Source organism: Gobius niger (assembly GCF_951799975.1).
Source record: "Gobius niger genome assembly, chromosome: 1".
NCBI classification, from domain to species: domain Eukaryota; kingdom Metazoa; phylum Chordata; class Actinopteri; order Gobiiformes; family Gobiidae; genus Gobius; species Gobius niger.
The window spans coordinates 2,939,540-3,061,435 of NC_136852.1; the positions used below are offsets into that span (position 1 = coordinate 2,939,540).

The 121,896-nt window shown below is 40.0% G+C and overlaps 3 protein-coding genes and 2 long non-coding RNA genes across 6 annotated transcripts; 2 read left to right on the forward strand and 3 right to left on the reverse strand.

Annotated features, from left to right (window-relative positions):
- Nucleotides 1–516: 516 nt before the first annotated feature.
- Nucleotides 517–13,246, reverse strand: LOC306976771 (BTB/POZ domain-containing adapter for CUL3-mediated RhoA degradation protein 2-like). The gene is made up of 8 exons (XM_079574831.1): nt 13,092–13,246; nt 9,283–9,494; nt 9,017–9,206; nt 7,662–7,831; nt 7,470–7,556; nt 5,384–5,436; nt 4,016–4,211; nt 517–735 (listed from the first exon to the last, which is right to left on the reverse strand). Exons 2-8 carry the CDS (start codon nt 9,364–9,366, stop codon nt 565–567), a joined length of 951 nt encoding a protein of 316 aa, XP_079430957.1. The 5' UTR covers nt 9,367–9,494; nt 13,092–13,246; the 3' UTR covers nt 517–564.
- A 7,184-nt stretch (nt 13,247–20,430) lies between these two features.
- LOC306967027 lies at nt 20,431–20,875 on the forward strand. Its single transcript, XR_013793146.1, has 3 exons — nt 20,431–20,554; nt 20,648–20,711; nt 20,807–20,875. It is a non-coding gene; the product is annotated as an uncharacterized lncRNA (long non-coding RNA).
- Nucleotides 20,876–23,958: 3,083 nt separating this feature from the next.
- tpst1 (tyrosylprotein sulfotransferase 1) lies at nt 23,959–121,116 on the reverse strand. Of its 2 annotated transcripts, XM_079574694.1 has the most exons (6): nt 120,892–121,115; nt 73,653–74,279; nt 72,271–72,668; nt 52,738–52,936; nt 25,585–25,635; nt 23,959–24,048 (listed from the first exon to the last, which is right to left on the reverse strand). In XM_079574694.1, exons 2-6 carry the CDS (start codon nt 74,121–74,123, stop codon nt 24,013–24,015), a joined length of 1,155 nt encoding a protein of 384 aa, XP_079430820.1. In that variant the 5' UTR covers nt 74,124–74,279; nt 120,892–121,115; the 3' UTR covers nt 23,959–24,012. The 2 variants fall into 2 exon arrangements, with proteins under 2 accessions (XP_079430820.1, XP_079430821.1); XM_079574695.1 differs by lacking the exon at nt 25,585–25,635 and having other exon boundaries at nt 120,892–121,116.
- On the forward strand, nt 96,459–97,336 carry LOC306966965. Its single transcript, XR_013793140.1, has 3 exons — nt 96,459–96,799; nt 96,891–97,045; nt 97,196–97,336. It is a non-coding gene; the product is annotated as an uncharacterized lncRNA (long non-coding RNA).
- LOC306966954 (uncharacterized protein) lies at nt 97,339–101,599 on the reverse strand (the record flags this gene model as incomplete). The annotated part of the gene is made up of 11 exons (XM_079561814.1): nt 101,098–101,599; nt 100,280–100,403; nt 99,916–100,192; nt 99,562–99,838; nt 99,305–99,479; nt 99,130–99,206; nt 98,875–99,058; nt 98,506–98,754; nt 98,266–98,437; nt 97,764–97,912; nt 97,339–97,517 (listed from the first exon to the last, which is right to left on the reverse strand). Exons 1-11 carry the CDS (start codon nt 101,389–101,391, stop codon nt 97,339–97,341), a joined length of 2,157 nt encoding a protein of 718 aa, XP_079417940.1. The 5' UTR covers nt 101,392–101,599.
- Nucleotides 121,117–121,896: the final 780 nt, after the last annotated feature.

Below are 121,896 nucleotides of genomic sequence, written 5' to 3' on the forward strand. Positions count from 1 at the left end.
GCTCATAAAACGACTCTGGACGCACACGTAAGAACCCACACAGGGGAGAAGCCGTACAGCTGCTCGTCCTGCGAGAAAACCTTCGTCCACCGCGGTGACCTGAACAAACACAAGAGGAAACACACGGGAGCGAAGCCTTACAGCTGCACCATCTGCGAGAAGACGTTTTCCCAGAAGAGCTATCTCGACTCACATGTCAGAACGCACACGGGAGAGAAGCCGTACAGCTGCTCGTACTGCGAAAAACAGTTCTCCGACCCGTCTTCCCTCAGGTTACACAGAAGAACACACACCGGGGAGAAACCGTACGTCTGTTTAATCTGCCAGAAGACATTTGTCAGAAAAGACCACCTCGAAGTCCACACGAGAACCCACACGGGGGAGAAACCCTACAGCTGCCCCGTGTGCGACGCAGCCTTTGCCCAGAAGAGTCACCTCAACGCACACATGCGCACCCACAGCGTCAAGCCGCTTCCCGCCGACTGATTCGTTTCACAAGTTCTCGGTTGGTTCAACAGCAGCGTTTTCAGTTTGATTGAAAGACCCGTCCGTCGCCCTCGGGACTTAAAGCAAGGCCAGTCCCGGGCCGGGCCCCTCCTCCTCCTCGCTGTGGGTGCCGCAGTGGTTGTAGCGCCTCCGTGTGGCCTCCAGCAGGGAGTGGTCGGGCAGCGGCACCGTCTCGTACAGGAGCGCGTTCAGGGTCTCTTCGTAAATACGAGCCTCGGGAAACTCCACCTGGACAAAGACAAGAAAACAATAAAGCTTTTTAGCATTCAAATCCGCTCATATGTCATTAGAGGATGTTACATCTCGATACAAACGCTGAGGAACCGGTATTTTCCAGAGGTGAGTCAGTAAGTCACTAAATGCAAGTCTCGAGTCAACACATTTAACTGCAAATTTTTTTTTTTTTTCGATAGCCCACATTTGCATTTGATTCTATCTATGCAAATAACATGCTATGTTAAAACGAATGGTAACTATGGCAAAAGCCTCATTTTAGTAAAAGAAAATCAAGAATTGTAGCAATTTAGTCCAAAAACAAACACCTGTATCTACAGCACCTACAGTAACTTTACCTCATTCTTTCACTTTAAAGAAAATGCCACATTAGATTATTTTGAAAGTGTCAGTTCAGCATCAATTCTTTTATAAGTAATTTTTTTTAACATATACTGTTGTTGACGTAACAACCTTTGCAATAAAAGTTGAAAAACTGTGAAAGCTGATGCTACAACGCTCTGTCAGACACCACAACAGTGTTTCCTTAACTTTGCGAAAGGAGTGAAACAGCGCCCCCAATATGACGCTGGTGGTCAAAAAGTGTACTGCATCCTGCAAGGATATTGTACGTCCAATTACACAATGGAGATCATTTTTTTCACTAAAGTGGTGCTAGCCCGCAGTTAGCTTTGCCCTTTAGCCTGTTAGCTTCTTCTTCGTGAGTCCATCAGTGTGTATTGGTGACTCCGACCCGGAGGCAGCGAAGTTGCAATTGGAGGGTCTTTCATCTCCCCCTGGTGTCTCTGGCCAGAAAACCACAATCATCCCTTTAACGCACCAGAGGGACAACGGGAAGGATTTATTCAGGTAAACAAGTTCCTTAGTGCTGCTTTAACCGAGCGCTGTTGTACCGTCTATAGGCCAGTGTAACAGATCATCGAAACTCTCAAAAATAATGACTGAAGAATAAACTACGACTGTTATATTTCATTTTTCTGTTGTTTCTATGTATTTAACTGTATGTATCTAATTCAGCTGTTTTTCATTATTGAATATTTGTAATACTTTTATATGAAGCAACACTTAAGTATGAAATGTGCAATAAAAATAAAGTGGAGTCAGAGTCACGCTGTGGTTAATGATGAGATTTTTTATGCTACTTTTCTGTTTTAACATCTTAGTTTTAATGTCAGACCAAACTCTCCTTAAAGCTGCTCTAAGCTCATGGGGCTTTCTGGGACTTCAGAGCCGTTTTCATTCCACTCTTTAACATCATCTGCACTTTAGTGGCTCCTACAGACTCCACACTTTACAGGCTTGATGAATGAATAATTTTATCTACAAAATGAAACCATAAACTACATCTCTTCAAGGGATATTTCAGGATTTTTGTCATAGGGCCTCATTTCCAAGTTATCCAGAGTAAAAACAGTCTGACCCACAGAGCACCTGAGGTAAATCACTGATACCACCAGACGACCCATAGAAATGTCTGTGTGACTGAATCATGTTTTAAATATAATCATTTTGCATTTAAAAGAACTTATATTTGAGCAGCATCAGCTTCCTGGTTGTAGCTACGCAGCGGCGGAGTGATCTGCTCGGTTACCGGATCTACAGTAGTTTGTTTACCTGACGTTACTACATAGGGCTGCTCGATTATAGAAAAAATAATAATCACGATTATTTTAGTAATAATTGAAATCACGATTGTTCAAACGATTATTTGTTGCCTTAAAAAATCTTTATTTTATTTATTCATTTTTATTATTATTTTAAAAAACAACTATGGACTATATTTTCTTTGGACAATAAAAGCATTTTTTTTCATTATGCTCACGTTTCTAAACTAATCATATAGGGACACCTGCCCCCTGCTGGCCAGCCCTCACACCTGTCCAACAGAGCGGCGCGGCCTGATGACATCATCACTCAGCGCTGATGTTTTTATGTCAGACCAAAGCCTGAGCCTTTAGCTCGTGAAATGCGAAGGGAACAGAAACAATCATCTCATCAGCATGAAATAAGAGTTTGTTTGAGCTCCGTTGATCTGCTCCTGAAGAAGAGTTTTAGACTTTTCTACTAAACAAAACCAGTGCCTGAGTAAAGGATGTCGAGGCTTCTGAAACAGCTGTTCTCCTTCAGCACAAGGTGAGCTCTTAACAGGCGTTATCTCAAGAGTTAGGTATAAAACATATTAGTAGATATTATTTACAGTTCTGTCAGGCTGCGCTGGTGGTTCAGCTGATCAGACGCGTCACACAAATCGCGCAGGACGGACGAGCGGGAGGGCATCCTTAATAATCGTTTGTTCTCGATTATGCTATTTTTGTGATCGTCTAGTGTAATAATCGAAATCGTAATAGAATTTCGATTAATTGCACAGCCCTATTACTACGCGTGGAATTCACAAAGGAGCTTTTTACAAATCAGATATGGCAACGTTTGGAGGACGAGCCCATGATTTAGAAGAGGTTTTTAATGCAGGCTACTAGTTACCATAGACATGCACTAGCCTAGCACTAGCCTAGCACCACTAAACTCTTCAAATATAAGGACTACATGAATTTAAAAAAAACTACACTCAACTCTGGATAACAAGGAAATGAGGCCCTAAATCAAAAATCCTGAAATATCCCTTTAACCTCTTAACACCCACTTGAACTGAAAATGCACCACAAAAAAAGCACCACAAAAGCTACAAAAAAAAGCACCAAAAATTGCAAAAAAGTAACAAATAAGTAACAAAAAAATTAAAACATACGACGAAAAAGTGACAACCAGGTCTTAGCTTTCAAATGAGACATAACACACTCCAGATGAGAAGCTTTTAGATTTGGGTAAAGCCGAACAAGAGAAAATGTGCTCGGTAAAGGTGGGGGTTAAGAGGTTAAGCCCCGCCTTCACCAAGTGTGTCCTTGTTTTTGTCACTATTTTGACACTTTATTCAAGAAGCTTTTAGATTCAGGTAAAGCCAAACTATATATATATATCTCTCCCCCCGGTCTCGCTCCCCGGGGTCTCGCTCCCCGGGGTCTCGCTCCCCCTGGTCTCCCTCCCCCGGGTCTCTCTCCCCCCCGGGTCTCGCTCCCCCCCGGGTCTCGCTCCCCCCCGGGTCTCGCTCCCCCCCCGGGTCTCGCTCCCCCGGGGTCTCTCTCCCCCCCCGGGTCTCGCTCCCCCCCCGGGTCTCTCTCCCCTGGGGTCTCTCTCCCCCCCGGGTCTCGCTCCCCCCCGGGTCTCGCTCCCCCCCGGGTCTCGCTCCCCCCCCGGGTCTCCCTCCCCCGGGTCTCACCTTGGTGTGCTTCTTCTCGGTGGAGTAGACGATGGAGGTGCAGCAGACCTCCGACAGCTTCCTCCTCTGGCCGTAGAAGGACCAGCAGCAGATCTCGTCCCCGATCACGTTCTTGATGAACAGGACTCTGCAGCTGAAGCTCAGAGACAGACGCTCGAACAGCTCGATGTTCCTCAGCAGGTTATCGTCCGAGTTACTGCGGAGACGGAGAGGAAACATCTCATCAGAGGTTCAGTCAAAGCCATGTTCCTGTGGCTAAAATGAGACTAAAACTAGGACTTCAATCTCCACATAGTTTCGTCGACTCTTAACCTCTTAACTCCCACCTGAACGGATCCCATTTTCACCAGTTTGGCTTTACCCTAATCAAAAAGCTTCTTGGGAAAAAACACCAAAACAGCCACAAAAAATGAGAAGAAAACAAGGATGTAAATGCAACAAAAATGTGACAAACATTCATCAAAAAGTGACAAAAATTCAACAAAAATGTGACAAAAATTCAACAAAAATGTGACAAAAATTCAACAAAAATTCAACAAAAATGTGACAAAAATTCAACAAAAATGTGACGAAAATTCAACAAAAAGTGACAAAAATTCAACAAAAATGTGACAAAAATTCAACAAAAATGTGACGAAAATTTAACAAAAATATGACAAAAATGTGACAAAAATATGACAAAAATGTGACAAAAATGTGACAAAAATTCAACAAAAATTCAACAAAAATGTGACGAAAATTCAACAAAAATGTTACAAAAATGTGACAAAAATGTGACAAAAATGTGACAAAAATTCAACAAAAATTCAACAAAAATGTGACGAAAATTCAACAAAAATGTGACAAAAAATCAACAAAAATGTGACTAAAATTCAACAAAAATGTGACGAAAATTCAACAAAAATGTGACAAAAATTCAACAAAAATGTGACAAAAATTCAACAAAAATGTGACTAAAATTCAACAAAAATGTGACTAAAATTCAACAAAAATGTGACAAAAATTCAACAAAAATATGACAAAAATGTGACAAAAATGTGACAAAAAATCAACAAAAATTCAACAAAAATTCAATAAAAAGTGACAAAAATTCAACAAAAATGTGACGAAAATTCAACAAAAATGTGACAAAAACTCAACCAAAAAGTGACAAAAAAAAACATACAAAAGGTGACACAACACAGCAACAACGCGAGGAAAAAGATCAGTTTTGTGGGTCTTAGCTTTCAAATGAGGTGTTACACAGGCCTATAGCCAAAGAGGACAGAAGGCATTCGGTTTAGGCGGGTGGTAAGAGGTTAAACTAAAATGAGAAGAAGGGACTAAAAACATCCAAAACTCGAGCGGCACAGTTTGTAAGAGCGTTACCTTGTGTACGAGTACTTATTGTTGCTCCTGTTGTACACCAGCTTCACCACCGGCTGAAAAAGACAGAAATAAAACCACAAATCACCAAAAATGATTAAAACTATGACTGTTAAACTAAACTAATATTTTATAAATGTTAAAATGACAATTCAGGATTAGTTTCAGTCGTGTCTTGTGTTATTCACGGGGCTTAAATGAAAGCAGTGCATTAAAGTGAACAAGGGCCACGTTTTACCCCAGGCTCACATTAACTACGGTCCGGGTCCGGTCCAGGTTCGGTCCTGATCCAGTCCGGGTTCGCCCCAAACTACCACTCACAGTGAGTCCGGCTGACACTGTGGCTCCGCCGGCTCCGGCCCAGACGCTGCTCCAGGCACAGAAACAGCACTCGCGAGAACAGAAGTGCGGGTTTCCTGCTTGGTGCGAGTTTACGGGATGATTAGCCCCGTGTATACGTAGTTTTTGTAAACAAAAGCCACATTTGCCAGAACAACGACTCTCCCCAGTGAAGTGGACGCTTTCACACACTCCTGCCCCCGTGTCACTGGTAATGGAGAAATGTTCACATTACGACGTTACGCGCATGTACAGGTGGTAAACGAGACCAGATAAGGAGCGAGCAGAGCGATTTTATTTTGAAATACACCGGATCTTCTTTCCTCACGAGACCTGACTTCCTGCTTGGCTCGTGTTTTTCTGTCAGCTTGATCCGCTGGGGCTCCGGCGTCCGGCAAAAATAGACTTCTTGCGGACTCTTTCCGTTGACGCCGGACGGCCTCGGTAGCCGGACCCGGACTTCGCGGAGCAGTGTGAGTCTGCAACATTGGTTTTAATGACTTTCTAAGTTCGCGGATGCCGAACTGGACCGTAAACAGATTTAATGTGAGCCGGGGGTTACAAAGAAATCGACTCGTCCTGAAACTTTAAAGGTCCTATTTCAGACTAAATCAACTTTTTGGAGCTTTTAGCCATGTTGTTGCTATTTCTTTAACAAAAACACCTCAGAGTGTTTTTTGGCTTCATTCACGCAGTTCTCAGCAATCCTCCTGAATCCTCCTGAATCCTCCTGAATCCTCCTGAATCCTCCTGAATCCTCCTGAATCCTGCTGCTCCGCCCTCTCCTGGAAACCACTGACCTGCTCAGTTGTGTCGTCAGAGCAGAGCGGAAGTGCCCGACGTCTGTAATGTAATGTCTTACGGCCTGATTTTAATTTGTAAAACAGCTTTTTCATTATTTCTGTCATAAGAAATAAACAAAGTGCCCGAGGTACAGACGCAGCCCCTGAGCGTCTGAACACAGTCGTGTTTGCACTGAAAGTTGTGAAGAAGGAGCCTCTGATCGACAGCTCTGATGAGCCCATTCAGGCAGGAGGGGCCGGTATGACGCCGGGTTTCACACCCATTATCCCCACTAATGACCATACAGTAGCCTCATTAAACAGAACGCTGACATCAAAGTGGTTTCTGATTCTTTTGAACTTTTATAATTGTGTAATTGAGAGTTTCCTAACCAGTTGTATTACCGTGTGGTTTGGTCTCACTCTGAAAGAGAAAAAGGCTTTGAACAAAGTGGTTCCCTCAGCCTCAGGACCACTGGCTGCACTTTGCCGCTCCTGGAGGCCACATATAAAGCTCGACTACTGAATCGAGCTTTACAACTTGCAAATGATGCCTCAGGCCGCCCGGCTCAGGCCTTTTCTGAGATGCTTCCTTCAGGGAGAAGGTATCGCTCCATTATATGTTCTACTGATCGACATATTAACAGTTTCTTTCCTCAAGCTGTGATCACTTTAAACAAGGCACTTCTATCATATTTATCTGTGTGGACTTTTATTGTGCAGTATTTTGCCCATAGGCTTTTAATGTGGCATTGTTTGTTTGTTCTGTTTTTTATATTGTGTCTTTTTGCGTGTTTTACATATCGCACTTTCAGCTCTTGGCTCATTTTTTTCCAATGTGGTCTTTCAAACTGCAAATGGCCAATATAATGAATCTGATGAATCTGAATCTGATACAAATTGAATCACCAGCATCTCTAAATGTGACTTGATATGAAGGAGAAGCTTTCTGTGTTTGTTCTACAGACCTTTGTGGAGGAGCTGATGAGCCGCTCTTCCTCTTTCCTGGAGGTGACGAGAGGAACCGCACAGCGCGGCAGCTCCGGCCGCTCCTTCTGCAGACGCAAACCCCACACTTCACAAACCGTCCAAACTCAAGTTAAAACCACTCAGTAAATCCTCCCAAAACTAAAACTACCACAGTCGCGGTCTTCACTCACCTGCAGAGTGCTGTGGCAGAGCTGCACCAGTCCCTGGAGTCTGTAGTATTTGGCCTCGTTCATGAGCTCGTTTAAAGCCTGCGGGTTTTTGGGCAGGACAACAGCGCCCTCTAGGAGGAACTGCAGGACGGAGCCAAAGTGTTTCCCGCTGCGGTCGACCAGGACCCAGCCTGAAGCACAACACGGCCAAACAGTTAAAAACACAGAAATAACAGTTCTGTGGCCACGTGCAGACAGGGCCGTAAAACATCTGTCATTAAAATCTCTCACTAAAAGCTTTCTAAGGGTTTAAAGAGAGATATATATATATACCTGTTATTTAGGGCTGTCATACATAATTACTATCCTTTTATAAATGACAGATGAAGTATTAACACTGCCTGACGGTTTGTTCAAAGCACATTCGCTGTGGCGTTGTTTTGAAAAGCGTCTTTATTATGTCTGTTATATTTGAGGAGTACCGTAAATGCTCTAATAGAGGCCGGGGCCTTTATTTACTCAAGGGCATCGAGGACCAGGCCTTTATTGGAACCAGGCCACAATTAGAGACAGGCCTTTATTTGAGCAAAACGGACGACCAGGAAAATGAAGAAAAACGAGATTTGTGTCTATTTGCACCTAAAATATTAGGTTCATTTATCAATTAACATTTCAAACCCTCTCCCAGCGGCTGGAACATTGACGCCTTTTATTTTGTCGGGACAACAAAATTAGCGGAGCATTGACATCAGTGTCACTGCAGGTTTCTGTTTCGTTTTTACCGCAGATCGGATTATTTGTTGTTATCTCGTGTAAAAGGCGAGTTTAGACGGAGCGTTTGTGTTTGTGATCGATCATGAGACTGACCCGAGAGAAGACGAGACGCTCGCACTGATGGGAGGAGTTATTTTGAGGCGTGGGACTGACCTGCACACGGAGCAGCTGGACGTGCTTTGAAGACGCGATGGAGACTTTATTAAAACCCTGGAGGGTCACACAACATTTGCCCTGTTTCTACAAATATCGTCACAGGAGGTTTGAAAAGTGGCTAAATCTGTGTCAAAGTTACGCTCGGATCAGCTCCTCCGCAGCGTCCCCATCGCCCGGGTTCCCGTTTGTTTACTTCCAGCACGTGAGTTTTCATTTACACCAGTATGAGACAAATTCCTAACATGGGGAATATTTCTACAGCTATAGTTTCTAATAAAAGCCCCGGCCTGTTTTAGAGACCGGCTTTAATTTGCCTCCGCCAGCCGCGAACCCGGCCTCTGTCAGAGACCCGGCCGCTAATGGAATACAGGCCAGTATCAGAGAATTTACGGTAATCACATTTGACTTTATTTTGGCAGAATATTTGTCCCAGGTGAAGAGCGCACCTTCTCTGTCCGTGAACACCTCCATTTTGCCGCTGAACATGTCTTTGAGCAGCGAGTCGTGTCGGGTCAGGACGCGGAGCGGGCACTGGAACAGGGTCCCGCCCACGTTCAGGCGCACGTACTGCCCCACAGCGCCCCCGGGTGGTCGTCTGCGTGTGCTGCAGCGGCGTCTGTCCTGCTCCGCCTGCACCTGGAGGACGGAGAGACGGAGATGAGGAAAGACGAGGGAAAGGCTTGAGACAGTCACACTCATCACAAGACCTCACCTGTGCCTCCGCGGGGGCCCGAGGGCTGACCGGGCTCTCCTCCCGGGATCGGTGCTCGTCGCTGGGGCAGCCGTGGCCGGACATGTCCTTCTGGAGGTAGATGACCACCCGGCACACGGTGGACCTCAGCGGCCCCGCCGTGGTGGAGCCGAGAGCGGGCGGGAGCTACAGGCCGCGGGGGAAAGAGCGCATGGGACCGAGCTCACGGGGAACTGAGGGAGACACAGAGGGTTCACTAAGTCTGGGTTAGGCCTGGTTTAGGTTAGACTGAACTAGTCCTGATTTTCAAATGTTCAAATGATCAAACTAAAGAAGGGAATAACCTGCTCCTTTTGCTCTGCTCTGTTGCACTATGTGGTCTGTCCATACGTAGATCTGCTGCTAACACTTAACCTCTTAACTCCCGCCTGAACCGAGAGGATCTTTTTCCTCACGTCATCAGATTTTTAAATTTTTTTGGGGGTATTCAACTCATTTATTTTTTTTACTTTTTTGTCATTTTATTGTAATTTTTTGTCACATTTATGTCATTTTTTCGTCATTTTTTTATCAAATTTTTTGGTCATTTTTTTGTAATTTTTTAGTCACATTTTGTCACATTTTTTGTCACTTTTTTTCATTTTTTCGTTAATTTTTTATAAATTTTTTGTCATTTTTGTTACATTTTTGTCATTTTTTGGTCACATTTTGTCACATTTTCGTATTTTTTGTCATTTTTTCGTCAATTTTTTATCACATTTTTTAAAATATTTTTTGGTAATTTTTTGTCACATTTTTTGTCACATTTTTGTATTGTTTTTGTCACATTTTTATCACATTTTGGTAACATTTTTGTCAATTTTTTTGTCAAATCTTTGTCGATTTTTTGTAATTTTTTTGTCAAATTTTTGTCATATTGTTGTCACATTTTTGTAATTTTTTTGTCACATTTTTTTTTATTTTTTCGTCAATTTTTGTTACATTTTTGTCACATTTTTGTCATATTTTTGTTTTTTGGGGTTTTTTTGTCACATTTTTGTAATTTGTCAATTTCTTGTGACATTTTTGCCACTTTTTCATCATTTTTTCTCACTTTTTTGTCACATTTCAATCATTGTTTTCGTCTCAGTTTTGTTGCTATTTTCACAGCTTTTTTCCAGAAGCTTTTGGACTGGGGTAAAGCCAAAGTGGAGAAAATGTGTCAGGTGGGAGTTAAGGGGTTTATGCACGTCTGTGAATTTACACTCAGGCTGTTGTTCTGTGTCAAATTGTTGTTGTCATTATCATAGTTTAAAATTAATCTTCTTGTGCATGCCCTTATAGCCCTTATAGTTTATTTTTTGTTTCATGTTGCACGATCGACTGAAAAAAAAAAAAAAAATCTTAGTCGTGAACCTGATCATAACCATGGCAATAAAAACTATTCTGATTCTGATATTCCATCAAACAGGAAAGATAAACACAAATTACAATATTCAAAAGCGAATCTTTTGGGCAAAAATGTGTCAATTTTCAATCAAAACCACGAGTCACTCTGGGTTTAAAGGAATAAGCCACCGTAGTATCTTCACTTTACTGTGTGGATGTCGAACTACTCCTGGTATTACTACGCCTTACAATATAGTTCCCCTTTTTATCCGCTTAGAAAATCCACATTCAATCAATCAATCAAAGTTTATTTATATAGCACTTTACAGCTGATTCCATTCCTTAATTTTGTGTAATTATATTTTATTGTGTAACTTCACGCAAACATATTTAAAAAGGGAAAACGTGGAAGAGCTTGGTAGCTTCTATCTTCACCTGGTTTGGAGCTACAGAGGAGAGAGGGAGAGGCTAAATGCTAACGCCGTCTGTGTTTACGTGACTGAGGACAAGCGTGAAGACCAGACAGGAACACATGAACTTGTCTGAGCTCAGGTAAGAACATGTCTCTGTATGTAAAAACGGTGGCCTGTTCTTTTAAGACCATTATTTTTCATTTTTGACAAATGCAGTAAAAATATTTGAGCAACATCAAGTTTCAGTGATTCATTTCATTTTTATGACTCTCAAGGCCTTCATTTTTTAAAGCGACAGTGGCTCGGCTGATAGAGCAGGTTGTCTCAAAACCAGAAGGTTAGTGGCTCAAATCCTGGACACCCAGACTCCCCGATCCACACACGCCTCCTCCAGCTGTTCTGACCCCGAGGCCACACCAGGCCAGCTCGGAGACATAGTCCCACCAGCGTGTCCTGGGTCTTCCACGAGGCCTCGTCCCGATAGGACATGCCTGGAACACCTCCCGAGGAAGCCCAAAACAGATGCTCCAGCCACCTCAGCTCGACGTGAAGGAGCAGCGACTCTACTCCGAGCTCCTCCCGGGTAACTGAGCTCCTCACCCGATCTCGGAGGGTGCGCCCAGCCACCCTGCGAAGGAAACTCATTTCGGCCGCTTGTATCCGCGATCTTGTCCTTTCGGTCATTACCCAAATCTCATGACCACAGGTGAGGGCGGGAACGTAGATCGACCAAGTCAAATGTAAAGCTTTTTAATGCTTTTTAATGCCCAAATATGCAAACATTCCATCAAATTGAAGAATGAGGGAAACTTAAAGCAAATTAGACACAATGTCTGACCAGAACCTTTGGATTTTCAACAAACATATGCAATAAATAATAGTTTAACAATGTCACGATTTCCCACTAACAATGCATTTAATGCCAGTTTGAATTGAATTTAATGCTTTTAACCCCTTAACTCCCACCTGAACCGAGCACATTTTCTCCAGTTTGGCTTTACCCCAGTCCAAAAGCTTCTGGAAAAAAGCTGTGAAAATAGCAACAAAACTGAGATGAAAACAATGATGGAAATGTGACAAAAAAGTGAGAAAACATTGACAAAAAAGTGATGAAAAATTGATGAAAAAGTGGCAAAAATGTCACAAGAAATTGACAAAAAATTGACGAAAAATGACCAAAAAAAATTATAAAAAACTTACGAAAAAATGACAAAAATGTGACAAAATGTTGAAAAAAACTACAAAAATATGATAAAAATGTGACAAAAAATTGACCAATAATGACAAAAATTTGATTAAAAAAATGACTAAAATGTGACACAAAATGAAAAAAAAAAAAGATAAAAATTTGTTAAAAAAATGACAAAAAAAATAACAAAAATTTGACAAAATGTTGAAAGAAAAATACAAAAATATTATAAAAATTTGACCAAAAAATTACCAAAAATTGACAAAAAATGACAAAAAAAAGAGTTACCAAATGAGTTGAATACCCAACAAAAAAATGGAAGAAAAATCTGACGACGTGAGGAAAAAGATCCTCTCGGTTCAGGCGGGAGTTAAGAGGTTAAACTACTTTAATAACAAATGACTTTTAATGTTTCAACGCTCCACAGAAACCCTGAAACCGCGATTATGTAACAAAACATCATCATTATCAGACACTTTATACTTCACACTTTTCGAAATGCACATAAATAATAAAATACAATGGACACTTCATCAATCACCGAAATAAACCGGCCAGAACTTGGACTAAACTGGGACTGAACAAAACCGGAGCTAAACCTGGACAAGGCCTGGGCTGAACCAGGTCAGAAACACAGCGGAGCTAATCTGAGCCTCAGAACTTCAGCCGCACGGGTTTATTTTGTGATAAAACGACGTAAAGCCTTTACTGTTTTGCCAACATTTCACTGTAAAGTATAAGAAGTTATATTAAAGTTAAAATCACGAGTTTTCACAAAATCAATCCTGACATTCCAGACTGCGCCTGTTTTTGTTGCTAGCATTAGTTTGGGAAAGTTTCGTAATCGGTCTTTTACTCACGTTTCTGTGTCCGCGGACATTTCCTCTTGTCCACAAGGTCGAGTTCTGATAAAAAAGTGAATCTGGGGGAACTTTTAATGAGTATTTTCAGTTTAAATGAGTCTAAACGTGAGAATATCCCCGGAGTCTGATTTTCCTTCGTGTGTTGGGTGTAACTCGCTCTTCGGCAACAGCGGCGCTTTACTGACATCTAGCGGCCAGACCGTGCAACTACACGCGCTGCCCAGTTTCATTACGGCGGGTTTAACCTCTTAACTTCCGTCTCAACCGAGAGGATCTTTTTCCTCACGTTATCAGATTTTTTTCCATCATTTTTTGGGGGGGTATTCAACTCATTTTTGTAGCTTTTTTGTCATCTTTTCTCACATTTTTGTCATTTTTTTGTTTGTTTTTTGTCAATTTTTATTTTATTTTTTTTGGTCAAATTTTAATCATATTTTTTGTATTTTTTTGTCATATTTTTGTAATTTTTTTGTAATTTTTTGTCACATTTTTGTCATTTTTTCGTCAATTTTGTATCACATTTTTGTCATTTTTTTTGTCAATTTCTTTTTAATATTTTTTGTCAAATTTTAATCATATTTTTGTAATTTTTTTGTCACATTTTTGTAATTTTTTTGTAAGTTTTTGTCACATTTTTGTCATTTTTTCGTCAATTTTGTATCAATTTTTTGTCATTTTTTTTGGTCAATTTTTTATGACATTTTTGTGACATTTTTGCCACTTTTTCATCACTTTTTTGTCGATGTTTTCTCACTTTTTTGTCACATTTCCATCATTGTCTTCGTCTCAGTTTTGTTGCTATTTTCACAGCTTTTTTCCAGAAGCTTTTGGACTGGGGTAAAGCCAAACTGGAGAAAATGTGCTCGGTTCAGGTGGGAGTTAAGGGGTTAATATTTTAATCTCTGCAATTTTCGGTCAAAAAAGAGAGAAAATTAAATAAAAACAATGGAAAAAAGTGTTGGAAATTGTTGAGAAAAAATATAGATACTTTTTTTTTTTAATTACTACTGTTATGAACTAGATCAATAGTGTTTACACCAAATAGGCTACCTGTCATAAAATAGTGAACCTCCCAGGTGACACCAGCGCCAGATCATGATCAAATCCTTACTAAATCCCAGACATAGCACTGTTACATTTACTTCAGTACATGTACATGAGTAACTTTTTAAAGAAATTGTTCTTTTTAACCTCTTACCACCCGCCTAAACCAAATGCATGCTGTCCTTTTTCGCTATAGGCCTGTGTAACACCTCATTTGAAAGCTAAGACCCACAAACTGATCTTTTTCCTCACGTTGTTGCTGTGTTGTGTCACCTTTTGTATGTTTTTTTTTTTTGTCGCATTTTTGTTGAATTTTTGTCACTTTTTTGGTGAGTTTTTGTCATTTGTTGGTTGGGTTTTGTCACTTTTTTGTTGAGTTTTTGTCACATTTTTGTTGAGTTTTTGTCACTTATTTGTTGAGTTTTTGTCACTTTTTTGTTGAGTTTTTGTCACTTTTTTGGTGAGTTTTTGTCACTTTTTTTGTTGAGTTTTTGTCACTTTTTTGTTGAGTTTTTGTCACTTTTTTTGTTGAGTTTTTGTCACTTTTTTGTTGAGTTTTTGTCACTTTTTGTTGAGTTTTTGTCATTTGTTGGTTGAGTTTTTGTCACATTTTTGTTGAGTTTTTGTCACTTTTTTGTTGAATTTTTGTCACATTTTTGTCACATCTTTGAGGGTTTTTTGTCACATTTTTGTTGCGTTTACATCCTTGTTTTCTCATTTTTTGTGGCTGTTTTGGTGCTTTTTCCCAAGAAGCCTTTTGATTAGGGTAAAGCCAAACTGGAGAAAATGGGATCCGTTCAGATGGAAGTTAAGAGGTTAAGAGCACTTTTATCATACAGCACTTTTTACTTCTATTTGAGTAAAATTATAATGAAGTATCTGTACTCTTACTTAAAAATAGTAAAAAAAATTGTTACTTCTTCTGACAACAACAAGACTCAAAATGGCAGATGACCCCGAGTACCACCTGAAGAAGCCGAAGTACCACCAGAGGAACACGGACCACAGTTTGAGAACCACTCATCCTGTAATGAACCTTAAACATAATGATCCTCGTACGATAAAAGGCGTTTCTTGGAGCAAAATGAAGTTTGTAGTGACTGTGGTTGAGTGGTGTCGCAACAGGAAGGTTGCCCTTGAGCAAGACACTTCATAACTGTGTGTAGCAACTAACGAGGACTTTTCATGGCCCACTCATGCCCGACCACTAAAAACATGTGCAATAGGTGAATCCTCCAGCCAGGTGGACGATAAAGTATAGGAACAATCTATACAAACGTCAGCTCAAACAAAAACAAATGTCCTCCAGAGACATTTAGCACAGTGGTTCCCAAAGTGGGGGTCGCGAGGCCTTGAGTGGGGGGGGGGTCCCTGAATGATTTCAAGATGAAATAAAAATGCTTCTGCTTTTAGTATCTTTTTGAGAGTTAAGGGGAGACACTACAGGCAAAACTCAATTTTTTCAGTTTTCATGTTTTGGGCCAAATTGGTCTCTGAACATATAAACTTTCACCCGGAAACTGAAAATATGCCTAATTTTCACAATAACATGTTTAAATATTGCGTTGATTCAATGTTCCCCCATAGACTTATATGGGAGAATGCAATTTCAAGGGTCTTTTTCTCAAAACACATTTTTCTGTCTTTGTGGCGACACTATGTCCACGTCAGTCGGACCTAAAGACTTCAGATTTTCCAGCCTTGGACTGAACAATATTTGGAAGATTTTTTCAGAGGGATTTTTTATTATTTAATCCCCAGCCCCATTTATTGAGTTTTGAATGCCAAAAAATAAGGAGAAAATTACATTTTTACACATTTTTCCAATAAAAAACAGCTTATTTTAAAACTAAACAAGAAATCCAAAATCCCCTCTGAAAAAGTCTTGGTAACTCATTCATCAATAAAATGAAACCATAAATTTGAATGTAGCTCTGTCCATTATTCAGATTTCGTTGCCGAAAAGATGGGAAATTTGGGGCATTTTTTGGCATAAAACACCTTGTTCTTATATGAAAAGATAAAATGACAGAAAACTTGCAATGTATATTTTACAAGTCTTTTCATGGTTTAGCTCCAAAGTACATCTCTGACATGTTAGAGCCGTATGAACCATCTCGGGCCCTGAGAACTTCAGGGAGGGGCCTCCTGGTGGTTCCCAGAGTCAATAATAAACACGGTGAGGCTGCGTTTCAGTTTCATGCAGCTAAAATCTGGAACAGTCTTCACGAGGATGTGAGACAGGCCTCAACTCTGACAATGTTCAAATCCAGGCTGAAAACAGTTCTTTTTACCCGTGAATATGACTGAAAGTATTTTATCTGCACTCTCGCCTTTTACTGTAATTGATTAATTTTATGTTGATGTTTTTATTGATTCTATTTGTTTTCTTGTATTTATGCAACTGTGAAGCACTTTGAATTGCCTTGTGTATGAATTGTGCTCTACAAATAAACTTGCCTTGCCTTGCCTATTTTTCTCACATTTATGCCAGTTAATCTACAGCAACAGTTTCAAATTGATATCTGTAAATATACATTTTTTCCCTGTTCTCCTGCAGTGTCTCGCCTTAGCCAAAATAATTTGTGAAATCCTTTCAAATAGCTGAAATAAACAGTTTTATCAACTTGATTTTAAAATGTGTTTTTTCTGCCCTGTAGTATAAAGCAGGGGAAGGCAACGTCAGGCCCGGGGGCCAAATCCGGCCCTCTAGCACAGAACCTCTGGCCCTCGAGATGATTTTGAGAAACATTATTACACAAATCAGGGAGTATTTTTAACACTATAGTTAAATGGGAGGGAAAAAAAGGTAGAAATACTGTCAACACACCCAGTTAGGTCATATATTCTGTACAACACCGAAAGAAAGAAGTGCACTGGAAAAAGAATAATCGTTTTCAGGAAGAAATGACATAAATCTACTTGAATTAAGAGATGATTAAATCTAAGGAGCAGATTTGGTCTGGTCTTAGATGAGATAAAACCTCTAGTATTAGTTATTCTTTTAATTCTGATCATTTGTGTCATTTCATGTGAAAATCAATTATTTGTCTGATTCAAGAGGGTTTTATTCTTGCTCTTGTCCCATTGGCGCTATAGCATTTGTGTCTTGGATTAGTTCAAACTGACTCAAATTCAACAAAGAAGAACTTCATCATTTATCTCATTTAAGATGGCCATGTTTCCAGTGTTGGGCTTTACTTTGGGCTAATAATCAGCGACTTAGACCCTCGATCTATTTACAATAAAGAAAATCGTCCCTGCGCCAAGAACACTTGCCTCCCCCTGGTGTACAGTATACTGGGGGGTCCCCGGATTCTTCACGTGTACATTTTTGGGATCTCGGCCAAAAAAACTTTGGAAACCCTGATTTAACACACGATGATCATCTCGTCCAAACTCCAAGACTAAGTTCTGTTTCTGCCAAAGAAAACTGTAAACCTGACGTTCATAAAGATCTAAGAACATTATTGAGATTGACCAAAGTAGAGATTACGACTTTAATTAAATTTCAATCAACTGCTCATCCCTAGGAAACAGAAATAAACCTTTTAAAGCTCATGCCAACAATACAGTGAATGTCTTAAAGCGAAAGTAACTTATTTAATACTGTAGAGCAGGGGTCGGCAAGTGTTCTTGGTGGAGGGTCGATTTTCTTTATTGTAAACAGACCGAGGGCCGAAGCCGCTGATTATTCGCCCAAAATATAACATAACACTGGAAACATGACCATCTTAAATGAAATGACTTAAAATTGCTTGAATAAAAGTTCTTCTATGTTGAATTTGACTCGGTTTGAACTAATCCAAGATACAAACGCTACAAACGGAACAAGAATAAACCCACTTGAAATCAGACAATTGTTTTTCACTTGAAATTACACAAAATTATCTGAATTAAGAGAATAACGACGACTAGAGGTTTTATCTCATCTAAGACCAGACCAAATCTACTCAAACCTCAGATTTAATCTCTTAATTCGATAGATTCGAAAACGATTATTCTTTTTCCAGTGCACTTCCTTCAGACGGCCGTGTTGTACAGAATATATGACCTATGAGGCAGTGTTAATTTCGTCGACTAAAATATTTAGTCTTAATTTTAGTCAAAGTGTTATTTTTGACGACTAAAATTGGACTAAAACTAAATTAAAAGTTTCTCATGAGACTAAAACTGTGACTAAAATGTCCAGATATTTTAGTCGACTAAAATAAGACTAAATAAAAATGAAAAGGAGAGACTAAAATCATCCAAACTTCTACTAAGTCTGAAAGAGCCTCAGATCATGTAAATCCTCTGTTAAAGGATCAGCTCTGAGCTTTGTTCATGTGGAGCAGCTCCATGAAGCAGAGGAACAACATTAAATATGATTATAATGAGTATTATCAATATAAGTCGACTAAATCAGTCTTAGTTATATCAGTGCTCTGGTCCAGCCTTACACCCCTGCGCGGGCTCTGAGGTCTGTGGATCAGAATCTGCTAAAGGTTCCATGTACGAGTTTTCGCACTAGAGGCGACCGATCCTTCCAGGCTGTTGCTCCCAGGCTCTGGAATGATCTTCCGCCCTCTTTGCGCTCTATTGACTCTGTTGATTCTTTCAAAAGCGAACTTAAGACACATTTATTTGTCCAAGCTTTTAATTGCTGTGATTTCTGTGTTGTTTTGACCCCTTTTTATATTGTATGGAATTTCTGCTTTTAACTGTGTTGTGAAGCACTTTGTGGCCTTTGTCTCTGAAAGGTGCAATATAAATAAAGATTACTTACTTACTTACACAAATACATATATTAACCTCTTACCCCCCGCCTTAACTGAGAGCATTTTCTCCAGTTCGGCTTTACCCAAATCTAAAGGCTTCTTGACTGGACAGCAACACTGTAACGCCTCATTTGAAAGCTAAAATCTAGAAAAGTGATGGTAACTTTTTGTCACGTTGTCGCTGCATTTTTGTCATGTTTTTGTTGCTTTTTCATGACTTTTTTGTGTTTTTTTGACGCGTTTTCGTCACTTTTTTGTCACTTTTTCGTTTTTTTCACGTTATTGTTTTTTCATCGCTTTTTTCATTGCTTTGTCGTCACGTTTCCCTCACATTTTGTTGTGTTTTTGTCACTTTTTTGTTGCTTTTCCAGCACATTTTTTTTTTAATGCTTTTCTTTTAAGCTTTTAGATTTGGGTAAAGCTCGGTTAGGCCCGGGGGTGAGGCTAAGGTGAAGTGAGAGGCCAGACCGGTGGCCCCAGAGCCAGTGGCCCTTCTGTGCTCTTCCAGAATGGACCCATGGCCATTCCGCCCCTGCTTGGATTTAATCTCTTAATTCGATAGATAGATTCAAAAACGGTTATTCTTTTTCCAGTGCACTTCCTTCAAACGGCAGTGTTGTACATAATTGGCTTGTTGCACGGTGTGGCTATGCTAGCTCCTCTGACCTGAAGGTGTGAGCGCCTGGACTTCCTGTCTGTTTCTTTTCCTGGAATAATAATCATATTTTCTAAAGATAGAGGTAGATGATCATTTACTGTGTTCAAATCATGAAGTTCAGATCAGAGACACCTGTGATCATGAAGGATTGATAGTTTGTCTTGAAGCTAAAGGCTAACATGCTATAAAAATATATATAAAAGGCACTATTTCAAGTTGTGTAATGCATTAACCCCTTAGCTCCCACCTGAACCAAGCACATTTTCTCGACGAAAACAATGATGGAAAAGTGGCAAAAATGTCACAAAAATGTCGCAAGAAATTGACAAAAAAATGTGATAAAAATTCACGAAAAAATGACAAAAAAGTGACAAAAATGATGGGGGAAAAAAAATGTGATGACGTGTGGAAAAAAGATCCTCTCGGTTCAGGCGGGAGTTAAGAGGTTAAAGACAAACTCCCTGATCCTCACAAACATAAACGTCTCCTCTATGGAAATATTTCTACCAGGGACTCACTGGTCTGAGCTAATCTTAATGGAAATGAATACGAACAGGAAGTACTAGCGCCCACAGCTTCAGCTCAGAGGAACTAGCGTAGCCACATTGTGCAACAAGCCTATATATGAGCTAAGTGGGTGTATTGACAGTATTTCTACCTTTTTTTCCCCCCGTTTAACTCTAAAAATGTTAAAAGTACTCTCTGATTTATATGATAATGTTTCTCAAAATCATCTTGAGGGCCGGAGGTTCTGTCTCTGAAAAGATGAGCTGGACTTTTGTCTCATCAGTGTAGTAATAATAATAATAATAATAATAATAATAATACTGTAGAAGAAACACAATGACCACAGGTGTTTTATACAAAAGCATTCTTTATCACAGTCCACACTGTAACGTAATCCGTACCATGACAGTGCACAATACAAAGGCATGAAAAAAATCAAACATTAAAATAGGTATTGCATCTTCCAGAAAGCTGATTCCATTCATAAATACGTCTGAGTCCAGGTCCAGGTCCCACAGAGTCCAGGTCCCACAGAGTCCAGGTCCCGCAGAGTCCAGGTCCCGCAGAGTCCAGGTCCCGCAGAGTCCAGGTCCCGCAGAGTCCAGGTCCCTGCAGAGTCCAGGTCCCACAGAGTCCAGGTCCCACAGAGTCCAGGTCCCGCAGAGTCCAGGTCCCGCAGAGTCCAGGTCCCGCAGAGTCCAGGGCCCGCAGAGTCCAGGTCCCGCAGAGTCCAGGTCCCGCAGAGTCCAGGTCCCGGCTCCGAAACAGCCCCCGTAAACGTACAATCAACATAAAGAGAGGGGGACATTCGCCGCGTGATTGGTCATGTGATGCAGAGGAGGAGGAGGTCAGGTGATGCAGAGGAGGAGGAGGTCAGGTGATGCAGAGGAGGAGGAGGTCAGGTGATGCAGAGGAGGAGGAGGTCAGGTGATGCAGAGGAGGAGGAGGTCAGGTGATGCGGAGGAGGAGGAGGTCAGGTGATGCGGAGGAGGAGGAGGTCATGTGATGCAGAGGAGGAGGAGGAGGTCAGGTGATGCGGAGGAGGTCAGGTGATGCGGAGGAGGAGGAGGTCAGGTGATGCGGAGGAGGAGGTCAGGTGATGCGGAGGAGGAGGAGGTCAGGTGATGCGGAGGAGGAGGTCAGGTGATGCGGATGAGGAGGAGGTCAGGTGATGCGGAGGAGGAGGTCAGGTGATGCGGAGGAGGAGGTCAGGTGATGCGGAGGAGGAGGTCAGGTGATGCGGAGGAGGAGGTCAGGTGATGCGGAGGAGGAGGAGGTCAGGTGATGTAGAGGAGGAGGAGGTCAGGTGATGCGGAGGAGGAGGAGGTCAGGTGATGCGGAGGAGGAGGTCAGGTGATGCAGAGGAGGAGGAGGTCAGGTGATGCGGAGGAGGAGGTCAGGTGATGCGGAGGAGGAGGAGGAGGTCAGGTGATGCGGTGGAGGAGGATGTCAGGTGATGCGGAGGTCGCCTGACGAGGAGATGGTCACGATGTGCTGCAAAGACGAGAGAATTATTATTTTTGGGGAGATTTTCTGCTCAAGCTCTTCCACAGTAAAGTGAAGATATTACTGCACGTATGTCGAACTACTCCTGGTATTATTACGCCTTACAATATAGTTCCCTTTTTATCCGCTTAGAAAATCCACATTGTTTAATTTTGTGTAATTGATTGACTGCGGAATTCTTCCGCAGTCAATCATTGGTTTTCATGTTCTTTATTATTATTCCTCTTCCATCTTTTTCCCGATTTTCTAGAGCTTTCAGCACCTTCATGCTTTGTGCAATTTATGCAAGTTATGCATCAAAATGTTCCGCATGTTGAGGAGAAGGTGCTATTACTTTTGGGACTTCTGCAACTTACGGTTTTTCCGCATTCGGCCAAAATGTCGGAGATTTTTCCCATTGACTTATAATGGGGCTGCCGCAAATCCATGCTTTTCTGCACTTTTTTCTGCATTTTATGCAATTTCTGCACTTTGTGCATGTTCAGCTTCTGCAACTTGTGGGTTTTGAGAAAAAATTGGCCTTCTGCAGTTTTCCAGTTTTTTTATACGAGAGTTTGAAATTTTTGCATTGGTGTGTATGTGGACCTGTCGCATTGGTGTGTATGGAGGGAATCCAGCCAATGGGGAGACTCCAGGACTTTCAGCCATTTGTGCAGCTTCTGCCAATCAAGCACTTTCAACAGTTTGACCAGTTTATGGAATATAAAAGTTTATGCAATATTAATAATTTATGCAAAGTAACCACTTTGTGGGATTTAACCAGTTAATGCATTTTAAAGCGTTTATGCAACTGACGAGTTTATGCCATTTAGGACTTTTGAATTTTAAAGAGTTTGTGCAATTGACATAATTTATGCAAATTAACCCATTCATGCATTTTACCACTTTATGCAGTTTATACAGTTCATGCAACATGACATTTTATGCTTTTTACCAGTTTATCCAAGTTATATTATGCAAATTAAGCAATTTATGCAATTTGAACAGTTTATGCAATTTCTGCATTCGCTTCCCGCAGTCAATCGCAATGGCACAGCCATTGCATTTCTAGTTATACTTTGTAGTGGAACACTTCACGTAACCATATTTAAATAGGGAAAACGTGGAAGAGCTTGGTAGCTTCTGTCTTCACCTGGTTTGGAGCTTTAGAGGAGGAGAGGCTAAATGCTAACGCCGTCTGTGTTTACGTGACTGAGGACACGCGTGAAGACCAGGCAGGTACACATGAACTCGTCTACGCTCAGGTAAGAACATATCTCTGTGTAAAAACGGTGGCCTGTTCCTTTAACCTCTTACCACCCGCCTAAACCAAATGCATTCTGTCCTCTTTGGCTATAGGCCTGTGCAACGCCTCATTTGAAATTTATTTTTATTTTTTTGAATTTTGGTCACATTTTTGTCGAATTTTTGTCACTTTTTTGTTGAATTTTTTACTTTTTTGTTGAATTTTTGTCATTTTTTTGTTGAACTTTTGTCACATTTTTGTAACCTGGCTAACGCCAGGCTGCTGTGTGCGCTTGAATTATTTCGAACTGCACAACAGCCTGGGGACCATGGGCCAAATTTTCCGGTGGATTTGGGAACCAATCACAGAGCGAGGAGGGACGGCAAGACGATGACGCGCTATTCGATATATGGAAGCTTGTAGATTATTTACGGATAAAAAAAAAAAAGTTTATTTACGGATCCAACATGACAGCAGCAGACACGATGGTATTTTTCGATCAAGCTTTAGACCTTGTTCTAAATAGTTTATCTCAAAAGTTTACAGCGGGTACGTCATACGTCATCTCATACGATGATATGATTGGCTGGGGCAACGTGCAGACTCATGATAGACTTTTTTTTTTTTCTTTTCGTATCGCCCAATAAACGAGTATGGACGATCGTAAACCACACCTCTCCTACGAGAAAATGAATTGGTGTCCCCAGACTAAATATCACTTGTGATTTTAGTCTGGTGTTAGCCAGACTAACATTTTTGTTGAATTTTTGTCAAATTTTTGTTTTATTTTTGTCACATTTTTGTTTTATTTTTGTTTTATTTTTGTCACGTTTGTCGCGTTTACATCCTTGTTTTCTTCTCATTTTTTGTGGCTGTTTTGGTCATTTTTTCCCAAGAATCTTTTTGATTAGGGTAAAGCCAAACAGAGAAAAAGGAATCCGTTCAGGTGGGAGTTATGAGGTTAATAGGAAAAACTGGCTCCTCCCCCCACTGGGTCCTGTGACATCATCACATTCTAGACCCTGAAAACAACCTATTCACTATCATACGATTATACGAGCTCCCTATGAGCTCGACAAACGATCTTTAATGATTGTTTTAAATTCTTCACCCCCTCCTGAACACATTTCCTTCAGTTTGGCTTTACCCAAATCTAAAATGCTGCCGTGTTTGTACCTTGTTGTGGTGATGGCACTGCTCCTGCTCCTGCTCCTGCTCCTAACTGGGGTTGGGCCTCTCTGCCGACCTCTGCATCTGGAACACAATAACACAAAAGCACATTTACATTTGCATCCAGGCCAGCAAGAGCAGCCAGCGCCATCTATTCCCCACCAGGGGGCAGCAGCGCGCTTTGGAAATGACGACAAAACCGTAATGACGATCTTCAAAAGCAAAAGCGCTCATTTAGTCAATTAATAATCTCTTCTTTTCGGACAAACTAGATGAAAAATAACAAAAGAAAACAAAACTATGAATCTTAGGCGTCTGTTGTCGACAAATTAAAAAATGACGGGGCAAGAAAAAACAAGATCCGGCTCCAGATGAAACTATTAAAAAGCCACAAACCGCAAACTCAAGTCTGGGCTTTTACAGATCCTGAAGAATTCTATTGTTAAAGCTTCTGGAGACGCTTAGTGGAATAAATGTGAACTCTGAACCCTCTGAACCCCCGCCCGAGCAGAGTCCTCCAGTTTGGCTTTACCCAAATCTGAAAAGAGCTTCTGAAGACTCAAAGAGTGACGAAAAGGAGACGTTAGCGAGGATGAAAAAGTAACAAAAAAGTGACAAAAGTGCAATAAAAGTGACCAGAAAGTGACAAGAAAGTGACACAAATGCAAAAAAGTGACAAAAAAAAAAAAGTGACAAAGGTGATAAAAAATTCAACAAAAATTCTACAAAAAAGTGACAAAAAATTCAATAAAAATTCAACCAAAAAGTAACAAAAATGCTACAAAAAAAGACAAAAATGTAAAAAAAAAAAAAAAGGGGGAAAAAAGCGACAAAAAGAGTAAAACAATTTAACAAAAACGTGACACAAAATTCAACAAAAATGCAACAAAAGTGACAAAAAAGTAAAAAAAATCAACAAAAAAGTGAAAAATGCAACAAAAAAGTGACAAAAAAGTAAAAAGAAAAATCAACCAAAAAGTAACAAAAATGCAACAAAAAAGTGACAAAAATGTAAAAAAAAAGGGGGAAAAAGTGACAAAAATTTAAGAAAAAAAAAAGAAAAAAAAGGGGGGAAAAGTGGCAAAAAATTCAACAAAAATGCAACAAAAGTGACAAAAAAGTAAAAAAAAATGTGACGAGAAATGTGACAAAGCATTGGAATAAAAAGACAACAACAACATGGCAACAATTGAACTTTGAAATGAGGTGTTTCTCTGTCCTATAGGCTGTAAGCTCCAGTTGAGAAGCTTTTTAGATTTGGGTAAAGCTGAACTGGAGAAAATGCACTTGGTTAAGGCAGGAGGTACAAACTCACAGGGAAATAACGGGACAGGAAGAGCGGCGCCTCCTGAGTCACATGACGCTCATTACACTGTTCGATTTTGATCCTTTTCTCCATCATTGTACGACAGTCGGGCCTTAAAGTTAACGCACAGCAGGTTTTAAGACATGAAAATGTGAATCTAAAGTCGAGATAAACAACAGAGCCAAAAACAGGACCAAAAATCGAATAAAATCGGGTGAATCTGATGAGGAGGAACTCAAATTTGCGAGATGGCGATGGCGTGATAGTTAAGAGATTGGAGGGTGATCCGAGCGACAGGCAGAAAGCTACTGTACCTGTGACTGTTCCCTCAGGAAATCTGGGAGCTGAAATTCCCCTTTAAACACCTGCGGAAAAACAAAACACCGCCTTTAAGAACGAGAGCAAGAGGAAAAATCATCGATCCGTTTGTCAAAAGTCACCAGTGGTAAAGGACGTCAAAGTAAAACCTCAGATAGTACTTGATTTCATAACGAGTACAGATACTGCTACTTAAATAATACTCTAATACTATCAGTTCAGTATCGGATATTTGGAGCCGATATATCTAACACCAGTATCGGATCGGTGCGGCCCCAGGACAAACCTCGATTTAAGTCAGTGGCTTTGTTAGCCTTTTAAAATAAACAAAACAATGGACAAATTAACTTCATACTTTACTTTATAGGAATGTAGTGGAGTTAAAGTAATAAGTTCCACACAAATATAACTCAAGTAAGACCTACACTACAAGGTTAAAGGGATGTTTCAGGATTTTTGACATAGGGCCTCATTTCCTAGTTATCCAGAGTGTTGCTGATTTAGGGAGATTTTTTTTTTTGTAATTCATGCAGTTCTTATATTCGAAGAGTTTCGTGGCGCTAGGCTAGTGCAAGGCTAGTGCATTTCTATGGTATCAGCTAGCCTGCATTAAAAACAGTGTGACCGGCTCCACAGAGCACCTGAGGCAAATCACTTACAACACCAGACTAACCATATAAATGTCTGTGTCCATCACATGAATGATCGCATTTTGAGGGACTATTTTCTAGCAGATCACTCCGCCGCTGCGTAGCTTATACAACCACGAAGCTGCTCAAATATAAGTTGTTTTAAATGCAAAATGGTTAAAATTACTCTATCGATTACTCTATTTTTTACTTTCTACTTTTTTGCGATATATTGTGCAGCCCCAGTGCCATTGTAAATTCTATTACTTATGCCAGACTGATTTTGGGTCCCATATCAGATGGAGGGCTATTGTTTAATAGTGGAGATGAGTTGTCATAATGCTGTTTATAGGACCACAGGTTTTTTTTAAATGTTTATGTTTTGTTTTTAAATTATTATTTTTTATTATTATTATTATTATTATTATTATTATTATTATTATTATTGACAAAAAAATTAACAAAAAAGTTAAAAAATGCAACAAAAAAGTGACAAAAAAGTAAAAAGAAAAATCAACAAAAAAGTGACAAAAAATGCAATAAAAATGCAACAAAAAAGTGACAAAAATGTAAAAAAAAAAAAAGGGGAAAAAAGTGACAAAAATGTAAGGAAAAAAAAGAAAAAAAAGGGGGGAAAAGTGACAAAAAATTCAACAAAAAAAAAATATTTTTATGTTTTGTTTTTAAATTATTATTATTATTATTATTATTATTATTATTATTATTATTTTATTTTTATTTTTAAGTCTTTAAAAATAAAAAAATAATTCGGGGTTGGGAGGGGAATGTTTTTTTTGTTGGGGAAAAAAAAAAAAATCAAAGACCTTTGTTGTGACTTGTCAATAAACGAAAAAAATAAAAAATAAAAAATAAATATCGACTCTATGAACACAGACATTCATATGGTCAGTCTGGCGTTATAAGTGATTTGCCTCCGGTGCTCTGTGGAGCGGGTCACACTGTTTTTAATGCAGGCTAGCTGATACCATAGACATGCACTAGCCTTGCATTAGCCTAGCATCACGAAACTCTTCAAATATAAGAACTGCTTGAATGAATTACAAAAAAATATCTCCAGAAATCTGCAACACTCTGGATAACTAGGAAATGAGGCCCTATGTCAAACATCCTGAAACATCCCTTTAACAGCTTTTGTGCAGCTTTTAAAGAAGAGATAAAAAATAAAGATGTAAACAATCGGTTGCGTTCATGACATGCTAGATTGTCATGTGATAATTTGAGTTAAAGCAGGATATGAGAGTCGCCTCAGTTCACACAGTCTGTGCTGAGAGAGAAGGCTGGACTTTGTGCCAGTCTTTGTTTCATGTGGAAAGATTCCGCTTTTTGACTTTCACCACAGTCGCCGCGAGAGCGCTCTTAGCTGCACCGAGTCCGTTTTTACACCCTTTTCGAAAGTAGCGGCTTTTTCAGGCTCGTCTCCACCGTCTGTCACGTTTAACCACAGCTGAACTGGAACAGGACAGAAGCAAAAACCTCACACTCGGCGGTGAACGCACTTCCTCTGCGCGACAAACAACAGAAATGAGGACACGGCGGTGAGAGCCTCGTCTTTCGCGGCGATCACACGGCGGTCTGAACGTGAAGCGGAGCACAGAGGAGCTTCTGCTGATTCGGAACAGCTGGGATTTCAGCAACGCTTCAAAAAAACTTCTGTGGTTATTTGTCAGTCTCGAGAGTTGGCAAGTCCCGGAGCATCAGACTGGGGGGGGGGGGGGGGGGTTGTATCTAGGCTCCAGATTGTGGCGCTACACCCTGACCAGATATCAGCATCAGAACTCTGCAGAAAGGCTCAGATCGGTTCGGTAACACTTTACATTACGGGCCCGTAAGTCCGTGGTACTTACAGTGGTAATTACTAGTATGACAGTGGTACTTATTGTGGTACTAAAAGTGGTAATTACTAGTAATTGGGGTTAGGAAGTCATAGAGTTACCACTATATCTCTCATTACTAAGAGATACAGGGGTAACTCTTAGTAATGAAGGTTGTACTTCTATTTACTGTGGTACTTACTGGTAATTCAAGCTGGCAATTCATAAGTAGTAAATGAGGTACTTCTACAAACAGAAGTAATTTCTAGGATTGTGTGACTATAAAACAACATAAAACAAGAAGTACAACCTTCATTACTAAGAGTTACCACTGTTTCTAGAAGTACATAACTTGTAATTCTCACTATAGTATCCTTTAAGTACCACTATTATTACTAGTATCTACCACTGTAAGTACCACCATAAGCACCACTGTAAGTACCACAATAAGTACCTAGAAGTACCACTATTATTACTAGTATTTACCATTGTAAGTACCACCATAAGTACCACTGTAAGTACCACGATAAGTACCTAGAAGTTCCACTTTTATTACTAGTATTTACCACTGTAAGTACCACGATAAGTACCTAGAAGTACCACTATTATTACTAGTATTTACCACTGTAAGTACCACAATAAGTACCACTATTATTACTAGTATTTACCACTGTAAGTACCACAATAAGTACCACTATTATTACTAGTATTTACCATTGTAAGTACCACCATAAGCACCACTGTAAGTACCACCATAAGCACCACTGTAAGTACCACCATAAGCACCACTGTAAGTACCACCATAAGCACCACTGTAAGTACCACGATAAGTACCTAGAAGTACCACTATTATTACTAGTATTTACCACTGTAAGTACCACAATAAGTACCACTATTATTACTAGTATTTACCACTGTAAGTACCACAATAAGTACCACTATTATTACTAGTATTTACCACTGTAAGTACCACAATAAGTACCTAGAAGTACCACTATTATTACTAGTATTTACCACTGTAAGTACCACAATAAGTACCTAGAAGTACCACTATTATTACTAGTATTTACCACTGTAAGTACCACAATAAGTACCTAGAAGTACCACTATTATTACTAGTATTTACCACTGTAAGTACCACGGACTTCCCGGCCCGTAATGTAAAGTGTGACCATAGATTCTTAAACAGGGAGAGGCCGAGTCTGCCTGATGTTTAGGAGGAGCTCGTTCCAAAGTTCCACGAGGAGCCTCTGAGGGACCACACGAGGAGCCTCTGAGGGACCACACGAGGAGCCTCTGAGGGACCACACGAGGAGCCTCTGAGGGACCACACGAGGAGCCTCTGAGGGACCACACGAGGAGCCTCTGAGGGACCACACGAGGAGCTTCTGAGGGACCACACGAGGAGCCTCTGAGGGACCACAAGAGGAGCCTCTGAGGGACCACACGAGGAGCCTCTGAGGGACCACACGAGGAGCCTCTGAGGGACCACACGAGGAGCCTCTGAGGGACCACACGAGGAGCCTCTGAGGGACCACACGAGGAGCCTCAGTGAGCGAGACGGGGCTGAGGTACAAGTGCACGGCACAGGCACTGGGAGGTGAAGAGAATGCAGTAAAAAGGCGAGCGGCTGCGTCTTACAGTGAGGTTGAGTCGAGAGTCGAGTGTTGCAATAGTCGAGTGTTGCAATAGTCTTATGGGCCGTGATGAAAGCATGGATTAAAATCAAAGTTTTGTCGAGATGAAGGAGGTTTGACTTTGGCAGGTTTCCTCTGCTTCAAAACAGCCTTGACTAGGGTTAGATTTATTACACTAAAGTTGGGCTCATGTTCATGTGGAGCTCGTTTTCCTGAGATCGTTGTTAGTTGGTTTGTGTTCATGTGGTTTTAATGTGGGGAAAGTGGGTTTTTGAGGTCATCAAATAAAAACGGTCTTTTATGTGCTTAGCTCTGCTAACCGTCTGGATTTGGCAAAGTTAAACTTTGGTTTGTTAATTTGATTAAATATCACATTCATTTTCACTTTGCTGACGTTAAAGGGAGTTTAGAAATGTTAAAATTAAGTACAGTGGGGTCTGAAGTGCCGTCATAATAATATAGCACCTTCTGTCATGCCATGTACAGCCTGATGATACCTGCAGAGGTGGGTAGTACTCAGCTACATGTACTTAAAGGGGGTATTATGCAAAATCGACTTTTTCAAGCTTTACATCATGTTATTATGTCACTCCCTCATTAAAAACATGCCTGAAGTGTTGCCTTGGCACATTCACGTATTTTTGAGTAATCTGTAAAAACTCTGATGGCGGCCATTTTAGGGATAGGTTTGCCTGAGTCCTCCTAGGAACGCCCCCACCTCCTGGAGACGCCTCCGAGCTTTCGTCAACAGCCGAGTAACCAACCACTGCTCCTCAGCAGAACCCCCTCCCCACTGATGCCACAGACAGCGTGTGGAGGGGGCGTGTCCGAAAGAGGTCAGAGGTTCTTAAAGAGACAGAGGCCTATTTCAAGACATTCACTACAGCCATTTTGAGAGAGACATTTTATACAAGGCAGTTGTTCTAATTTACTGCATTACAGACCAACAGAAGGTTTGGTCATTCGGGCTCAAACCCACCACCATGTTAAGGTGGCGCTTCCAGGAGGGGTTTGAAAATATTACATTTTTTATGATTTCATGTTTTGTTTCTCATAAAACTGAAACATATATCAGATTTGTCGGTTTCTCAGTTACTCACAGTACTCCAGTAACGTTACTCTTACTTGAGTGATCCTGAGGACGACTCTACCCACCATTAGCTGATCCCGAAAATCCCACGTTTGATATTTGACCATGACGACGTGTAAACGGTCAGAGAGGCAGGAGGCCAGGCCTGTAGAGATCTGCAACTTTGGAGAACTTTTGATCAAGTTCAAAGAATAAAAAAAGCTCAGCAGCGGCATTATTTTCAAACAAGTACAGAAAAACGCCAGCAATGTAGACTTTCAATTCATTTAAAGCCCCATTTAATCCTTATCCAAGTGTCAGCAGACCTTAAGATCCAGACCAAACCAGAGTAAAACCAGTTCTAAAATAGACATAAAATGTATTGTGTTTAAACTAGAAAAACTCACTGCAGCGTAAATGAAATGATCAGTAATTAAAGGAATAACGTGTCCAGTTGCAGATGGTTCTCCCTACGTCTCTCTCTCTGTGGCTCAAACTCCAGGGGAAACCAGTGAGTCATCGCAGAGAAATGCTCGAACCCCCTCGAATCCACGTCAGCGTCAGCCGCGAAATCAGGACTTCCTGCACAAGCGTGACTCTGCAGCGACTCACACACGTCTGCTTCAAACACGTCCAAAAGGCCTCGACACGAGAGAACCGACGAACCAACAGGAGTCACACGTCGGAGCGGGTTTGTGCAGCTCAAAGGGAAGAGGCCGCTCTTTTCTGTATCGTTTAGGATGCAGGATAGAGCAGCAAATACACTGTTTAAATGCATGTTATAAACTCGATTTTAAAGGTTTGGCTGCCCTAAAGTAGCTTCAGAGTGAATGACTTTTTACAGTGGAGGTCATAAGTCTGGGAACCCCTGATAAATGCAACTGGGACGAGTTTTTCCCAATACGTATGATATTTAAACAATAAAATAGAATGATAATGTTAATTAAATCCTTCTGTGGACCCACCACCTGCAGGAGGAGCCATAAAGGGCTGGTGCAATGTGATCTGGGCAGCTCCAACGGCTTCCCCCACGACCCGGGAACGGACAAGTGGAAGAAAATGGATGGATGGATGTTAATTAAAAAGGAAAAGAGCTACTCTTTCACCAACTACTGAACTACTTTAACAATGCTGATTATTGAGGTGTTTTCTACTACAAAGACATGGAGAGGAGCAAAGCAGCTCATAAATATATAAACAAGGGAGAATGCTAACCATATTTCTAACTTTAGCTTAACCTCTTAACTCCCACCTGAACATGTTTTCTCCTGTTCTCCAAATTCTCCAAATCTAAAAGCTTGTTCAAAATGGCGACAAAAAAATGAGAAGAAAATGAGGATGTAAATTGACAAAAGTTACAAAAATACAGCAAAAAAATGACAAAGATCCAGCAGAAAAATGACAAAAAATCCAGCAAAAAAATGACAAAAAATCCAGCAAAAAAATGACAAAAAATCCAGCAAAAAAATTACAAAAAATCCAGCAAAAAAAATGACAAAAAATCCAGCAAAAAAAATGACACAATTCCAGCAAAAAAAAGACAAAAATCCAGCAAAAAAATGACAAAAAATCCAGCAAAAAAATGACAAAAAATCCAGCAAAAAAATAACAAAATTCCAGCAAAAAAAAGACAAAAATCCAGAAAAAAAGACAAAATTCCAACAAAAAATGACAAAATTCCAGCAAAAAAATTACAAAAATCCAGCAAAAAAAAAGACAAAATTCCAGCAAAAAAAAGACAAAAATCCAGCAAAAAAAAAGACAAAATTCCAGCAAAAAATGACACAAATCCAGCAAAAAGTGACAAAAGAGCAGCAAAAAATGTGACAAAAAATGACAATAATCCAACAAAAAAGTAACCAAAATCCAGCAAAAAAAGTGACAAAAACGCATCAAAAAAGTCACAAAAAAAGTAACAAAAGTGCCATTAAAAAAGTGACAAAAACACAAGGGAAATAAAAAGTGACGACAATGGCAAAGAGGAGAGAATGCATTAGGTTTTGGCGGGTGCTAAGAGGTTAATGCTACATGCTAACGGCTAGCTTCACAAGCCGGTTTTTCACTCCTACTGGACAAAATCCCTCCATCCATTTTTGGGAGGCAGCTCCGAGCAGAGATGCCCAGACCTCTCTCTCTCCACACAGACTTCCTCCAGCTACTCTGGGGGGAACCCGAGGCAACACCAGGCCAGCTCTGAGACCTGGTCCCCCCAGCGTGTCCTGGGTCTGGGCCTCCTCCCAATAGGACATGCCTGGGACACCTCCCGAGGCGACCAGGAGGCTCTGAAACAGACGCCAGAGCCACCTCAGCAGCAGCTCTATAGTAATAATAATGCACTGGTTTATTTTTATTTTTATTTAGTGACTGAGCTCTTCGCGGGGTAATAGGAAGTTAGGAGCGAGCCCTTGTTTCGTCTCAGTGAAACAGTCTGACATCTGTCCGGTCAATCTCCGTCTGAGCAGGTTCATAAACGTCAAGAGTTTGTGGAGCTGGAAATGTCCCAAACACCTGAGGCGCATAAATGTGAGATACAAGCTCTTTTTGATACAGCTACAAGTCTCCGGGCGACGCCGTGGAGGTTTTTACACTTTTAAGGTTTTGGCCCAGTTCACTTTGAACACGAAAACATGGAAACAAAACGGTCCGATCGACGAGCAGCTTTCCAAGATCTTCACTGAAGGCGAGATGCAGCAGGTGAACAGGGAAAATGTAATAAATTCATAGATAATAATTTGAATCTTTTGCTGTAGCCGAGTTGATATGCAAAAACAGACCAGGCCAATGAAAACTCAAAAATTCAAAAAATCAGAATTGGATAATTAAAAACTTGCCAAATATTGTTAAAGAGGGGGTATTATGCTTTTTTCAATAACATAACACCAGTCTATATCACACTACAATGATGACCAAACCTTCTGTTGGTCTGTAAATGCAGTAAATTAGAATAACTGCCTTGTATAAAATTGTTCTCTCAAAATGGCTGTAGTGAATGTCTTGAAATAGGCCTCTGTCTCTTTAACCTCTTAACTCCCACCTGAACGGATCCCATTTTATCCAGTTTGGCTTTACCCTAATCAAAAAAACTTCTTGGGAAAAAAAGCACCAAAACAGCCACAAAAATGAGAAGAAAACAAGGATGTAAACGCAACAAAAATGTGACAAAAAATCATCAAAAATGTGACAAAAATTCAACCACAAAGTGACAAAAATTCATAAAAAATGTGAAAAAATTCATCAAAAATGTGAAAAAATTCAACAAAAATGTGACAAAAATTCAACAAAAATGTGACAAAAAATCAACAAAAATGTGACAAAACTTCAACAAAAATGAGACAAAAATGTGACAAAAATTCAACACAAATGTGACAAAAATTCATCAAAAATGTGACAAAAGTTCAAGAAAAATGTGACAAAAATTCAACAAAAATGAGACAAAAAGTGACAATAATTCAACAAAATGTGACAAAAATTCATCAAAAATGTGACAAAAATTCATCAAAAATGTGACAAAAATTCATCAAAAAGTGACAAAAATTCATCAAAAATGAGACAAAAATGTGACAAAAATTCAACAAAAATGTGACAAAAATTCATCAAAAATGTGACAAAAATTCATCAAAAAGTGACAAAAATTCATCAAAAATTCAACAAAAATGTGACAAAAATTCAACAAAAATGTGACAAAAATTCAACAAAAATGTGACAAAAATTCAACAAAAATGAGACAAAAATGTGACAAAAATTCAACAAAAATGTGACCAAAATCCCCAAAAAAGAAAGAAAACAATTTAAAAAGTGACACAACACAGCAACAACGCGAGGAAAAAGATCAGTTTTGTGGGTCTTAGCTTTCAAATGAGGTGCTACACAGGCCTATATAATCCACACGCTGTCTGTGGCATCAGTGGGGAGGGGGTTCTGCTGAGGAGCAGTGGTTGGTTACTCGGCTGGTGACGAAAGCTCGGAGGCGTCTCCAGGAGGTGGGGGCGTTCCTAGGAGGACTCAGGCAAACCTATCCCTAAAATGGATACCTATCTATCCCCTCATCAGAGTTTTTACAGATTACTCAAAAATACGTGAATGTGCCAAGGCAACACTTCAGGCATGTTTTTAATGAGGGAATGACAGAATAACATGATGTAAAGCTTGGAAAAGTCGATTTTGCATAACACCCCCCCTTTAAGACTAGGACTGGAACGTTCTGAGTCTGTGGAGCTGTGTTTGTAAAGGTCGAAACTTCAGGGTTAGCGGCTTTTACACACAATAAACCCCACGGGACACGGATTTTGGAGCTCGTTTAAATTACCTAAACCACCTTTGAGATGAACCGTTTGTGACGACTAGAACTGCCTTTGTGATTAACTCAGCGGCTCCTGTTGTTCCTAATAACGTTAAGGACACAGAGCGGTTTGTCCCGCCACAGGCATCAGAGGAATGTGTTCAGAGAAAGCAGAGCGGTGCGGTCTAACGTCTGCCGATGGCACGGGCTAAATCCTGGGCCGAGCGATTCCAGATGTTCTCAATCACACGGCGCTTAGATCCGAGCTCAGGGCCAGATGGGTCAAATATCAGCCGCTGCAGGAGCTCGACCTTCAACTCAGAGGAGCCGCACACGACCGGGAGTACAGAGGAGCTCACAGAGGAGACGCACACTACCGAGGTTACAGAGGAGCTCACAGAGGAGCCGCACACTACCTGGATTACAGAGGAGCTCACAGAGGAGCCGCACACTACCGGGATTACAGAGGAGCTCACAGAGGAGCCGCAGTATTACAGAACTATACTGTTTGAAAAGTCCATCATCTGTTCTGTTTAACCTCTTAACTCCCGCCTGAACCGAGAGGATCTTTTTCCTCACGTCATCAGATTTTTTTCCCATCATTTTTCTGTTTGGTGTTCAACTCATTTTTGTAACTTTTTTGTCATTTTTTTGTCCATTTTTTGTCATTTTTTCGTCAATTTTTTTAATCAATTTTTTGTCATTTTTTAAATTTTTGTGTCACATTTTTGTCCCATTTTTGTAATTTTTTTGTCACATTTTTGTAATTTTTTGTCACATTTTCGTAATTTTTTTGTCACATTTTTGTAATTTTTTGTCACATTTTCGTAATTTTTTTTGATCAAATTTTTGTAATTTTTTGTCACATTTTTGTCACATTTTTTGGTCACATTTTTGTCACATTTTTTTGTCACATTTTTGTCACATTTTTTTTGTCAATTTTTTTTTAGCATTTTTGTGACATTTTTGCCACTTTTTCATCAATTTTCCATCACTTTTTTGTGAATGTTTTCTCACTTTTTTGTCACATTTCCACATACATTGTTTTTGTCTCACAGAGGAGCCGCACACTACCGGGATTACAGAGGAGCTCACAGAGGAGCCGCACACTACCTGGATTACAGAGGAGCTCACAGAGGAGCCGCACACTACCTGGGTTACAGAGGAGCTCACAGAGGAGCCGCACACTACCGGGGTTACAGGGGAGCTCACAGAGGAGCCGCACACTACCTGGGTTACAGAGGAGCTCACAGAGGAGCCGCACACTACCTGGGTTACAGAGGAGCTCACAGAGGAGACGCACACTACCGGGATTACAGAGGAGCTCACAGAGGAGCCGCACACTACCTGGGTTACAGAGGAGCTCACAGAGGAGACGCACACTACCGGGATTACAGAGGAGCTCACAGAGGAGCCGCACACTACCTGGATTACAGAGGAGCTCACAGAGGAGCCGCACACTACCGGGGTTACAGGGGAGCTCACAGAGGAGCCGCACACTACCGGGGTTACAGGGGAGCTCACAGAGGAGCCGCACACTACCTGGGTTACAGAGGAGCTCACAGAGGAGCCGCACACTACCTGGGTTACAGAGGAGCTCACAGAGGAGACGCACACTACCGGGATTACAGAGGAGCTCACAGAGGAGCCGCACACTACCGGGGTTACAGGGGAGCTCACAGAGGAGACGCACACTACCGGGGTTACAGAGGAGCTCACAGAGGAGCCGCACACTACCGGGATTACAGAGGAGCTCACAGAGGAGCCGCACACTACCGAGGTTACAGAGGAGCTCACAGAGGAGCCGCACGCTACCGGGATTACAGAGGAGCTCACAGAGGAGCCGCACACTACCGGGATAACAGAGGAGCTCACAGAGGAGACGCACACTACCGAGGTTACAGAGGAGCTCACAGAGGAGCCGCACACCAGGGGCGGACTGGCCATATGTCCATTCTGGAAGAGCACAGAAGGGCCACTGGCTCTCGGGCCACCGCTCTGGCCTTTCCATTTTCTCCTCTTATCCCCCGCCTTAACCTCTTACCACCCGCCTAAACCGAATGCATTCTCTCCTCTTTGCCAAAAGGCCAGAGTAACGCCTCATTTGAAAGCTAAGACCCACAAAACTGATGTTTTTCCTCGAGTTGTTGTCAATATGTTGTTTTTCCTCTCATTTTTGCAAACTTTTTTTGTTACCGTTTGTCACTTTTTTATTGCATTTTGTTTCATTTTTGTCACTTTGAGTTTTTTGTTTCTTTTTATCGCTTTTTGCTTCATTTTATTGTCACATTTTGTCTCTTTTTTGCTGCACTTTCATCACTTTTTTGTCACGTTCTTGCTGCTCTTTATTTGGTTGCTTATTTCTTGCTATTTTGCGCCATTTTGCGTTTACGTCCTCATTTTCTTCTCATTTTTTGTCTCCATTTTGACTTTTTTTTTTTTTTTTTCCCAAGAAGCTTTTAGATTTGGGTAAAGCCCAACTGGGGAGAATGTGATCGGTGTACCTAAATCTTAAAGCTTAAAAGAAAAGAATCAAAATAGCGACGAAAATGAGGATGAAAACGGAACAAAAATGTGCCGGGAAAGCAACAAAAACCCACAAAAACATGAGAAAAAAGAGACGAAAACACAACAAAGCAATGGAAAAAAAGCAATGAAAAAAAGCAACAAAAAAGCCACAAAAACACAATACGAAAGTGACTCGAAAGTGACTCAAAAGTGACGAAAACACAACGAATAATCCAGAGTCCAGGGCCGTTTTTCAGTCCCAGTCCGCCCCTGCCGCACACTACCGGGATTACAGAGTCATCTTCTTCGTGGGAAATTTTCCATGGGAATTAAGTGAAATTAATGGGAATAAACAGGGAATTAACACAGCTGAAAGTCGCTTCTTCACAGACAGAATCTGAAGCATAAGTTTGATTTGATGGTCATTCACTGAAATATCCATCAGAACAGAATGGTTTTTGTGACGTCTGACCCCGGGGTTTGAAGAGGACAGTGTTTTAGGCTGTGGCCGACACAAAGAGCAGCTTTTGGAAACGGATTCATTGCATTTGTTTGTTTGTGTCCGTCTTACAGTACATGTATTCATCACTGTAATACAGCTGTGCAGTATTACAGTAGTACAGCTGTGCAGTATTACAGAACTATACTGTTTGAAAAGTCCATCATTTAGAACTGTTCTGTTTAACCTCTTAACTCCCGCCTGAACCGAGAGGATCTTTTTCCTCATGTCATCAGATTTTTTCCCCATCATTTTTCTGTTGGGCATTCAACTCATTTTTGTAAATTTTTTGTAAATTTTTTGTCATTTTTTGTAATTTTTTTAATCCAATTTTTGTGATTTTTTCTCACATTTTTGTAGTTTTTTTGTCACATTTTGTCACATTTTTGTATTTTTTTTTATCAAATTTTTGTAATTTTTGTCACATTTTTGGAATTTTTTTGTCACATTTTTGTATTTTTTTTTAATCAAATTTTTGTCACATTTTTGGAATTTTTTTGTCACATTTTTATAATTTTTTTGTCACATTTTTATAATTTTTTTGTCACATTTTTATACTTTTTTTGTCACATTTTTGCAATTTTTTTGTCACATTTTTGTAATTTTTTGTCACATTTTCGTAATTTTTTGTGTCAATTTTTTATCACTTTTTCGTCAATTTTTTAGCGACATTTTTGTGACATTTTTGCCACTTTTTCATCAATTTTTCCATCACTTTTTTGCCAATGTTTTCTCACTTTTTTTGTCACATTTCCATCATTGTTTTCGTCTCAGTTTTGTTGCTATTTTCACAGCTTTTTTCCAGAAGCTTTTGGACTGGGGTAAAGCCAAACTGGAGAAAAAGGTGCTCGGTTCAGGTGGGAGTTAAGGGGTTAAAGCAGCCCCGCCCACTCCTCGTACAGTAATGGTCAGTGTCATGATCCGAGTTAGAGACAGGTGAATCTAACCAAACCGTAGTGCAGCGCTCGTGCACTCAAAATCACTCAAATACCTACTAAAAGTTCACCAATTGTTTATTCAACCAAAAAAAGCTAATATTTCCCATGAATGTAAATTGCAATCCTACTCTGAACTCAAACTGCATTTATCACGGCACTATCGATTTGCAAAGCGAGTTTTCAGATAAATCTAGTTTCTCTGAGTGTCCGGACTATTTAGAGTGCACTATTACACTGGCCTTTAAGGGAGGAGTCACTCAAGAGAGAGTTTACTACACGAGGCATTTGGGTAAATGCACAGCACTGATGTGACAGAGCGCTGGATGGAGAGCAACTTCACAAGCTTAATTTCATTTCTTTAAGTAAGAAAAATACACTCAGATGTAACGTGTGCATTTGTATTAGACAAGAGAGTGGGTCGTCTTCTTCTGTTTGTTGCTTAACCTCTTAACTCCCACCTGAACCGAGAGGATCTTTTTCCTCACGTCATCAGATTTTTTCCCATCATTTTTTTGTTGGGTATTCAACTCATTTTTATAACTTTCATACAGAGCCGTGGGAAGATATTTTAGTTAGGGGGTGCTGAGGGACAAAATATACCCCAAAAACGCTTTTTTCCTATTTATTAATATGGCCTGCAGTTCCCAAACTATCCACCAGGGGGTGCTGCAGCCCCCTCAGCACCCTGGGTTCCCACGGGTCTTACTTTCATAACTTTTTTGTAATTTTTTGTCACATTTTTGTAATTTTTTTCATCACATTTTTGTAATTTTTTTGTCCTTTTTTGTCACATTTTTGTCATTTTTTCATCAAATTTTCATCAACTTTTTAAAAAAAATATTTGGTCAAATTTTTATCACATTATTGTCATTTTTTAATCACATTTTTGTAATTTTTTGTGTCATATTTTGTCACATTTTTGTCATTTTTTGGTCACATTTTTTGTCAAATTTTTATCACATTTTTCGCATTTTTTTGTCACATTTTTATCACATTTTTGTCATTTTTTCATCACATTTTTGTCATTTTTTTGTCCTTTTTTGTCACATTTTTGTCATTTTTTCATCAAATTTTTATCAAGTTTTGGTAATTTTTTGTACATTTTTCATCACATTTTTGGAAAAAAAAAATTTATCACATTTTTGTCATTTTCTTCTCACATTTGTCTCACATTACTGTAATTTTTAATCACATTTTTCTCACATTACTGTAATTTTTAATCACATTTTTCTCACATTACTGTAATTTTTAATCACATTTTTCTCATTTTTTTGTCACATTTTTGTCATTTTTTGGGTCAAATTTTTATCCATTTTTTTCCATTTTTTTGTCACATTTTTGCCACTTTTTCATAAATTTTTCGTCACTTTTTTGTCACATTTCCATCATTGTTTTCGTCTCAGTTTTGTTGCTATTTCCACAGTTTTTTTTTTCCAGAAGCTTTTGGACTGGGGTAAAGCCAAACTGGAGAAAAAGTGCTTGGTGCAGGTGGGAGTTAAGGGGTTAATGGCGGTCGGCACTCAACATTGAGATTCTTGTATTCGTTTAGCAGTTCTTATTTACATATTCTCTCAAATGAAGAAACCCAGCTTTTGTAAACTACAAGTCTGACAGTCTCAGCTCTTCTTCTTCTTCTTCTCCTCTCTCTCCCGCTCTTCCACAGTAACACACAGGAGGATGAGCTCACTTCAACTTGGCTCCGTTTCGCCGTCGTACAATTGTTTCCAGATTATTTGCAACATGAATGTTTTCTTGGATCCTCGTTCTGGAAATTCCTTCTCGTTTTCTTTTTAAAATCCCGACGCCAAAATGCCGGAAAAAGCGCGAGTCGACGTCGCGCAGTCTCCGGCCGCAGCCAGACGCTAACCGCCTCCACATGGTCCGGGAGCGCGGAGTGAAAAGTCCTTACTCCGAATGTTCTGGTTGGAAGGATTCGAAGTTAAGTTGTTCAGAAAGAGCAGCGTCCAACAGTCCAGCCCCGAGCGCTAACGGAGCAGCTTTAAGAATAGGTTTATTTTGCTTCTGTGTCGGGAAAAAGTGCGTTTTCTTACATTGTTGTAGCTAAATTCTTTAGATGATTAACTTTAAGCGTCTGAAATCACCTCCAGTCAGTTAATCTAGACTCGTCCAAGGGGTAAAAGCTGAAAGTATTCTCGTCTCTATGCACTGTAGTGATGCTGCGTTCTTTTTGTCCTCAGAGCTCAGAAGTTGAAGCCATTTTTTAGAGTTTCAGTTCCAGTTGTCAAGTCGGAAATTTTAATGACACTCAAACAAATACTATTTAACCCCTTAACTTGGCTTTACTCCAGTCCAAAAGCTTCTGGAAAAAAGCTGTGAAAATAGCAACAAAACTGAGACGAAAACAATGATGGAAATGTGACAAAAAAGCGAGAAAACATTGACAAAAAAGTGATAAAAAATGTATGAAAAAGTGGCAAAAATGTCACAAGAAATTGACAAAAAATTAACGAAAAAATGACAAAAATGTGACAAAAAAATTACAAAAAATATGATAAAAAATTACAAAAAAATTACAAAAAAATTGACAAAAAACGACAAAAAATTGATAAAAAATGGACGGAAAAAAATGACAAAAATGTGACAAAAATGTGACAAAAATGTGACAAGAAATTGACAAATTGACGAAAAAATGACAAAAAAAATTGATAAAAATTGCAAAAAAATTACAAAAATTTGACAAAAAAATTACAAAAAATTACAATAATGTGATAAAAATTTAACCAAAAAATGACAAAAATGTGACAAAAAATGACAAAAATGTAAAAAATAAAAAATGACAAAAATGTGATAAAAAATTTACGAAAAATGTGACAAAAATGTGACAAAAAATGACAAAAAAAGCTACAAAAATGAGTTGAACACCCTACAAAAACATGATGGAAACAAAAATCTGATGACGTGAGGAAAAAGATCCTCTCGGTTCAGGCGGGAGTTAAGAGGTTAAATGACAAATCTGGTAAAAATCAGTGAGACTATATCAACACACTGAGTGCAGGATATTTTGATGAAATATCATGATTTTCATGATATTTGTAGCACCACAGCGTATTCTATGTTATAGCTATGGACACATGTCATGGCTGGTTTGAAAGATGAGACTCTAAGCTCTCCGGAGGTAAAAACAGTTTAATTCTACGTGCCTCGGGTCCTGAGGAATCTAAGCTAAACAGAGGCCAATTGACCATGACAGATCATGGTTTTCAGCTATTACGTTACAGCTTCATCAGCAACAAGATACAAATCTACACTTTATGGATTTGTCAGAAAAACATCCTTAGTTTTAATCATTCTCTAATAAACACAGCGCTCACTCTTTCTCCCTCACTATTTAGTGACGTAAAAACATTATTCGAATCACAAGCTGCAAAGCGCTGCTTGTTTCATGATATTTATGTAAAAAACCTGCTGTAAAGATGTTACATTATAGACGTAACCGATGCATTATTATGATGATGTAGCTTAATCTCTTTTAGTCCCGCCTGAACCGAGAGGATCTTTTTCCTCACGTCAGCAGATTTTTTCCCCATCATTTTTTTGTTGGGTATTCAACTCATTTTTGCAACTTTTTTGCAACTTATTTGTAATTTTTTATCACATTTTTTGTCACATTTTGTCAATTTTTTTTGTCATTTTTTGTCGTATTTTTATTTATTTTTTTCATCAATTTTTTAATCAATTTTTTGCCATTTTTTTGTCACATTTTCATCATATTTTTGTTATTTTTGTGTCACATTTTTGTCATTTTTTCGTCAATTTTTTTATCAAATTTTTGTCATTTTTTGCCACATTTTTGTAATTTTTTTCGTCAAATTTTTATCACATTTTTTGTCATTTTTTGTCAATTTTTTTTAATTCTTTTGTCACATTTTTGTAACTTTTTTGTCACATTTTGTCTTTTTTTTTTGTAATTTTTTGTCACATTTTTAATTTTTTTAAATCAATTTTTCATCACATTTTTGTCATTTTTTTGTCACATTTTTGTCATTTTTTTTTATCATATTTTTGTCACATTTTTGGTCATTTTTTCGTCAATTTTTTGTCAATGTTTTCTCACTTTTTTGTCACATTTCCATCATTGTTTTCGTCTCAGTTTTGTTGCTATTTTCACAGCTTTTTTCCTGAAGCTTTCGGACTGGGGTAAAGCCAAACCGGAGAAAATGTGCTCGGTTCAGGTGGGAGTTAAGGGGTTAATGCAATGAGACGCATGAAAGATGATTTTTTTGACCACTCGCTCTACGATGAAATGATCGGGGTTCGTGACGATCGTCCGACTTGCCCGCAGGGGGCGCTCTCGTTGAAACTTCCCGCTGGGCGGCCGGACAAAAGGAACCAGGCCGGGCTTTGCGGAAAGCGGAGCTGATGTTACGACACGTGTTTCTCCAGCTCGTGTCGCACGCTCCGACAGATGTTTACAGACGCACAAGTGTAAATAAAGCCAGGACACGAACAGGACACGGGGACCACATCTGGACGCCATGACGCCCGCGAGTGTGGAGGAGCCGAGCAGCGAGTCTGGAACTTCTCAAACCTTTATTACTTTGATGTTTTGTTCAGACATAGTTTTATTCAGGGGCGGACTGGCCATATGTCCATATCATATTTCCTCTCATTTTTGCAAACTTTTTTTGTTACTGTTTGTCACTTTTTTGCTGCTCTTTTGTTGAGTTTTTTTGTCTCCTTTTTTGTTTCAATTCATCGTCACATTCTGTCTCTTTTTTTGCTGCACTTTCATCACTTTTTTGTCAATTTCTTGTTGAGTTTTTGTCACTTTTTTTGATTGCTTTTTTCTTGCTATTTTGCGCCATTTTGCGTTTACGTCCTCACTTTTCTTCTCATTTTTCGTCTCCATTTTGACGTTTTTTTTTTTCAAGAAGCTTTTAGATTTAGGTAAAGCCAAACTGGAGAAAATGTGATCGGTTCAGGTGGGAGCTACCGTAAATGCTCTAATATAGGCCGGGGCCTTTATTTACTCAAGGGCATCAGGACCAGGCCTTTATTGGAACCAGGCCACAATTAGAGACAGGCCTTTATTTCTATTTAAGCAAAACGGACGACCAGGAAAATGAAGAAAAACAAGACTTGTGTCCATTTGCACCTAAAATATTAGGTTTATTTATTAATTAACATTTCAAACCCTCTCCCAGCGGCTGGAACATTGACGGCTTTTATTTTGTCGGGACAACAGGAAGTGTTTCGTTGCTGTTAGCGGAGCTTTGACGTCAATGTCACTGCAGGTTTCTGTTTCGTTTTTACCGCGGACCAGATTATTTGTTGTTATCTTGTGTAAAAGGCGAGTTTAGACGGAGCGTTTGTGTTTGTGATCGATCATGAGACTGACCCGAGAGAAGACGAGACGCTCGCGCTGATGGGAGGAGTTATTTTGAGGCGTGGGACTGACCTGCACACGGAGCAGCTGGACGTGCTTTGAAGACCCGGCCTCTGTCAGAGACCCGGCCGCTAATGGAATACAGGCCAGTATTAGAGAATTTACGGTAAGAGGTTAACCAAGCTTTACCTAAATCTAAAAGCTTAAAAGAAAAGAATCAAAACGGCGAGGAAAATGAGGATGAAAAAGGAGCAAAAATGTGCCGGGAAAGCAACAGAAACCCACAAAAACACGACAAAAAAAGAGACGAAAACACAACAAAGCAATGGAAAAAAGCCACAAAAACACAATACGAAAGTGACACAAAAGTGACGAAAAAGCAACAAAAACATGACAAAAATGTGGTGACAATGTGACAAAAAGTTCAGGCATTACACTGTTGCTCTTCGGTCAAGAAGCTTTTAGATTTGTGTAAAGCCGAACTGGAGAAAAAGCACTCGGTTAAGGGTTAAATATGTATTTGTGGAAGTCTTGCATTTACGCTAGTTTGGGCCAGGCTGGTCCAGAGTCCCGGGCCGTTTTTCAGTCCCAGTCCGCCCCTGGTGTGATCCTGATCTGGGCCTGGCCAGACTCGAAGGTCGTGTGTTTCACGAGGTGTTGCTTTGAGTGCAACGTTTGAGAAGCTCTGGCGTGGAGGATGCAGAGGAGAAGGGTCTGAGTGTCTAATAGCGGCTTCTCATGCGATCTTTCCAAACACCGACTGCTCCAGCGGCGTCTCTGGCTCGCGGCGCGCTCTCACACGTGTTTCTGATCAGATGGAGCCGCTCGCCGTCTCCTCGCGGCGTGAGAGCGGCTCACGCACTCACGCACTCACGCAAACGCCAAGAGCAGAAACATATTTGTGACTCTACATAAGACTTAATAATAGAACTGATGTAACTGAGCTTGTAAAAGGGGCAGACGGCGAGTTCTGTTAACCTCTTAACTCCCACCTGAACCGAGCACATTTTCTCCAGTTTGGCTTTACCCTAAGCAAAAAGATTCTTGGGGAAAAAGCACCAAAATAGCCACAAAAAATGAGAAGAAAACAAGGATGTAAACGCGACAAAAATGTGACAAAAATGTGACAAAAATGTGAAAAAATTCAACAAAAATGTGACAAAAATTAAACAAAAAAGTGACAAAAATTCAACCAAACATGTGACAAAAATTAAACATAAATGTGACAAAAATGTGACAAAAATGTGACAAAAATGTGACAAAATTCAACAAAAATGTGACAAAAATTAAACAAAAAAGTGACAAAAATTCAACCAAAAAGTGACAAAAATTAAACATAAATGTGACAAAAATGTGACAAAAATGTGACAAAAATTCAACAAAAATTCAACAAAAATGTGAAAAAAATTAAACCAAAAAGTGACAAAAATTCAACAAAAATGTGACAAAAAAAAACAAACATAAAAAAGGTGACAACACTGCAACAATGTGCGGAAAAAGATCAGTTTTATGGGTCTTAGCTTTCAAATGAGGTGTTACACAGACCTATATAATAACCTAAAAGAGAAGCTCACCATGGTAGCCTAAGTTAAGAACCATTTTCTGCAAATGCCAATGTTTTACATCAGTGGTTCTAAAGTGGTCCGGCTCAGAGACCCGTTGAGATTCACTGTTTTACATTATATACGACCAAGTGGGATGTTCTGCAAGGACATTTAAAAAATACACTATTTCTCACATTTATAGTGTACTTTAACAGGCTAATTATACCTTTAGGACACTGGGACCTTCCCTGGAACCAGTGTAAATATTAAAAAAGAAAAAAAAAAAGATTAAACTGGTTAAGGTTGTTTCTTGGATGTAAGACAATCTGGGATCTACTTTTTGATATAGGCCAATGTATATTTTGAGTTGCTCTATAGCCTATAACCTGCTACACTCTTGGCTATTTAAAATGGCCAAGAACTCCTGCCTCATCATTAGAGCAGGGGTAGGCAACGTCAGGCCCGGGGGCCAAATCCGGCCCTCCAGCACAGAACCTCTAGCCCCCAATGTGATTTGGAGAAATATTATTATGCAAATAAGGGATCAAATATCTGTTAAAGTACACACAAAATGTGAGAAAGTATCGTTTTATATTGTATTTTTGAAAAGGTCCTTGCAGAACATCCCACTTGGTCATATATAATGTAAAACAGTGATTCTCAACTGGTGGGTCGGGACTCAATAGTGGGTTGCGAGCCTATAGGGAACTTTTTTTTCAATGTTTTCCATCTGAAACTACACGGAAACACACTGGAGTCTGTTAAAATTAATATTATTGGGTTATTTTGATCATAATTTTCAGTCTTAAAAGCAAATCTACGGCTTGTTCAATAAAAACATGTGGTAAATACAATATTTTATACGATATAAGTACAGTTTTATTTGGGTCGCAGCTTGTCATTAAGGTAATGGCGGGTCTCGGAGCCGGACCACTTTAGAACCACTGATGTAAAACATTGGCATTTGCACAAAATGGTTCTTAACTTTAGGCTACCATGGTGAGGCTCGGCCCTCTGTGTTTTGGCTATGGTGAAAATCGTCCCTCTTTGACGCAAACTTGCCTAGCCCTGCAGTAGAGCGAAGCCCGTTCATTTAAACAGAGAACAGGGGGAAAATGTTCACCAGTAAAATCTGACGTTTAGTCGATTGATTTGTGTAAAAAATGTCCAATGTTCTTTTGCACCAACACGTCAACACTGAAAACGGCTTTGCTTTCATGCAGTAACGGATTTCTTCTCCTGTCCTGTGTAAACTAACAGGAGAAAAGGGGCGGGCACGGTTCATGGCGGCGTCGTTTTGAGTGATCTGTAAAAACTCTGATGGCGGCCATTTTAGGGATAGGTTTGCCTGAGTCCTCCTAGGAACGCCCCCACCTCCTGGATATAGACTGGTGCTATGTGACTGAAAAAAGCATAATACCCCCTCTTTAACCTCCATCCTACTCACAAATCCTAATGCGCAAAGTTTCCTACCTTTTTGCTTCAAAATTGACATCACTAAATTGATTTCTGTTCTGCAGTTTCTCGCCTTCAGCACAAATCCTCATCCGACTCCTGTGCGCTGCCTCTGCACAGACTGAGCGCAGACGATAATGGCTTGTGACTGAGCTTCTGCACTAATCCACTCGAATATCAATTATCATCCTGCTTCATCATCATCAAACATCCATATCTGTACGTCAGAGCGAGACGGTGATGAAAGTTAAAGGCAGAGCGTGGCCTCACTTCACCTCAGACCACATCCACACATCCACAACAGCAACTTCTCTCCTCGAGACGCAGCAGGCGAATAAGGACATTTAAAGGGACTATACAGAGTTTAAAAATGTTAAAGCAAATGTATTTTCCTCCCCCTACATCAGGGGTCGGCAGGTTTGCTTAGTGGAGGCCGATTTTCTTTATTGTAAAAGGACCAAGGGCCGAACCTGACAATTTTCGCCAAAAGTAAAGCACCATTTTCTACAACTGCCAGTGCTGTGCATCATTTATGACCTCATTTGGTGTTTCCTGTTTGGAAAGTTTGTAGTAATTGACAGTTTCTCTCACATTTTTACAGTACTTAACCCCCTGCCTTAAACAAGCACATCTTCTCCAGTCCAGCTTTACCTAAATCTAAAAGCTTCTCAACTGGAGCTTACAGCCTATAAGTGTAACGCCTCATTTAACCTCTTAACTCCCACCTGAACGGATCCCATTTTCTCCAGTTTGGCTTTACCCTAATCAAAAAGATTCTTGGGAAAAAAGCACCAAAACAGCCACAAAAATAAGAAAACAAGGATGTAAACGCAACAAAATGTGACAAAAATTCAACAAAGATGTGACAAAAATTCAACAAAAATGTGACAAAAATTCAACAAAAAAATTACAAAAATTCAACAAAAATGTGACAAAAATTAAACAAAAAAATTACAAAAATTCAACAAAATGTGACAAAAATTCAACAAAAAATTACAAAAATTCAACAAAAAAATTACAAAAATTCAACAAAAAGTGACAAAAATGTGACAAAAAATCAACAAAATGTGACAAAAAAATAAACAAAAATGTGACAAAAAGCTCAATAAAAATGTGACAAAAATTCAAAAAAAATGTGACAAAAAGCTCAACAAAAATGTGACAAAAATTCAACAAAAATGTGACAAAAAGTTAAACAAAAAAATTACAAAAATTCAACAAAAAGTGACAAAAAGTGACAAAACAAAACACCAAAACAGCTACAAAATATGAAAAGAAAACAAGGATGTAAACGCAACAAAAATGTGGCAAAAATTCAACAAAAATGTCACAAAAAAGAAAAAAAAACAACAACGCAGCAGCGACGCGAGGAAAAAGGTCAGTTTTGTGGGTCTTAGCTTTCAAATGAGGTGTTACACAGGCCAAAAGAGGACAGAAGGCATTTGGTTTAGGCGGGTGGTAAGAGCTTAATATAGAAGCTGCAGTTACACGTGTGACCTGAGGTGGCAGTAGTGAGCACAAACTTGCATCTCGCCCCTTTAAATGCAGAGACATCAATTTGAAACTTGGGCTCTAGATGAATGACATAAGTATGAGGCAAAAACGTATCGCAAGTTTTTTTTTTTTTCATGTTTTGTTTCCATATAAAAACAAAATCCAAGTGGGTTCAAATCAAGACAGGACTGATCATCTGTCGTGCTACACGTGGATACCAAACAGGTCAGTATTTGTGAATGAATCAGCGTGGGAAAGGCCAGGGAGCGCCGCCGTGTTGGAGAGATTTACTGGGAAACTTCGGCTCACTGGAGTCATGAAAGAAAACATCGTAAAGGAGGAGTTTGGTCAGTATTTCAAAGTGACATCTCTCTTTTATCATTGTCCCTTTTCACCTGCAGCGTCTCGCCTCAAAAGGACACGCCACAGGGCAGAAGGTCGTGAACTATGGACTTACAACGGCGGCGTCATTAGCTCAACGATACAAAGCACTCAGGCGTTTATGACTAAACCTCAGGAGAAGGCGCAGTTTAAGAGTAACACGGGAGACGGAGAGGCCCCGATTCACCTCGATCTAAAAAACAGACTTCACTGAACAAGACATGGAACTACTGACGTGTTTTCAGGGATTTTCCTAAAACACAGAGAGCGAGAGAGGGAGGAGGAGGAGGAGGAGGGAGATCTTCTGAAAACACAGATGTCGAGAGGCATTCCTTACATCCCACCCACAGAGTCCAGGAGCAGCCGCTGATCCGGGACCGAAACCACTTTAAGAACCCGCGGGTCACAGTGTTGGAACCGTCAAGGACTTTCCGAAACCGAGCCACTGAGTCTGGACTCAACACCGTCCACTCAGACGCGACGGAGAGGTTTGGGAGAGGCTTCAGCGGCACTCGTACAAACACCAGACCCAGCTCACCGCTCCAGCGCTTACAAGCACACGCCTCACGGTTCTCGTCCAAAAGCGACAGACATAAGACACGGAGAAAACTCTTTTAACAATGTGTTTATTGTAGTATCGCCAGAGATTATGCGTTTTACTACAAGCTGGTTTTAAAGGAACAGGCCACAGTTTTTCCACACTGAGATCTGTTCTTACCTGAGCTTAGAGCACACACAAAGACCAGACAGGTACGGATCAACTCGTCTAAGCTCAGGTAAGAACAGATCTCAGTATGGAAAAACTGTGGCCTGTTCCTTTAAGGTTCCAAACCCAAAGACAGAGGGGTTTTTCTTTCTTCCGTCTCTGGCGTTTGAGTGATAGACGTCAATAATCAGAATTGTGGAGCCTCTGATCTCAGGTTTAGCTGCAACAGATAAAAGGTCTGTTTCCATAAAGCAGATTCTAAGTCACGTGGCTGTTCCCCCAGAGGTACTCTAAATGTCAGTGAAACTCCTCCAGAAGACGGCGGTGTCCGTATAGAACCAAATCTTTGTGAAAGTAGATTGAGTTTTGTTCTAATGTGGGACAATTTCAGCAAGAATATGTTAAAAAGAATAAGTTTAAAGTCTAAAAGTAACACGACTTCCTTCACTCGTCATTTTAACAGTTAATGCCAGGGGTGCCCAAAGTGGGCCCGACGAAACAATTCTGTCGGCCCGCCAGAGAGTGACCTACTTTTGCGCTGCGGTTAATACTAACTTACTCCCTTCCATTCATTCTCAATGGTAAATATGGATGCAGTACACCTTTTGACCACCAGCGTCAAATTGGGGGCGCTGTTTCACTCCTTTCGCAAAGTTAAGGAAACACTGTTGTGGTGTCTTGGTGTTTATCACAGCGTTATAGCATCAACTTTCACAGTTTTCCAACTTATATTGCAAAGGTTGTTGACGTTAACAACAGCATATGTTAAAAATTGACTCATAAAAGAATTGATGCTGAACTGACACTTTCAAAATATCTAATGTTGCATTTTCTTTGAGTGAACGAATGAGGTAAAGTTACTGTCGGTGCTGTAGATACATTTTTTTTTGCACTAAATTGCTACAATTGTTGATTTTGTTCTACTAAAATTAGGCTTTTGCCATAGTTACCATTTGTTTTAAAGGTCCTATATCATGCAAAATCGACTTTTTGTTGCTTTTAGCCATGTTGTTATGCTATTTCCTTATCAAAAACACCCCCAGAGTGGTTTGTGGCTTCATTCACGCAGCTCTCAGCAATCCTCCTGAATCCTGCTCTCTGAGGCTCCGCCCTCTCCTGGTGAACGACTGAGTGTTCAGTTGTGTCGTCACAGCGGAACGGAAGTGCTCGACGTCTGTAATGTAATGTCTTAATTCTATGCTTACGGCCGGATTTTAATTTGTAAAACAGCCTTTTCATTATTTCTGTCGTAAGAGAGAAACAAAGAGTAAAAAATGTTTAAAAAATAAATAAATAAATAAAAAGGATGTGCCCGAGGTGCTTCCAGGTCAGCTGTGGCCAAAACAAACCCTGAGCGTCTGAACAGATCAGTCATGTTTGCGCTGCAGCTGAAGATGGAGCTCGTTACCTACTCTGGACACCTGTTTTTTATTCTTAACTAACGATAATGTCACGGACGGAGAAAAAGAAGCGCGTTTGGCTACGAGGACGGGAGTTTATATTCAACCCTTTTCAGGAAGAGGCCACTCAGCTGTTTTTTTCTCCGGGATTCAGCGACTATCACCAAAATATTGTTTTTCTGTGACTGTCTCTTGATGGATGTTTGGTGAACCTTCGCCAGAATCAAAGTGGATTAACTTTTATAACCAACGCGAGTCCCATAATGTAAACAGCGATGGACCAGAGCGGTGAGACAATCCAAACGCGGGTTAGCATGTGTGTTAGCATATTAGCATGTGTGTTAGCATATTAGCATGTGTGTTAGCCATTTTTGAAGCTGTGTTGCAGATGTCAACTCCGTATAACTGCATCGTGAAGTAACTTCACTTATTGTTGTTTATTTATATTACGGTAAAGTTGTATGTGCGGAGAGAGGGGGCGGAGTTAACTGAATCGAAGCGTTGTGTCTTCCGGGTTTGAAAAATACCTCCAGAAAACACTTATATTTATCACAAAAATGAGTGGTCCATAATGGTAGAGGTACAATATATCATATAAATGCCTATACTTAACTTTGGAATGGCTAAAATAGCATGATATAGCCCCTTTAACATAGCATGTTATTTGCATAGATAGAATCAAATGCAAATGTAGGCTATCGAAAAAAAAAAAAAAAGTAAATAAAATAAAGTAACTTTATAATTTGCAGTTATATGTATTTTTTGTGCTTGACGTCGCCATGTTTGGCCCCGGACTCACAGGCCCTTTTTCATTTTGGCCTCGGAGACAAATAGTTTGGGCTCCCCTGGTTTATGCCTTCAAATGTGTCAAATATAAAAATAGTTTTTAGTCAAAATCGTACAGCCTTAATTACCACATACACTTCAATGAAAAGCTTGGACAGTCCTGATTTAAGGATTCATAACAGATTCTTAAACATGTATGGAACGGTTATAATGACGGCTAAACTTAGCTCATGTTGTGACTCTGTCCATCAAAATGACACAGAAATGATCTCCAGCAAAACCTCATTCTCTGAACCTACACTGACTTAGTGCAGAAGCAGAGCTCACACAAACCTCCGGCACAGATCTCCTCACAGTTCTGCCTTAACTCGCTTTTTCACCACAGTCTTATTGTTTCGCCCGCATGACTCATCCACAGCAGCCAGGTGTGTGTCGTCACTGCATTAAAAATAAACTTATCTCCGTCAGACTTTAGGCTGATTGTCCTGACGTTTAATAAAATATGTTCAGGTCCTGAAATAGAAAAGTCCCGCAGACGCAGAGCGCCGACGTCAGCAGCAGATCCAGCACTCTCCAGATCTATGGGAAACATTCTAACCTCGGAGAAGCAGCAGTGAATGTTCGTGGGTTAGTGGAGTTGCTCACCCGCCGCGTGTTGTCCAGCACCTTGGCGTCGGGGCGTCCGTAGTTGGGGGGGTTGGCGTGGGGGTCGTAGCCGAGGCGCGACAGCATGGGCGCGATGACGGCCATGTCCCGCACCACGTCGCCCGGGATCTTCCCCACCCACTTGGACAGCGCCTCCACGTTCACCGGCTTGATCACCTGGTCCGTGGAGCGCTCCACCCTGCAACACAGAGAGGGCCGTCAGCAGGGGGCGCCACTCACGAAGACGCCATTACAGTGACAGTCTGTAAATGTTTCACAAATGTAAAAGATGTAAAGGAAGTAATGTTTAATAAATCTAAAGTCCCCTTGCTTTGCTGATCTCAGACACTCAGAATCCCCGGTGCCATCGCTTTGACCAATGAGACAAGCTGTCCTGTCAGGTCCAATCAGGAGGCTAACGCTAGCATTAGCATCGAGGACATCTCCATGTTTGAAGATAATTCTAACATTAGCATCGAGGACGTCTCTGTGTTTGAGGCTAACGCTAACATTAGCATCGAGGACATCTCCATGTTTGAAGATAATTCTAACATTAGCATCGAGGACGTCTCTGTGTTTGAGGCTAACGCTAACATTAGAATCGAGGACGTTTCTGTGTTTGAGGCTAACGCTAACATTAGCATCGAGGACGTCTCTGTGTTTGAGGCTAACGCTAACATTAGCATCGAGGACGTCTCTGTGTTTGAGGCTAACGCTAACATTGGCATCGAGGACGTTTCTGTGTTTGAGGCTAACGCTAACATTAGCATCGAGGACATCTCCATGTTTGAAGATAATTCTAACATTAGCATCGAGGACGTCTCTGTGTTTGAGGCCAACGCTAACATTAGCATCGAGGACGTCTCTGTGTTTGAGGATAACGTTAATAACACGCAGGTCCAATCAGGAGGGGGACTTAAATGTTCACTCTTGAAAACGCTCCTCATTTTACAGTCTTACAAACGACCACTTTAAATGGTAAATGTCTCATCTTACAGTGTTGTGGGAAACAAAGGTTATGAGTTACAGAAATAGTTATATGAGGAATATAACTTCAAAAAATGTGGTAATATAATAGATATTACAATTACAATTTAAGTAACTCGAGTTACAAGTGCATTTAAATGATTGAAATGCTCCAAAATACACTGCAGCACCAAACCCTGTTGGACACTGATGTAAAAGATCTGCAGTTGTGTGAAGCTAATGTCGTCAAAACAAAACAAAACACAAGAGAATGAGAAAAGCAAAGGAAAAGTAACTCAAAGTAGTGTAGCCGAGTTACATTTTTGAAACTGCAACTAATATAGAACACAATACAATTTGAAAGTACTCTCTCAACAAATATAGCTTTTCCACCTACATTAGGCGCTCAAAGCACTTTACAGCAATGAACCTCTCACCCATTCACTCCTTCATACACCAATGTACACGTCCTAGCCCCAGAGGGGAACCTACTGTACCTGTTTTAGCGGTAGGGGAAACCGGAGTACCCGGAGGAAACCTACGCAGACACGGGGAGAACATGCAAACTCCACACACAGAAACGCCCCGTCCAGGTGGGAATCGAACCCGGGACCATTGTGCCGAACAAAACCAGGATGGTATCAGAATTTCTTTTTATGTGTTTCTGGTATGTTACGGATAAAAATGATAATGTTGGTCCAGGGACAGCACTAAACAATGTGACTTGATTAGTTCATCCCAAATAATCTAATTGAATAAAGCAACATTATTGTTCTGTTATATGGTTCTAGATGACAAATATTTTAGAATAGGCAACAAAAAAGTATAGTTTAGGCTTAGATACAGACGGCATCTCTGGAATTGCACATATGTGGTGATGCTAAAAATGTATATTTTCTCCAATTCCTCCAAAACTACTTTAAAGCAGTACTAAGTAACTCTTCCCCCTAGAGGCCATAAGTGCGACTGCAGGTGTAGTAGCACATTACGATTTTTTAACTTATTGTCTTGGAGAGTAAATCCTACGCTGACAGGAAAGGCGAAGGGAGAGAGGGATATTGTACATTACACAATGGAAATATTTTTTTTTCACTCAAACTTGGCTGTAAATACTGTTTAAAGTGACGTTAGCCCGCAGTTAGCTTTGCCCGTTAGCATGTTAGCTTCTTCTTCGTGATTCCATTAGTGTGTATTGGCGGCTCTGGTCCGGTGGCAGTCAAGTTGCAAACATGGTTTTCTGGCCAGAGACACCAGCTGGAGATGAAAGACCCTCCAGTCATCCCATAAACACTTGTATTACCCCCACAGGGACTGGAAAGGATTTATTAAGGTAAACACGTTACTTAGTACTGCTTTAACAAACGCTGAATTATAAATATAGTTTTATACTAAATAAAGATACAAAGGCACGGAGAGCTGTTCAAACGCCCATTAATACTTAAAAAACGGACAATGCCAAACTAATGCACCATGTTAGCATCGTGCTACATGCTAACGCTAGCTGCAACTGCCGGTTTTTCACTTCTACTGAACAACCTGCTGTGAAAAAACCTCCACATAGGCCCCATTTTGACGTGACTTTATTCATATGTAATAAATAAGTTTATAGTTGATTTGAAGGAAGTTAAAGCCACACTGCGGAACAATCCAGGTCCCATTTCCCTGCATTACTGAACCAAAAGACCCCACGGAGACGGGAGATGGAGCCGTTCGGAACCAGAGGGATCTGCATTTCCTGTCAGCCTCTCCGCGCTCAAACACGTTGCATTTCACGTTTTCTGTCGATAAATTATTAATTTGCCGAATGAAATATTAACGTTTAGAGCGGGCCGGAGCGGCGCAGGGCCCGGGCTTTCCAGAAACGAACAAACCTTTTTAAACAATATCCACTGGAGCCCATTAAGACAAACTCTAAATGGACCAACATTAGGAGCGATTTACAAAACTGACATCAGCCGCGCAGTCAGAGACGAGCAGCAGGTTCATATTTGTTATGTTTCAGGAACTTTTTCACTTATGAGCGACTTCGGATTGATAATGGATTCAACCAGATTTTACAAACACGAATGTTCAAGATATTCAAGATTACATTAAGTACGTATTAAGCTGTGATGCAGGGCTGGACTGGCCATCGGGAGATTCGGGAGTTTTCCCGGTGGGCCGACGTACTTTTGGGCCGGTTGGGCCAGTCAGACCGAGATAAGGCCTGTCATACCTTAACACCGGCCCACAATTAGCGGGAAAAGCCATTGGAGTATCTATCTTTACATAGATGCAATTACACAACTTCTCCAATAGAGGGATGTAACGCCTTTTATACCCCTCTGGTGGCGCTTTGAGTCATGGTTCCCAGATAATCTTGTATAATGAGCAATGGGCCTCTGGGACATAACACTCATGCCCCTCACATTGCCAATATAAGAGGAAATTGTTTATTGTTACTCCCTCCAGAACCCACAGAACCTTAGACCTTCTAGAATCTTCTAGTTTCCATTAAAATTTACAATGTTTGGCCTTTTTGGGACTTGAATTTTCACTCCACACCTCCATAACTCCGTGGTGAGTTTTACCATTTCATCTTCATCTACAGTGGTTTTATTTGGTTGGTTTTGAGAAGTTTATGTGTGTTGCAGTCGCGAGTGGAACTTCATTAACGGAACGCACATTTTAAAATTGTTTAGACGTTTTACAAAAGTTCCCTCAAGTTATAAATGAAAAGATTAAAGTGTTGAGTCTCTGAGGGGTTAGCTTGAATTCAGCAGAAACAACATGCAGCTATTTTCCTCGATTCGTAGCTTACACTGTTTTAGTTCAAGCCAAGGGCTCATTGTTTTGCTCATCACCTCGACTATTGCATTGAATATGCCGGTCTTGACCCAAAAGTCCCGGGGGACGATTTTTTCTGCCAGTCCAGTCCTGCTGTGACGTCAACATCAAAAACTCCATTAAAAACATTGTGACAACTTCCCCGCATATGCTGCTCATTGTCACAGTCGATTTGTGTTTGACGGTTAATAACTATATATCAAAATTAGTGGTGGGACTCGATTACATTTTTTAATCAAGTTAGTTACAGGTCTGTGATTAATTAATCGCATTTTAATCGAAAACCAAAAACAACATTTTTTTGCACCTAAATTAAATAAAAAAATAAAATAAAAAATAAAAAAAATAAATTCAATAATTAGATGAAACATGAGTTCAACAACAAATGTATTTATTATTCTTAATCTGTATAGTTATTAAGTAAAAGAGGCAAAGTGCATTTATAGCTATCAAATCAAAAGTGCCAAGGGTTAGGGTTATTGTGGCTCAGAGTGGGCGTGGCTGGAGCGTTTGCTTGAGGCTGAACGCTAACATTAGCATCGAGGACGTCTCTGTGTTTGAGGCTAACATTAGCATGGAGGACGTCTGTGTTTGAGGCTAGCGCTAACGTTAGCATGGAGGACGTCTGTGTTTGAGGCTAACATTAGCATGGAGGACGTCTGTGTTTGAAGCTAACACTAACACTAGCATCGAGGACGTCTCTGTTTGAGGCTAGCGCTAACATTAGCATGGAGGACGTCTGTGTTTGAGGCTAACACTTACACTAGCATCGAGGACGTCTCTGTGTTTGAGGCTAGCGCTAACATTAGCATGGAGGACGTCTCTGTGTTTGAGGCTAACGCTAACATTAGCATCGAGGACGTCTGTGTTTGAGGCTAGCGCTAACGTTAGCATGGAGGACGTCTGTGTTTGAGGCTAACATTAGCATGGAGGACGTCTGTGTTTGAGGCTAACACTTACACTAGCATCGAGGACATCTCTGTGTTTGAGGCTAACGCTAACATTAGCATCGAGGACATCTCTGTGTTTGAGGCTAACGCTAACATTAGCATAGAGGACGTCTCTGTGTTTGAGGCTAACGCTAACATTAGCACCGAGGACGTCTCTGTGTTTGAGGCTAACGCTAACATTAGCATCGAGGACGTCTCTGTGTTTGAGGCTAACGCTAACATTAGCATCGAGGACATCTCTGTGTTTGAGGCTAACGCTAACATTAGCATAGAGGACGTCTCTGTGTTTGAGGCTAACGCTAACATTAGCACCGAGGACGTCTCAGTGTTTGAGGGAATCGGGGAAATACAATTACTTGCATTAAAAAAATGAAAGCTTGAAAATCTTTGTAATTAATGAATCGAAATGAACGCGTTAAAGACCCAGCTGAGAAAAAACGTGTGACAAATCGCCCCGGTCTCCGCTATTCCTGGTTTAGACCTGGTTCCCGTCTGGTTTTCCACATTTTGGTGACATTGATCCTCCCGAGCCGTTCCCCGCTTGTCCAAATGCGTCTGTCTCTAATGGTGATTCTCGTATTGATTTCCCTGAAACAGAGTCAGCGCCCCTTTAAGAGCTTTTTAAATGCGATGTGACAGAAAACCATTGGGCAGCGTCACATGACCACTCCGCTCTAATGGCCGCGCTCCTCCATTATTCATCCCGCCTCGTGCCCAAAGCGGGAGATAGAGACGCAGCAGCACAAATCAGCCTCAGCGCGGCCCGTACGGGATTCTCCCGCGAGTTTAGCAGCTCGTATTTCAGCCTCGCTCTCAAACTGTAATGCTCCTGTGTTTATGTTATCATTCAGGCTGTTGTTGGCTATTAGCAGAGGCAACGTGAGGGCTGAAATGAGCTCAGTGATGGTGTCAGGGCTTGAAAAACAAACATGGAATGAAATAACTCCATCTTTTTTAGATTTGAACCATGTTATAATGTTCACTAGAGTACAGTAGAGCACAGGTGCAAGAGGAGGCAGAAAGTTTTAAAGCCTCCACCATATTAATACATAAACATAAGACTTCCACAGTCCATATACAAACTGTGTAAAAGTTTGAAGTATTTCTTAAAGCTGTACTAAGTAACTCTTGCCCCTAGAAGCCATAAGTGCAACTGCAGGTGTCGTAGCATGTTGTGATGTATTAATTGTCCGTGAGAGTAAATACTACGTTGACAGAAAAGACAAAGGGACAGAGGGATATTATTATACTATATATTAATAGTGTTTATTGGTGATTCCGGTCTGGTGGCAGTCAAGTTGCAATTGCGTTTTTTTCTGGCCACAGACCCCAGGGGGTATGGAAGCCCGTTTCCGCCATGTTAAAAAATAAAAGCCCAACAGGAAGTCGAAATTATGAGATTTAAAGTCATAATTTTGTGTTTAAAACACAAAATTACGAGTTTAAATCTCGAAATTACGACTTATAAAATGCAGAATTTGGAGATTTAAACTCGGAATTTCGAGATTTAAACTCATAGTACGAGTTTAAAAGTCATAATTTCGAGATTTAAACTGGGACTTGGACAAAGACACACAGAAGTGTTTATTTTACTTCAACACCCAGGATTAAAAGCAGTGACAAGAGAACTTATAAAAAATGTCTGTATCCACGATAGGAATGTGTTTAGGCCTTGATGATGCAGGGGCATTCCCAAAGCTAATGCTACGATCGTAGATTAGGAACTTCGATGAACTTCGGATGATCATGATCATGTGAAAATGGGAAATATGCCTGAATAAAGTCAATAAAACCATCGTCTACATAAAGCATCCCTTTAACAACGATCACACACTGAGCCGGGCTGGATTATTACTCACACTTCATGTACAATTGGCCGTAGCCGATTGCTTAGCATCCGGAGCTAACTAGCTTCTTAGCAGCTCTAGCATCCAGCTCCAATAATGGATCTTGTGGAATTAAGTATTATACACTAAAAACGTCAATAAAGCCGTAACCACATAATGCAGCCTTGAAGACACTGGGTCGGGATTGACGCATTGGTGGTTAATTGCAGACTTTTTTTTTTAATCAACAATGAGGTGGATTGCACATGCTAACCGGGCAAACTAGTCATTGTCCACCGGCATCGCCCTTTTATCAAGCGGGGAGACCATAAGGGGGTCCATAGGACATGGCAGAGGCAAAGAGGCACGAGTTTGCCCCAAACTAGCAGTTGTTTTTCAGGCATGATGCGATTCCAAGATACGGCTAGGCCAGATCAAGCTCCACAGTTCAGACGCATCAGACAGGAAAGAGAATGGCAACAACATCCGGATTTTCAAAGTAAAATAGGGCTGACGTCTATGATTACGGATCTTAAAAAACTTGTAATTCCGAGTTTAAATCTCAAAATTCCGAGTTTTAAAAGTCGTAATTTCGAGATTTAAACTCGAAATTTTGTGTTTTAAACACAAAATTATGACTTTAAATCTCGTAATTTCGACTTCCTGTTTCTTCCTTTTACATGGCGGAAACGGGCTTCCATAAGGGGGAGATGATATCATCCCATTAACACTTGCATTACCCCCAGAGGGATTACGGAAAGGATTAATTAAGGTAAACAAGTTACTTAGTTCTGCTTTAAAGGACACCTACTAACAGCATGCAAAAACTGGCTCAACCATTTACAGCCTCTATATAAAAATGAAGCTCTTTATGTGACACATTTAGGCAAAAGCACTGACTTTGACGAGTCTTGAATCCACAAACTGCAGCAGTTATAAAAATGTCAAAGTAAAATGTTCAGGCAAAGAAAGAAGGATAAAAGGAAGGACTTTATACGGCTGCACACCTTATTCACTCACACAATCCTGATTCCTGCCCACAATGTTTGTTTACGAGACGAAAATGTTATTACTGTCTGTCAGGCGTCCAATATGTGTCACATTTTTGCCCATAAAAGTACCAATATCCTCTCCTTTTTTCTTTTCTTTCTAAGCAAAACGGACTAATATCTTTGTTTTCCAACAGACTAAAACTAAAATGGCTGCTATAAACAGCTCTGCTTTGGTTATTTCTTCTTCTACTGCTGCATTTCCTGGGTTGGTTTAGTGTCCTTAAAGCCCTTAAATCCTCACTGGGCCTGTTCTATTCTTCACTCTCGCAGCTCCCTCCTCTTGTTAGCTCACCGGTGCCTAAACACGGCTTTTATTCTGTGTTTACTGTGTCACATTCCCCCTGCTGTCAGCCAAACACCAGCAGACACCAGATAATCCTTTATGTGCCACTTCTGTCTGAACCGTCGGCTCCCTATTCCCTCGACTACATTACCCACAATACATTAGCTGCCCACCTCGTGCACAGGACTCTGCCTCTCTCAGGGAGCGTGTATTAAGTCCATTACCTGGCCTGATTTAATGCGTCTCCATTACAGCGATCCCTCTGGTCTTCCCCCTCTGTCCATCACTTTATTATCCTCGGACGGAGCGGGATGGGAGCGCCAGGCCGCGGTGTGTGGGACGGCTTCACGAGATATCGATTCAGCCTTGGGTTAGCTCCCTTTGAGGATGCAGAGCCTTGTCGAAAACTAATCTAAAAACAGCGGAAACGCGGACGACAGTTTCGTGTTTCATTTTTGACGCAAAAAAAATCAAGGAAACGATCAAAGTGAGCGGGATTCGAACTCAAAGGAATAAAAAGGAGATTTTTTATTCCTGTGAGCAAGCTGGTTAGCTCAAGAGTTTGTTAGCATATTCAATGTGTTTTTACTACAGTCGTTAGCATTTAGCCGTCAAACGTTCCAAATTCTGAACGAGCCAGATGTTTTCAGCTGCTGTCAACCATCGACCACATTTAGGTGATGTAAAATGTGATACAAATTAGTGCATAAAAGTATTTTTAGTTCCTTTTATTTTCCAGCTATGTCCTAAATGTGTAGAATGACCCAGACCTGTTCACCACAACTGCCTCTAAAATCCTGCACTGTCACTCAGAAAGTTTCAAGCTTTACCTCATGTTATTATGTCACTCCCTCATTAAAAACATGCCTGAAGTGTTGCCTTGGCACATTCACGTATTTTTGAGTAATCTGTAAAAACTCTGATGGCGGCCATTTTAGGGACAGGTTTGCCTGAGTCCTCCTAGGAACGCCCCCACCTCCTGGAGACGCCTCCGAGCTTTCGTCACCAGCCGAGTAACCAACCACTGCTCCTCAGCAGAACCCCCTCCCCACTGATGCCACAGACAGCGTGTGGAGGGGGCGTGTCGGAAAGGCTCAGAGGTTCTTAAAGAGACAGAGGCCTATTTCAAGACATTCACTACAGCCATTTTGAGAGAGACATTTTATACAAGGCAGTTATTCTAATTTACTGCAGTTACAGACCAGCAGAAGGTTTGGTCATCATTGTAGTGTGATATAGACTGGTGCTATGGGACTGAAAAAAGCAGAATACCCCCTCTTTAAAGGCCAGCTACAAAATATGAAAAGAAAACAAGGATGTAAACGCAACAAAAAAGTGATAAAAATTCAACCAAAATGTGACAAAAATTCAACCAAAATGTGACAAAAATTCAACAAAAATGTGACAAAAATTCAACCAAAATGTGACAGAAATTCAACCAAAAAGTGACAAAAATTCAACAAAAATTCAACCAAAAAGTGACAAAAATTCAACCAAAAAGTGACAAAAATTCAACAAAAATTCACCCAAAAAGTGACAAAAATGTGACAAAAATTCAACCAAAATGTGACAAAAATTCAACCAAAATGTGACAAAAATTCAACCAAAATGTGACAAAAGTTCAACCAAAATTCAACCAAAATTCAACCAAAATTCAACAAAAATTCAACAAAAATTCAACAAAAATTCAAACAAAAAGTGACAAAAATTCAACATGTTTAAATAGTTCTGTAGTAGTATCATCTAAAAAACATTAGCATGTGCGTCTCCTTCGCCCCGGCCTCCACTCAGCTGTGGACGGGGGGTGGAGCAAAAGCGCCTGTCAGGATCAGAGTCCACACAAACCTGATAAAATGAACAGACCAAAGGACAAATGTCTGTCCGAGTTTAGTTTAGTTCAATGTCGATGTGTGAAATAAACAAAGTGCGGCAGGAGCACACAAAGGTGCACGCTGTAAAGTCAGACTGAGGCGAGAGAGAGACGGGGAAGGAGCAGATGCAAAAATCCTGGCTGAGCCTCGCTTCAGTCTGAATGACTTAAATGGAGAAACTACAGACATTATACAGTATAAATCTCATGAAACGGACATGTCATACCTCACCATCAGTGCTAATTTTGACAACATATTTTAATTTAGTTTTAGTCTTAGTCTTTTGACTAAAATTTAATTTAATTTTAGTTGAGATTTAGTCGAAAAAATCGTTTCAATTTTAGTCTAGTTTTAGTCGACTAAAATTGCAAGTCAATTTAGTCGACTAAATTTAAGACGAATTTAGTCGACTTTGCATTGATAATATTCATTATAATCATATTTAATCCTCTGCTTCATGGAGCTGCTCCACATGAACAAAGCTCAGAGCTGATCCTTTGGAAGGGGATTTACATGATCTGAGGCTCTTTCAGACGGTCAATAGAAGTTTGGATGATTTCAGTCTCTCCTTTTCATTTTCATTTAGTCTTATTTTAGTCGACTAAAATATCTGGACATTTTAGTCATAGTTTTAGTCTCATGAAAAACGTTTAATTTAGTTTTAGTCCAATTTTAGTCGTCAAAAATATCACTTTGACTAAAATTAAGACTAAATATTTTAGTCGACGAAATTGACACTGCTCACCATACGTTAATATAGGGCCTGGCTTCACCATTCAGTTGTATGGGGAGAGATCGCTGAATTCAAACAGGTCTGGTAAGCTGCGTTAACAAAAGTGTGGAGAGCCAGACTCAGAGCTAAAGGCGTTTCTGGGACTTTCATGCTCAAACCTGCGTGAATGATGCAAAATGCTCTAATGCAATCAGGTTCTTGCAAAACAGAATAAAAAAGCAAAATTGCAAAACTGTTCGGTTGTTTCAAGAGTGCTCACGGCGGCGTCTCAACAGCTCTCAGACACAAATGTAAGTCTCTCGTTCACGGCTGGTTTACGCTTCGTTACTTTGCTTTTTGGCGTCTGTCTGACTGAGTCCACTTCAGGGTCACGACCCAATGCTCCATCTCACCCTCAGCTCTTTTCAAACGGGTGCCTTTGTGTCACGTCACAACTTTATAAAGACGGTAAAAGCTTAACCTCTTAACTCCCACCGGAAACCATTTTATCCAGTTTGGCTTCACCCTAATCAAAAAGCTTCTTCGGAAAAAAGCACCAAAACAGCTACAAAATATGAAAAGAAAACAAGGATGTAAACGCAACAAAAATGTGACAAAAAAGTGACAAAAATTCAACAAAAATTCAACAAAAATGTGACAGAAATTCAACAAAGATGTGACAAAAATTCAGCAAAAAAGTGACAAAAATTCAACAAAAAGTGACAAAAATTCAACAAAAATGTGTGAAAAATTCAACAAAAATTCAACAAAAATGTGACAAAAAATTCAACAAAAAAAGTGACAAAAATTCAACCAAAAAGTGACAAAAATTCAACAAAAAAGTGACAAAAATTCAACAAAAATTCAACAAAAAAGTGACAAAAATTCAACAAAAAATGTGACAAAAATTCAACAAAAAGTGACAAAAATTCAACAAAAATGTGTCAAAAATTCAACAAAAATGTGTCAAAAATTCAACAAAAATGTGTCAAAAATTCAACAAAAATGTGTCAAAAATTCAACAAAAATGTGTCAAAAATTCAACAAAAATGTGACAAAAATTCAAGTAAAATGTGACAAAAATTCAACAAAAATTCAACAAAAATTCAACAAAAATTCAACTAAAATTCAACTAAAATTCAACTAAAATTCAACTAAAATTCAACTAAAATTCAACTGAAAATGTGACAAATATTCACCAAAAAGTGACAAAAATTCTACAAAAATGTGTCAAAAATTCAACAAAAATGTGACAAAAATTCAACAAAAAAAGTGTCAAAAATTCAACAAAAAAGTGTCAAAAATTCAACAAAAATATGACAAAAATGAGGTGTTACACAGGCCTATATAACAGCCAAAGAGGACAGAATGCATTTGGTCTAAGCGGGTGGTAAGAGACTAAACTTGAGGTGATGCAGCAGGAGATCTATGGTAACTATGGCAACTGTCATAAAGCAGATTTCTCGACTATCATGATGATCTGATCGTGACTCATCTTTATTTGCCGGTGCTAAATATGCTTATAGTCAACCAGAACATATCTCGGTCATTCCTCGGCCTGTCACACGAAACAGAAACTGCCTCCAGGTTCAACATCTTCTGTTACAAAACATGAACTATGGTTGAACTATTTCATGAACACAGGACTTTGAGCCAAAAGATTCTGAGACCTAATCCTGCACAAATGAGGATCAAGTTTAACACTTTTAGAGGTTTGTGTATAGAGTTGTACAGGGCCCAGCTCCTCCATCAGTGAAACCCTTTATCAGGACTAAAACTGATCTGAACCTGGGCTAAACCTCGTCTTAGACCCAAGTATGTCCTCAGCAGAAGCAGCCCAGTATCACAACAACAAGACAAAACCCATTTGTTCCTACACGAAATGAAAACCTATGGCGTAGTCAGGGGGTAATTCGAACCATAAGCGCTGAAACGGAGAGGGAAGGGAGAGAAATTTGGGGGCGACGTGGCAAAGAGGAAGAGGTTTCCGATGACGTCCGGAGGCTTCCAGAGAATTCCTGCTTCCAAGAAAAAAAAGGGGGGAAACCAAAACAAAAGTCTCAGCTGGAGCGGAGGGACGGGACGCCGGTGATCTAAGGCCAGGGCGAAAAAATGTGACTTCCTTTCCTCACGTTTGACCCGGAAAGTTCCATTCAAACACCATTACTTTGGTGCTCAATGATTCAACTTTCCAACAACAGGGGGAGAAATTACATTAAAAGACGTTAATGACAGATAAATGATAAATAAATGCATCCCAAGCGTCCATTTATTTTCTTAATATAAAAATAAAACTGTTAACTTTGGCCAAAAATGGCCAAAGTTGCCGACATTTTCTGCAACAAAAATGTTATAACGAAAAGCCAGGTTTAAATTTATCGTTTTATTTTGTTGGTATAAGACATATTTTGGACATCTAGTCAATAAGCCAGTGATTTGTGAAAAAACATATTTGAAAATTTAAATCTTGCCATGTTTTTTGGGGGGTTTCTAATTCAAAGACTTTTAAACGATTGTAATATTCCACAGTCCAATCAGGTTCACCAACTTTCCCACACCTGGGACACAGTTCTGAAGAAGCCGGACTGCAGATGGCGCTGTCCGCCTCCTATGACAAGCAGGAAGACAGCGCCAAACACTAGGGACGCACCGATAACGATACCAGTATCGGGTATCGGGCCGATACCACATGCTCATACTCATTAATGAGGTCCCGATACCACTTGAGGAGAGAAAAGAACAACAAACTGGAGAATAGTTTAGTGTAAATCCAATATTCCACATAGAGCTGACTTTATTACAGACGACACTCCCTAAACCAGAGTCTGAGCTGGATTTAACCAGAGCTAAATGTTGTTAGTGCTGCAGCGTGGAGTCTGTTGCCTGGCCTGCCAAGCTACATGCTTTTCCATAGATATTTCAAAGACATATAGTCTGGGAGCAAGCACAGTCTCATCGATTTCCCGGTGGGCGTGATTGACAGACGGCATCAACCAATCAGAGCAACGCTAAATACGCCGAAGCAACAAATTTACAAGGAACGCTTCGAACGCTGTTTCTTGCTCCAGTTTAAGGGATGAACATTTTTCAAATGATTTAAAACAGACGAAAGAGCAGAAGAAAACATTGTATCACTCGTCGCGCACGCCATCTCTATTGTTTTGGTAGAGTGTGGTGACGGCTTCCGCCTCTTGGGGGAATGAAGTCCCGCCTCTCTTGCGTTATTGGACCCATGTGGGTAAAATCATGGAATGATCGGCTGCGAGGAGCTGTCCAGACGGTTCTTCTGTTGAACAGAAAGGAGGAGTGTCTGACAGGCCAGGCAATGGAGTCTGCAGTGTTTACAAGATACAGGCTAATGTTGCTAATATTGCTAAACTAGCCGCTAACTCACGGCTAACAGTTCTGGCGATTCTTAAGCCGTTTTATGCCCAGGGGTTTATTCATCTGAAAAACTAACCCAGCGACTGAAAAGTCCTCAGAAAATCCCAAATAAAGACATACAGCATGTTTATATGGAGCCAAAATGAGCTGCAGCAAAACTATGAAAATGCTGAAGCTACTGGATAAGTTACTATAAACACACGAGAAAATCCACACGGAGCTGAAGTAAAGGAGAAAAGAGACCATTTATCTGCAGTAATAAGTAACATCTCAATACTGTTGTTAAATACAAACACATAAATGAATAAAGCACAAGCATTGAGGAGCTTTTGGACATGAGCTGTTCTGTCTGTGATGGACAGAGCAATAAAAACAATTATAATATTGAATGTAAAATTGATTTAAAAAAGGGCATCTGTTCAATTCTGATATAACTTCTCTTTAAAGGTGTCGCCTACTTTACTCAAGGAAATGTAGATGAGTGAATTATCTAATTACGAAACAATCTTCTGTGAAGAAGTCAAACCGTCTAATCACTTCAAAAAGTCTGTTGAAGAAAATGTCTTGTACTCTTGTACTTAAATCAAAGTGTTGGTGCATCCCTACCAAAAACTGTTTAAATCAGCTGACCAGACAATCTGAGGATGACCTCTTCCCTCTGAGGAAGGCCACCGCTGTAGCCGAAAACGTCAGGTACAAAAACTAACTCTAAGGTCTGGCTTTAAGAACAAAAGTAGCACCAACGGGTTCTTGGCTTCCTGTTAGTTATAGAGTCACACATCGACAGAGTTTCTGTAAATAGTCATCTGTCTGAGGTTGTAACCATATCCACCGGCTCACCACAAGGGTGTGTTCTGTCTTCACTGTTGTTTACTTTGTACATGGACTAAAGCAGAAGATCCCATGAGCACAGCTGCTCGGTAAAATGTTCAGATGATACCGTTTCTTTTCAGCGTCCAGGAACCAGGTCACGGAGACGCCCTCACCGAGTTCATCTCTTCAAGGAAAAAGGCTCCGGTGTCTGAGAGCGGTGCACACAATGGAAGTGCGGAAACTGTGTATTCTCACAAATATCTTGGCACTTTCTTTGATAAGCTTTTTATAACAAAATGTTTTAGTCGATGAAATGGACACTGGAGGCGACACAATTGTAGCTTCACCAGAGCATGTCCTGAATGGTGACTTGTCCTCGTTGCCTTCAGGACGTTGTTGTGCCCTGCCATGCGGTAAAAGGAAACCGCAATATGAAATCCTTTATCCCTGAGCAGGGGCGTCGGACTGGGGGGGGTAAAGGGTACTGAGTACCCAGGGCCCAGAGCAGCGTAGGGGCCCTCAAAATGCTGCAAAAAGCGTTCTGTATTGTACTTTCTAAGCTTCCTCAGAATTGACACATAAGAACTGAACAACCGGGATAAAACACAATGGCTGCTACACAGCATTTTGCCCAAACAATAAAGATTGATAATATCTCAGGGCCCTGACACCCCTTTAAAAATGTGCCAAATGGTTCAGTCCACACACACCGGTGTTCAGCACTGTGCGCTTCAGCTCAGCAGTGACTCTGATGAGGTGGATTCTGTAATGTAATGACACAGAGCTCTGGCCTCGCTCTAATGTGCTTTTATTTAACACTAGCCTGTTCTAAGCGGAGCTGAGAGGAAACTTTCTGTCATAAATGAGACTTAAACATGAGGCGAGTCCTGCCTCTGCCTGTGCTGAGAAGAGGAGACAGAGCTCCTTCTCTCCTCGTTTCTAAAGTTTCTCTTTCCTCATATTTATTGTAATTGAGTCATCAGGCCAATACAGGGACAAAAGCCACAGGTTTTGGCCGAATTAATTATGCTAATTAGCCGCACGCATTTGGATTCACACATTATAAATGCACAGCTTTGGAGTCAACGTGGTTCTAGTGAAAGGTGGAGCTCGAGCCGTTTAGAATATTCCAACGTAACTTTTTGCAACAACAATTTACTGACAATACACTTAAAGGTAAAGGCTTCAAATGTGGTGAGAGAAATCAGACTGAAGCCCTTGAGTTTTTTGTTCAGGCCTGTGGGCCACAGAGACATCATAGTATCATATTTTAAAGTCACACATGTGTTATTCTCAGCACAAATATCCCATGTCCCTGGTGCAGCCCTCCTGTTTAATGTGATGCTTATAATCATTATGCTCTACATAAAACTAGCCATTTCAATAGGCCCAATGTAAGCAGAATATTACACCCTAATCTAAATATCTCTGTCACTACAAGATTAAAGGTTTCAATTTCAAGTCAAACATTGACTTGAAACAACAAACAAACCATGACCTGAGTACCCATTGGATTGGATATGTGTTTTTGTATGAAGCACTTTTTTGGCCGACCCATTTTTTCACTTAATTAAGGTATATATAATAAAATTATAATAGAATATAAATGAACTGCACTGTCAAACCACTAAATCACTGTTATGTGGTCAAAGAGCATAGAATATGAACTGTGAATTTCATTTACACCAAGATAGTTTGTGCCCAGGGCCCAGAATGTGGTGCTTCGCCCCTGTCCCTGAGGCTGTGAGACTCTCGGCACCACAATGTAAGAAAATGGCCTTTGAAATCACAGTTGTGTTAATAAATCTATGGAGAAACAGTGACAAATGGACTCACTAAACACAATGTTGTTCAAGTGAAGGTTTATATTTTTATTTAAGTTTATATTTTGACTTCCCTTAAAATGAGTTCAGACAGATCGCCACTAAGACGGAGTTAGGCCTAAACAAGGTCTAAACTATTCCCTTCCAGCCAAGTGTAATTCTTCTAAAGTCTGAGGCGTGTCGGGACGAACAAGACGTGAGCGGGAATGTGACGGGCCGTGAGATCAGCCCCACGGGCGTCTTCTCTGCTCCGTGAGAGCTCATGCCGCGTGTTTAGGCGTAACACAAACAAAAGCTGGTGAAATGGCTGTAAATGAAAGAGCTTGATCCAAATGGAGAAAGTAAACTGGAGGAGATGAATGCCTGAGAGCCGGGACCACAGAGACCACAGAGACCACAGTGACAGTAACTCAGGCCTGCAGCGTCTGTGGGAGCAAACTTAGAAAGATTTAAGATTTAAGGAAATGAAATGACCGATCCAGCTTTGTTTGCTACCGATACTAGGGTTTGAGGATGTGCCGATATTCGATATTTACCGATACCTATAGACTTTCTTAAAGGGGGGGTATTATGCAAAATCGACTTTTTCAACCTGTACATCATGTTATTATGTCATTCCCTCATTAAAAACATGCCTGAAGTGTTGCCTTGGCACAAACTCGGAGATGATCAGAGTGGTCCGAGTCCCCAGTGGAGAAGTGATGATAGGACATCACCACTGCATCACAACTTATTTACTCTGGGTCACAGCCTTTCATTAGAACGTTATGTTTTACAATTCTTCTTCTTCTTTTGACAGTTTATTTCATTTGCTGGTTCAATGGGCTGTCTGTAAAAAACTAGACGATGGGAGTCCAGCAGAAGGGTTCACTCTGGAGGAAGTGAGTCACTGATAAGGCCTGATCCTGAGCCGACCGGAGCACGTTCTGTCCTCAGAGGTTCTGTTGAGCAGAGCCTCTGAGCGGCTGATGTAATGTGAGCAACAAACAACCAATATCTTTCATACCTTCAGCTGTTACGCTGCTGAACAAGGATAAATCCCATTTCTAACAGTAATGTGTCGTCTTTAGATCGATTACGGCTCCAGGTTTTTGTTATGCTGCCGACTTATTTTATTAGTTTGTGTTAGGCCTATTTACCATGTATTTATGAGCTGGGTGGATGTGTGGCTGGGAAGCTGCAAATGAATCGCCCTTTGGGGATAAATAAAGTTTTCTGAATCTGCATGTTTTCAATTATATCTGGTTTGAAGAAAGATTCCCTTTAGCGTCCCATTAGCTAACTGTTATATACGAGTTTATTCAGTGGGAACTCTCTGAGTCGAATCTAAAAATCACAGTTACAGATGCCTGCAATGCAGCATAAGTGTAAACATGCAGTAGAAAAGATCTCGTGGACTCTGTTTATGTCACTACCGGGATGACGGCGATTAATCTTTGATTACCATTTTATTTACTTCTCTTTGTTTTGGCACGAGAATCATTTTTTGCTAAATGTACATGATTATTGTCATCAACAACATGTCAGCCCCACACACTTAGCATTAGGGCTGTCACGGTATGAAAATTTTACCTCACGGTTATTGTGACCAAAATAATCACGGTTTTTGGTATTATCGCGGTATTTTTTTTAAATGTGTGTTAATATGTTCAGAAAGCATTGATAGTCCTACACAAACTGAAATCGTTTCAAAAAAGTTTAACTGTGCTTGTTACATAAAAAAATACAGACAAAGCCTTTTCACATCAAAGTAAAGGAACTATAACAATGTGTTGTTGATCGTTTCGAGGGTATTACATGTACTATTTATAACGTCAGAAACGAAGATAAACCGTCTATATCAGGAACATTGTTGTTGTCCTTCCAGTGAGCTTTCGCTTTGCAGATTTGGGAAAATGCCATCATTATTAAATTCATAAAACTGCGGCGAGAGTGAATCTATTGACACACATTGTGTCATTGTGCGGAGGTATCCGGACACGGCTTATGCTGGCGGTGGCGCTGCAGCCGCACTATGGGGCGACTCGTTACATTCTCCCTCAGCCCAAAGTCCCACATCAGCATTTCAGCTAAAACGCTAACGTTAGCTTACTGCTATAGAGGGAGACGGTCACGCTAACGTTAGCTTCCTGCTATAGAGCTGTGGGAGACGGTCACGCTAACGTTAGCTTCCTGCTATAGAGCTGTGGAGACGGTCACGCTAACGTTAGCTTACTGCTATAGAGCTGTGGAGACGGTCACGCAGGAGAGTCAGAGGTTCGAAGTATTGCTGCATTTAGAGACACTTTTTCCTGCACGCTCCGCAAACTGAACTCTGAGGCTGACAGATCCTGTGCTGTTGTGTCGGACATGATTCCAGCTTCGAGAAAGTTTTGTTTGGGTTGCAAACAACAAAGTGCGCATGCGCGGAAACTGCAGCAGATGAGACGGTGGCTGGTGAGGCTCACCGTGCCGACACCGCGGGTGCGGTTATTCACCGAGATAATAATAAAAACACAAAACAAGACGGTAATTTTCACCGTCAAAATTTTTACCGGGGTTTACCGCTACACCGGTTACCGTGACATCCCTACTTAGCATCGCCAGCCCTACACACTTAGCATCATTAGCCCCACACACTTAGCATCGTTAGCTCCACACACTTAGCCTCGTCAGCCCCAAACACTTAGCCTCGTTAGCCCCACACACTTAGCATCGTTAGCTCCACACACTTAGCCTCGTCAGCCCCACACACTTAGCCTCGTCAGCCCCACACACTTAGCCTCGTCAGCCCCACACACTTAGCCTCGTTAGCCCCACACACTTAGCATCGTCAGCCCCACACACTTAGCATCGTCAGCCCTACACACTTAGCATCGTCAGCCCCACACACTTAGCCTCGTCAGCCCCACACACTTAGCCTCGTCAGCCCCACACACTTAGCCTCGTTAGCCCCACACACTTAGCATCGTCAGCCCTACACACTTAGCATCTTTAGCCCCACACACTTAGCATCGTCAGCCCCACACACTACCCCACATGACTCACTTGGACAGCGACACTCCGCCCGCCTTCCCGATCAGCTCCTCGTGCCGCAGCACCGCGTCGTTCCAGGGGATCTCCAGGAACTTGAGCAGCGTCCGCATCCACTTCTCCGGGTGCAGCACCAGCTGCTCGTAGTGCACGGGCAGGCACTTGTCCGACACCTCCAGGCACTGCGTGTACATGGTCTCGATGGCGCGGTTCCACTTGGTCAGGCAGTCGCGGTAACTCCCCAGGTCGAAACCCGCGATCGTCACTTTGCGGGAGATCATGGAGTGCACGGACGCCCTGCCGTCGCGGATCATCAGCACGAACTTCGCCCTCGGGAAGATTTTGGCCAAATACGACAGCGATTTCAGGGCGAACGGGTCCTTATTGCAAAGGAAGTTGGCAGGTTCTCCGTGCTTAGAAAGAGAGATGGAGACAGATTAAACCCTTAACTCACACCTGAACCGAGCACATTTTCTCCAGTTTGGCTTTACCCCAATCCAAAAGCTTCTGGAAAAAAGCTGTGAAAATAGTGACAAAACTGAGACGAAAACAATGATGGAAATGTGACAAAAAAGTGAGAAAGGTTTGACAAAAAAGTGACGAAAAATTGATGAAGTGGCAAAAATGTCACAAAAATAACCAAAAAAATGACCAAAAAAAAGACAAAAAAAAAGACAAAAAGTGACAAAAAAATGAAAAAAATGAGACAAAAATGTGATAAAAATGTGATAGAAAATTGACAAAAATGTGACCAAAAATGACAAAAAAGTTACAAAAATGAGTTGAATACCCAACAAAAAAATTATGCAAAAAAAATCTGATGACGTGAGGAAATTTGACCAAAAAATGACAAAAATGAGACGAAAAAATGACAAAAATGTGACAAAAATGTGATAAAAATTTGACCAAAAATTTGACGAAAAAATGACAAAAATGTGATAGAAAATTGACAAAAAGTTGACGAAAAAATTACAAAAAATGACAAAAAAAATATGACAAAAATTTGACAAAAAATTGACGAAAAAATGACAAAAATTAGACGAAAAAATGACAAAAAATGTCAAAAATGTGATAGAAAATTGACAAACAGTTGACGAAAAAATGACAAAAAAGTTACAAAAATGAGTTGAATACCCAACAAAAAAATGATTTAAAAAAATCTGATGACGTGAGGAAAAAGATCCTCTCGGTTGAGGCGGGAGTTAAGAGGTTAACGTTTAAGAGGAGACACTGAGGGGAAACATTTGACTCTCAACATATAAACCTTCACTTGTAAAGGAAAAGGTCTGAGCTTCGTTCATGTGGGAGAAGCTCCATGAAGCAGAGAACATAATTAAAATACACTTCCTGACTAAAAAAAACAAGGGTCCACCTGGATTGATGTTCTGATCTCGTACCTTGACGATGATCTCGAGGAGGAACGCCTGCATGGCCGCGTCCAGCACCTCGTCCGTGACTCCCGCCTCGTCCAGCCGCATCTTCTCGCGGCCCGAGCGGCTCCACATCTGCTTCATGGCCAGGATCCGCGGGATGACCCGGGTCTCCTCGCCGCAGCGGACCTCGGGGTGCGCGTCCAGCATGGCGCGCATCAGCGTGGTCCCGCTGCGTGGCACGCCGCCGATGAACACCAAAGGCATGTCTTTACTGTACAGGAAGGGCGTGCTGAGGTTCTGCCCGGTCCGCAACGTGGTCCGCATGCTGCCCCCGATGGCGGACAGTGGCAGCACGCCGCCGCTTTGGCTTCGCTCTTCTATCCGGTGGTGGCATTCCATGGCGTGCCGCCCCAGGTAGAAGACGGTCACCGAGCTGACGACCAGACAGGCCAGTAGGAGGTTCTGCTTGAGTTTGCCGACCATGCTGAGGGCCATGTTGGGGCGCGGGAGGGGGCGGCCAGGGTGAAGGGGTCCGGGGGGTGACGGCGGAGGTCGCGGTGCCCGGGAATCAGCGCTGGCGGCTGGGGTGCAGACATGGGTCGGGCTCCCTGGTGCTGCGCGGGTGGAGGAGGGGCCCCCGCTCCATCAGGCCTAGGGAGAAGAGGAGAAGTGTATGGGGTGAGATGGAAGGAAACTCACAAGCACCGAGAAAAGTCAAGGCTTTGTCACTTTTTTGTTGCTTTTTTCTCAAGTTTTAATCTTCGTTTTAGTCACATTTTCCATGGCTTTTTTGACACTTTTTCATCGCTATTTTGATGCTTTTGTTTGGAGAAAAGGTGCTCGATTCTGGTGGGACTTATCCTCTTACCACGCGCCTGAACCAAATGCACTCTGTCCTCTTTGGCCATTATATAGGTCTGTGTAACACCTCATTTGAAAGCTAAGACCCACAAAACTGATCTTTTTCCTCACGTTGTTGCTGTGTTGTGTCACCTTTTGTATGTTTTCTTTTTTTTCTTTTTGTCACATTTTTAATGAATTTTTGTCACATTTTTTGTTGAATTTTTGTCACATTTTTGTTGAATTTTTGTCATTTTTTTGTTGAATTTTTGTCACATTTTTATTGAATTTTTGTCATTTTTGTTGAATTTTTGTCATTTTTTTGTTGAATTTTTGTCATTTTTTTGTTGATTTTTTGTCACATTTTTGTTGAATTTTTGTCACTTTTTTGTTGAATTTTTGTCACTTTTTTATTGAATTTTTGTCACATTTTTGTTGAATTCTTGTCATTTTTTGTTGAATTTTTGTCACATTTTTGTTGAATTCTTGTCATTTTTTGTTGAATTTTTGTCTTTTTTTGTTGAATTTTTGTCATATTTTTGTTGAATTTTTGTCACATTTTTGTTGAATTTGTCATTTTTTTGTTGAATTTTTGTCACATTTTTGTTGAATTTTTGTCATTTTTTTGTTGAATTTTTGTCACATTTTTATTGAATTTTTGTCATTTTTGTTGAATTTTTGTCATTTTTTTGTAGAATTTTTGTCATTTTTTTGTTGATTTTTTGTCATTTTTTGTTGAATTTGTGTCACTTTTTTGTTGAATTTTTGTCACTTTTTTATTGAATTTTTGTCACATTTTTGTTGAATTCTTGTCATTTTTTGTTGAATTTTTGTCTTTTTTTGTTGAATTCTTGTCATATTTTTTTGTTGAATTTTTGTCACATTTTTGTCACATTTTTGTTGAATTTTTGTCACTTTTTTGTTGAATTTTTGTCACATTTTTGTTGCGTTTACATCCTTGTTTTCTTCTCATTTTTTGTGGCTGTTTTGGTGCTTTTTTTCCCCAAGAAGCTTTTTTTTGACTAGGTTAAAACTAAACTGGAGAAAATGGGATCCGTTCAGGTGGGAGTTAAGAGGTTAAAAAGCTGTAGGAAAAAACATCAACAATCTCATTTCACACAACTTAATATTTAGTTTAGTCCGATGAGATCTTTTTCGTAAGACTGCGCTGACGACACAATTCAAACACGAGGGCGAGAGGTGAAGTTTCCTCTGTGGGAAGAACCCGCCGTGTCTTAACCAGAGTCATGTGTTCGAGGATGTGACAATTACAGGCTGCAGCAGAGATTCCCACAAACGTGACCCACACAAGAAGTGTCCACTGCTCATCCTTCAATAAATGACACATTTCTGGGCTCAACATTCATCGCCTGTTCATTCATTTGCATTTAATAATTTACTTTTTTACTGAATGTTTTAACTCAATGTCACAGAACAAATAAAAAGGTTCTGCCGTCACCTGAGTGTTGGTTCACATGGTGTAAGTGAAGGTTTTTCAGGTTTTTGCTTTGTTCCTAATGACATTTTGAACATCTGCACCACAGTGAAGGTTTGCAGACACTTTTTCACACTTTGTTTTGCTGAAGGGCCTAAACCTGGCAATGTGTGACTTTCACAGGAAACAAAAACAATACAAAGATGAGTCTCTCTGCGCTAACACTACATGTGTAAAACATTAGAACAGACACACTGTGTTCGATGACTTGTCTTGTTCTTTGTTCTCTGATACTTTATCTCTGTGTAGGCGACTTGCACAACGCGGAGCAAAAACTGCTTCTGGTTTTCATTTCGTACAGATTATTGAGAGCCTTTACTACGGCCAGTGCCTCTCTTTGTTGTTGAGGAGGGATTAACTGTTTGTCCCAGAGCAGGGGCGGACAGAAAACGGACAAAAACACGACAACAAAGCAACGAAAAGGCCACAAAAACATAACAAAAAATGATAGAAAAAAACACAATAAAAAAGTGCCAAAAACACAATAAAAAAGTGCCAAAAACACAATAAAAAGTGATAAAAAGACAATAAAAAAGTGATAAAAACACAATAAAAAAGTGACAAAAACACAATAAAAAAGTGACAAAAACACAATAAAAAAGTGATAAAAACACAATAAAAAAGTGATAAAAACACAATAAAAAAGTGATAAAGACACAATAAAAAAGTGATAAAAACACAATAAAAAAGTGACAAAAACACAATAAAAAAGTGACAAAAACACAATAAAAAAGTGATAAAGACACAATAAAAAAGTGACTAAAACACAATAAAAAAGTGATAAAAACACAATAAAAAAGTGACTAAAACACAATAAAAAAGTGACTAAAACACAATAAAAAAGTGACAAAAACACAATAAAAAAGTGACAAAAACACAATAAAAAAGTGACTAAAACACAATAAAAAAGTGATAAAAACACAATAAAAAAAAGTGACAAAAACACAATAAAAAAGTGACAAAAACACAATAAAAAAGTGACAAAAACACAATAAAAAGTGACAAAAACACAATAAAAAGTGACAAAAACACAATAAAAAGTGACTAAAACACAATAAAAAAGTGATAAAAACACAATAAAAAAAGTGACAAAAACACAATAAAAAAAAATGCCAAAAACACAATAAAAAAGTGACAAAAACACAATAAAAAAGTGACAAAAACACAATAAAAAAGTGATAAAAACACAATAAAAAGTGACAAAAACACAATAAAAAGCCACAAAAAAGGAATGAAAACACACAAAAAATATGATAAAAAATGTGGCGACTTGACAAAAAGTTGCAATCACTCTTGTAGGTCTTAGCTTTCAAATGAGGCGTTACACTGTTGCTCTCCAGTCGAGAAGCTTTTAGATTTGGGTAAAGCCGAACTGGAGAAAATCTGCTCCGTTAAGGCGTGTGGCAAGTGCACATATACATTCATTTGGGCCAGGCTGGTCAGAGTCCAGGGCTGTTTTTCAGTCCCAGTCCGCCCCTGTTCCAGAGTCTCCTCTGTGAGAACAGGACCGACACGGACCGGCAGATGCTCCGCTCACTCAGCGCCGTGAGAGCGTTCATTCTCCTGTCTCTAAAGTGCATATGACAGGTTTGAAGAGGGGGTATTCTGCTTTTTTCAGTCACATAGCACCAGTCTATATCACACTACAATGATGACAAACCTTCTGTTGGTCTGTAAATGCAGTAACTTAGAATAACTGCCGTGTATAAAATGTCTCTCTCAAAATGGCTGTAGTGAATGTCTTGAAATAGGCCTCTGTCTCTTTAAGAACCTCTGAGCCTTTCGGACACGCCCCCTCCACACGCTGTCTGTGGCATCAGTGGGGAGGGGGTTCTGCTGAGGAGCAGTGGTTGGTTACTCGGCTGGTGACGAAAGCTCGGAGGCGTCTCCAGGAGGTGGGGGCGTTCCTAGGAGGACTCAGGCAAACCTATCCCTAAAATGGCCGCCATCAGAGTTTTTACAGATTACTCAAAAATACGTGAATGTGCCGAGGCAACACTTCAGGCATGTTTTTAATGAGGGAGTGACAGAATAACATGATGTAAAGCTTGAAAAAGTCCCAGCTTTCTTTAGTTCGCTTTTGTGATGTTTATAGTTTCACTTCCTTATTGGAAACTATCAGATGGAGTTGTTATTAGTCGAGATCCCAGTGGAAATACAAACGTAGTGCTGAGAGTATTGAATATCGGGGAAGGTGCACATGAGCTGACTCCTTTTGAGCTTCCATTACTTCTGTAACTAACTAATGTGAACAACTCAAATAAACTAAACTCAGAACCAGTCGTGTCACAGGTCCTGGATGGCGCTGGTCTGGCGGCTCACGTCTCCGTTAAAGCGACCGTGTCCCTGCAGCTCTGTGGCCTGAGACGCTCCCGCTCTCACTCACAGCCTCAGTTAGTTTGACGGACGGCAGACGCTGTCATCGCTGCAGGAAGAGACGCCGCGCAAGAAAACACTACGGCCGGTCTGAGCAAAGAAAACACTACGGCCGGTCTGAGCAAAGAAAACACTACGGCCGGTCTGAGCAGGAAAACACTACGGCCGGTCTGAGCAGGAAAAGGAGACGGTCACTGGTGCACACTCAGGGAGAGGGAAGGAAAACACGGTGTTCAGAGTCCTGGTGTAGTCCTGGTTTAGTCCTGGTTTAGTCCTGGTTTAGTCCTGGTTTAGTCCTGGTTTATTCCTGGTTTATTCCTGGTTTAGTCCTGGTTTAGTCCTGGTTTAGTCCTGGTTTAGTCCTGGTTTAGTCCTGGTTTAGTCCTGGTTTAGTCCTGGTTTAGTCCTGGTTTAGTCCTGGTTTATTCGGGGCAGATTCCTGGTTTATTCGGGGCAGATTCCTGGTTTATTCCTGGTTTATTCGGGGCAGATTCCTGGTTTATTCCTGGTTTATTTGGGGCAGATTCCTGGTTTAGTCCTGGTTTATTTGGTGCAGATTCCTGGTTTAGTCCTGGTTTACTCGGGGCAGATTCCTGGTTTAGTCCTGGTTTACTCGGGGCAGATTCCTGGTTTAGTCCTGGTTTAGTCCTGGTTTAGTCCTGGTTTAGTCCTGGTTTACTCGGGGCAGATTCCTGGTTTATTCCTGGTTTAGTCCTGGTTTAGTCCTGGTTTAGTCCTGGTTTAGTCCTGGTTTAGTCGGGGCAGATTCCTGGTTTATTCCTGGTTTAGTCCTGGTTTACTCGGGGCAGATTCCTGGTTTATTCCTGGTTTAGTCCTGGTTTAGTCGGGGCAGATTCCTGGTTTATTCCTGGTTTATTTGGTGCAGATTCCTGGTTTAGTCCTGGTTTAGTCCTGGTTTAGTCCTGGTTTAGTCCTGGTTTAGTCCTGGTTTAGTCCTGGTTTAGTCCTGGTTTATTCCTGGTTTATTCCTGGTTTGTTTGGTGCAGATTCCTGGTTTAGTCCTGGTTTAGTCCTGGTTTAGTCGGGGCAGATTCCTGGTTTATTCCTGGTTTAGTCCTGGTTTATTCCTGGTTTAGTCGGGGCAGATTCCTGGTTTATTCCTGGTTTAGTCCTGGTTTATTCCTGGTTTACTCGGGGCAGATTCCTGGTTTATTCCTGGTTTGTTTGGTGCAGATTCCTGGTTTAGTCCTGGTTTAGTCCTGGTTTACTCGGGGCAGATTCCTGGTTTATTCCTGGTTTAGTCCTGGTTTACTCGGGGCAGATTCCTGGTTTATTCCTGGTTTATTTGGTGCAGATTCCTGGTTTAGTCCTGGTTTATTCCTGGTTTATTCGGGGCAGATTCCTGGTTTAGTCCTGGTTTATTCCTGGTTTATTCGGGGCAGATTCCTGGTTTATTCCTGGTTTATTTGGTGCAGATTCCTGGTTTAGTCCTGGTTTAGTCCTGGTTTAGTCCTGGTTTAGTCCTGGTTTAGTCCTGGTTTAGTCCTGGTTTAGTCCTGGTTTATTCCTGGTTTATTCCTGGTTTGTTTGGTGCAGATTCCTGGTTTAGTCCTGGTTTAGTCCTGGTTTACTCGGGGCAGATTCCTGGTTTAGTCCTGGTTTAGTCCTGGTTTAGTCGGGGCAGATTCCTGGTTTATTCCTGGTTTAGTCCTGGTTTATTCCTGGTTTACTCGGGGCAGATTCCTGGTTTATTCCTGGTTTGTTTGGTGCAGATTCCTGGTTTAGTCCTGGTTTAGTCCTGGTTTACTCGGGGCAGATTCCTGGTTTATTCCTGGTTTAGTCCTGGTTTACTCGGGGCAGATTCCTGGTTTATTCCTGGTTTATTTGGTGCAGATTCCTGGTTTAGTCCTGGTTTAGTCCTGGTTTAGTCCTGGTTTAGTCCTGGTTTATTCCTGGTTTGTTTGGTGCAGATTCCTGGTTTAGTCCTGGTTTAGTCCTGGTTTACTCGGGGCAGATTCCTGGTTTAGTCCTGGTTTATTCCTGGTTTATTCGGGGCAGATTCCTGGTTTAGTCCTGGTTTAGTCCTGGTTTAGTCCTGGTTTAGTCCTGGTTTACTCGGGGCAGATTCCTGGTTTAGTCCTGGTTTAGTCCTGGTTTACTCGGGGCAGATTCCTGGTTTAGTCCTGGTTTATTCCTGGTTTATTCGGGGCAGATTCCTGGTTTAGTCCTGGTTTAGTCCTGGTTTATTCCTGGTTTATTTGGGGCAGATTCCTGGTTTGGTCCTGGTTTATTCGGGGCAGATTCCTGGTTTAGTCCTGGTTTATTCCTGGTTTATTTGGGGCAGATTCCTGGTTTGGTCCTGGTTTATTCGGGGCAGATTCCTGGTTTAGTCCTGGTTTATTCCTGGTTTATTCGGGGCAGATTCCTGGTTTATTCCTGGTTTATTCGGGGCAGATTCCTGGTTTATTCCTGCGCTCCTATGTTTAGATTTGCTCCTCTGCTGGAGGTTTGGCAGCGTCGGCGCTGACAGAAGCAGAACTCCACATCCGCCTGAGCCCGGCCCGAGCCCGGCCCGAGCCCGGCCCTCACAAAGGAGAGAGTGAGTAATTCTTCAAATATCTGCAGCTCTGCTCATTAAAAACATTTAGCCTGGATTACTCCCTGTAGCTGAAGAGGCTTTGCTAAAAAAGAACTTCAGCCCTGGTTAACTTTCATATTAAACTGGTTGTTGTGGTAAACTCTAATGAGGATAAAAAAGGTGGCGAGACGATCGTGGGGAGGGGGTCAGGCTCCCGGACCAGTGACTTGTCTCAATCAATCAATCCAAACTTTATTTATAGAGCGGTTTTCACACAGGGCTGTAGCGTTTATGTGGCAAATTCAACATCTGCGACACGTCTTTGTTGTGATACGTTTATCAGATCTTCAATCGCAAAAGGATTCAGATTCAGAAAACTTTATCCCCAAGAGGCAATTCATATCATCACCAATCCATAAACACATGAGTCAGCGGCAAAACCTGGAGCCATAATCGATCTGAAGACGACACTGATTAGAAACGGGATCATGAACGACAGACGACGGTTCTTTTTCTCATTATACTTTTGAACAGAAACTCTGAGGACAGAATGTGCTCCGGTTTGGCCTCATCAGTGAGTCCAGAGTGAACTCGAGTCCTTCTGCTGGACCATCAGGTCAGAGCAGCGTTTTACAGCAGACGGCCCACTGAACCAGCAAATGAAGGGAATGTCAAAAGAATTCTAAAAGTTACAGACTGTGTTTGTGTTTATTGGTTTATTTGGTCGGGACAGTGCAGGTTAACCCCTTAACTCCCACCTGAACCGAGCACATTTTCTCCAGCTTTACCCCCAGTCCAAAAGCTTCTGGGGAAAAAAGCTGTGAAAATAACAACAAAACTGAGACGAAAACAATGATGGAAATGTGACAAAAAAGTGAGAAAACATTGACAAAAAAGTGACGGAAAATTGATGGAAAAAGTGGCAAAAATGTCACAAGAAATTGACAAAAAAATATAAGAAAAAATGACAAAACTGTGACCAAAAAAATGACAAAAAAATTGTCAAAAATTTGTCAAAAATTTGATAAAAATTTGACCAAACAATGACAAAAATGTGACAAAAAAATGAAAAAAATGTGCTAAAAAATTGACAATAAAATGACAAAAATGTGACAAAAAAAAAAATGAAAAAATGAAAAAAATGTGATGAAAAAGCTTCTGGAAAAAAAGTGACGAAAATAATGACAAAAATGTGACAAAATGTTGCAAAAAAAAAAATACAAAAATATGATAAAAATTTGACAAAAAATGGACCAAATTTGACCAAAAAAAAGACAAAAACATGACAAAAATTTGATTAAAAAAAATTGACTAAAAAATTTCAAAAATGTGATAAAAATGTGATGAAAAAATGACACAAAAAATGACCAAAAAAATGACAAAAATGTGATGAAAATTGACAAAAAATTGATACAAAATTGACAAAAAAAATGACTAAAAAAATGACCAAAAAAATGACAAAAAAGTTACAAAAATTAGTGGAATAACCAACAAAAAAATGATGGAAAAAAAATCTGATGACGTGAGGAAAAAGATCCTTTAGGTTCAGGCGGGAGTTAATAATGCATCGGTTTTATATAGCACTTTTCTCCATTATTCATTCACTCCATACTGGGTGGTGGTAAGCTACTACTGTGGTCACAGCTGCCCTGGGGTCGACTGACGTAACCGAGCGACCACCACTCACTCACTCCCTACATTCCCCAGGCTTCCTGCTGTTACCAAACGGTCTCCCAGGCCCTTCCTCATGGGTCTCATGCATGTAAATAAGCCACACTGGAGTGAAGCCTTGAAGCGCACTCTCATTCATCTGACCTATTGTACATGTTTTTCGTGGTAGGGGGAAACTGGAGCACCCGGAGAGCGAACCCGGAGAGCGAACAGGAGAGCGAACAGCAGCTCACAGCGTTATCCAAACACAGGCTAACGGCGGCTAATCTGCAGAGCTTTCCCACGAGATCTCCCGGAGGAATTTGGACAATGTGTAAATATTGCGTTAATGCGGGTCACGTTCGGCGCTTCTCTCACTGAGGGCTGAGCGGTCGCCGACGGAAACGGCCGTTTAACCGCCCTGCCGCGTGTCCCGTCCTGATAACGAAGGTCACACACGCTGCAGTCTATATATAGGCCACTACTAAAAGAGATGGGAGAGGGCGGAGAATTAAACAGGCTCAGAAAGGTCATCCAACTTAGTACAAAAATTCGACATCGATGACCCTTGAATATAAAAATAAGACGTGAATTTTATGAGGTTTAGCAAAAATATGAAAAATGAAAATGTACAATTTAACAAAAACTCTTTGCATTCAACTCATGACATATTTGCAGAGAACAGATTCCTCCCATTCTTTTTTAAATGGTTGTTTGCAAACTCATCCTGAATGCATTTCTGACATCCCAGTTCTTCACAGGGATCAGTTCATGAGTTTATATTTAACCCCTTAACTCCCACCTGAACAGAGCACATTTTCTCCAGTTTGGCTTTGCCCCAGTCCGAAAGCTCCTGGGAAAAAGCTGGGAAAATAGCGACAAAACTGAGACGAAAACAATGATGGAAACGTGACAAAAAAGTGGGAAAACGTTGACAAAAAAGTGACGAAAAATGGATGAAAAAGTGGCAAAAATGTCACAAGAAATTGAAAAAAAATTGATGAAAAAATGTCAAAAATGGGACAAAAATGTGATAAAAATTTGACAAAAAAAATTACAAAAATGTGACAAAAAATTACAAAAAAATTACAAAAATTTGACAAAGAAATTACAAAAAAATTACAAAAAATGTGATTAAAATTTGACAAAGAAATGACAAAAAAATGACAACAAAAAAAAAGAAGAAAAAAAGACAAAAAAGTGACAAAAGTGACAAAAAATGACAAAAAAATGACAAAAAAGTTACAAAAATGAGTTGAATACCCAACAAAAAAATGATGGAAAAAAAATCTGATGATGTGAGGAAAAAGGTCAATTTACTTTTGTAGGTCTTAGCTTTCAAATGAGGTGTTACACTGGCCTACAGGATTTGGGTAAAGCTGAACTGGAGAAAATGCTCTCGGTTCAGGCGTGAGTTAAGAGGTTAACTCGTCTAAAGGGCAAAACAGAAACACGTGAGGAGCCTCAGAGACCAGGACGCTCACGGGGACGAAGAGGAAAACTATCGATCGCGATTTGGACCATGTGGCCCAGCCCTACTTTTACTCCACATTTGCAATGCTTTCTAATTCTTCATAGCTACTTTCCAATCAAATGTGTTCCTCGGCTCAAAATCCAAAACAAAATAGAAAACAATGCAGCGCACTGTCACGTGTCGGCCATGTTGTTTTGTTTTTTTGTAAATGAGCTCTATTGTTACTCAGAGAGGCGAGAACCGCCCAAAACTTTAGAGGCCGATTCGTCTCTTTGACATATTTCCAGTTCCTAAATTCAGATTTCCACGTGTTACACATTGTTGGAAACTTTGGAGACGACACTTTCACAAACTCGAGCAGGAGAAACCTTTAAACGCTGCAGGTTTAGTGATGATGAAGCGATGACACACACGGTTCATTGTTACACCCTTCATTGTCAAACTACTGACTCACGAGGAAGAAGGTTTGTCCTGTCTTACAGAGAGAAAGCAGGCTCAATGTATCATTCTAACACTTATTTAAAAGGATTTGTACTTTACATGGAATACTTAACCTCTTAACTCCCGCCTGAACCGAGAGGATCTTTTTCCTCACGTCATCAGATTTTTTTTCCATCATTTTTTTGTTGGGTATTCAACTCATTTTTTGTCATTTTTTGTCACATTTTTCTCATTTTTTCGTACATTTTTTAATCAAATTTTTGTCATTTTTTTGGTCAATTTTTTGTCATTTTTTCGTAATTTTGTAATCAAATTTTTTATCAAATTTTTGTCATTTTTTTGGCACATTTTTGTCATTTTTTGGTCAAATTTTTATCACATTTTTGTCATTTTTTTGTCACATTTTTGTCATTTTTTAGCCACATTTTTCTCATTTTTTGTCACATTTTTGTCATTTTTTGTCACATTTTTGTCATTTTTTTGTCACATTTTTGTCATTTTTTGTCCCATTTTTGTCATTTTTTCGTACATTTTTTATCGAATTTTTGTCATTTTTTCGTCACATTTTTGTCATTTTTTCGTCACATTTTTGTCATTTTTTCGTCACATTTTTGGCACATTTTTGTCATTTTTTCGTCACATTCTTGTCATTTTTTCGTCACATTTTTGTCATTTTTTCGTCACATTTTTGTCTTTTTTTTGGCACATTTTTGTCATTTTTTGGTCAAATTTATATCACATTTTTGTCATTTTTTGTCACATTTTTGTCATTTTTTGTCACATTTTTGTCATTTTTTCGTACATTTTTTATCGATTTTTTGTCTTTTTTTGTCACATTTTTGTCAATTTTTCATCAAATTTGTCATATTTTTTGGTCAATTTCTTGTGACATTTTTGCCAATTTTTCATACATTTTTCATCACATTTTTGTCAATGTTTTCTCACTTTTTGTCACATTTCCATCATTGTTTTCGTCTCTATTTCGTCGCTATTTTCACAGCTTTTTTTCCAGAAGCTTTTGGACAGGGGTAAAGCCAAACTGGAGAAAATGTGCTCGGTTCAGGTGGGAGTTAAGGGGTTTAAAGTGAAAGTCCTGAAATATTTGCAGTAGAAAATACTTCTGCCCAGCGGTGTCTGCACTTCTCCTCAAGTCCTTAAATCAAGTACTTTTCAAACATGGAGGAGGATTCAGCGATTCACTCTGGCTCCCTGCGATAAGGCGTTTGCGTCGCCCCAATATTAATGACGACTGTGCGATGTTTTCTGTCCCTCCCCAGCCTCCATCCTCCCCCCCCCTCCTCCCGCTCTCCCTCCCACACACTGAGTCACAGCAGCCACTCTGCCAACACCTTTTGTGGATTAGAACAAGAGCTGGAGCCGCTTCAGATCGGGCCCATGTCATGAACGCTCTCAGACCGTCCGTCACAAGAACTGAATCAGAAAATCAAAAGATAATCGAGCAAAAATAATGCCGGTAAAAGTTATTTAGCCAAAACCGCAGCCGAATGGGTCGTTATTTAGCAGGAAGTTTAGATTTGAGGCCAGTTTGAATCTAGTTTAATGCTTTTTAATGACAGTAAAGGTGTTTTAACCTCTTAACTCCCACCTGAACATGTTTTCTCCAAATTCTCCAGATCTAAAAGCTTCTTCAAAACAGAGGCAAAAAAACGAGAAGAAAATGAGAATGTAAACGCAACAAAAAAACACTAAAAAGTGACAAAAACTCAACAAAAAAGACAAAAAACAAGCAAAAAAAGACAAAAAAACAGCAAAAAAAGACAAAAAACAGAAAAAAAGTGACAAAAACTCAACAAAAAAGACAAAAAACAAGCAAAAAAAGACAAAAAAAACAGCAAAAAAAGACAAAAATCAAGCAAAAAAAAGACAAAAATCCAGCCAAAAAATGACAAAAAAATGACAAAAATCCAGCCAAAAAATGACAAAAATCCAGGAGAAAAAAGTGACAAAAATCCAGAAAAAAGTGACAAAAATCCAGTAAAAAAAGAACAAAAATCCAGCAGAAAAAGACAAAAATCCAGCAAAAAAGTGACAAAAGAGCAGCAAAAAAGTAATAAAAAAGCGACAAAAACACAAAAGGGAAATAAAAAGTGACGACAGTGGCAAAGAGGAGAGAATGGATTTGGTTTGGGCGGGTGGTAAGAGGTTAAAAATGAATCCAGTGACAAAAGGCTTCATTTTTTAAGAGCATCTTCATCTCAATCTTACACTTTGTTGGTTTGAAAAAGAGAAATTTGAAGCAGCTTTTTTTTTTTTTAGCTAGATTTTTATTACCAATATTTTCCCCATTTTCCCCATTTGCCCATACGTTTTATTTCCCCCATTTTTCCAAATTTATTCCCCAATTTTTTCCCCCATTTCCCCAAATTTTTTTCTTACTTTTTCCTACATTTTCCCCACATTTCTTAACATTGTGAATGAGCAGATCTTCCAAACATTACTGTTCAACAAAAATGTGACAAAAATTCAACAAAAATGTGACTAAAATTCAACAAAAAGTGACTAAAATTCAACAAAAATGTGACAAAAATTCAACAAAAAAATGACAAAAATTCAACAAAAAGTGACAAACATTCAACAAAAATTCAACAAAAATATGACAAAAATGTGACAAAAATGAAAAAAAAGAAAAGAAAAAAAACATACAAAAGGTGACACAACACAGCAACAACGTGAGGAAAAAGATCAGTTTTGTGGGTCTTAGCTTTCAAATGAGGTGTTACACAGGCCTATATAATCGCCAAAGACGACAGAATGCATTTGACTCTCCCATTCATTTGCAATGGTAAATCTGGATGCAGTACACTTTTTTGGCCACCAGCGTCAAATTGGGGGCGCTGTTTCACTCCTTTCACAAAGATAAGGAAACACAGTCCTGGTGTCTCAAACTGATACATGTTATGAAACATCACCGGGCTGTGACCTAAAGATGGGTTTACGGTGTGACCTGGCTGTGACCCGGTGGAGAGCGAGGCGTGGGAACAAGATTTAAACGTTCTCATTAAAAAAAAAACACCCGACACTCGACACCGTCTCAACCATCAGCGTCAACGCCTCGGAGAATTATGTAACCAATCTCCTCCAGCCACGAAAAGACGAGCTCGGCCTATTCTCGCTGACAATGGCTCTGCCTGGAGCCGTGGTGTTCGACACGACGAGGGTGGGGCGTCTTCAGATCAAGGTCAGGACGAGGCAAAGAGACACTTTACGGTTACGAAGCATTCGATGGTGACGATAACTGCGATTTGAGGTTTTGTGATAGAAACACCAACTGTCACAATTAAAAACTTCAAACTCGATTTCAATGCCACGGCAAAAAAAAACAATCCCCTTTCAGATACGTAAACTATGTCGTTTTATCTACATTACAGAACTCTCAACAGTATATTACTTTATTTGGTTTTACCATGTTTTTGAGAAATCATTGTAAAAAAAAGGTCTAATTTGTTTTCTCTATTTAAAGCAGTACTAAGTAACTCGTGCCCCTAGAGGCCATAAGCGCCACTGCAGGTGTTGTAGCAGGTTGTGTTTTTCACTCATTAATTGTTCGTGAGAGTAAATACTACGCTGACAGAAAAGACAAAGGGACAGAGGGATGTTGTTCATCAAGGCCGTGGGAACCCAGGGTGCTGAGGGGGCTGCAGCACCCGCTGGTGGATAGTTTGGGAACTGTAGGCAATATTAATACATAGGAAATATGAGCAGAAAGGGTATTTTTTGGTAAATTTTGTCCCTCCGCACCCCGTAACTAAAAAATCTTCCCACGGCTCTGTTGTTCATCCAATTACACAATGGAGATTTTTTTTTTTCACTCAAACCTGGCTGTAAATACTGTTTAAGTGGTGTTAGCCCGCAGTTAGCTTTGCCCACTTTGCCTCTTCTCCGTGATTGTATGGACGTGTATTGGTGACTCCGACCCGGTGGCAGTGAAGTTGCAATTGTGGTTTTCTGGCCAGAGACACCAGGGGGAGATGAAAGATCATCCCATTAACACTTGTATTACCCCCCAAGGGACAACAGGAAGGATTTATTAAGGTAAACAAGTCGTCACATTTTTGTTGACTTTTTGTCACATTTTTGTTGAATTTTTGTAATTTCTTTGTTGACTTTTTCTCACATTTTTGACATGTTTGTTGTGTTTACATCCTTTTCTTGTGGCCGTTTTGATGCTTTTCTCCCAAGAAGCCTTTTGATTAGGGTAAAGCCAAACTGGAGAAAATGGGATCCGTTCAGGTGGAAGTTAAGGGGTTAAATCACATTTAGATATGACTAAAATGTGACTAAAACAGTGTTAATTCCGTCCACTAAAATATTTTGTCATCATTTTTGTAATATTTTTTGCTAACTAACATCGGAGTGCAGAACAAAAGAGACAAGAGTTTCCTACAGTAAATGATGATGATGCGACAGTGGCACAGATGGTAGAGCGAGTCGTCTCATGATCGGAAGGTCAGGGGTTCGAATCCCACCTCCTGAAAGTGCACATTTTCGTTGTGTCCTTGGGCAAGACACTTCACCCACATTGCCCCGAGTGTCTGCGTACATTGGTGTATGAATGGGTGAGTGGATCCTTGCTGTAAAGCGCTTTGAGTGCCTAATGTAGGTGGAAAAGCGCTATATAAGTTGAGACCATTTACCATTTATTATTTAACCCCTTAACTCCCGCCTGAACCGAGAACATTTTCTCCAGTTTGGCTTTACCCCAGTCCAAAAGCTTCTGGAAAAAAGCTGTGAAAATAGCGACAAAACCGAGACGAAAACAATGATGGAAATGTGACAAAAAAGTGACGAAAAATTTATGAAAAAGTGGCAAAAATATCACAAAAATGTTACAAGAAATTGACGAAAAAATGACAAAAATGTGACCAAAAAAATTACAAAAAATTGATAAAAAATTGACGAAAAAATGACAAAAATGTGACAAAAATGTGACAAAAAAATGACAAAAAACTGACGAAAAATTGACGAAAAAATGACAAAAATGTGATTAAAAAAATGACCAAAATGTGACAAAATGTATTTAAAAAATGACAAAAATGTGACAAAAAAATGACAAAAATGTGACAAAAAAATGACAAAAATGTGACAAAATGTGACAAAAAATGACAAAAAATTGATAAAAAATGGACGAAAAAATGACAAAAATGTGATAAAAAAATGACCAAAAAATGACAAGAATGTGATTAAAAAATGACAAAAATGTGACAAAATGTGACAAAAAATGACAAAAATGTGATTAAAAAAATGACCAAAAAATGACAAGAATGTGATTAAAAAAATGACCAAAAAATGACAAGAATGTGAGAAAAAAATGACAAAAAAGTTACAAAAATTAGTTGAATAACCAACAAAAAAATGATGGAAAACAATCTGATGACGTGAGGAAAAAGATCCTCCCGGTTCAGGCGGGAGTTAAGAGGTTAAAAAGGGATCCATGACGAGAATCAAGAAGAATCAAAATCGACGCTAACGTGTGTTTCGAGCTCTGTGCATCTGTGGAGGGAAAGTGCGTAACCATGACGACCTCGTTCAAACCAAGCCGTCGTCCAGAGCAGAGACGCTTTCAAAAAACCCGCACGCAAACATGTCCGACTGGGCTCGCCGAGTCTGGAGACGGCTCGCGGACACGGTCTCCGCGGCTTTCAGGTGCTTCAGGCCCGGGACGGCCGAGGCGGAGATGTCCCGCCAGGAGGGGGCGAGGACACGGGTCAACAACAGGTAAACCAACCGCTCACCGTCCACTCACAAAGTATCTGAAGTACAATCTCCAAACGTCTGTGCATTCAGGATTTCTAACGAGGCTTTGACCTGATGTGGTCCATGGTTGACAACAGCCGGAAACATCTGGATCGTTCCTACTTTGCGACGTTTGAGGCTAATGCTAACGGCTATAGGAAAAGTACATCGAGCACAGGCTAACGCTAACGGACTCTGAAAACTAGCCACCTTGCTAACTGTCAAGTCCTGAGTCCTTAGTAACTCGGTTCAGATTTTAAAGGTAAAATATTTGACCCAGAATCCTCTTAACCTCTTAACTCCCGCCTGAACCGAGAGGATCTTTTTCCTCACGTCATCAGATTTTTTTTTCAATAGAAGTGAAAAAACAACATTTGTAGCTCGCGCTAGCTAACCGTTAGCATTAGCCCGATGCTAACATGTAGCATCAAGTTAGCATTCTCTGTTATTTATGTATTTATTTATGGGCTGTTGAACCACTTTGCTCCTCCCCATGTCTTTGTATCTTTATTTAGTAGAAACTATATTCATAATTCAGCGTTTGTTAAAGTAGTTTTTGAATAATTAGAAAAAGTTTAGATTTTTCTCCAAATTGTTTTCCCCCTTAACTGTTTTCAAACATGACCATATATGGGCGACTCCAGAGATGCCGTCTGTGTCTATTGTTCAGTAGAAGTGAAAAAAAACGGCAGTTGTAGCTCGCGCTAGCTAACCGTTAGCATTAGCCTGATGCCAACATGTAGCATCAAGTTAGCATTCTCCGTTATTTATGTATTTATGGGCTGTTGAGCCACTTTGCTCCATGTGTTTGTATCTTTATTAGTAGAAAACTATATTATAATTCAGTATTTGTTAAAGTAGTTTTTGAATAATTAGAGAAAGTTTAGATTTTTCTCCAAATTGTTTTCCCCCTTAACTGTTTTCAAACATGACCATATATGGGCAACTCCAGAGATGCCATCTGTGTCTATTGTTCAGTAGAAGTGGAAAAAAACGGCAGTTAAAGCTAGCGCTAGCGAAAGTTAGTATTAGCCTGATGCTAACATGAAGCATCAAGTTAGCATTCTCCGGTATTTATGTATTTATGGGCTGTTGAGCCACTTTGCTCCTCCCCATGTCTTTGTATCTTTATTTAGTAGAAACTATATTCATAATTCAGCATTTGTTAAAGTAGTTTTTGAATAATTAGAGAAAGTTTAGATTTTTCTCCAAATTGTTTTCCCCCTCAACTGTTTTCAAACATGACCATATATGGGCGACTCCAGAGATGCCGTCTGTATGCCCAGATTTTCATTAGTAAGGCTTTTCTGGCTTTTAGTATCGATACAGACGGCATCTCGTCATAGAAGGGGGCGTGGCTTCGCCGAGGGAGATAGAGGGAAATATAATCTTTAGAGAAACACAATTTACCACTTGTTATAGACATTTTCTGGTGGAATATCAACTTATTCATCACATATAAATAAAGTCAAGTGTAAATCGGGCCCATATGGATATTTTCTCACAGCAGATTGTTCAGTAGAAGTGAAAAAACAACAGTTGTAGCTCGCGCTAGCTAACCGTTAGCATTAGCCCGATGCTAACATGTAGCATCAAGTTAGCATTCTCCGGTATTTATGTATTTATGGGCTGTTGAGCCACTTTGCTCCTCCCCATGTCTTTGTATCTTTATTTAGTAGAAACTATATTCATAATTCAGCATTTGTTAAAGTAGTTTTTGAATAATTAGAGAAAGTTTAGATTTTTCTCCAAATTGTTTTCCCCCTTAACCGTTTTCAAACATGTCCATATATGGGCGACTCCAGAGATGCCGTCTGTGTCTATTGTTCAGTAGAAGTGGAAAAAAACGGCAGTTGTAGCTTGCGCTAGCGAACGTTAGCATTAGCCTGATGCTAACATGTAGCATCAAGTTAGCATTCTCCGTTATTTATGTATTTATGGGCTGTTGAGCCACTTTGCTCCATGTGTTTGTATCTTTATTAGTAGAAAACTATATTATAATTCAGTATTTGTTAAAGTAGTTTTTGAATAATTAGAGAAAGTTTAGATTTTTCTCCAAATTGTTTTCCCCCTTAACTGTTTTCAAACATGACCATATATGGGCAACTCCAGAGATGCCGTCTGTGTCTATTGTTCAGTAGAAGTGGAAAAAAACGGAAGTTAAAGCTAGCGCTAGCGAACGTTAGTATTAGCCTGATGCTAACATGAAGCATCAAGTTAGCATTCTCTGTTATTTATGTATTTATGGGCTGTTGAACCACTTTGCTCCATGTCTTTGTATCTTTATTTAGTAGAAAACTATATTATAATTCGGTATTTGTGTTTTGACGGCCAGACGCAACGGAGCTCCGTCCAACCAAGAGGTGTTCAGGGCGTTTCCGGAGTCCAGTCCACCACCAGACACCGCCGAGAGCTACGACCCAGACGACCCAGGGGACAGAGACAGAGACCCGGAGGACAGAGACCCGGAGGACAGAGATCCAGGGGACAGAGACCCGGAGGACAGTGACTGGGAGGACAGTGACCCGGAGGACAAAGAGCCAGCTTGCAGATTCCCGGACAGTGACTCAGACGACAGCGACTCGGACTACAGTGACCCGTATGACGATACATCGTCTGAGGACATCGACGCAGAGGAAGTGTTGCGGCGCTTGTTTCGCTCGCTGGCGTCCGGCACGCGCAGGGCCGTGGCTTTTGTTCAGAGGATTCACTGAACCTGATGTAAACGCAATAAACTGCATATAATCTACTACAGTTTACGGCTATTTAAACCCTTTTTAGGCCTGGTTTAGTCCGGAATTCATCTTCAGGTGGTGGCAGCGTTGATATTGATGCTGATATATTTTGGCATAATTTTAGTCTTTCTTATTAAATTTAGACTAAAACAGAAAGTATTCCCACGGGGTTAGAATGACCTCGGACCTCAGGTAAGAATCTGCCGTGTCGGTTATTTGGAAGGTAAATATTCACTGGATTTTAATCATTTAAAGGGACTAGGGAGTTTAAAAATGTTAAAATGATGTATTTTCCTCCCCCTACATGTTCCTCCATGTCCTAATGTGAAGAATGAGCTCAGACCTGTTCACCACAACTGCCTCTAAAATCCTGCACTGTCACTCAAAGCTGTTACTGCGGGTCTGAAGTGCCGTCATGCACGAGCTTAATATAGAAGCTGCAGTTACACGTATGACCTGAGGTGGCAGTAGTGAGTATAAAATGGCCAACTTGCATCTAGTCTCTTTAACCTCTTAACTCCCGCCTGAACCGAGGGGATCTTTTTCCTCACGTCAGATTTTTCTTTTCCATAATTTTTTTGGTAATTTTTTCGTCCAATTTTTGTAATTTTTTGTCAATTTTTTATCACATCTTTGTATTTTTTGGGGTCATTTTTTGTCACATTTTTGCCATTTTTTCATCAATTTTTTTTATCAATTTTTTGTCATTTTTTGTCAATTTTTTATCACATTTTTGTATTTTTTGGGGTCATTTTTTGTCACATTTTTGCCATTTTTTCATCCATTTTTTTATCAAATTTTTGTCATTTTTTTGCCACTTTTTCATCCATTTTTCGTCACTTTTTTGTCAATGTTTTCTCACTTTTTTGTCACATTTCCATCATTGTTTTCGTCTCAGTTTTGTTGCTATTTTCACAGCTTTTTTCCCAGAAGCTTTTGGACTGGGGTAAAGCCAAACTGGAGAAAATGTGCTCGGTTCAGGTGGAAGTTAAGGGGTTAAATGCAAAATGGTTAAAATTATTCTATGGACACAGACATTTATATGGTTAGTCTGGTGTTATAAGTGATTTGCCTCAGGTGCTCTGTGGAGCGGGTCACACTGTTTTTAATGCAGGCTAGCTGATACCATAGAAATGCGCTAGCCTTGCACTAGCCTAGCACCACGTAGCTCTTCAAATAAAAGAGCTGCATTAATTACAAAAAAAATATCTCCAGAAAGCAACAACACTCTGGATAACTAGGAAATGAGGCCCTATGTCAAAAATCCTGAAATATCCCTTTAAGTGGTCAGTTAGACTGGACCATATCATGTTGAAACGGTTTAGTGAAGTATCACAATATCGTTTTATCACATCGTAAGTTGCTTCACTATCGTTCAGCCCTGGTTGTCAGTGTTCATTATGAGCGAGGTCTTCCGGTCAGTGTAATCCTGTGTAAATATGGCTTTAAACCTGTTACGACCGACGGCATCCGCATCGAGTCTGAGGGATTTTGCTCTTCTCACAAACAGCCGTTTCCTTTCTCTTTTAATCCGCCTGATACGGACTCTCCGTCTGAGGCTCTGAGGGAAAGAGTCTGTTAATACTTTTTAACCTCTTACCACCCGCCAAAACCAAATGCATTCTGTCCTCTTTGCCATTGTCGTCACTTTTTATTTCCCTTTGTGTTTTTGTCACTCTTTTATTGCACTTTTTCTGACTTTTTTTGTTACTTTATTGATGCATTTTTGTCTTTATTTGCTGGATTTTTGTCTTTTTTTTTTGCTGGATTTTTGTTTTGTTTTTTTGCTGGATTTTTGCCATATTTTTTGACTGGATTTTTGTCTTTTTTTGCTGGATTTTTGTCATATTTTTTTACTGGATTTTTGTCTTTTTTCTGGATTTTTGTCTTTCTTTTGCTGATTTTTTTGTCATTTTTTGCTGGATTTTTGTCATTTTTTTTGCTGGATTTTTGTCTTTTTTCTGGATTTTTGTAGTTTTTTCTGGATTTTTGTAGTTTTTGCTGGATTTTTGTCTTTTTTTCTGGATTTTTGTAGTTTTTTCTGGATTTTTGTCTTTTTTTTCTGGATTTTTGTAGTTTTTGCTGGATTTTTGTCTTTTTTTGCTGGATTTTTGTGGGGTTTTTTGCTGGATTTTTGTCTTTTTGCTGCTGGATTTTTGTCATTTTTTTTGCTGGATTTTTAATTTTTTTTGCTGGATTTTTGTCATTTTTTTTGCTGGATTTTTGTCTTTTTTTGCTGGATTTTTGTCACTTTTTTGTTGCTCTTTTGTCACCTTTTGGTTGAGTTTTTGTCATTTTTGTCGCTTTTTTTGGTCACTTTTTAACGCTTTGTTTGTTGCGTTTTCCTCCTCATCAGGAAATGCGCTCGGTTCAGGCTGAGAGGTTAAGCGAGCTGAAGCCGGCGTTGGGACGGGGCGGTCGGCGAGGGGGCCAGAGAGGCCAGAGGTGTTAAGCAGGTCTGATCTGCGGTCGGCCTCGCGTTTCGCCTCCTCCCGTCGGGCGAGCGCTCAAATTAATCGCCCACTCGCTCCGGTTTCCGACACTGGAGCCCGTGTTCGCATCGATCCGCTCGTCAGGAGGATCTGTGGGGAGCGCCGTGAAACCAGACCACACCGGCACTTAATAATGAGGCAGAGGGGGGGGGGGGGGGCGAAGTCAAGCCTCACAGGTTTGATTCCCAGAGACTGTGTTTCATAAAGGCTGCTCTGTCTCTGCACAAATGAATGGATGATGTTAAAGGAGACATATCATGCTTTTAAATCCTTCCTTTTTACATATAAATCATACAGTTGTGGTCTACATAAAGCGGAACTGCAATGCTTGGGTCTGAATTCCTCATTATTATAGCTCTACAGGCCCCTTTGCTACCCCTTTTCTGATGTGCGTCTGAGAGCAACTCGTTTTGGTGCGGTCTCTTTAAATGCAAATGAGACACTTCATGCCCCGCCCCCTCTCCAGGTTGCAGAGGTGACACTCGGGTCAACTCCACCCCGTTCGGCCATTTTGGTAGTTTTATAGGAGAGATACGATTATATAGCGGCGCAGAAACTTTTTATTCACACGTTATTTACAAAATGTCAGCAACGGAAGATTTGTCCATCCAGCCTTACATGTTCGAGCCAGAGTCGGACCCGGCGGAGCGAGATGAAAATGAAGATGATGAACCTGCAGATCAACGTCTTCATATGGATGTATCGCAATGGTGTGTTACTGTATTTACACTAACTTATCCATCCGTGCCCACTACTACAATACTGCCTGTAATACGACTATTTAACACTCACAAAACAAAATATAAGTCATTTTATAAACAATTGAACTGTTTGTGTTAAGTTATTGTCTAAGGTTTATATTACTAGTCCAGGGATCTGATTTTAGATGCATTTCTTCTCTTTGTTCTGAACATGCTGAACACAATCTGCAGTTTGCAACAGTTCAATCAATATTGTAAAGTATAAGGCCTATACTGCCATTCTGGCAACTGTTTCTTATGGGTGGACTGCACCTAAGTAGTATATAGAAATGTTTTTGAAGCATAAGTAGGTGTTTGACATTCTTGTTCTGTAAAAGTAGCGTACCCTGTAAAAGAAATGATCAAATAAGATGTTGGAGACCCCTGTACTAGACCAGTGCTTCGCATAAAATCTGAATTTTAGTCAGAAATGCAGCCCTTTGCGATATCTCTGCAATCTTCATTTTTTCTAATGTGTATAACTGTATATGCTATATGTGGTTTATTTATTTGCTCCACAAAACTGATGTTTTTGTTTTTATCTTTATTCCAATCATGTGTTCAGGTGTTCTTGTGGTAACTGTGCAACTATGCCAACTGAGGTAGAAAATCGATGCTGTCGAGAAACTCTTAAGGTCAGTGTGCTTTGTTAGTACATATTATATATTAGTACATATTGAGTAGCCTATACACAATCCTCCATAATATATTAAACATTTGTTACAGGTTACTGCTCGAATGGAGGAAGTGTCCCGTCAGCTGAAATGCATGGTGGATCACCCTGGATTTGAGCCTGTGTGTCTCAATGAGTATTCTCTGCAAAATGCAATAAATGTTTACAAAGCACAGTATGGGCCATTACATCTAAGAGGAATGGTACAGTAAGTAAATTTTTGTTTTTTTCCATTTATTGAAATACAAATTTACAAAGTTACATACTCACTGCAAACACACACACAATTTTCTAAATACAAAGAAACAAAATATTTTTTTCATTGCAAACGCAGTAATTTCTCCTCTTTGTGTTTTAGTCGTTACAGATATTGTGCATACAGGTGCTTTGTTTCCTGGTGCTGGGGATATCTGGGTCGGAAAGTGCGTGTTGTCCTGCCGTCTTGTGTTGTCTTGAGGATACGGCAGGAGTTTCCAGACAATGAGGGACAGTATGTGGGCTTCAGACCGGTCCTGGATTGAAGCGGGAGACGTAAGCGGAGACCACTGTTGCCTTGTCTGGTTGTGGATACTGCGATGAGAGGGTTGGTGGGATGTGGATCTTTTCTACCTCGTCCATATACGGAGTAGGGTCAGGGAAAACTTGTTCAAAGACCAGCTCCATGATGTCGTCAACATAATCTGTAATGACAGAAAATGACTTTTGCTTAAGTGTGTTCTATTGCACTGCCATTTACAGTGGCATAAAAGGTATTTATTGTTGTTGTGTGGCTTTGGTTCAGTTGTCCTCTGCATGAGAACATCATTATGTTGTAATTTCAACTTATTTTATGTTATTAAAATGCTGCTACAATAATGATTTATATTTATTGAAATCAGGTTACCAAATTAACACACAGACACATTAAAAGTCCCTAAAGGACTTACTCAAGGTTGCTGGTGTTTTGATGGGCTTAGAAGTTCTTTCTCCCTTCTTGTACTTGGGGCAAGACATTCTGTACATGGGCTCTCCAGATGAAGTGGTAGCTTGCAGACGGTGAGAATTTTCATTGAAATGCATTGCTGCCAGGTAAAGCCTAGTAGAAAAGAACAGAATATATATATAGTTAAAAAGAAATTCATCTTTCAACATAATACACTTAAAAGTTATATGAAAACACTCAGAATACAAACACTGAACAAACTAAAAACACAAATACAGTGGCCCTCTCGTGTGGGTGTTGTTTAGGACAGTTAGGGCAGGTAGGATGAATTATATCTTAGAAGACGTTTTTCCTTGTATTTGAAACTAATAAGGTGAAATGTAAGGGGTGGGTGGCATCCTCAGTGATAAGTGATGGTTTACTGAGGGGGTTCTAAGGTTTTAGGGTCATTCTGCTTGCCTAAAAGTGAATTGACCGATTATTAACACATTGGCAATACTTTTTACCTGCACAACATTCCCAGGAAAGGATAGTGATTGATTTTTGGGGCAAAGAGCAAGATGATGCTGTGGAAAGCTTCAACGACTGAAGTCTGCAAGTGGGGACTGAGTTTTTCAACATCCTTGAGAATCCTCTTGGATGTAAGCAGGTTCTCCAGCCGGCAGAATGCAGGTGTAGCTATAACAAATATAGATTAAACTGATTGCCTACATCAATGAAATAGTAGAAGGTAATAAATTCATCACCTGGTTTTAACCATTTCTTTTTATCCCGTGTAGTTTGCAGTGGATGTAAACACTGAGGGAATGCAGGATCATCATGTGTGTGAATGTCTGTCACATGGTTCAGAATGGAGGTCCACTTTGCTACTCTTTCCTGGGGGGTCGTTGAGGAAGCAGCTGTCCAGTAGATATGATTCTTTATACTGCGAAGCCATTTGCTCAATTCTGTGCAATCTTTGTTTTTAGCTACCTTTGCCATCTTTTTGGACAGCCCTAAAGAACAAATACATGTAAAACAGACAAGAAACCAAGTTATTACTAAGAGTAGAGCTATACATGTTTAAAAAAAAGAGTCAATATACAGCTATAATTTTATCAACATTGATTAAATACCTTTTTCTATGTGCCACACATCGTAGTAGTGGGTGATCTTGGCTTCTTCTCTCAAGTATTTTTGGACCTGAGGATGACGGTCTGTGACAATGCAGTCCAAAGGTAAATTGTGTGCATTCAAAACATCAAGACTGCGTTTCAGTCCCTCAAGCTCCATATGATAACTTCCACCCACTTCATTGCTCTGCAATAGCAATAAAAGCATGATTCAATGTGGTTTAATGTCAGAGAAAATGCACTGTTATTTATAATTACTTGAACTAGTTGTAAGTCAATGACTTTCTTGCTCCTCAGATCCATCATTGTATAACTTCCAAACTTTGCACTGTGTCCTTTGAGGTACACAGTATGAATATTAGTAATTGCATCAATCCTGTTCTCCGAAGTTTATACAAAAATGTAAGCACAATAATGAAAGATCAGCACATACCTGGAGTGTCAGCCCTCATGTCACCACCAAGTATGGCATCTTGCGCTTTAAGCTTCTCCATTGTACCAGCCTGTGTTGACTTCCACTTGTGTATAATAGCTGGCTCTACGTAAAGTCTGGCATGCCGTCTATAGGTGTTGTACTGGAACATTTGCAGCCTCATTGCTCGGAATATCTAAGCAAACAAACATTTTCTAATATGGAAATATTCACAAATACAAATTACAACTTTGAAGCATTGAGTGTAAAGTTAATACCTTTTCCATTTTGAAAAATGAGCCGCCATTAGAATACACAGCAACTGAAAGCTGTAGATTCCCTGCTGGAGTGCCCCCATGGAGTGGTTGACTATTCCAATTTCTTACAAAATCACAGTGTGGACATCGCTGCTCTACACACAGAAAAGTCCCAACTGTTCTGGTCCGCACCCTTGTCCCGCGTTGACACACTGGGCACACCTCAAAAAGTTCTAAGAGGCATTTTTCATATACAATATAAGTAAGCATTTTGTAGGTCGGTGTAGAAGGGTCCATGCTATAGAAAAAAACAACATGCAAACATAAACAAACAACAAGTTCCTGAAAAATATTTACTGGTATTGTTTTGCTTACATGTGTTGAGTATCCTCTGTCAAAGCACTTATGGAGTCTTCAGGGTTGTAGGTTGGATCATGAGGGCTCTGTATCATTGTAGAGCTGCCTTCTAAAGAATCGACACCCACTTCGGTCTGCTCCAGACAGGGTCTCTTTATTGGTGTGATTTCTTCCTCAATATCAAACAACGGGCGTCTCTTAACTGGTGTGGAGGACAGGAAAGCATGTGTCCGCACAAAGGTGGTAGTTGAAGTGCAGACTCCAACATCTGAGCACTTTGGGGTTACCTGTGTGCCTTTGAGTAAAAAATAAAAGAGTAGTATTAGCAACACTTTAATATAAGCATATTTAAAACAATGGCATTTACACCGTTTTTGCTCACCTGTACTTTTGACATGGGGTAGGAGAGTTTTCATAGAAAGCTGTGTCCCAGCTGAGCACATCTGGGGTTTTGTTTGACAGCCTTTGTCAGCAAATGTTGGTTTGTGCCTTGTTGGTTTAGCCATCTAAATAAAGTGAACGTTGATTATTTCTCTAGTTAAAACAAGCACACCAACAACACATACGAGTATCTAATCTTACCACTAAAATTGGAATTGACAATATGCTACGCTAAGAAAAGCATCTGAAACCACAGCAGCTAAATGACCATTGTCATGACACTCAACAACAGTAATAGTACTAACGGCAAAGGTAAAGTTACAGCTAAACCATGACCACCGTGTGTTTTAAGAAAGTAAAGTAAATGCAAAATAGAATTCATAACAGTACCGAATCTTTTAGATTACAGTGACAACAAATGCTGTGGTTAATCCTTTTGTTAACATTACTGACAATACTTACACACAATCTGCATGTCAAATACCATACATACTACAATAATGATAATGACTAATAATTGTAAGCAAGTCTTTCGACCTCGTTAACAAGCGAGCAAACACCAGCACCGAGCTAACGCTAGCGCCAAGCTAACGTCACGAAATGCATTTTAATCCAGTCTTTTAGGAGACAAAAACGGCTAAATGAAGTGACTAATGAAAACTTTAGTACACACTTCCATTAAATCACGTAGGCCACATCATCAAGGAGCTAAAACGAGCACACAGCGCTAACATATGACGACGGTGCAACTGCTAATGCTAACAAAACAATGACAGAGACGTCTGATCATCATACTTTTTAGCGTTATTTACAGCTTACCGAAGTGCTCTGTTCGTCGTCTCCATAGATGGAAGGAATTGAGCCCTCAGTCAGACGAAGTCTTTCGGCAAATCCTTCTTTATACTGGCGGAGGTTGGTGAAGCAGTCATCCTTGAAGTGCTTCGCGCACACAAAAATGACTTTACCCACAGATGTGGGTACATTTCCGCGAAAAATAAAACTCAACCAGGCACTTCGAAGAGGTTCTGGTGTTGGGAGACGGTGTAATGAAGCATGTGGGTCACTACATCCAACAACCGAACATTTTGACTTATCGTCTCGTAACTTCGGCATCCTTGAGCTTGGACTACAAAATCGAAGCGAGGAGAAAAAATGGCGGATTGCTCGAAGTGTTGGGCCGGGAGTCGATTTCCTAATTTGGCAGTTCCGCTGCAAATACTGTGACGTAATTGTTCAAAAAACGTAATAGAGAATAGAAAAATCGGAACAGATTGCAAAATATGACCAAAACAGAATATAAAGATATCAATGGAGTATCTGAAGAGACTAATTTCATATTTTCTGTACTTCTAAACACTCCAAACACACAACAAAATGCATTTAAGGGCTAAAAAAGTGGATTTAGCATGATATGTCCCCTTTAAACCAGCTGCAGGTGAATAGGGGAAAAAAACAAATGTTGAGATTTCAATCTGAAATTTTTGCTGAACATCACGGATATAAATATGAGAAAAAAATGTATTGCAAGTTTTCTGTCATTTCATGTTTTCATGTAAAAATAAGGCATTTTTGTGCAGAAAAATGGCCGAATCTAAATTACAGATAGACCCAGGTTTACATTTATTATACGGTTTTGTTTCCATATTTGGTGGTTTGTGGCTCCCAACAAAAGAAAACACCATATTTGGATTAGAGCGTCATCTACAGGAGCCATCAGGGCCCGTGGATGTAAAATATGTCAATGTTAATGAATGAATGTGCGTTTGAAGCGACGGAGTTGCTAATTCCAGGATATCTCGGGGTGAGTTTGGTCGATTTTATACTCTGACATGTGGATTTTAATGAAGAAAACTACAGTAAATTCCGGATTATTTAGCGCACCTGAATATAAGCCGCATCAACAACATTTATTTGTTTTACTTTACATACATAGGTCTATTAGCCGTGTTTCCAGGCACATTTGAATCACCATCAGCCACTGGAAACACTGGACTTTTTTACTCTCTCAAAATGGCTGTAGAGAATGTCTTTAAATAGGCCTCTGTCTCTTTAACCCCTTAACTCCCGCCTGAACCGAGCACATTTTCTCCAGTTTGACTTTACCCCAATCCAAAAGCTTCTGGAAAAAAGCTGTGAAAAATAGCGACAGAACTGAGACGAAAACAATGATGAAGATGTGACAACTATTACTAGCTACAAGCTCTTCATGCATCGCATCAGCTGCAAATATTAATTGTAACTATGTTTATTGTATCGTCCCTGATAAATAAAAAAATAAATAAAACAAAAAATGACAAAATGACAAAAAAAATTACAAAAAATTACAAAAAAAAGACAAAAAAAATGACAAAAAAAACACAAAAAATTACAAAAAAAGACTAAAAAATGACAAAAAAGACAAAAAAATACTAAATTACAAAAAAAGACAAAAAATTACAAAAAAGACAAAAAAAAACTACAAAAAACCCCACAAAAAACCCCACAAAAAATGACAAAAAAAGACAAAAAAAATGACAAAAATGACCAAAAAAATTGACAAAAAAATGACAAAAAATGACAGAAAAAGACGGAAAAAAATGACAAATTGACAAAAAAAAGACAAAAAAATTGACAAAAAAATGACAAAAAACACAGAAAATTACAAAATGACAAAAAAAAAAGACAAAAAAATCAAAAAATGACAAAAAATTTACAACAATGAGTTGAATCCCCCCCCCCCCCCAAAAAAGATCCATTTAGATGAGTTTTGTAGATCTTAGCTTTCAATGAGGCGTTACACTGGCCTACAGGATTTGGGTAAAACTGAACTGGAGAAAATGCTCTCGGTTCAGGCGGGAGTTAAGAGGTGAAGAACCTCTGAGCCTTTAGACACGCCCCCTCCACACGCTGTCTGTGGCATCAGTGGGGAGGGGGTTCTGCTGAGGAGCAGTGGTTGGTTACTCGGCTGGTGACGAAAGCTCGGAGGCGTCTCCAGGAGGTGGGGGCGTTCCTAGGAGGACTCAGGCAAACCTATCCCTAAAATGGCCGCCATCAGAGTTTTTACAGATTACTCAGAAATACGTGAATGTGCCAAGGCAACACTTCAGGCATGTTTTTAATGAGGGAATGACATAATAACATGATGCAAAGCTTGAAAAAGTCCATTCGGCATAACACCCCCCCTTTAAATACTCCAGAATGAGAGTATAAAGAGCTTTAGGGTAATTCAGTGAACTCTTTCTGTTTCTGACGCAGAATCTGTCCACCACATGACACTTATCTGCATCTTCTGCGGGACAGCGTGACGTCCACATCGCGGCTCTGACGGAGACGAGCCGCCGCCGCCGGGAACGAACGGCTGGAACTGTCAAAACCCGTCAACTAAATGAGCCCGAGCTGCAGACGTGGCCAAAAGCTCCGCGGGGTCTTGTTATGTGTAAACCTGTTAACACGGGTCATCCCTCCACAAACATGTTCGGAAGCGTAAGGGGAGGAGAACGATTCAGAAAAAGATGAGTTATGGATGTATGTTATACCTCGTAAAGATACAGCCACAGGTGGAGGAGCAAAGTGAGGAAATCTGTGCCATTTTTATGAAAACTGCATAATGTAGCCAAAGGAAAAGTCCCAAAAGAAGCCGGTGCCGCTGTGTGGAGGGAAACTGTGCGACACATGCAAATCAGCTGAGGTTCATTTGTTTAGGAACTGTTTAGTCAATTCATGAGACACATCATCATGATTTACACCAGGCCCTTATACAAATATAAAAACATTCAGCCTTTGTACAGGCAGAAGCAAGTCAAACAGGAAGCAGTTTTTAATGCCCAAATGATATATGTCTATGCCACATACGCAGAAATAAATCCAATAAATAAATTTGCTTTCCCTCACAGTGGTCTCAAAGACGCCCCAGGATCAATAGTTTGGAAGGTTTGTACTGCTGACGGAGCCTCTCATCAGAAAACCTACAAAACTATTGATCCTGGAGCGTTGTAGAGACCACTCATGCAGCCACTGGGTCAAATACGCACTAATATCAACTTTGTTTTCCATGTAAAAAGTTGCACAATGCACCTTTAAAGTGACTAGATGCAAGTTGGTCATTTTATGCTCCCTACTGCCACCTCAGCTCTTATGCGTAACTGCAGCTTCTACATTAAGTTCGTGCATGACGGCACTTCGGGCCTGTATAACAACTCTCTGAGTGACAGTGCAGGATTTTAGAGGCAGTTGTGGTGAACAGGTCATTGCTGGAACATAGGGGGGAAAATACTTAATTTTAACATTTTTAAACTCTGTATAGTCCCTTTGAGTAAAGTAATTTAATGCCTTTTATGATGCCGTGTAGAAACCCTGGTCTTGTTTCTTCATTGTTTGAACATTGTTTGCCCTGTGGAGCATAGATTCTAGAGCAGGGCTCACCAACCTTATTTCAGCTGAGGGCTACTTTAAGAGCATTAAGTTGTTCAAGGGCCACCAGTTAAAAACAAATCCTAAAGACTTAAACGTACACTGTTCACTTATAGGATATTGACCCCACATTATATTAAAATATCTTTATTTTAAACTCATACTGAGTCACAAGAACCGAAATAACTGTAATTTTAAGAATTAGATTCAAGAAAATGAAGAAAAAGTCTCAAGGGCTACTGGACGTGCCCCAAAGGGCCCCTGGGTGCCCGCGGGCACCACGTTGGTGACCCCTGTTCCAGAGTATGTACCAAAAACAGTAAGTCTCTCGCTCATTCCAGTGTGTAGTTATGAATTTTTAAAGAATAACCAGAATGCTCACTCCAGCCACTAGGGGGCATAAGTAAAAAAAAAAAAAAAAAAGGAAAGAGTTCCACACATGTCCAGCAGAGCTCAGGATATGAACAACACATTATAGCCACGTGGTGAATGGACAGTCTGCCCCAGGGCGGCTCTGGCTTCAAAAACAGCTCAATAAATAATGACTATATGTCGTACTTTGAGTAAGCCGTTGTTAATTGACATTTTTTGCTGGATTTTTGTCACTTTTTTGCTGGATTTTTGTCATTTTTTGCTGGATTTTTGTCATTTTTTGCTTGATTTTTGTCATTTTCTGCTGGATTTTTGTCTTTTTCTGCTGGATTTTTGTCTTTTTCTGCTGGATTTTTGTCATTTTCTGATGGATTTTTGTCATTTTTTGCTGGATTTTTGTCTTTTTTTGCCGGATTTTTGACATTTTTTGCTGGATAGTAAGAGCTCAGGATATGAACAACACATTATAGCCACGTGGTGAGTCTGCCCCAGGGCGGCTCTGGCTTCAATAACAGCTCAATGAATAATGACTATATGTCGTACTTTGAGGAACTTGTGCAATACAAGTGTGAGCCGTTGTTATTAATGAAGCAACAGTTAAGTTGGGGCTTTGACCAAATCACAGCTCATTATTATTCATTTATTGGAAACATTTCTCTATTATATGTGGCCCATGACCCAAAATGACCCCCCCGATTTACACAGTTCTCTAAAGGTTTGAGAAAATCTGATTATTTCCTTCCTTCATTTCGATAATTGTGAATAATGGTAAAATCGCAGAACATTTCCTCACAACGGTGACTTTCCAGATCCAGACCAACGACTGCAGCGACCCACAGAACGAGTGAAAACATGTCCTTCATCACGGACGATTCCCTAAAACCATCAGCCGGGCTAATATACAATAATACTGTTTGTACAAAGGCTCTGATTAGCCGTTAGCGCATGTTTAGCTCTTTCTCTTTCCACAATGACAGTCTCCTGTGATAACACTTAAGCCTGGCTCCCGCTCCTGCAGATCTGCCTCTGTAATTACTGTTTACAGTCGTTTAAGAGCCTTGTTTCGAGGAGAACGCCGCCTCGCCCTTGTTATTTCAGCGCAGCAGGTACAGCATAATATTTGGTCGTCTCCACGGAAGCAGCGATCGGCGAGTCTCACAACACGTCGGATCGCCGTAACCTCTTAGCACCCGCCAAAACCAAGTGCAGTCTCTCCTCTTTGCCATTGTCGTCACTTTTTATTTCCCTTGTGTGTTTTTGCCATTTTTTATTACTTTTCTTCTTATTTTTGTTTTTGCTGAATTTTTGTCACTTTTTTGCTGGATTTTTGTCACATTTTTGCTGGATTTTTGTCACTTTTTTGCTGCATTTTTGTCACTTTTTCTGCTGGATTTTTGTCATTTTTCTGTTGGATTTTTGTATTTTTTCTCCTGGATTTTTGTCATTTTTCTGCTGGATTTTTGTAATTTTTCTGCTGGATTTTTGTCTTTTTTGGGGGGGATTTTTTGTCACATTTTTTGCTGGATTTTTGTCACATTTTTTGCTGGATTTTTGTAGCTTTTTTGCTGGATATTTGTCACTTTTTTGATGGATTTTTGTCATTTTTCTGCTGGATTTTTGTCATTTTTCTGCTGGATTTTTGTATTTTTTCTCCTGGATTTTTGTCATTTTTCTGCTGGATTTTTGTCATTTTTCTGCTGGATTTTTGACACTTTTATTGCTGTATTTTTGTCATTTTTTGCTGGATTTTTGTCATTTTTTGCTAGATTATTGTCACTTCTTTGCTGGATTTTTGTCACTTTTTTTTGGTGGATTTTTGTCATTTTCTGCTGGGTTTTTGTCACTTTTTTCTGCTGGATTTTTGTCTTTTTTTGGGGGGATTTTTTGTCACATTTTTTGCTGGATTTTTGTCACATTTTTTGCTGGATTTTTGTCGCTTTTTTGCTGGATTTTTGTCACTTTTTTGATGGATTTTTGTATTTTTTCTCCTGGATTTTTGTCATTTTTCTGCTGGATTTTTGTCACTTTTTGGCTGGATTTTTGTCATTTTTCTGTTGGATTTTTGTATTTTTTCTCCTGGATTTTTGTCATTTTTCTGCTGGATTTTTGTCATTTTTCTGCTGGATTTTTGACACTTTTATTGCTGTATTTTTGTCATTTTTTGCTAGATTATTGTCACTTTGCTGGATTTTTGTCACTTTTTTTTGCTGGATTTTTGTCATTTTCTGCTGGGTTTTTGTCACTTTTTTGGTGGATTTTTGTCATTTTTTTGGTGGATTTTTGTTATTTTCTTGCTGCCCTTTTTTGTCATTTTTGTCGCTGTTTTTGGTCACTTTTTAGCGCTTTTTTGTTGTGTTTACGTCCTCATTTTTTCTTTTTTTTATCGCTGTTTTGAAGAAGCTTTTAGATTTGGAGAACAGGAGAAAACATGTTCAGGTGGGAGTTAAGAGGTTAAAGGTTTAGGATTCGACTCCGGCCTGGAGAGTCTGCAGGACGAGAGGAGAGTCCGGCCTCCCAGTGCACCCAAGGCTTTTGTTCAAAGCAGATAATGGAGATCAAACCGGGCGTGTAACATTATTATCATGTTTCATATTCAGATACTGCGCAGAGAGCCGGGAAATAACTACAGCAGAAAAGATTTAGCCTTTCTTATCGTGGTGCAGCTGCAGAAAAACACAAGCAGAAACAATATAACAAAGTATGTGAGGACATGAAGGAACAGTACGATCTTAGATGTTCTTGTTTCTTCCACCTTTGGTATTTGTGATGTTGCAGTTGTTTTGTTGTTGAACTGCAGAAAACAGTGATATGCGAGGAGTCAGGGGTGGGACTTAAAGGGACTAGAAGGAGTTTAAAAATGCTAAAAAGTAAGTATTTCCCTCCCCCTACATGTTCCAGCCATGTCCTAATGTAGAATGAGCTCAATGTTCACCACTAAAAATCACTAAAAAAGTTGTTACTTCGGGACCTCTTAACTCCCGCGTGAACCGAGAGGATCTTTTTCCTCACGGCAGATTTTTTTTCCGTCACATTTTTGTTGGGTATTCAACTCATTTTTGTAACTTTTTTGTCATTTTTTATCACATTTTGGTCATTTTTTGTCACATTTCTGTCATTTTTTGTCACATTTCTGTCATTTTTTTCGTCATTTTTTTAATCAAATTTGTCATTTTTTCTCACATTTTTCATCCATTTTTTATCACATTTCTGTCACATTTTTCATCAATTTTTGTCACATTTGTCATTTTTTTTCGTCAATTTTTTAATCACATTTTTATCACATTTTTCATCCATTTTTTATCACATTTTTCATCCATTTTTTATCACATTTTTGTCACATTTCTGTCATTTTTTCATCAATTTTTTATCACATTTTTCATCCATTTTTTGTCACATTTTTGTAATTTTTTGTCACATTTTTGTCTTTTTTTTCGTCAATTTTTTAATCACATTTTTCATCCATTTTTTATCACATTTTTGTCACATTTTGGTCTTTTTTGTCACATTTCTGTCACATTTTTCATCCATTTTTTGTCACATTTTTGTCATTTTTTTCATCAATTTTTTGTCACATTTTTGTCACATTTCTGTCATTTTTTTCGTCAATTTTTTAATCAAATTTTTGTCATTTTTTTGTCAATTTCTCGTGACATTTTTGCCACTTTTTCATCAATATTTCGTCACTTTCTTGTCAATGTTTTCTCACTTTTTTGTCACATTTCCATCATTGTTTTCGTCTTTTGGACTGGGGGTAAAGCCAAACTGGACAAAATGCTCTCGGTTCAGGCGGGAGTTAAGGGGTTAAACTCCGAGCTCGATCTCAGGCCTGACTCTGACGACTTGTTGATTCCTCATTTACCTGAAACGTTGCCAAACCGCACAGTCGATAAACTTCCTCTTTGGGTCTCGTATATTTGAACATCGCGAACAGGAAAGTCTTGCACCAGAAACCGCATAAAAACTGAAGTGACAACAGTTCAACCGTCGCCGAGTCTTAGAAGAACTCTGAGAATGAGTTAGGAAAGATCGACCCGGGCCTAAAGCGCCTCCGACAGACGCCGACCCCTGCGTGACCCTTCGTTCAGCCCCCGAGCGACCGGGATGAAAAGATAAACTCCCCAGATGCATCAAGGGAAGTCTGTGTGGAAGTGCACGGGCTTCTCATGTGGCGCCGCGGAGGGGTTTGGGGCTTTTCCTCCTGGGGGGGGGGGGGGGGGGGGGACTCACAAACGCTGCATTCATGGGCCCATTGTAGGTGATGCGTTCAGGGTTCAAGCGCTTTCGGACGATTCAAGGTTAGTGAAGAGCAGCCGGGCACAAAATGGAGTCAAGCGGTTTGAATGCAGCTGGAAACAGATGTTGTGTCATACGGTTCGACGCCGCAGGTGAAACACGGGCAATTTACAGATCTCAGTTCGAAACGTTTTTACTGACATAGACACGAGGGAAAATGCATTGCAAGTTTTCTTTCTTCTGCCTAAAACCAAAAATTGTCTAAGAGTCTAGTTTCTTATTCAGTCCTGGTTTAGTCCTGGTTTAGTCCTGGTTTAGTCCTGGTTTAGTCCTGGTTTAGTCCTGGCTCAGACCGCGGCTCTGCCATCTCTGATAATGACTGAAGTGTGAGTAAGTCATAGCCAAAAGCTTCTGGAAAAAAGGTGTGAAAATAGCAACAAAACTGAGACGAAAACAATGATCAAAATGTGACAAAAATTTGACAAAAAAATTATGGAAAAATGACAAAAAATGTGACAAAAAAGTGAGAAAACTTAGACAAAAAAAGGACAAAAAAAGGACAAAAAATGATGAAAAAGTGGCAAAAATATGACAAAAAATTGACAACAAAAGGACAAATGTGACAAAAAAGTGACAAAAAATGTACTATTTGACAAAAAATGTACAAAAAAGTTACAAAAATGAGTTGAAACCCCCAAAAAATCTGATGACGTGAGGAAAAAGATCCATTCAGATGAGTTTTGTAGACCTTAGCTTTCAAATGAGGCGTTACTCTGGCCTACAGGATTTGAGTAAAGCTGAACTGGAGAAAATGCTCTCGGTACAGGCGGGAGTTAAGAGGTTAAAGTAAAGTGTATAAAAAATGTCGTTCAGATGAAAATTAAAAAACAACAGAAAGAACCTGAAACTTCATGTTTTGAGCAGAATTCCCACTAAAGCAGCGATAAAAAGAGAGAAAGGACATTATTCCCTCCTGAGCTGCAGGAACAGACCAGATCCACATCAGGACCGTTTACTGAAGATAAACTTTTCTAAACTCACTGAGCTGTTCCACAGTGAAAGCTCCTCACACGTCACAGATCTGTTACATAGTGAGAGCGCTCACTCTGTCACTGACAATGCACCATAACTGTTCCAAACATGGCTAATGCAGAGTGAGCCTCACCTTTTCCACAAACAATCTTTGATCCTAAACAACAGCAGCAACTTCAGGCTCTGCGGGGCTAAAGCTAAAGGTAAAGGTAAAGCTAAAGCTAAAGGTAAAGCTAAAGGTAAAGCTAAAGGTAAAGCTAAAGGTAAAGCTAAAGGTAAAGCTAAAGGTAAAGCTAAAGGTAAAGGTAAAGCTAAAGGTAAAGCTAAAGGTAAAGCTAAAGCTAAAGGTAAAGGTAAAGGTAAAGGTAAAGGTAAAGGTAAAGGTAAAGGTAAAGGTAAAGGTAAAGGTAAAGCTAAAGCTAAAGCTAAAGCTAAAGCTAAAGGTAAAGCTAAAGCTAAAGCTAAAGGTAAAGCTAAAGGTAAAGCTAAAGGTAAAGCTAAAGGTAAAGCTAAAGGTAAAGCTAAAGGTAAAGTTAAAGGTAAAGTTAAAGGTAAAGCTAAAGGTAAAGGTAAAGCTAAAGTTAAAGGTAAAGCTAAAGCTAAAGCTAAAGGTAAAGGTAAAGGTAAAGCTAAAGGTAAAGCTAAAGGTAAAGCTAAAGGTAAAGTTAAAGGTAAAGTTAAAGGTAAAGCTAAAGGTAAAGGTAAAGCTAAAGGTAAAGCTAAAGGTAAAGTTAAAGGTAAAGCTAAAGGTAAAGTTAAAGGTAAAGCTAAAGGTAAAGCTAAAGGTAAAGCTAAAGGTAAAGCTAAAGGTAAAGCCCATGTGTTTCGTGTTGTCACTGCTTTTCTATTTGTCTAAGAGTCTAGTTTCTTATTTAGTCCAGGTTTAGTCCTGTTTTTTAACCAGTTTACTGTAAGTCCTGGTTTAGCCCTGGTTTAGTCCTGGTTTAGTCCTGGCTCAGTCCTGGCTCAGACGCGGCTCTGCCATCTCTGATAATGACTGAAGTGTGAGTAAGTTACAGCTTTGCCTCTGCATTTGCGCTGAAGCTGCTCATGAGTTCAGGCTTTTTTAGACTCACTGTGGATCATTTATTGACGTTTGGAGAGAAAAAGTACAGAAAATTAGCACCGAAAAAAAGAAGTTTTTCGATACCGCCCCCTACAGGAGCTTTTCGGTCGGTACCCAGCCCTAATCGCGATAACGATATGGCCTAAACCCTGGACCTCACGTTCTCTCATTACGAACATCACCAGGACCTGGGGCTGTTCCACAAAGAACCACATTCTCATACATCGCCTTGTGCAGGAAGTTGAGAGCTTTGCATGGATTCCAAACATTACATTTTGTTGTAAACGGACGCCGCGCGGGAAACGCCATGAGTATCGTTGATGTTAAACCTGCTAACCCTGTAGTGTCGACCTCCACACACACACACACACACACACACACACACAGTTCCAGTTGTAGCTTCTGGAGTGATATCGTGGTGTGAGAGAGAAAGCTGCTCCTGCTCCTCCAGCGTGACGTGTTCGTCCTTGGCTCGGTCGCTCGTCCTTCAGACGGACGCCATAAAACTGCAGGTCGGACGTCAGCGGCTGGAGCGACATCACACACGAGCGGGAGAATCACCGTCTGAGCCGAGACTGAGGCATGAACAGAATAACTGATACAAGGATCCTGTTTGTGTCTCTGAACTACAGGGGGAGCAGCAACATGACACACTCAATGAAGAAGATGGTGCTTTTATTTTGGCGAGCCGGATCAAAACAGGAAGTCTAAAATCTTCGTGAAAAAAAGCGTCAGTATAACGATGAAAACAAGGAGGAAAATGCAACAACGAAGCAACAAAAGAGCGGCAAAAACGTGCCTGAAAAGCAACAATAACTGAACAAAATGTGACTAAAGAGTGACAAAAATGTGGTGAAACTATGCCAAAAAAAACACACACAGGAAAGATGAAAAAAAACAAAAAAAAGAGACGAAAACTAGGGCTGGGTACCGTTCGATGCCACTACTTTAACAATACCTGCTTTTCGGTACCGGTGCCTTAACGGTGCTTTTGTCGATACCCATTTTATTAACCCCTTAACTCCCGCCTGAACCGAGCACATTTTCTCCAGTTTGGCTTTACCCCAATCCAAAAGCTTCTGGGAAATAGGTGTGGAAATAGCAACAAAACTGAGACAAAAACAATGATGAAAATGTGACAAAAAAGTGATGAAAAAGTGGCAAAAATGTCACAAAAATGATAGATATTGACAAAAAATTGACCAAAAAATGTGACAAAAACAATGATGGAAATGTGACAAAAAAGTGAGAAAACTTAGACAAAAAACTGACAACAAAAGGACAAATGTGACAAAAAGTGACAAAAAATGTACTATTTGACAAAAAAATTACAAAAAAATTACAAAAATGAGTTGAAAACCCCCCCAAAAAATATGGGAAAAAAAATCTGATGACGTGGGGAAAAAGATCCATTCAGATGAGTTTTGTAGATCTTAGCTTTCAAATGAGGCGTTACACTGGCCTACAGGATTTGAGTAAAGCTGAACTGGAGAAAATGCTCTCGGTTCAGGCGGGAGTTAATAGGTTAAAGTAAAGTGTATAAAAAGTGTCGTTCAGATGAAAATTAAAAAACAGCACAACAGAAAGAACACAGGAGCAGCAGCGTCACCTGGAACTTCATGTTTTGAGCAGAATTCACACTAAAGCAGCGATAAAAAAGAGAGAAAGGACGTTATTCCCTCCTGAGCTGCAGAGACAGATCCACAACACTAATCATTCACCAAAACTGCTCCAAAAATGCAGAGTGAGCGCTCACTTTATCCACAAACAATCTTTGATCTGCTCCTCCTGCAGCTGGAGTTTAAACAACAGCAGTGACTTCAGGCTCTGAGGCTGAAGCTAAAGCTAAAGGTAAAGCTAAAGGTAAAGCTAAAGGTAACGCTAAAGGTAAAGCTAAAGGTAAAGCTAAAGGTAAAGCTAAAGGTAAAGCCCATGTGTTTCTTGTTGTCACTGCTTTTCTCTTTGTCTAAGAGTCTAGTTTCTTATTCAGTCCAGGTTTTTAACCAGTTTACTGTAAGTCCTGGTTTAGTCTTGGTTTAGTCCTGGCTCAGACGCGGCTCTGCCATCTCTGAAAACGACTAAAGTGTGAGTAAGTTATAGCTTTGCTTCGCTTTAAGAAAACATCTGCATTTGTGCTGAAGCTGCTCATGAGTTCAGGCTCTTTTTGACTCACTGTAGGGCTGTGCAATCAATCGAAATTCGATTACGATTTCGATTACTATTACTACACTAAACGATTACAAAATTAGCATAATTTTGTAATCATAATCTTAGTCTTCAGAATAAAGACATTTAGTTAGTTAACCTCTTAACTCCCGCCTGAACCGAGAGGATCTTTTTCCTCACGTCATCAGATTTTTTTTCCATCATTTTTTGTTGGGTATTCAACTCATTTTTGTCACTTTTTGTCACATTTTTGTAATTTTTATGTCAATTTTTTGTCACATTTTCATCATTGTTTTCGTCTCAGTTTTGTTGAAAACATCTGCATTTGCGCTGAAGCTGCTCATGAGTTCAGGCTCTTTTTGACTCACTGTAGGGCTGTGCAATCAATCGAAATTCGATTACGATTTCGATTACTATTACTACACTAAACGATTACAAAATTAGCATAATTTTGTAATCATAATCGCAAAAAAAGCTTTTGCCTGACATAATAACAGACGGCGCTGTGTGATGATGTCATCAGGCCGCGCTGATCTGTTTGCTTGTGCAGGTGTGAGGGCTGGCCAGCAGGGGGCAGGTGTGAAACAGAGACCTCTCCTTAAAGCAGTACTAAGTAACTCTTCCCCCTAGAGGCCATAAGCGCAACTGCAGGTGTAGTAGCAAGTTACGATTTTTTTTAATTATTAATTGTCTTGGAGAGTAAATACTACGCTGACAGGAAAGGCGAAGGGGGAGAGGGTTACTGTGCATCCAATTATACAATGGAAACATTTTTTTTCACTCAAACTTTGCTGTAAATACGGTTTAAAGTGACGTTAGCCCGCTGTTAGCTTTGCCCGTTAGCCTGTTAGCTTCTTCCTGATTACATTAGTGTGTATTGCTTTCTCCGGTCCGGTGGCAGTCAAGTTGCAAACATGGTTTTCTGGTCAGAGACACCAGGGGGCGATGAAAGACCCTCCAATCATCCCATAAACACTTGTATTACCCCCACAGGGACTACGGAAAGGATTTATTAAGGTAAACACGTTACTTAGTACTGCTTTAATAGAGGCAAACTTGAAATCATTTGTACTTTTATGACTGTTCAGAAAACAGAAAATATCAGCATAGTTTTTTGATTAATAAGTAAATAAAAATATAATAAAAAAAAGAAATAATCATTTGAATAATAGTGATTTCAATTATGACTAAAATAATCGTGATTATTATTTTTTCAATAATCGAGCAGCACCAACTCACTGTGGATCATTTATTGACGTCTGGAGACAAAGAGTACAGAAAATTAGCAGCGAATTATAAAAAAAAGTGTTTCGATACCGCCCCCTACTGGAGCTTTTCGGTTGACCCAGTACCCAGCGCTAACGGAAACATGACAAAAAAAGAGACAAAAACGCAATCTTTTGTCGGCCTTAGCTTTCAGATGAAGCTTTTAGATTTGCGTCGAGTGGAGAAAATGTGCTGGGTTAAGGTGTGGGGGTAAAAGTCAACTTCCACCTGACAAGACAGTAGAGGGCAGCACCTCCCGACCTCCACAGGGATGAGTTCAGAGGCTCGTTTAACTTTAATGCAAACAACAACGAGTTCATCAATAAAAAGGATCACAAAAGTCAGGATAACAAAGGTCTCGACTAGAAAACTATCACGGTTTTTGTGTCAAAATAGTGACAAAATTTACAAAAGAGCAAAGAAAATAGTGATGAAAATGCAACAAATAAATAAGTTTATTTGTCATTGTTTAGGGTTTGTCCCTGTTTCAGAGCGTGGTGTCCTGCACTGGTCAGCTCCACCTCCTCCTGCGCAGCTCCCTCCACTCCACAACAGTCTTTCACCACCTTCTGGGAAGAGTTTAGCAGTTCATCTGTTTTATTCTCCAGTGAACGTCCATTAGCCGGGACAATAGAAGGCATGTGTGGCTTAGCTTAGTCTTGCCTGGATACCTCCTCGTTTGTCCCTTTTTTGTTTCCTGTAGCTCCTCTTGTGACGCCTCCACTGTGCTGCAGGTGCCTCTTCGTCTCAGAAGAATTCGTGTGTAGGTCTCAAATGGATTTAGCTGATAAGCTGCTGTTTACATCAAGATTTTGCACAGATGCTATCCTGTTAACAGTGTAATATCCAAATATCGTTTAAATGTTGACCCTCTTTGCTCATTTTGTCATAGTATTGAAGAATCGATTAGCCATCTTTTCTGGGAATGTTCCTACACACAAGTATTTTGGAAAGACATCAATCTGTTTGTGAATAGAAAACTTACCATAGATTTACAACTCAACCTTAAAGATATTTTGTTTGGTATTTATCAAAAAAACCTACCCCCAAATAAACTTTTTAGTATGAATTTAATATTAATAATGGCAAAGTATCATATCCATAGCTGTAAGTACCTTAACCAAAAACCAAAACTTGTTGTATTTGAATCACTAATGTCCTCTTATGTGACCTCCTTGAATTATTGCACAAATGCCAAAGCCCTGAAGACCAAAGTTCTATGTAACGAATTTGCACTGTAAAACTATTTATTTTTATATTTTTATGTATTTTTGTTTACACTGGAAACTGAAGCCTTGCACACCTGAGCCTCGAGCCTTGTTAATGTTAATTTTGTATATTTTTCAATTTAAAAAAAAAAAAAAAAAAAAAAAAAAAGATAAGCTGCTGTTTACTTTTAAAAAGCTGCTTCTTCTGGACCATTATTTCCACAAAAACACAGCAATCCAAGTATCCAGTAAAACAATGTGGAGCACAGAAACCACAAATGCACTTCGCAGAAAAAGGCAAAAAAAAATGCAGCTGTACAGTGAGAGGGGGAGGTTGCTGCCTGTTTAAATAAGTGACGGTGGAAGAAGGACGTGTAAAAAGTGACGACAACAACACCGCCACAATGCTAGGAGTTTTGTTGGTCTTGGCTTTCAAATGAGGCGTTACACTGACCTATAGGCAGTAAACTCCAGTCAAGAAGCCTTTAGACTTGGCTAAAGCCAAACTGGAGAAAATGTGCTCGGTATAAGCGGAGAATAAGAGGTTAACAAACTTAATCAAGTCTTGATCCAGAAGTTACAGAATATGTCAGTTTCTTTTCAGCAGGAGGCCGCATGAATGAGAGACTCCTCAGACCAGCTGCACATGGCATTAGCATTCAGAGAGAGAGGCAGGAGACTAACCACTCTGCCACCGCGCCTCACAGCAGCAGCAGGAGGAGCAGGAGGAGCAGGAGCCGGGTGATTTACACACAGTCATTTTTTCCCACTGCACTTAAACGAGCCGCGACACTTAACCCCGGCGGCACATTCATTATCAGCAGCAAACCTCAGAACCAAAGGCTGCGAAATAACTGCGCCCGTGGAAAATGTGGACGGAGGACGGTCACAGAATGCAATCGACCGACACCGCACAAAGATCCAAGCGTTTGTTTCCTTCTCTCGTCCAGATGAAGAAGTGTCTCAGGTTATTAAAGACATCACGTCAGGAGCAAAGACTTGACTGGAGGAAACGTCCTGCTCATCACGGTGTGTCGGTCTCGAAGCTAACGGCTAACGGCTAACGCTAAATATGAATGAAAAAAAGCACCAAGAACAAGCCTCAAACTTCAAAATAAAGACATTTAGTTGTTTAACCTCTGAACTCCCGCCTGAACCGAGAGGATCTTTTTCCTCACGTCATCAGATTTTTTTTTCCATCATTTTTTTGTTGGGTATTCAACTCATTTTTGTAACTTTGTCACCTTTTGTCATTTGTTGTCATTTTTTTTGGTCAAATTTTGATCACGTTTTTGTAATTAAAAAAAAGTCAATTTTTTTATCAAATTGTTGTCCTTTTTTTGTCACATTTTTGTAATTTTTTGTCAATTTTTTGTAATTTTTTTTTATCACATTTTTGTCATTGTTTTTGTCACATTTTTGTCATATTTTTGTCATTTTTTTGTCAATTTCTTGTGACATTTTTGCCACTTTTTCATCAATTTTTCGTCACTTTTTTCTCAATGTTTTCTCACACTGACGCCCTTTTAAGCCCAGGGGTTTATTCATCTGAAAAACTAACCCAGCGACTAAAAAGTCCTCAGAAAATCCAAATTAAAGACATACAGCATGTTTATATTGAGCCAAAATGAGCTGCAGCAGAACAATGAAAACGCTGTAGCTACTCGCTAAGTTACTACAAACACACGAGAAAATCTACAGGAGCTGAAGTAAAGACGAAAAGAGACCATTTAAGTAACATCTCAATACTATTGTTAAATAAAAACACATAAATGAATAAAGCTCAGACATTGAGGAGCTTTAGGACATGGGCTTTTCTGTCTGTGTAATAAAGTGCAATAAAACATTTAAATTATATTGAATGAAAAGAAAATAAATAAATAAATGGCTTCAGCACAATTCTAATATAACGGCTCTTAAATGTGTCGCCGACTTTACTTACGGAAATTTAAATGAGTAAATTAATTACAAACCAATCTGCTGTGAAAAAAGTAAGAATGTTGAAGAAATCGTATCGGTAGACTCCAAACTATGAGACTCTAAACTCTAAAGCAGACTCTAAACTATGAGACTCTAAACTCTAAACTATGAGTTCAACATCATAATGCACATTCAAACTGAAACACCCGGCTGAGGAAACGGGTTCCCTCCAAAGCCACTGCAGAACACTGGAAACACTGGAAACAAATTTGAGGAAATGAAGAAAGAAAACCCGTCTTACGCGACTTTGGGAGAGTCTGGATTCATTTAGGGGCCAGCATTCGCAAAGCTTTAGTCATGGAGCCCCCAAACTTTCACCCAGAAGCAGATCCCCCTCAGACCGAGCGGAGAGAACGGAAGCACAGAGTCCCAGGACTGACACGAGACGGTTCAGCTCAACAGAGTTCAACAACGTCATGAGAAAAAGATCCGGCTCTTTTCACATGAGCTCAAACCGTTCACCTGAAAGAGCCGTTCACAATAACCTCTTAACTCCCACCTGAACGGATCCCATTTTCTCCAGTTTGGCTTTACCCTAATCAAAAAGGCTTCTTGGGAAAAAAGCAGCAAAACAGCCACAAAAAATTAGAAGAAAAACACGGATGTAAACGCAACAAAAAAGTGACAAAAAAGTGACAAAAAGAAAGAAAGAAAAAACATACAAAAGGTGACACAACACAGAGAAATATTATGACCCAAATCAGAGATGAAATGCCGGTTAAAGAACTCTAGAAATGTGAAAAATACTGCCAATTCCTTAACCTCTTAACTCCCACCTGAACCAAGAGGATCTTTTTCCTCACGTCATCAGATCATTTTTTTCCATCATCTTTTTGTTGGGTATTCAACTCATTTTTGTAACTCATTTTTTTGTCTAATTTTTGTCATTTTTTGGTCAAATTTTTATCACATTTTTGTAAATTTTTGTCACTTTGTCATTTTTTTTGTCTTTTTTGACATTTTTTGGTCAAATTTTTATCACATTTTTGTAATTTTTTTGTCGTTTTTTTGACGTTTTTTAGTCGTTTTTTGTCATTTTTTTTGTCATATTTTTTGTCATATTTTTTTTCTTTTTTTTGGTCAAATTTTTATCACATTTTTGTAAATTTTTGTCACTTTTTTGTCATTTTTTTGGTCATATTTTGTCTTTTTTTTGTCTTTTTTTTGTCATTTTTGTCATTTTTTGTCGTTTTTTTTGTCATTTTTTTGTCATTTTTTTGTCATTTTTTTGCCACTTTTTCATCAATTTTTCGTCACTTTTTGTCAATGTTTTCTCACTTTTTTGTCACATTTCCATCATTGTTTTCGTCTCAGTTTTGTCGCTATTTTCACACCTTTTTCCCAGAAGCTTTTGGACTGGGGTAAAGCCAAACTGGAGAAAAAGTGCTCGGTTCAGGTGTGAGTGAAGGGGCTAAAATGTCTTAGCAGAGCATCCTTCAGGCCATAATCCTAAAAGAATACTCTAAGAACACTAAGAAATGACTTAAATCTACTTGAATTAAGAGATTAAATCTAAAGATTGAGTGGATTTGGTCTGGCCTTAGAGCAGATAAAAGGTGAGTAAAATCAGGATCTAAAATGTCCAAACTATAATCATGTAGTTCAGGGGTCGGCAATGTCAGGCCCGGGGGCCAAAACCGGCCCCTCCATCATCAAACTCTGGCCCTCGAGATGATTTTGAGAAATATTATGACCCAAATCAGAGATCAAATGCCTGTTATAATACTCTAGAAATGTGAAAAATACTGTCAATTCCTTAACCTCTTAACTCCCACCTGAACAGATCCCATTTTATCCAGTTTGGCTTTACCCTAATCAAAAAGCTTCTTGGGAAAAAGCACCAAAACAGCCACAAAAAATGACAAGAAACACGGATGTAAACGCGACAAAAATGTGACAAAAACTCAACCAAAAAGTGACAAAAATTCAACAAAAAAGTGACAAAAATGCGACAAAAATTCGCATTTTTGCGAATGACAAAAATGTGACAAAAAAGTGACAAAAATTCAACAAAAATCCAACAAAAATACGACAAAAATACGACAAAAATTCAACAAAAAAGTGACAAAAATTCAACAAAAAAGTGACAAAAATGTCACAAAAAAGTGACAAAAATGTGACAAAAAAGTGACAAAAATCCAACAAAAATTCAACAAAAATGCGACAAAAAATTCAACAAAAATGCGACAAAAATTCAACAAAAATTCAACACAAATGTGACAATAATGGAAAAAAAGAAAGAAAGAAAAAAAACATACAAAAGGTGACACAACACAGCAATAACGCAAGGAAAAAGATCAGTTTTGTGGGTCTTAGCTTTCAAATGAGGTGTTACACAGGCCTATATAATAACCAAAGAGGACAGAGCAAACTTACCCCTGATGTAGTATCTGCAGCCTCGCTTTGATAAAGAGTGTAAATGAGGTAAACATGCCCCTGTATCTCCTCCACGCAGTTTGTGTTTTGAAATGTGATGAAAGCAAATACTCTGTTTTCCTTGTTGACACTAACAGCACCACACTGACACTGTCGCGAGTTTAGTCATCGTTTCCACCGCGGCCACTGTCCAGACACGGTCCCCACAGCCGGACCGAGCGCCCCCTCGGACACCGGCCCGAGGGCTCCACACACTGCCCACCTCGCGCATGTTGAGGTAACACCGAAATGCGTCAAGACGAGGCTGCAAAAAAAAAAAACCTCCTTTATCCGCCTTCATGTGCGCGCCTGCCCGGTCGTGCCACTTCAGCCAATTTACCCGCAGCTCCCACCGCGGACCTGGAGGCTTATGTAATCCCGTTTTAAGTGCGAAACCCACGAAAAGGCGCAGGGGGTGGAAGAGATCGGGGCGACATATACACTCGCGCACACGTACGTACACACACGAGCGCGTAAAAAACCTACCTATTCCTGCGGATCCGGCCCGTGAAAAAGCGCTCGGATGTCGGTGAGAAAAGCTCCAGGGATCCCCGCGGAGAGCTGCGCCAGGTCCTGCCGCCGTTCCTCGATCACTCGGCGGGCATTTTGAGCGCAGAGGGAGCGGAGGAGGAGCAGGGGAAGGGAAGCTTGTTGCTGCTGGTCGTGTCGAGGCTGAACTGAAGCGGAGCGAGGCGCGTTCGCGGTGGCGCACGGGGGGGGGGGGGGGGGGTTTGGGGAGCGGCGGCGGGGCCGGAGCCGCGGCGCGTTCAGGGCCGCGGCGGATTCAGGACGCTGGAGGTTTTGCTTCTGCTTTAACCTCTTAACTCCCGCCTGAACCGAGAGCGTTTTCTCCGGTTTGGCTTTAGCCCAATCCGAAAGCTTCTGGGGGGAAGGTGGGAAAGCAGCGACAGAACTGAGACGAAAACAGTGATGAAGAGGTGACAAAAAAGTGACAAAAAAGTGACAAAAAATGACCCAAAAATGACCAAAAAAATGGACAAAAAGTAACGAAAAAATTACAAAAAAATTACAAAAATTGCCCAAAAAAATGACAGAAAAGTGACAAAAAATGTGACAAAAAATGTGACAAAAAATAACAACAAAATGACAAAAAAATGATAAAAACGAAAAAATTACAAAAAAATTACAAAAAATGACAGAAAAGTGAGAAAAAATGTGACAAAAAATAACAAAAAATAACAAGAAAATGACAAAACAATTAACTAAAAAGTGAGAAAACTTGGACAAAAAAGTAACAAAAAATGACAAAAAAATGACAAAAAATGACAAAAAATTGACCAAAAAAATGACAGAAAAGTGAGAAAAAATGTGACAAAAAATAACAACAAAATGACCAAAAATGACAAAAAAAATTAACAAAAAAATTAGAAAACTTGGACAAAAAGTGATGAAAAAATGACAAAAATGTGACAAAAAAATGACAGAAAAGTGACAAAAAATGACAAAAAATGACAAAACAATTAACAAAAA

Bases quoted from the DNA above. Each gene is read 5' to 3' on its own strand.
- LOC306976771 (XM_079574831.1), bottom strand. From the start codon at position 9,366: ATGTCCGGCCACGGCTGCCCCAGCGACGAGCACCGATCCCGGGAGGAG. The intron at 4,212-5,383 runs GTAACGCTCTTA...CCGTCTCCGCAG, and splicing joins AATAAGTACTCGTACACAAG to TAACTCGGACGATAACCTGC. The intron at 736-4,015 runs GTGAGACCCGGG...GTCTTTGTCCAG, and splicing joins CCGAGAAGAAGCACACCAAG to GTGGAGTTTCCCGAGGCTCG.
- tpst1 (XM_079574694.1), bottom strand. From the start codon at position 74,123: ATGGCCCTCAGCATGGTCGGCAAACTCAAGCAGAACCTCCTACTGGCC. The intron at 52,937-72,270 runs GTGAGTCATGTG...TCTGTGTTGCAG, and splicing joins GGCGGAGTGTCGCTGTCCAA to GGTGGAGCGCTCCACGGACC. The intron at 25,636-52,737 runs GTGAGCAACTCC...GTTTTTCCGCAG, and splicing joins TGCTGGACAACACGCGGCGG to GTGTTTAAAGGGGAATTTCA.